Source organism: Zalophus californianus, chromosome 8 (genome assembly GCF_009762305.2).
Source record: "Zalophus californianus isolate mZalCal1 chromosome 8, mZalCal1.pri.v2, whole genome shotgun sequence".
Classification (NCBI taxonomy): domain Eukaryota; kingdom Metazoa; phylum Chordata; class Mammalia; order Carnivora; family Otariidae; genus Zalophus; species Zalophus californianus.
The window spans coordinates 109,859,276-109,999,272 of record NC_045602.1 but is presented as its reverse complement, the minus strand read 5'-3'; the positions used below and the strand labels follow the sequence as shown (position 1 = coordinate 109,999,272).

The following is a 139,997-nucleotide window of genomic DNA, read 5'->3' as shown; positions in this document are numbered from 1 at the left end:
CCCCTGCTTACCCTCCAGTGGTTGGGAATGGCTCACAAAATGTGGTGCGGACAAATAGGCTTTCATATCATACTTTCATGTGTTTACATAATATTTTGCACCTACTGTGTGCAGAGTATTGGGAAAGGCATCAGAGACCAAATAACAAAGCAAAGACCTCACTCCAAGGGCCCCCTTCCACTACCCATTGTTTCAGTACAATAGTGAGTGGTCTAAAGGAGTGTTCTTGCAGCAAGGGTGGGGCTAGCAAGGAGCCACAAGTGTGGTTTTGATCAGTTATATACTATTAATAATTACTACAATTAAATCCAGGGAAACAGTAACACTTAGAGCCTGTAGGGAATAAGAAGAATGTGAAGGGTAAACTGACAAACACCCAAGCAGAAAGGCTACATTGAAAGGGTCTGACAAGATCAAGTGTTGATGAAAACAGAGCAGCTGAAACTTTCATAGACATAGGGGGAATAGAAGTTGATAAAACTGTTTGCAAACTGGCAGTATCCTACTGACATTGACCATGTGCATAATTTAGGATGTAGCAATTCTGCTCCTGGGTACGAACACCACAGCAACAAGAACTTATGTTTACTGAGATGCATGCCAGAACGTTTCTCTCGTCTTTCTTTTCTTCTTTTTTAGTGCAAGAATGTTTCTTTCTTTTTTTTTTTTAAGATTTTTATTTATTTATTTGAGAGAGAGAGAGTGAGAGCACAAGCAGGGGAGCTGCAGAGGGAGAGGGAGAAGGAGAAGCAGACTCCCCATGGAGCAGGGACCCCCTGACGCAGGGCTGGATCCCAGCACCCTGGGATCATGACCTGAACTGAAGGCAGAGGCTTAACGACTGAGCCACCCCGGCGCCCTGCAAGAATGTTTCTAACTGCACTGTTGTTAATAGCCCCAAACTTGTATCAGCCCAAACGGCTCTCCAGGGTAGAATGGGTATAGAAGCTGTGGTAAAGTCACAGAGTAGAATACTGGGATATGGCAATGAGTACAAATGAACATATTGCTCTACACAATGCAAATAAATCTCACAGACTTGATGTTGAGCAAAAGAAGTCAGTATACACACAAAATGCTCTTACTGTAGGATTCTATTCCCATGAAAAGTACAGAAATAAGCAAAAATGATCCATGGCATTGTCAGACTGGTCACCTTTGGGAGGGATAGAGCCAGGAAGGGACATTCCGGGGGGGGAGGGGGCGACTCTACCTCCTGATTTGGAGGTAGAGTATGCTGTTCTGTGTCCAGACTCCCTGTTGGAGATACAGAAATAAACCAAGATCACCCAAATGAGAACAAACCGAGGCTATTCATTCAGAGCTTGCATTTGGCAGGAAGGGACTCAAAGGCAGGGAGGGGGAAGGTGTCATAGTGGGAAAGAAAGGGAGGCTCTAGGTGGGTTATGATTGGAGGTTGTTTATCCCCGACGGACACTGGAGGCTGGCCAACTAGAAGGGGCACCTCTGTGATTGGTTGGGGAGCATATTTGGTTTCTGTGGTTGGTCCTGAGTTGGTGGAGACAGGGAGTGGTGGGGACTGGGAAGAAGGTGGCAGACATTGCGTCCTGGTCGTTCTGGGTCCACTGCTGCAGAGGTTGTGGTTTGGCTTCCCAGGCTGGTTACTGCAGAGGTTTGGGGTCAGAGTTCTAGCGTCATATATGGTCTGGCCCATGTCTGTTTGTATATTCAGTCTCTCAGAGGGAAGAGTATGGGTGCTGAGGGGGGCCTCCCCTGCTGGAATGGGAGGGGGTGGACACATACGTGCTTCCTCCAGCTCCTTCTCCCTCCCTGGGGCCTGGGACCCTGCCTGTGAGGGTGAGGCCAACGGTTGGAGTGCTCTGCTCCAAGTCATTGCTGAGCTACGACATCCACCCCTGGAAATCGGCTTCTTGCAGGAGGCCTGTCCAAAGGTTCTTTTTCCTTTAAGGCCTGGCTTAAGGCCCAGCCACTATTGGAAGGCTTTTTTGGTTGGACCCCTCTCATTTATTAGACTTCCTAAGTTCCCATGGCTTGCCTCAAACCTTGCAGTGTAAATTCCCATTTCTTCACCTGTATTTTAAAAGCCTATACGGAATGTCTGTCTTCTACATACGCAATGCTGTTTCTATAAAAAAACAGCTAAAACAGCACCCGAAGTACCCACCCCCACCAAATACAACTTTTTATTTATTTATTTTTAAAGATTTTATTTATTTATTTGACAGAGAGAGCACAAGCAGGGGGAGTGGGAGAGGGAGAGGGAGAAGCAGACTTCCCATTGAGCAGGGAGCCCGATGCGGGGCTCGATCCCAGGACCCTGGGATCATGACCTGAGCCGAAGGCAGACGCTTAACCGACTGAGCCACCCAGGCGCCCCAAATATAACGTTTTATTGAAGTAACATGCACATACTGGAAAGTGTACTCAGAAAGGAGATAGGGATCTGTGGCAAGAAGGGTGGAGGCTGGCAGAGAGAGCAGGGAGTAGGGGGAAGGTGAAGAACAGGAGGAAGCCCTGAGTTCTAGTTCTGGGTCCACAGCCAACTCCTGGATGCCCTTATCCTCCTGGACCCACAAACAGGGAGGCTGGACCAAGTGATGTCAAACTTCCTCCTCTGAGGCTCAGTCCTGTCAGCCCTCGAGTGTCCTTGGCTGGCTGGACGGCTGGCTGGACTTCCCCCCCGTCCTGTTTTCCCTTTCTCCCATCCCCAAGGTGCCGTTCCACACCATCTGAATCACTGACTTCCTAGCAATCAGACACTGTCTTCTATTTAATCAATTCACTTGTATTTCACATAAGAAGAAAGCAAAATCCTTTCATGATCACATGAAGCTGGAAATCGGCTTCTTGCGGGAGGCTTGTCTAAAGGAATGGGGAAAGAGAGAAACTGGTAATTGTTGAAAGAATGACTTCTTCTCCTACTTGCTGTCACGACATCCTTAGAATTGTGATTCCGTGGATACTCATTTGCAGTCAGTCATTCTGCTATTATTACTTCCAGAACTTAAGATCCTTGGACATTTCCTTCATTCAGCTTGCAGTTATGAGGGTCTACGATGACCAGATGTCTGCTTCTAGTGAGGCTACCACAGTACAGAACTTTCAATCTGGTGGCTCGTCCAGGACCTCTCTCCCTTTTCCCTCCTGCCTTCACTGTCAGGAATTTTCTACTCACAGACCTGCACGTCAGTTCTAAGGGTGTGGGGCAGCCTGTTACCTTCTGGACTTGGCTCAAGTGGTCTCCTTCCCACCCAGTCCAGCAGCAGCCAATCTCCCCCTTTGAATTTTCACCTTCTTTATAATCTAATCTCTTTATTTATTTTTTATTTTAAAGTGTTTTTCTTGCTTATTTAAGTAATCTCCACCCCACATGGGGCCCAAACTCATGACCCTGAGATCAAGAGTTGCATGCTCTTCCAACTGAGCTGGTCATAGGGGCCCTTAATCTAGTCTCTTTAAAACATCTTTTATTTTTTATTTTTTTTAAAGATTTTATTTATTTATTTGACAGAGAGAGACACAGGGAGAGAGGGAACACAAGCAGGGGGAGTGGCAGAGGGAGAAGCAGGCCTCCCGCCAAGCAGGGAGCCCGATGCAGGGCTCGATCCCAGGACCCTGGAATCATGACCTGAGCCGAAGGCAGACACCCAACGACTGAGCCACCCAGGTGCCCCTAAAACATCTTTTAATTACAGAGGTAATGCATGAAAATGTGCTTGCTATAAAAAATTAAACCCCCAAACCAAACAGAGTTATTAGGCCAGAGTTTCTCAAACTTCCATGTAGACACCACTCCTCTGGAGATCTTGTTAAAGGCGGGTGCTGACTCATGAAGTCACTACATTTCTGAGGAGACTTTTTTTTCTTCCAAGATTTTATTTAAATTCAAGTTAGTTAACATATTGTGTAGTATTGGTTTCAGGAGTAAAATTTAGTGATTCATCACCTACATATAACACCAAGTGCTCATCATAACCAGTGCCCTCCTTAATGCCCATCACCCAGTTACCCCAACCCCCCCACTTACCTTCCCTCCAGCAGCCCTGTTTGTTCTCTATAGTTATGAGTCTCTTATGGTTTGTCTCCCTCTCTGTTTTTATCTTATTTTATTTTTCCTTCCCTTCCTCTGTGTTCATCTGGTTTGTTTCTTAAATTCCGCATAGGAGTGAAATCATATGGTAATTGTCTTTCTCTGACCGACTTATTTTGCTTAGCATAATACCCTCTAGTTCCATCCATGTTGTTGTAAATGGCAAGATTTCATTCTTTTTGATGGCTGAGTAATATTCCATCACTTCTTTATCCATTCATCAGTCGATGGACATTTGGGCTCTTTCCATAATTTGGCTGTTGTTGACAATGCTGCTATAAACATTGAGGTGCGTGTACCCCTTTGAAACAGTATTTTTGTATCCTTTGGATAAATACCTAGTAGTACAATTGCTGGGTTGTAAGGTAGTTCTATTTTTTTTTAAAGATTTTATTCATTTATTTGACAGAGAGACACAGCGAGAGAGGGAACACAAGCAGGGGGAGTGGGAGAGGGAGAAGCAGGCTTCCCGCCGAGCAGGGAGCCCGATGCAGGGCTCGACCCCAGGACCCTGGGATCATGACCTGAGCCGAAGGCAGACGCTTAACGACTGAGCTACCCAGGCGCCCGGGTAGTTCTATTTTTTTAAAAAAAGATTTTATTTATTTACTTATTTAGAGCACCAGCAGGGTGGGGAGGGAGAGGAGGAGAGAGAGGGAGAATCTCCAGCTGACTCTGAGCTGAAGATGGAGCCCGACATGGGGCTTGATCTCTGAACCCTGAGATGATGACCTGAGCCAAAATCAAGAGTCGGACGCTTAACTGACTGAGCCAGCCAGGCACCCTGTGTCGTTCTATTTTTAACTTTTTGAGGAACCTCCTTACTGTTCTCCAAAGTGGCTGCACCAGTTTGCATTCTCGCCAAGAGTGTAAGAGGGTTCTCCTTTCTCCTTTCTCTGCAACCTTGCCAACATCTGTTGTTTCCTGAGTCACTGACTTTAGCCATTCTAAAAGATGTGAAGTGGTATCTCATTGTGGTTTTGATTTGTGTTTCCCTGATGCTGAGTGATGTTGAGCATTTTTTCATGTGTCTGTTGCCATTTGTATGTCTTCTTTGGAGAAATGTCTGTTCATGTCTCCTGCCCATTTCTTAACTGGATTATTTATTTTTTGGGTGTTGAGTTTGGTAAGTTCTTTATAGATTTTGGATACTAGCCCTTTATCCAATATGTCATTTGCAAATATCTTCTCCCATTCCGTAGGTTGCCTTTTAGTTTTGTTGATTGTTTCCTCCACCGAATAAAAGCAGAAGCTCTTATCTCAATGAAGTCCCAACTGTTCATTTTTTCTTTTGTTTCCCTTGCCTCCAGAGACGTGCCTAGTAAGAAGCTGCTACGGCCGAGGTCAAGGGCGTTACTGCCTGTTTCCTCCTCTAGGGTTTTGATGGTTTTGTGTTTCACATTTAGGTCTTTCATCTAAGGAGATTTTTGAGTAAAAACAAAGAACAGTAATTGAAAATGTCCTTCACTGTCCTGTAAGTTTGAGAGACATCATTCTTTGCCTTTGCCGTGTACTGTGCCATTTGATAATCCTAACTTAACCCATCTATGGCTTGGGAGTGAGGACTCACAGGTTCTGTTCATAGCAGTGGGGTGCAGGGTCTCCTAGCCTCTAGACTCTTCTATAGCTCCTCATAGCACCCCACAAAGTATTGTTGCCAAGCTTACTAGGTCTTTGTTGAATTGAATTTAGTTCATACAGTAATCCAATGATTTGGTCCTTGTTTCAGTTGATTGAGGACCCTCAGCTTCCGATTTTTTCCCCACCATGTGCAGGATGGCCACCCAAATCACTGATGAAATGGAGAACAGGGCAAAGCCAGAGACAGGGCCCCATACAGTGTCACACAAGACTGTTGGCCAACCAATCTCATCAGTTGACCTCACCGTTACTCAATTAACCAGTATTCTACGCTCCCTATGGTCATCTAACAGTTAAGAGTATATATAACACTAGGCACCTGGGTGGCTCAGTCAGTTGAGCATCCAACTCTTGATTTCAGCCCAGGTCATGATCTCAGGGCCGTGAGATCAAGCTCCGTGTCAGGCTCTGTGCTTAGCGCAGCGTCTGCTTCTCCCTTTCCCTCTGCTCTCCGCCTTCCCCCCACCCCCCGCCGCCGCCCCGTGCTCTCTTTCTCTCTCTCTAAAATAAATAAATACATAAAGTCTTTTTTTTTTAAAGATTTTATTTATCTGACAGAGAGAGACACACACAGCAAGAGAGGGAACACAAGCAGGGGGAGTGGGAGAGAGAGAAGCCGGCTTCCCGCTGAGCAGGGAGCCCGATGCGGGGCTCGATCCCAGGACCCTGGGATCATGACCTGAGCCGAAGGCAGACGCTTAACGACTGAGCCACCCAGGCACCCCTAAATACATAAATTCTTTTAAAAAAAGAGTATAACACAATTCTAGTGGAGTTGTAATCTGCTAATGAATGCTGCATAAGAGAAATTATGCCAAAACTTTTTTTTAAAGATTTTTTATTTATTTATTCATGAGAGACAGAGAGAGAGAGAGAGAGAGAGAGAGAGAGAGAGAGAGAGGCAGAGGGAAAAGCAGGCTCCCAAGGAGCAGGGAGCCCGATGCTGGACCCGATCCCAGGAGTCTGGGATCATGACCTGAGCCCAAGGCAGACGCTTAACCATCTGAGCCACCCAGGCGCCCTATGCCAAAACTTAATAGCTTAAAACAACACATTTAGTATCTCATGGTTTCTGTGGGTTAGCATTTCAGGTAGGCTCGCTGGGTCCTTTGGCTCAGGGTCTCTCATGAGGCTGCCATCAGAGTGTTGGCTGGGGCTGCAGCGATCTCAGGGCTCAACCTGGAGAGGAGGATTCACCTCCAAACTACTCTTGTGGTTGTTTCAGGATACAGTTCCTCTCTGAATTGTTGCTCTGAGAGCTTTATTTCCTGTTGGCTGTTGGCCAGAGGCTGCCCTCCATTCCTTGCCGCATGGACCTCTCCATAAAACAGCTCCCAACATAATAGCTTGCTTCATTAGAGCAAGCAGGAGAAAAGAGCTAGAGAGAGTGAGAGCAGAACAGAAGTTACAGTCTTTCATAAGTTAACCTTGGAAGTGATACCCATCACTTTTGTAAATTGCACTCACAGGGCAATTTACCAGGACATGGGGACCATTGGGAGTATCACTGTAGAAGTTTTCTGCTCTAGAAGGGGAAGGTGGCTCTGACCTGCAACAGGACATATTTATGAATTCTTTGTCCCAGCAATCCCATTTCTAGAAATCTAAGCCAAAGATAAACTGGCAAAAATAAACAAAGATGTATGTACAAGGCTAATCATTATGGCACACTTTGTAAGTAGCAAAAGATTGGAGGGTAGCTCAGTTGGTTAAGCATCTGCCTTAGGCTCAGGTCATGGTATCAGGGTCCTGGGATCGAGCCCCACGTTGGGCTCCTGCTCATCGGGGAGCCTGCTTCTCCCTCTCCTCCCTGCTTGTGCTCTCTCTCTCCTCCCTGCTTGTGCTCTCTCTCTCTCTCTAATAAATAAATAAAATCTTTTTAAAAAAAGAAAGAAAAGGTGGAAAATGTATAATCTTTTATTTAAGAAAAAAACAAAGCTTTTATTTAGGAGATGAGGCTTGGTATCCCATGTGATTCTACTGGGAGAGGACTTTAAAAGCTTGGGCATGGTTCCCTCTGGACTTTGCCCCACACAACTTTCCTTTTGCTGATTTTGGTTTTCATCCTTTCCCTGTAATAAATCTTAGCTATGAGTATTACTAAAACAAAAAGAATTCGGACTGGAATCTCTTGTCTATTTTCATGAAGGGGTAAACCAAAAACTAACCGCAAAAATGGTTACCTATAAAGAAAGGGCAGGAAGAGAAAGGAGGGTTCAAGGACAGAAGCTAGACTTTCCTGGATGTACCTTCTCTTGTAGATTTGACTTTGGAACCATGTTACTGTTTTACATAATTATATAACAAAGTTAAATTTAAGATTTTTTTTTATATCTCGGGGCACCTGGCTGGCTCAGTTGGAAGAGCATGCGACTCTTGATCTTGGGGTTGTGAGTTTGAGCCCCATGTTGGGTGGAAAGATTACTTAAATAAATAAAACTTAAAAAAGATTTTTTATATCTCTAAAAATTGAAACAAAATGGGGCAAAAAGAACTCAATTGTGTATTGAATTGATGCCTGAATCACACAGAGAGGAATTATTTCAACTTTAAAGCACAATAATTTGATTTTTCATCTCTAGTGCAATATATCTTTAGGAAAAAAAGAACTGCAAAGAAATTTTTTTTTTTTTTTAAGATTGATCAATGGAGTTTACGTTCTGCAAACTCCTGAAGACTTTTATTTATTTTTTGTTTTTTTAAAAGATTTTATTTAGGGTGCCTGGGTGGCTCAGTTGGTTAAGCAACTGCCTTCGGCTCAGGTCATGATCCTGGAGTGCCGGGATCGAGTCCCGCATCGGGCTCCCTGCTCAGAAAGGAGTCTGCTTCTCCCTCTGACCCTCTTCCCTCTCGTGCTCTCTATCTCTCATTCTCTCTCTCTCTCAAATACATAAATGATTTTATTTATGTATTTGAGAGAGAGAGAGAGACACAGCGAGAGAGGGAACACAAGCAGGGGGAGCGGGAGAGGGAGAAGCAGGCTTCCTGCCGAGCAGGGAGCCCGATGTGGGGCTCCATCCCAGGACCCTGGGATCATGACCTGAGCCGAAGACAGACACCCAACAACTGAGCCACCCAGGGGTCCCTGCAAAGAAATCTTAAACAGTATTTAGTAATCATCTTGTTGGTAATAATATTGGTATTTTTATTATGAAACTATTATCTCTAATGATAAAGCAAATAAGTAGTGAATGTTGTTAAGAACTTAGATTTTTAGGGCAAGATAAAAGAGAACTATAAAGCCAAGGGAATTAAGTAAAAACTCTACAACCTTAAAAATGAATGGAAAAATATTAGTATAAATGTATGATATATTTTTCTCTTTAAAAATATATTTTCTAGGGGCGCCTGGGTGGCTCGGTTGTTGGGCGTCTGCCTTTGGCTCGGGTCGTGATCCCGGGGTCCTAGGATCGAGCCCCGCATCGGGCTCCCCGCTCCGCGGGAAGCCTGCTTCTCCCTCTCCCACTCCCCCTGCTTGTGTTCCTGCGCTCGCTGTCTCTGTCTCTGTCAAATGAATAAATAAAAATCTTAAAAAAAACCAAAAAAATAAAAATAAAAATATATTTTCTAGCTCTATCTGCCAAAAGGGCCTAGAAACTGAACAACCCAGTAGCAATATGCACTTCTGGTGTCCAAATTGTGGCCTCTAAACCTTATTTGCTACTGATAGGAACAATTACTCCTGTACAACAGGAAATTTATAGAGTTGTGGTTGGAACCTCTTGTCACACCAGAGAACAAGGAAGCTGTTTAAGACTATTAGAGTCATGCTTAAATGATTATAGAGTCAGTCTGAAGGACTTCCTTTGACCAAATGTGGCACAATTTGAACATCAAAAAGAAGAGTGACTCCAATGGATTGAAACTCATCAAATATGTTTTAAAATGCATGAGTTCATAATAATACTAAAAAGAAACTAATTCATTAGTCACATCTAGAAGATACTAGAAAACCAATTCATTCTGAAAACTGGTCAATAAAGAGAAGAAAATCAATCCTGGCTTAAAAACAAAAACAAAAACAAAACAGGGCTCCTGGCTGGCTCAGTTAGTAGAGCGTGCAACTCTCAATCTTCTTTTTTTTTTTTTTTAAAGGTTTGTTTATTTATTTGAGAGAGAGAGAAAGAGTAGGGGCAGAAGGAGAGGGAGAGAAAGAATCTCAAGCAGGCTCTACACCCAGCCTGGAGCCCGAAGCGGGGCTTGATCTTACTACCCTGAGATCATGACCTGAGCCAAAAACCAAGAGTCGGGGGGCGCTCAACTGAGCTACCCAGGCACCCTATGCAACTTTTTTTTTTTTTAAGATTTTATTTATTTATTTGACAGAGAGAGAGACAGCGAGAACAGGAACACAAGCAGGGGGAGTGGGAGAGGGAGAGGCAGGCTTCCTGCCAAGCAGGAAGCCCGATGTGGGGCTTGATCCTAGGACCCTGGGACCACGACCTGAGCCAAAGGCAGATGCTTAATGACTGAGCCACCCAGGCGCCGCCCCCCCCCCAAGCAACTCTTGATCTTGAGGTTGTGGGTTTGAGCCCTACGTTGGGTGTAGAGATTACTTAAAAGTAAAATCTTTAAAAAAAAAAAAAAGAATCAGGGGTGCCTGGGAGGCACAGTCGGTTGAAAGTCTGACTAAATTTCAGCTTGGTCGTGGTCTTGGGGTCGTGGGATCGAGGCCTGAACTGGGCTCTGCACTCAATGTGGAGTCGGCTTGGGACTCTCTCTACCTCTTCCCCTGCCCCTCCCCCCCCGCATGTGCTCATGAGCAGGGGCAGGGTGAGGGGCAGGAGGAGAAGCAGACTCCCCGCTGAGCAGGGAGCCCGACGTGGGGCTCTATCCCAGGACTCCAGGATCATGACCTGAGCCCAAGGCAGACGCCTAACCGACTGAGCCACCCAGGCACCCCACAATCTTGCCTTTTCTATACAAGTTGTACTTCAGGATACCAAAGAGCTGATGGGTGAAGGTTCCTTATAAAAGAATTCCAGTTAATTAAGTGCAGAAGAGATAAAAGAATTAGAATATCACAATTTTGCAGCCTCTAATAAAATAATGGTTGTATCACCATTAGGCAATATCACCAATAGTTGTTGAATCCATTAGGTAAAAAGCTGATGGAGAACTTTATAATGGACGGACCAGTCTGATGATCCCTGAACCAAATGACCAATCTTAACATCTCAAAAAGAGATAATAATGCAAATAAGTAGTTAATGTTATGAACTAGGGTTTTCCTGTTCTAATGAGATGAATAAGAAGTAAATAGCACCACCTATGATGAATTATTTTAAATAAAGCAAACCTGAATCTAATCAAGACTTTAAATTACAAGGATGCAGTCATCAAAATCTGGAATGTGGAAATTCTTCAGAGCAACCTGGCTTCTTCAATAAATAAATTGCAAGGAAAATAAATGGAGGGAAATATATAGGCTAAAAAAGATTTAAGAGACAAAGCAATGAAATGCAATACGTTGACTTTGTTTGGAAAACAAATTCGACACAATTGTAAAAGCAAGATTGATGATCAGAGAAAGTTAAATAATGTGAGGTTCATAATACTTGAGGTTTTTTTAAAAAAGGTTTTATTTATTTTTTTAGAGAGAGCAAACGAGCGTGGGGAGAGGGGAGCAGAGGAAAAGGGAGAGAGAGAGAATCTTAAGCAGGCTCCATGCTGAGCGTGGAGCATGGAGTTCAAACTCACGACCCTGAGAACAAGACCCGAGCTGAGATCAAGAGTCAGACACTTAACCGACTGAGCCACCCCACCAGAAACAATTCTAACTGCTCTTACATATATTATTTCATTTAACTTTTCCTCAAAACCTTTATCTTCCTGTTAACATCAACAATATATTTATTTATTTATTTATTTATTTTCAGTTAAAATACTGTGGGAAGCAGTCTATAGTATCTAAAGATATTACAAATTCCTTTTGATGGCTGCATAGTGTCCCTTTGTGTGGACCTGTCATCGTTTATTCAGCTGAGGCTTAGCAAGGTTAAGCAGCTTGCCCAAAATCACTCAGCTGGTGCTGGTAGAGTTAGGACCAAGGTCTGGCTGACTCCAAAGCCTGTATTCTAAATTAGTGCTTCCCAGACTTTAATACATATATGAATCCCCTGGGACTTTTGCTAAAATTGCAGATAAGGTTGGTCTGAGATTCTGCGATTCTTACAAACTACTAATTATGCCAAAGCAAGACCAGCTTAGAAAACTTGTTCTGAGCATTGATTGCACATTGGGATCACCTGGGAAATATTAAAAACTTAGTGATAATGTACATTGGTGTTCTCTTTTGGCGAATTTGACCAGCAACAGGGATTCTTTAAGGACAGGAGAATAAATTCTGTGATAGCCTCCATCTGCCAAAATAAGGGAGACAATTTTTGTCTTGTGCATTTGTCTCTTCTGCTGCCTGAAATCTGAGGATCCTTGAGAATGGGCTTGCCCTCATGGTAGGAAAGTTATTATTCAGGATATTGGGTCATGGGAGAGGACGGAATAAGTAGCCTTCAAAATGAGGGCCTGGTTTCCATCATTATTGTTTTAAGACTCTGGTTCCAAGTAAGAGAAAACAGTGTAAGCTAGATTAAGAAAAAAAAGGAGTGAGACATAAGAAATATTTTAAAATATTTTAATGTTACAGGAAGGGACCCAAAGACAGGAAAGTAATCAGCCCAGGAAAGGATGGAAGTGGGCAGGACTGGGAGAACTGGAAAAGCACTCTTTGTTTTTCTGTTTTGCTCTGTGCATCTGTTCATTCTTGGGTCTCTCTGCAAATCGCCTTCATTGAGGATGTGGTATCACACTTTGAGAAGTGAGTCCCTGTTCTAAGGTGGTGGGGTTATGCATGCAAACATGGCTGTTGGGGCCTAACCTACAGATAGGTCGGGGGATTTCTGGGAGAAGAGAGAACGGTTGTGAGGTGGCAGGTATGAAACATTGTCTACTGCAAAGATGGTAGTATTTTAAAGGATCCCAAAGTTGTTAGTGCCACTGTAATCATTTGTTAGCACATTGTGTGTGTCTCTGTGTGTATTACTCGGCAAAAGGCACTGTGGGGGATATGAAGATGCAAACTTTTATTCTAATAGCTCTCATAATCTAGTTGAGATTATAAAACATGTACACCAAGAATGTTAAGGCAAGGAAGTATGTGATACATGTCATTAAGAGTGACATACTATAAAAGATTAGAAGGTTCATAGCTAACTGTGGAAATCTGTAAGGAATTTAAGGGGAGGTATCTTTTGGGCTAAACCATGGAAGTTGGGTTGAATCTTGATTAAGCAGATATGTGGTGGGAAGGAATTTCATGTAGAGATGAAGGGTGAGGTTTACATCTGGGTAAGAGTCAAGTCTGTCTGGAGAACTGGGAGATTCCTTTTGCTGGAACATACTATGCAAGAGTATGGGAAGTAATGAGGAAAAGTGGAAAGATGCTAAATGTGGGGCTCCTTGGATGTTAAGTGTTTTGGATGTTGTTTTGTAGGCCAAGAAACCATTGAAATCCTTTTCTTGCTTTCTTTTCCTTCCTTCCTTTCTTCCTTCCTTCCTTCCTTCCTTCCTTCCCCCCTCCCTCCCTTTCCTCCCTCCCTCCCTCCCTCCCTCCCTCCCTCCCTCCCTCCCTTCCTTCCTTCCTTCCTTCCTTCCTTCCTTCCTTCATTCCTTCCCCTTTTAAGTAGGCTCCATGCCCAGCATGGAGCCCAAGGTGGGGAACAAACTCAGGACCCTGAGATCAAGAGTCAGATGCTCAAGGGACCTAGCCACCCAGGCACCCCTCACCAAGACGTTTTAAACAGAGGAGAGATTATACCAGAACGGTGGTTTAGTAAGATTAACCTGGGAGCAGTGAGCTTGGAAAGTAAAACCAGAGGCAGAACAAACATTTAGGAGGCAAGTGAAATAAGGTGCCGAGAGGGCTTTTTGGGTCTAGTTTGATAGCCATTAGACACTTGTGACTATTGATCATTTTTTGTTTATTTATTTATTTATTTTTAGTAATCTCTATACCCAATTTGGGGCTCAAGCTCACAAGTCAGAGATCAAGAGTTGCATGCTTTTCAGACTGAGCCAGGGAGGCGCCCCTATTGACCACTTTTAATGTTCTTAGTGTCACATGTTGAAATAATGTTTTGGATATATTGGGTTAAATATACTAATAAAATTAATTTCACCCCTTTCCTTTTACCTTTAAAGATGTGGCTACTAGGAAATTTAAATTACACATGTGGTTTGCGTTATATTTCTATTGAACAGTGCTGGACTCAAGGAAAGTGCACATGAGAGAGAAGAATCATGTTGCCCAGAGGAACAGAAATGGCAGTGCCATTAAGAGAATTGAGGAAAGGGAAACTGTTTAAGAGGAAAGAGGACAAACATTTTCAGAAAACAGATGCTTTTACAGATTGTTCCCCCTTATCTGCAAGGGATATAGTCCAAGACCCCCCAGTAGGTGCTACAACCAGATAGTACTAAACCGCATATATACATGATTTTCCTGTCAATACACACCTATGATAAAGTTTAATTTATAATTTAGGCACAGTAAGAGATTAGCCACAATGACAAAATAGAACAATTATAATAGTCTATTGTAATAAAAGTTATATCAATGTGGTCTTTTATTGGACTGTGCTCACCCTTCTTCTTGTGATGATGTAAGATAATAAAATACTGTGATGAGATGAAGTGAAGGGAAGAGGTGTTGTGATGAGCCATTGGCTACTAGTGACCTTCTGACAGTATTTTAGAAGAAGGATCATCTACTACAAGACAGTGGTTGACCACGGGTAACTGAAGCCTGGGAAAGTGAAGCTTCAGATAAGGGGGCGGGGAACGACTACTGTAGGTTTATTTCGGGATGAAGATAATAATAGCCATCAAGCTGGAGCACCTGGGTGGCTCAATTGGTTAAGCGTCCAACTTTTGATTTTGGCTCAGGTCATGATCTCACTCAGGGTTGTGAGATAGAGCCCCGTGTTGGGCTCCGCACTGGGCGTAGAGCCTGCTTAAGATTCTCTCTCTCCCTCTGCCCCTCCCCCTCTCTCGAAATAAAAAAGCCACCAGGCTTTCAAAAATGCAAAGAACTAGATCTTCATTGCCTTTAATATAACAGATGTGCAAGTGATTTTTATATCCAGAGATGAATTCCCCAAAGTGTGTCTAAGGAAAAGATTCCATGAAAAAGGGATTCCATGGTCAATTACATTTGGAAGATAGATACATACCTCAGCCTCCTCTTGGAGATTCATATTGCCCTTCGGCATATTAAAAGCTGTAAGAAGATGCACTTAAGTTTACCTTATTATTTCCCAAACTTATTTGAGCACAGCGCTAAGCCGTTAGTTATCTGGTAATAGTATCTAAATCAGGGATGTTTAGTTAAAGATAAGATAGGCCAGCAACTTGAAGACAGAAAAATTTTCAACCCTTTCCATACTTGGAAAGGGATATGATCTTCCATGTCTAGGAAACTCCGAGTTGCTCTAAACTCATTATATTTCATCTTGGATTTTCTGCCTCTATTCTCCTGAGACAAGTTGAGCCTTATGTCTGAAAGCAGGCAACACTTTCATATTGCCTGTGAGCTCTGCTGAAACCACCAGAACGCCACATGCTAACTATACTGTGTGTGTGTGTGTGTGTGTGTGTGAATGTGCACATGCACATATAACACACATCTTTGTACCTCTTTAGTAGTGCATTCTGGGCCAGAGGCCAGGCCTTGGAAGAATGTCTAGGGGCTTAATAATGTCACGGTTTTCATATCTTTGTCCTTTGGGAGAGATAATAGGCAAGGTTTCTCCCAATTCTCCACACCATTATATTCTGGAAAAAAGACCTTGTGCTTGAAAGGGGACTGATTCTATGCTTTTCATTTCCCTGGCATCAATACAGCCCAGTGAAAGGAGAAAGAAGTTGGTCTCTAAACCTCTGTGGCTTAGTACTCTTGTGACATACTTTTAAGTTTGTACTCCCTAGTGATGCTCTACTTTAGCTGCTAGAAAACTCAGTAGAAACTCAGAGAAGGTTTGTCCCCCGGCTGTTAGAAAGTAGTTAAGTGATGAGGAAATGAATCTTCTCACATCCTCTGGGGGCCAGAGGGCAGACTGTGGGCCCTAACATGGCTTCCAATGACTCTCTCCTTCCGGGTATTCACATCCTTGGGTAATATCAACCCACTTTGAAGAAGGCTGATCTGTGTAATAATAGGAAATTGGATACTGCAATAGGATGTTGCAGAGATGATGGGAGTATGACTTCCCAGGCTAGATCTTAAAAGATATTGCAACTTCTGCATGTTTTTCCTTGAATCACTAGCTTTGGGAGAAGCCAGCTGTCATGTTGTGAGGACACTAAAGCAACCCAGTGAAGAGGCCCATCCATGTTGTGGGAGCCGAGGCCTTCTGCCAAAACCTAGTACCAGCTCGCCAGTCATGTGAATAAGCCATCTTGGAAATGGATCCTCCAGTCCATATGCCCTCAAATGACTGCAACTTCATGAAAGACCCCGAGCCAGAACCATCCAGCTAAATCACTCCCAAATTCTTGACCCACAGAAACTGAGACAATAAATATTTATTACTCAGCCACTAAGTTTTGCGGTTATTTCTGACCTAGCAAAAGGCAACTAATATGGTAGATGTGTATTCTTTGTGATGTTTGGTCACTGAAATGGCTCTAGATTTGCAAATTATTACTTTAGAATTTGATTAGTTCCTCCAAAACATTATGCTTACCATGACCTCTGTGCTTCTTATTCTGGTGTGTATACCAGAAAACTGGTTTTTCCCTAAGGGTAAATAACTGAGAGAAGTGATTAAAAAAAAACACAAAACTTAATGATACTCTCCCTATAAACTGTTATAATAACCAGAGAGAAAGGAAACCTCTTAATTGCTACTTTCATTTGAATTTTTGAAAAAACAAAAAACAAAAAACCTCACTCCAGGACAAATCTTCAGTTTCTTTTTGTTTTAAATAAATGCTTTATTTAAGTAAAACACACATACAGAAAAGGGCACAAAACAAGTGAACATCTTTTTTTTTTAAGATTTTATTTATTTGACAGAGAGAGACACAGCGAGAGAGGGAACACAAGCAGGGGGAGAGGGAGAAGCAGGCTTCCCGCGGAGCAGGGAGCCCGATGTGGGGCTCGATCCCAGGACCCTGGGATCATGCCCTGAGCCAAAGGCAGATGCTCAACGACTAAGCCACCCAGGTGCCCCAAAACAAGTGAACATCTTGATGACATATTGTAAAGTGAACACACCCATGTAGCCACCACCCAGACCATAGAAACTGAACACTCCCATCCCTACAGAAGTCTATCTGTTGCCCTGCCATCCTGACTCTCTTCCCCTTCCCTCACAAAACACTATCATCCTGACTTCTAAAAACATTTATTAATGTTGACCTTCAGGTGCACCCAGGTGGCTCAGTCGTTAAGCGTCTGCCTTCTGCTCAGGTCATGATCCCGGCATCCTGGGATTGAGCCCCGCATCAGGCTCCCTGCTCAGCGGGAAGCCTGTTTCTCCCTCTCCCACTACCCCTGCTTGTGTTCCCGCTCTCGCTCTCTGTCAAATAAATAAAATCTTAAAAAAAAAAAAAAGTTGACCTTCATATAAATCATACGGTATGGATTTTTTCATGTCTGGTTTCTTTTGCTCAGTTTATTTGCATTTTTCATTTAGGATTATAAAGATCTTGCCTAATTGCCATTAGTGTATGCTTCATCTGTTATTTTTGGATAACCTTTAAAGATAGCCACAAACTGTCAGTAAGTTCACACAAGAGAGTGAAGACACATATATTTATTTAAGAGGACAAAAAGCCTTCTAGTAACTTATTGGAATTTTGCTGAATCTGTGCCTTTTGGTTACTATAAGGCAGAGAGTGGCTGAACTTCTCAGGAATCCAGGCTCTGTCATTTTTTTAAGCTGTGAGCCTCTGGTTAAGTTGCCTCAATATCCCAATGCTGGGAGGATTAAAAGACATGTAAAGGCACTCTGTACACTGTAAACAAACAAACAAACAAACTACACACGTATTTCAGGTGTTGTTTTGCTATTGGGGTTCAGCTTGGCAGCCTTGGATGATTAGGATGATTATTTTTGATTCTTCTGGATGATCTAGCAGAACTCACAGACTTGGATGAAAGCTCCCTCAGGTCAAGGAAGACCAGACTGGTGGGGGGTAGAAAGAAAGATAGGCCACACTGGGTGCTGAGATTTAGAAGACTAGCTACAGATGTTCTTGGTTCTTGTAGGATCCATCTGGGTGGCTTCTTGCAGGAGCTGGAATTTCCAGAATTTGGATACAGGGTTTCCAGAGTTATTCCGGAGCTAGTTTGGAGTGAGCATAGTTAATTTTGTTCAACAAGCAAGAGAGAAGCTCATCTTTCTTGTTCAGGACTAGCAGTCTTTACGGGAAAGGTGAAGAAAATGAGGGCTATCACCCAAGGGGCATTACAGTGTCCTGGGGAGGCACTTATGAGTAATTAGCAAGCAACTTGGGGTTAAACTTGATGGAGTGAGGGAGTGCTTTGAGGGTACAGAAAAAGGCAGGATCATTTCAGGCTGGGGTAACCTTTGGAGAAGGGTGGTTGGAAGGGCCTTCGGTAGGTGTGAGTGGTCAGTACCTCAGGGCTGGAGGTGACTATGTTCTCTGCACCCCCCCACACCCAAAGGGAAGAAGATGGTTAACGCGCGCACACGCGCACGCACACACCCCTAACAACACAGGCTCCAAGGCAGCCACCAAATCCTTCTATGTCCCCCAGTGCGCCGCACAGAAAAGGAGTCCAGACTGTCCTTCAAAAAGCCAACCCTACTCCCCGGCTCCCACACCCCCTCCTTCAGCACAGGAGGGTGGCGAAGGATTTATAACCCACCTCTTTCTTCCAGTTGCCATGGAGACCAGCCCCAGTCCTTTCATTCCTTCTGGTACCGGGTACATTTCTCCAACGCAGGCGGAATGGAGGGGGCTTAGCCCAAACACGCCCGTGGCGGTGCTGGGGGACTGAGTGGTGGTAAAAAAATATAGCGCGGAGGGGCTAGCGGCCTCGACGGCAGCGGCGGAACGAGGCCAAGGGACAAAGGCTAAGGTCAGCCGCGGTTCAAGCCCTTCTCTTTGCTAAAGACTGGCGGCCAGACGCTGGGGGGCACACTGCTGGGCTGGAGGAGGATGCGGGCCGGGAAAGGCCGGACGCAGCAGCGTGGCGGGACGCTGGGCCTGGGGAGCGGACCTGTCCACCTGTGCGGACGGGTGCTGCGGCCCCTCCACCCACACGTCCATTGGGCGGTGCCGCCATCACTCTCCCCTCAGCAACACCGCCTTCTCCGCGGCTAAGCCTGGATCCCCTCCCCCGCCACTCTCCGCCCCGCTCCGTCCTGGGAGCCTTTCATTGGACGGAGGCGCGGTCGATCCGCCTCGAGTGAGGGAGACGATTGGACACGAGGCCTTCGGGCCGCCCCCAGCCTATTTGGATTGGCTTGCTGCGCGTTGGCGCAACGGAAGAGGCGGCCGGCGGAGGGTGCGCTTCTGCTTGGGCTGGACTGCCGCGGAGGAGGCGACAAGCGGTCCGGCGCTGGGGGGCTGGCTCGGGCGGCAGCGGTGGCTGCTGCGGATGGGAGCGGGCCGGCTCGGCGTTCCCATGGAACGCCACGGCAGAGCGTCCGACACCTCCGCCTCGTCGGCGGGGGAGCCGGCGCCCGAAGGGCCTGATGGGCGGCGGCGGGAGCTGCTGCGGTGCCGGGCGAGCAGCGAGTCGGAGCCCCCAGGCGGGGCCTCGGCTTCGGCGGAGTGCGTCAGACGAAGCCGGCCCGGCTCCTGCAGCTGCGCCCCCTCGGTCTCCCGCCAGCGCGTCGAAAGCCTTAGGAAGAAGCGGCAGCGTAAGTGCCCGGCGGGTCGTCCTCGCGGCTCGCCCTGCCCCCATCCGGCCCGGCCGCCGTTTTTCCCGCGCGGGGACAGTGCCCCCGCACGGTGGTCCCAGGTTGGTGCATGGGCTGACAGCCGACTGGAGGCCTCGGGTCCAAGCTCGGGGGATCGGGGTTCGGCCCTCGCGCGCAGTGGTCCGCGCTTTCCGGTTGTGGGAGCGGAGGGTCTTTACCCAGAACCCTTTCTCCCTCTTTTCAGCTCCTTGGGTATTCTTTGCCCACGAGTCAGTTGATTTTTTCCTCGAGGAGGCTTCTTTTGACTCTTTTCCACCGCCTCCCCTCCCCCTAAATCCTTGGAATCACCAATGTCTGTCTTCCGTGGGTTTCCAGAGAGCTGTCCAAGACGTTAAATCTGGAGATTTCGGGCTTCCTGGAAAATGGTTGACTGGCCCTTGAGTTGCTGCAGGCCTAAAACTGGATTCTGCCTTTATTCCCGTGAGAATTCGGGTCATCTCTTCCGAGATACCTTCTCTGTTTTCTTTGCATCTGTTTGGTGATACGATTGAGAACTAGCATTCTGGGCATGGAGGCTTTTTCTTTTGAGGGAATCTCGCCTTAGCAGTTGCACATGCTCTTTTTGGAGAATCGGTTTCTCCATTTTATTATCAGGCTTCTTTTTCTGCGTTGTGACCTAGTACAAATATTTACCCCCCTTTAAAGGTCTTCAGTTCAGGTTCTCTGTCTGGCAGCCATTGCTACTGTTGAAAGTATCCACTGTCTTAATACTCTAATACGAGCTTTATCATATAGTGACATTTTACATATGGTTAGATATTTTTTTTCCCTTGTCGTTGCCAGATTTCTTTTTCAGGAAGTCAGCTTGTTCTAAATGCAGATAATGAGAGTAAGGGAAAGTGGCAGGATGAGTGTGAGGTCTTTATTGGATAGTCTTGACCTTAGCCCACCCACCTGGTTGCTTTACCTCTATTTTCTGTGATTTGGATGATTAAATGTTAAATGTAGCCCTCTTTCCACTATGAAAAGTTTGGGAGTCTCAGTTATCTTGTCTTTTTCTATCTTCTTGAAAGAAATTTGAAAAACAGATTAACTGCTCTCAACTTATACCATTTCTAGAGCCAGCTACCTGGTTTGTGTTTTATTTGAGAAGCATCTAATTTTTAAGCAGTGCACAATATTCGTTCCTTAATGGTTTTGTACTACATCGTTAGAGATGGATGTAAATTCCAGGGATTCAGCAAATAAGAACCCCAGCCATATAGCCAACCATTTTTGGCCCTTGGCCATAAGGATTCTAAATATTGTATTTTGGGTGTTTGCAGGGGTCAGGCACTCTTCTTAAAATTTTTAGGCATTCTTCTGAGAGCTTTAATAACTCGTTAGTACTCCTAACTCTGAGGTAGGTGGTAGTGTTCCGTTTTACAGGTGAGAAAACTGGGGCACATTTGCCTTGTGTAAAATGGCTTGGGAGTGGTGGAATAGAAATGTAAATTCAGCAAGTCCAGCTTCATACATCACCCCCTTTTTTAAAAAATATTTTATTTATTTATTTGAGAGAGAATGAGAGAGAGCACGAGAGGGAAGAGGGTCAGAGGGAGAAGCAGACTCCCCGCCGAGCAGGGAGCCCGATGTGGGACTCGATCCCGGTACTCCAGGATCATGACCTGAGTCGAAGGCAGTCGCTCAATGAACTGAGCCACCCAGGCGCCCCAGCTTCATACATCCTCTTAACCACTGTGCTTTATTGAATTGTGTATATTCGGTTAGCTTGTCTTCATTGCTCTAAGTCCAAGCATAATTTCCGTCTTTTGTGTTTAAGGCTTACTTGAGGTGAAATTTTCTAGCTACTGTGGCAGTACTTACAAATTTTGAGCATAAAAATGACCTTGGGAGTTAAAAATGCAGATTCCTGGGGTCCAACTCTTTTTTTGAATCAGAATCTGGAGAGGGTTCTAGGAAGTTGCATTTTAAAGCTGCTCATATCATTTAGGTACAGGTGGCTCAGAGACAGCTCTGGAAAACTCTGGTTTAAACTATAATGGGGGGTAGGGGTGGTATGTAAGGTGGTTTTGAGATGTCTTTGAAGGAACGAAGACAAATATTCATGTTGTAGGGCTTATTTTTTGTTTTTATGTTTGATGCTTGTCATGGTCCCCTTTACTGCTTTCTCTGATAAATCATGAAAAGCCATCTCAGGTAATGAGACCTGCCAAAGAAATAAACAAGGTATTGTTCTTTCTTCCATTTATTTTTTCTTTTACTATCCAGGGGTGCAACGGTTCGATGGAGAGACAGCCTGTTGATTGCTGAACCCTTCAAAAATGGCTTTAACTTTGAGAGAATTCAATGAAGACTAAATCTCTGTATTTATCTTTGGGGAAGTTGGGTATAGGGTGGTGCCACCTTTCTTTTGAGGTTAGCAAGCCTCATTCCGATGTCCTTATACTACTTGTCTAAAGGGAGGAGTCTAGTCATCATTTGAAACAAGGAGCTACTCAGTTTATTTTAGGAATTCTTGTGGCCCATATAGTCCTGTTCTGCTACACATGTTCCTTAGAGCAGTGTGATTCTCAAGCCTGTTCTCATCCCAGACTTACACAGGCATTAGGGATGAGGCTAGGCATGTCTGTGTTTAAGGAAGTTCTTCAGAAGTTTTAGATTAGGTGGAGTGTGTCTCACAGGACTGAGAGAAATACCAAGTAAAGATTGATTTAAATTGATGGAAACAAAGATGCTAATGATGGTTATATAGTGCTTACTTGTGTTGGACATTGTGCCACATATTTTATAAACATATCACTTAAGTCTCACAACTATCCTGTATGGTAGGATTTTTTTTTTTAAATCCCCAGTTTCCAGATGGGGAAACAATGTCAGTGAAATTTGTCCTTTGTCCAAGGGTGAATAGTGAGTTAATAACGGAGCTGTCTTTTGATTCTAAATGTCTGACTTCAGACTCAGTGTTCTTGACTTTCCCCATTTTTGAGTGAGGGAAGGTATGTGCAGTGTAACCCAGAGCAGTGGTTCTCACATGGAATCACTCAGAAGCTTAAAAAAAAACCCTTCAGGTCAGCAGAAGGGTCTAAGAAATGCATATATTTAATTTTTAAAATTTCATTGAGGCATAGTTACATACAGCAAAATGTACAGTTTTGACAAATGTATACGGGCATGTAATAAGAGAACATGTATTTTAATCAAGGGTCCCAGAGGTACAGCAGATGTGTAGGAGGTGTGGGAACCTGGGATGACAGTGCCCTATGGGTGGGGATACGAGCTGGAGCTTTGAAGGTGACTCTCAAGCATGGTGTAACACACCAGGGAAGTCCTTGGGACATGCTGCTTTTGGACTCATACCAGTCATGGAGTATCCTTAACCGCCATTGATCTAGAAAATAAAGCTTTTGTTTATAGCTTGACAATACTAGCCTGGCAAACGGATTGCTTTTCCTTGGCTTTTGGGGAGTATCAGTATTGGCAGGATGGAATTGGTGCTGGGGCCCTGGGAGACTGTCCTTTATTATGTGCAGTGTTTCATCTTCAGCTGGGGAATTAGGGAAGGCTGCCTATTCGGAGCTCAGGAAAAAAGATTTCTGTTGCTTTGTAGCCTAGTTTTGAGAGAATGGGAGAGGATGCTTTTTAACCTCTTTGTCAACTTTAAATCTAAATGAAATCAAAGTAAATATGGCCCTTCATTTTGGTTGTATAACAAATGTGAAGCATTAAGCAGGGCCTAAAAATAGTCCAATTATGTAGCTGTGTAAAATGGTACAGTATGTTATTTTAGGGGCTATATATGTGAGTCATGCATTTAGGTAACATGATTGTTCACTGTTGGCATCCCTGCCCTCTTTTTATTTAGGGGGTACCCTAAGCAAGAAGTGATGCATGCTATTAAAAATCTTTTGCTTAAACACTTTAAAAGGAGAGAAAAGGAATACAATAGACTTGTAGGCTGTTAAGAGAGGACCTTTATCAGGCAGAAAAGAGTAGTTATTTTGAATGGTCATTTAAAAGACCAGTGATGTTTGTTGGGCTTAAATTTATAACCTAGTGAGCATTTTTCAAGTTCATATCTTTGGGGTATCTTTAACTTCAGGCACTGTTCTTTCTCAGTTTATTGTGTTGTTTCTCAGTTTATGTCAGCAAGATTGACTAGCATGTGAAAACCCCTTTTCTAAATAATGGCTTAAAGTTTGCTTTCTAAAAGTGGGAGCCATCTTTAGTTTTTAGTAGTTCACTAGATTTCATGTGTATATTTCCTGAATATAGAATTTATTATTGAGTCTGCTGGTTTGATAATATATGATATTTTGTAGGAATTAGGGAAGGATGCCTGTTAGGCAGCCTTTAACTTAGTCCCCAAGTTAAAACTATTTTAAATAAGAATAATTATTATTAAAGTACCTCTTTTAAGGTGAGGCCAAGGATTGCTGCCTAGACCAGCCTAGAGTTTTGGGTTTGTAATTCTTAACCACATGTGGTCTGGTAAAGACATAGTTCGTAATGTTGGAAAATTGAGCACACTTTTATAAACCATTTATTTCCTATTGGAAAGCATTTCAGTTGTTGAGACTCATTATGAGACAGACATGGTGCTGCAGATGGCTTTACATAAATAACCTGTGAGGGAGAGCTTGAGTTCTTTCTAGAAATGTGTCCTAAGTCAAGTATGAATTATCTAGACTGAGTACCTTGAGGCCTCAATATCAGGAAATAGGCTAAGGGTTGTAAACCGACTAAAATATTTGTGAAAATTAATGGAATAGGGGGACTCACAAATTAGAAGTGATAAATAACTGTTCTGTTGGTGAGCTATGAAGACTGATGGTATAGCAAAAGTTCGTTTTTCCATGACTTTTCCAAGCAGTACAGTGTTTTGAACAAGGACTGAAAGCTTATTCCAGTATTTGTTATATTATGGTATCTGGGGCAGTCTTGCAGTCAGTGATAGGAATCTAAACCCCTTTGGACAGGCTGAATGTTTAGAAATAAAGAATTCTATGGCCCAACAATTCTCGCAGCCGCAGCCGTTATCAGAGAATATGTGTCTAATGGACCTCCCATGCTTCTCAGTGTTTCTCAGTTCTTGGATATGTAAATGATTTGATGAGTAGTACACAGAAGAATCCTGAAGCCGTTAAAGGCTATAATAAGCATATGAACTGAGCTTTGCTTAAGACTCCTTATTTTTCTTTATATATTGTTGATCTTCCTGATTATTTTTTATTTTTATTGATGTGAGACAGAGAGAGCATGAGCAGGGGAGAGAGGCAGAGGGAGAGGGAGAAGCAGACTCCCTGCTGAGCAGGTAGCCAGAAGCAGGGCTCCATCCCAGGACCCGAGATCATGACCTGAGCCGAAGGACGTCCAACCATCTGAGCCACCCAGGTGCCCCCTTCCTGATTATTTAAAGTAGGATTTTTATTAAACTGCTTTTTAATTTTATTTTCATGTTAACTAAAGAATGTGTGTTTTGTGCTCTAAGGTTTGTATAGATACTTGTGGAAAGAGGCTTGTTGAAGGTTTTAGGAAGTCTGGATTTGAGTCCCACCTCTGCCTTTTCTTGACTGGGCCCTTGGGCCCTTTTGCATTTATGTTTTCTTCTCCTTATTGTTGTTTTGTTTTTTTGAGGGGGTGGGTGAGGGGGGCAGAGGGAGAGAGAGAATCTTAAGCAGGCTCCACACCCTGTGCAGAGCTGGATGTGGGGCTCAGTCCCAGGACCCTGAGATCATGACCTGAGCCAAAATCAAGAGTTGGTCGCTTAACTTACTGAGCCACCCAGGTGCCCCTACACTTCCATTTCTTAATCTGAGAAGTGGGATGATTATAGTAGTTGCCTTATATGGTTATTGCAAGCATTAAATAAGCTTATACAGTCAAGTGCCTAATATAGTGCTTGGCTGTTAAGAGATGATCGTTTAAAATATAATAGCCATATATTAATGTTTTGGTTTTTTAATCTAAGGAAATGGGAGACAAGCTTAATTTAAAGCTTAATTTAAGGACCAATCTTCTGTTGGTCTTAGATATGTCCACATCTTCAGATTCCAGTACTGTTGATGTGATATGTTTGTTGGTGGAGTGCTGTGTGTCTGCTAAACTCGAGGTTGGTGGCGATGGTTAAAAGGTAGGAAAATAGGAATCAAATCTCCTTGCTTTCATCATATCCAGTGCTGTTGCGTTGTTGGGTGCTTGAGTGAAGAAACTTTTCCTGTAGATGCCAGGGACAGACTTTTCATGACTTGTGCCAGGTTGGGTTAGGCCAGCCACTGACAATGGAACTATTGTAGGTATAAAAAAAAGTTCAGGACTATCCCTGGGACCGGGGTGGAATGGCTTTTCTCTTTAGAATTGCATTGACACTGTTAGATTAACTTGGGCGCCCCTGTGTAGGGAACATTTTAAACATTAAAATTGTATATTGTCCATTTGTACAAAATTGTATTACTTGCACAGTCTCTGGTTATATGCTTAAAGATTTACTTATTTGAGAGAAAGAGGCTCTAGTGAGCACTGTGACATGGGGGGCTGGAGGGGGAAGGGGCAGAGGGAGAGGGGAAGAGACAGGGAGAGAAGCAGACTCCCTGCTGAGTGGGGAGCCTGACAGGGGGCTCAGTCTCATGACCCTGAAATCATGACCTGAGCTGAAATCAAGAGTCTCTTAACTGACCGAGCCACCCAGGTGCCCCATGGCTATATCTTTGTTCTTTTCTTTTCTTTTTCTTCTCTTCCTTCCCCTCCCTTAATCTCCCCTCTCCTCCTCTCATAAGGAAAAGTTGCATCTTTTTCTTGGATATACTTAACAGAGATTTGTCTGTTTTAATGACTTTTTCAAAGCTTGATTTTATTCATCAGCTCTACTGTGGCTTTGCTCATGATGATGGTTTTCTAATTTCATTTACATTTTTTATTTTTAATAATGCCCTTCTGCTTGGGGCGCTTGTGTGGTGCAGTTGGTTGAGTGTCTGACTCTTGCTTTCAGCTCGGGTCGTGATCTCAGGGTCATGAGATCAAGCCCTGCGTCTGGCTCTGTGCTCAGCGTGGAGTCTGCTTGAGATTCTCTCTCCCTTTCCCTTTGTCCCTCCCACTCATGCTTGCGCTCTCTCTCCCTCGCTCTCTCAAATAAATGAATAACTCCTTAAAAAATAATTCCCTTCTGCTTATTTTGGGTCTATTTTGTTCTTTTTGTAGTATTTCACTCTATGTGAGATTCCCTTTTATTCAGGTTTCTTTTTTTAATCCATCTGATAAACATTTAAGGCTAGAAGTTTACCTTTGGATACCACCTTGGGTATATTCTATTGATTTTGATACATACTGTTCTTATTGTCATTCATTTAAAAATTTTGTTTTGATTTCCTCTTTAATTTCAGAGTTAAAAGAAGTGGGTTTAGAAGTTCCCAGGTGGAGAGATTTACTTTGTTGGGTTAATTTATAACGTTGAAGTATTGGGGAAAGTGAATGTTCTTTGGAAGCTGAGGTCCTTTGAGCTTGTGCAGTTAATTTTTTGTATGGTTTATGGGTATTTGAAAGGAAAGTATATTTGTTTTTTGATACAAAGTTATTTATGTTTCACAGATCCACCTTATTATTTTGATAGTCAAATCCTCCGTATACCTTTATTTGTGTGTGTGTGTGTGTGTGTGTGTGTACAAATTTCTGTGTCATTCTCAAGTTATTGTGTAGATTTATGAATTTCTCTTTGTTAATATTTTTGAAGCATTTGTTAGGATCCTGTCAATTCTACTTCTTTTATGCACATGATATTTTTGTTCTCTTTTAATGCTTTTTGTTAGCTTGAATTCTATTTAGTGTGCTTGTATTGTATTTACTTTCTATTAACATTGGCTTAATACAGTGGAGTAGCATCGTTCAGGCATTCATTTTGCTTACCCAAATTCAAATAAGTCAATAAATGGTGCCAGCGATTTACCAACAAATTGGTCAGTGAATATATAATTGCAAGTGAGTATACGATGGGAGTTGTGAATCCTGTTTCCTTGGTAGATTGCTGTTTGGACGGACACATCTCATGTGAGCGTAAATGCAGTGCTGGTCTTGAAACATAAGGTTTGACTTTAACTATACCATGGTTCCTAAATGTAAGTCACCTGGTATATCAGTCTCCAGTGAGGTGCTTAAGATTTTGATGTGAGCACTTTTGACTGAATGCTGTTTTCATCTTAAAGCATGATGGGACTCTGTTGTGGGTGTTTTGCCATTTATTTACCATCGGTCTACTTGTTATCTTAAATGTATCTTTTTTTTTTAAGATTTTATTTATTTATTTGAGAGAGAGAGAATGAGAGACAGAGGGCATGAGAGGGAGGAGGATCAGAGGGAGAAGCAGACTCCCTGCAGGGAGCCCGATGTGGGACTCGATCTCGGGACTCCAGGATCTTGACCTGAGCTGAAGGCAGTCGCTTAACCGAGCCACCCAGGCGCCCCTAAATGTATCTTTTTATATAAGCATATAATTGAATTTTCTCTTTAGAAGGGAAATGTGACCAGTTTGTGATTACTGATACGTTTGTGTTCATTTTTTTAAAGATTTTATTTATTTGAAGAGCGAGCATGGGGGGTGCGGCAGAGGGAGAAGCAGACTCCTGGCTGAGCTGGGAGGATGCTGAACTGGGAACCCAGTGTGGGGCCCAATCCCAGGACTCAGAGATCATGACGGAGCGGAAGGCAGACGCTTAACCGGCCCCATTCCTATCATTTTTTTTGTTTTGTACTTCCCATATTTTTTTTTTGTTTTTGTTTTTGAACTGATTTTTTTTTTTTTTTCCATAGTTGTTTGAAGGTCATATGTTCATTTTTTTTCTTCTGGAGTTACCTGTGAATTTTGATGAGTTTAAATTGTCACTTCATTCTTATTTAGAATTAATCAGAATCTGTATCTTCTTTCCCCCATCAAGACGGAACTGCAGTTTGCTTCACTTCCCTCTCCTTTCTCTTCCCTCTTCAACTTCCTGTGTTGAAATCATGTATTTTAGTTCCAGATTGCTGAGTTTTTGAAAGTCACATGTATTGCTGCTTCCTTTGCTTATCATTGTTTCTTAACACTCGTACCTTCTTGGATGCTTTTTAAATTATATTGGAATGCATTTACTGATTATTTCAGAGAAGGTTTTTGAGTAGTAAACATCGAGTTCTTTCATGTGTGAAAATTTCTTTTGCATTCCTCCTTGAAAGCTGATTTGGCTGGATATGTTTCAAAATCGTTTTCCTTATAACTTGGAAACCAGTGCTCCATTGTCTTACATAGCATCTGTGTCGCTGATGAAAAATCTAATTCCACCTTTGTGTGATTTATGTATCTTTGTAGGAATTCAGTTTTTTTCTTTGAAAAGTTGTTTTTTTAATGTTCAGTTAGCATATAGTACATCATTAGTTTTTGATGTAGTGTTCAACGATTCATTAGTTGTGTATAACACCCAGTGCTCATCACCACATGTGCCCTCTTTAATACCTATCACCCATTTACCCCCTCCCCCCACCCCCCTCCCTTCTGTAACCCTCACTTTGGTTCCTGGGGTCCAGAGTCTCTCATGGTTTGTCTCCCTCTCTGATTTCTTCCCATTCAGTTTTCCCTCCCTTCCGTTGTGGTCCTCCGCACTATTCCTTGTGTTCCACATATGAGTGAAACCATCTGATGATTGTCTTTCTCTGCTTGACTTACTTCACTTAGCATAATTCCCTCCAGTTCCATCCATGTCCGTGCAGCATAATTCCCTCCAGTTCCATCCATGTCCATGCAATCTTTGGAAGTCTTTAAGATTTCTTGACATTTATTAAAAAAATTTTCTTAAAAGATTTTACTGAATTGTTTTTAAAAGATTTTATTTATTTGATAGAGAGTGAGAACTACAAGTAGGGGGAGTGTGAGAGGGAGAAACAGGCTTCCCGCGGAGCAGGGAGCCCGACGCGGGGCTCGATCCCAGGACCCTGGGATCATGACCCGAGCTGAAGGCAGATGCTTAAGGACTGAGCCACCCAGGTGCCCCTTACCTAATTGAGAGAGAGAGCAAGAGAACAAGCAGGGGAGGAGCAGGAGGAGAGGGGTAAGTAGACTCCCTGCTGAGTGGTGAGCCTGACATGGGGCTTGATCATGACCTGAGCAGAAGTCAGTCACTTAGCCAACTGAGCCATCCAGGTGCCTTGGATTTCTTGACATTTCAATAGCATGTGTCTAAGTCTGCCCTTTCTCCACTAATTGGTTCTGCTTAATACTAGTGAACCTGATGATTTATGTCTTTCCTCCCCTTTCTCCCCCAGGAAATTTCTGGGACTCAGAGAAGGTAGATATTGGACTTCCTAGTTGTGTATTTCTATGTATATATATAGAAATCTACCTTTTCTTCATACTTGAGAGGCATTTTGGGAGAATTTCTTTTGTTTTCCATTTATTTTTTCTGTGCCCATTTTGCTGTTAAATAATATTGGTTGAGCTTTATTTTGGAAATAGATTTGTTCCTTTTTTTCTTTCATAAAACTCTTTATTGAGGTATAATTTACACACAAGCAACTGCACCCATTTAAAGTGTACAATTCCATGCATTTTGACAGATACATACACCCATGAAGCTTTCCCCTCACCTCCAGCAGTCAAGATTTGGGTTACTACAGAAAGTTTTCTCCTGCGCCTGTCCAGTCTTTCCCTCCCTTCCTCCCCCAGCCAACAATATAATTCCAATCAGATGCAGAAATGATTGCTTTGTATCTCCTAGGGTTTCTTATAAATGGAATCCTATAGTATGTAGCCTGTTGTGCAGGCTTCTTTTACTCAGCCTATTTTTGAATTTATCTGTGTTAAGTATAGAGTAGTTTGTCCCTTTCCCCCCTTTTTTGGTTTTGAAAGCTTCACCCCCCCACTAAGAAATTAACATTGATACAATTCACAGACTTGACTTAGAGTTCACCAGTTTTACATAAACTCTTGGTGTATGCATATTTAGTTCTGTATAATTTTATCACATGTAGATTCTTGCAGTCACAACCACAGGTGGCAGTCATTTCTTAATTCCTGATTTTTGCTTGTGGTAGCTTATTTTTTTTTATGGATGAGATCTTACTTTACCTCTGAGGGTATTAATGATTATTTTTTTTTTTTAAGATTTTATTTATTTATTTATTTGAGAGAGAGAGAGCACATGAGAGGGGGGAGGGTCAGAGGGAGAAGCAGACTCCCTGCTGAGCAGGGAGACCGATGCGGGACCTGATCCTGGGGCTCCAGGATCATGACCTGAGCTGAAGGCAGTCGCTTAACCAACTGAGCCACCCAGGTGCCCCTATGATTATTTTTAAGTCTCCTGTTTGTTCCTGCAATTCTTTCTTCAGATGTTTAGTTTCTCGTTTTTGTGGTATAGATCTCCCTTTTGGTGATTCTAATTTGTAAAGGGATCATCTCTGTTTTGAGGATTGCTGTTCTGTCAGTGGATGCATTGTCTCTTTACCAGTCTCCTAGAATGGACTGTAGGGATATATGGCCAGGTGTGGGGGCTCCTCATTTCTTCTGAGTGATAGTAGCTACTTGGGTGCCATCCTGACTCTTTGGCTTAAGTGCTTGGTTTAGTGAAGACTTTGCTTCTGGTAGTGGGGGGGCCGGGGTAGGTGGGGGGGGAGGGAAGTGGTTGGTCTGTCCACTTGCGCCAGATGCATTCCCCGCCAGATCACCCATGGCCACCAGAGCCTGCTCCTGTTTCCCCATGCAGCTACCCCTGTGTACGGCTTGATGGAGCACCTCTATGCTCCCAGTTTTCATAGCTACTCCCGGTTTTTATACAGTTCTTCTCTTGAGGGTTCTGGACAGTTACTGCCTTTGTCAACCTAGTTCTGCTGATCATATAATTTCTTGTTTCCCAGAACTGTTTTGGAAAATAATACATCAGTAAACCTCTATCTTTAGTCATTTCTGTGATCTAAGCTGGGAGGGCAAGTCATGCATGTCTGTGCAGTCCATCTTCATCTGATCTCCCGAAGCCATTTTTTTGGAACAGATATAACTCTGAAATGTCTGTTCCATTAAAGTCCTTTGAAACCTTTTATTTTGGGGACATCAGGTTTTGAGGGACAAATTGACTACTGGAGTTTACATCTTACATGGATTGGGAATTTCCTGTACCCCTAATTTGCGTACTAAACTGGAGCTCTGAAAAGTTTCAGCATTTTTTTTCTTTTTTTTTTAAGATTTTCTTTTTTTTTTTTTTTAAAGATTTTATTTATTTATTTGACAGAGAGATACACAGCGAGAGAGGGAACACAGGCAGGGGGAGTGGGAGAGGGAGAAGCAGGCTTCCCGTGGAGCAGGGAGCCTGATGTGGGGCTTGATCCCAGGGCTCTGGGATCATGACCTGAGCCGAAGGCAGGCTCTTAATGACTGAGCCACCCAGGCGCCCTTTTCTTTTTTCTTTTAAAGATTTTATTTATTTGAGAGAGTGAGGGAGAGAGAGAGAGAGAGTGAGAGCGTGTGCACACACAAGCTGGGGGGAAGGGCAGAGGAAGTGGGAGAAGCAGACTCCCTGCTGACCTGGGGCTCCATCCCAGCACCCTGGGATCAGGACCTGAGCTGAAGACAGATGCTTAACTGACTGAGCCACCCAGGCACCCCCTCAACATTTCTTTTTTTTTTTTTTAAAGATTTTATTTACTTGACAGAGAGAGAGAGTGGCAGAGGGAGAGGGAGAAGCAGGCTCCCGGTTGAGCAGGGAGCCCAATGTGGGACTCGATCCCAGGACCTTGAGATCATGACTTGGGCCAAAGGCAGATGCTTAACTGACTGAGCCACCCAGGTGCCCCTCAACATTTCTTATTTAAGCCAAGGGGAAGGATATAGATTTTCATTCTCAATCTTTCTTTTTTTTTTACCCCAGAGTTGAGGTTCATGGGTAGTCACTTCGTTGTTTTTTAATATTTCATAGTATATTTTGGGCTTATCTGTTCAATAGGGTTAGGTTGGGTTGGCCCAGTATTCTGATTTTTTTTTTAATATGTGTTTCCAAATCAGAATCCTTTTCTTTTTCCAAACCCCTTTTTGTATTTATAGTCCTTGGAAACCTCAAGGTATGAATAAGTTGCTCATCTAGTATATATATGTTTAGTTTTCAGAAAAAAGTTCTGACTTTTTTTTCCTTCTCCATTTAGTTTTTCCGTGGTTTGGCTTGGATATTGGTGGAACCCTGGTCAAGCTGGTTTATTTTGAACCCAAAGACATCACTGCTGAAGAAGAAGAGGAAGAGGTGGAAAGTCTTAAAAGCATTCGGAAGTACCTGACCTCCAATGTGGCTTATGGGTCCACAGGTATTCGGGACGTGCACCTGGAGTTAAAGGACCTGACTCTGTGTGGACGCAAGGGCAATCTGCACTTTATACGCTTTCCCACTCATGACATGCCTGCTTTCATTCAGATGGGCAGAGATAAAAACTTCTCGAGTCTCCACACTGTCTTTTGTGCCACTGGAGGTGGAGCGTACAAATTTGAGCAGGATTTTCTCACAGTATGTATTTTTTAGCTTATATACAATTTATGGTAATCTGATTTTTTTTAATGATTTATTTATTTGAGAGAGAGCAAGTGGGGTGTGTGAGCGTGTGTGAGGAGGGGCAGAGGGAGAGGGAGAGAGAATCTTCAGGCAGACTCCCCGCTGAGCACAAAGCCTGGCAATGGGGCTGGATCCCATGACCCATGACCCATGAGATCATGACCTGAGCAGGAACCAAGAGTCGGACGCTCAACCAACTGAGCCACCCAGGTGTCTTGGTAATCTGATTGTTAAAAATAATACCAATCGCAAGTGGTGGAATCATTTCTGTTTCTAATAGAACTTGAATTTTCTTGAGTCTGATTAAGATTAGATAGATGTAAATGAGTGGTCAGGAGTTAGCCATCTAGAGATTGTTGTGGAGTTTACTTTTTGCCCAGTTCAGATAAGTTGATGAGGATCAACCACCAGAGCATTTTGTTGTTCTTCTAGTGTTGAAAAAATAGCAAAGCTGTGATAAGCAGACTGAAGAATTACCTATGAGGAACAGGTCATTAAATCTTGAACAGTGAGGGGCGTCTGGCTGGCTCAGTTGGAAGAGCATACGACTTCTAATCTTGGGGATGTGATTTTGAGCACCATTTTGGGTAGAGATTACTAAAAAAAAAACAAAACTCTTGAACAATGAGATTGGGAAATAATTTTGGGGAGTTTGGCTGGCTCAATTGGTGGAACATGTGACTTTTGCTCTCAGGGTTGTGAGTTCAAGCCCCATGCTGGGCATGGAGCCTACTTAAAAAAAATAATAGGGCGCCTGGGTGGCTCAGTTGGTTAAGCTTCTGCCTTCGGCTCAGGTCATGATCTGGGGTCCTGGGATCGAGCCCTGAGTCGGGCTCCCTGCTCACTGGGGAGTCTGCTTCTCCCTCTTCCTGCCCCCTGCTCTTGTTCTCTCTCTCTCAAATAAATAAATAAATAAATCTTTTAAAAAATAATTAAAAATAATTTTTGAAAAATGTCATTTCATGTCATAAAATTGTTTCTCATCTCATCTACCACATAATTTCTCCTGTTCCCCTCTGTTTTCTTGGCAAGTTTACTATTTAAAAAAAACAAGGAACTCTGGTCCAAAGCAGTGGCTTTTTGGTCTCAGGGCTGGTTGGAAATGGTTAACAGCGGAGCCTCCTCTCCCCAAATGCCTTCTGATGCCTACTGTGCTGTGCTCTTGTAATAGGAGTCTCTGAATCGTGGGGATACTGGTGGGGTGCCAGTGGGTACCTGCTTTTGTTTTCATTTAGTCAACACTCTGCAGAGTCTTGAGGCTAGGTCCTTTGAGGTGGATGTGGGGATGGGGTAGGTGGGAGAGTGGACAAGTGAGTTGGCCAAGACCGGGACCTTCAGGGGGCAGTATAGATTGAAAATACCTTCAGTGACCATGTTTTTAATGTCACTAATGAGAATGTTATTCTAGAGATTCTGCCTTTGCCTTTGTCAGTTTACCTTTTTTTTTCCTCCATGTGTCATTGTATGGTTTGTGACCTTAGCCTCTTTCTTTGTTTTCTGTCTCCTGACTTTGTCTTATCACTGACCATAATTGACATGATTTTTTTAAACAAGTTTCTGTATTCTTTGCTTGGATTTCTTTTGGTTGTTGGTTTTCAGTGGTTTCTCTTCCACGCATGAGTAAAGGGGAAGTGTAACTGGAGGAGAGATGATCCCCTCCTTTGCAGAAGCTTCATAGTGGACTCTGGATCATAATTGATACGTAACAGAGAAAATCTTTCTCTGGGACCCTGTAGAGATGCCCTTTGGAACATATTTGAAAATCATTCAGGTTGTTACCAGAGGTTCAGCATTGTGTGGTAATTTAAGGGGAGGGTGCAAAGAGGATTTTAGACCTTGGGAATTGGTTCTTAGGCTGTCGGGGTTTCTCATCTGTATGCACGCACCAGTGCTGTACTTGAAAATTGTAGGAAAATGAAATGCCCGTCAAATGCTGTTTGTGCATTAGGAGTGACTAGTATTTAATAAACTACAGTGAAATATTTTTTATTTTTATTTATTTTTATTTTTTTTAAAGATTTTATTTATTTATTTGAGAGAGAGAGAGAGAATGAGAGATAGGAAACACGAGAGGGAAGAGGGTCAGAGGGAGAAGCAGACTCCCCGCTGAGCAGGAAGCCCAACGTGGGACTCGATCCCGGGACTCCAGGATCATGACCCGAGCCGAAGGCAGTCGCCTAACCAACTGAGCCACCCAGGCGCCCCTACAGTGAAATATTTTTTAAAATACTGAGTTTACCCTGTTGCTTTTTTAATGCAAATCAGATTTCCGAACATACTGGGTTTGCTTGGTGCAGAACGTACATTATGAATACCTTGTGTTAGTGAAATTAGCTGTGCATTCAGTCATTCTTCATTTAGAGGTGGGGATTCATTAGGAATTAGCAGGACACTTCAGGATGACAGGAATTATAGGAAGGAAAAGGAGAGCAACGGCTTGGGCCCCCGTAGACCACCAGTGGAAAGTGATGAAAAGTTCCAAATGGAAATGCCAGCACTTGAGATCTCATGTCAGGAAGTCAGTTTTGAATTCATGACAGCCGGGAGGGCACGAGCAGGTACAGTGAGGACAGCGATGAATCCTCTAGGAGCTTGGGTTTGGTCAGAGGAATAATTTCATAGTCTTACTTAGGGATTAATTAAGGAGTAAGATGAAGGTACCTGTTAACTTCCCTCTCTGCTGTGGATCTGAATAAATTGACAGTAAATGTAATCAAGTGAGAGTAGAATTAAAGGGGGGGAACTTGCAGGGCTAGACCTGGTTGTAAGTAGAAATCAGTGCATTAAGCAGGTCGAGGCAGTTTTCCCTTTGCACATATATGGAGGGTCTGTGCTCCTAAACGTTCACGTGGGTTAGGAGAGTCCAGGGAGTGAAGTGGGGGTTTCTTTCTGCCATCTCTCCAGAATCACCACTGTTAGAAGTTGACGTATCTTTCTAGTTCTCTGTGCATGACTGTGTATGACACATACCATGTACATATAAACTTGGCTTTAGAAACAGGCAGGTAGGGTCTTTATGAAATGTTACTCAGGTTGCGTTTTTGACAACACATCCTGGAGTTCTTCCCACTTCAGTTCTAAATTGAAGATCCTTGGGCGCCTGGGTGGCTCAGTCGTTAAGCGTCTGCCTTCGGCTGGGGTCATGATGAGTCCCGCGTTGGGCTCCCTGATCGGCGGGGAGTCTGCTTCTCCCTTTCCCTTTGCCTGCCGCTCTGCCTACTGTTCTCTCTCTCTCTCTCTCTCTCTCTCTCTCTCTCTCTCTCTCTCTCTCTCTCTCTCTCTCGTCAAATAAAATCTTTGAAAAAAAAATAGAAGATCCTTTTCACTCTTAATTGCTGTATAATGCCCCCTAATATGAATAATAATCATTCCTTTATTATTTAAACTGAATGAAGTTGTAAGTTTTGAAACTGCTAAAATCTTCCCATCCTTCAGGGGCTGTAATGGGTTTAGATAGTGAAAAATCTTGCCTTCTACTTGGACACTTTTCAGCCCTTTGACGTCTGCTTATTAATAATAAAGTGTGGCCCACCTTGGTACTGCTCCATAGTCTTGAAGATGGTCTTTAGGAAGGGAGACGTGAGAGTCCCTGTGGCTCCTGCCATGTGTCACCAGGTGTTTGAGACACTTCAATTTCTTGGAGTCAGCTTTCTGATTGGGCTGTGATCTCACCTGGCTCCTGACTCCCAGTCCCTGAGCATAGACCTCTCGTTCTCTGTTTGGGTCTCAGCATAAGTCTCCGGTTGTGAAGGCGGTTTGTAGGTGGGGTGGAGTTGGGTCTGTCTTGTCACTCTGTCCCTATGTGTGTTGTGTCCAGGTCTGTTCTGTGAATCATGCATAAATAATCCACATCTGTGAGCATTTCTATGCTTTGTTGAATGAAGAGGAGTGCCTTATTAAGTGGAGTTTTTATTTGTTTAGCCTGTTAAAAAGTCTGAATACATTTTTATTTCATTACAGATAGGTGACCTTCAGCTTTGCAAACTTGATGAACTAGATTGTTTAGTAAAAGGAATTTTATACATTGACTCAGTTGGATTCAATGGACGGTCACAGTGCTATTACTTTGAAAACCCTGCTGATGCTGAAAAATGTCAGAAGTTACCGTTTGATTTGAAAAATCCATACCCTCTGCTTCTGGTGAACATTGGCTCTGGGGTTAGCATTTTAGCAGTATATTCCAAAGATAATTACAAGCGGGTCACGGGTACCAGGTAGGTCTTTTATATAAAGGTTATTGCTTATTCTTGATATCCTAATGGGTTAAAAGTGAGTTTTCAAGTATTGCATATAAGTATACTTTTAAGGATCTGTTTAAATTATGTGAAAAACATTTTTTTCTGGGATTAGGCAAACAAATGGTTTCTCTTTGAAAATTCTGGTATTGTGACCTACTTTCCTTTAATCTGTATTGCTCAGGATTTCATTATCATAGTTCTGTAAAATATCTCATTGTCAGACTCATTGAGCCCCTAGTCCCTACCCTTAGATAGTATATGATGTGCATATACCATAAAGTTAAAGCTACTAGGTAGCATCTGCAAGGCAAGATCCCAGCTTTGGAACCGGCCTAGGTTTTTTTTTTTTTTTTTAAGATTTTATGTATTTATTTGAGAGAGAGAACGAGCGGTGGGGAGGACCAGAGGGAAAGAGAGAGACAAGCAGACTCCCAGCTGAGCAGGGAGCCCAATGTGGGGCTCAGTCTCAGGATCATGACCTGAGCCAAAGGCAGACGCTTCACCAACTGAGCCACCCAGGCGCCCCTGGCCTAGATTTTATACAGTCAGGCGTGTGTGTGCACGCATACCCACCCACCCACGGGATGGTCTGAGATCTGGAAGGTCAGGTACTGAGCAACAGACAACTGATTGGGGGAGGGCAGCCTGAAAAGGGAGGGGTGGCAGGCAAGAATGAATTTGTTGCAGTTTAAGGATTAGGGATCACTTGAGGCAGAACAAGGAGCTGGGGATTGGGATAGACCAGGTTTTTTTCACAGATGTGAATTAAAAAATGAGTAATTTTGGGGGAGAAACACATTAATGGAGGAGTTCTCTGTGGGGTGGGGTTGCTGATGAGCCAGGGTGACCAGGAGTTTGGAGAGACAAAGGAAGGGAGGTGCTAGCGTGGCCTGGGTGTGGCTGGCAGATCCGCACCTCAGGCTCTTCACACTCAGCAGATGCTCAGACTGTACTGGGAGCGTGGGGCCGGGGGCGTGGGGGCCGGGGGGTGGGCCCAGGGGCGTGGGCCCTGTGTTTTGCCATTTTGCTTGTTGGCTCATGTGAATATGTATCTATCAAGGTATATATCAGGTACCTTGTTTTTTATCTTTCCACAGACTTGCCTGCCAGAGGCATCTGCATGATTAGGTTGGGGCAAGAGTGGGTTGATGTATGAATGTGGTTTTGTGTTCATAAATATTACCTTCCTGTTCTTATTTTTAAAATGTTATAATACTGTGTTTGTTTTTAATCAGTCTTGGAGGAGGAACTTTTTTTGGTCTCTGCTGTCTTCTTACTGGCTGTACCACTTTTGAAGAAGCTCTTGAAATGGCATCTCGTGGAGATAGCACCAAAGTGGATAAACTAGTTCGAGACATTTATGGAGGGGACTATGAGAGGTTCGGACTGCCGGGCTGGGCTGTGGCATCAAGGTAAGGGTGTGTGTGTTCTAAGAAAAACGGGAATAAGGTATTAAGTATTGGGTGTATCTTTTTCCTTTTAAACAGCTTTTATTGAGCTATAATTTACATACTATAAAGTCACCTGTTTAAAGTGTAAAATTTAGTGGTTTTTTGTATATTTACCAAATTGTGGAGTCATCACCATAATGTAATTTCAGTACATTTTCATTATCCCAGAAAGAAACCTTCTGTCCATTAGTTGTCATTCATTCCTCATTTCCCCTCCTTGGTCCTTGGTAAATGCTAATATATTTTCTGTCTTTATAGATTTGCCTGTTCTGGACACTTCATATAAATGGTGTCTTATAATATGAGATTTTGGTGACTGGCTTCTTTCCACTTAGCATATTTTCAAGGTTCATCCATGTGGTAGCATGAATCAGTACTTTGAATCTCCAGGTGAATTTTAGGATAACCTTGTCAGTGGCTGCAAAAAGGCAGCTGGGATTTTGATAGGGGTTGAGTTGAATTTGTAGCTCACATTGGGGAGTGTTGCCATCTTAACATTATCAAGTGTTCTGACCTAAGATACGATGTCTTTCCATTTATTTAGAATTTTGCTTTTCTTTTACCTATGTTTTATGGTAGTGGTTTTCAGTGTACAGTTGTTATACTTCTTTTGTTAAATATATGTCTAAGTATTTTCTCTTTGATGCTATTGTAAAGGGAATTTTTTTTTATTTTTAAGATTTTACTCATTTGAGAAAGAGCATGAATGAGCAGGGGTGGGGGGAGGAAGAGGGAGAAGCAGACTCCCCGCTGAACAGAGAACCTGACTCAGGGTGATCCCAGGACCCCCAGATCACGACGTGATGAGCCGAAGGCAGACTGAGCCAAAGGCAGATGCTCAACTGACTGAGCCACCCAGGCACCTCAGGGATTGTTTTTTAAATTTCATTCCTGGATTGTTTAGAAAAAGTTGTTTTCTGTGTATTATGACATGTGATTTTTTTAATCATAGAAAAAGGATCACACGTATACATGCTTGCGGACTAATTTCGGGGACTTTGTAAATGCTGTTGATGTCACATTCTGAGTTTGTGGTATTTGCACATTATTAATCACTTCCATTTCTGATTGGGTTTGTGTTCTGCTCACAGTTATTAATGTAGCAGTTCTCCTGGTCAGGTACATTGAAGTACTTTATCTTCTAGGGAAATCTGAAACTCTTAAGGAGTTTACTCTGGGACTCCACTGTCTGCGCTTTTGCTTTGCTCTGATGGAGCAGTTTCCGACAGAATGTGCCCATTCAGCTGAGCGGAATGGCTGTGCACTTGGGATCGAATTGCCAATAGAGGTGTCTTTCTGGAACTGTCCCTGGCTGCAGAAGGAGCAATGGTGCCTTAGAGTGGATCTGATGAGATCCTACCTGGATGTGTGAAGATCTGTTATCAAAGCTAGATTTCAGTGGAAGCTGCAGGAAAGGCATTTGCTTATTCAGAAGCTTGAGGGCTTTCTTCAGAGTTGTGTTTCTCTTTGAGCAGATGCTCTGTTATTTTGTAATAAAAAGTTTGAAGATTTGAACAATGTCACATTTGTCTTAGTAGAGTAACATTTAAGTTCTATTGGACTGTGTTGCCTTTGGTTCAGCTGCTGGGTATTTTCTTTCCCTTCACAGCTTTGGAAACATGATGAGCAAGGAGAAGCGAGAGGCAGTCAGTAAAGAGGACCTCGCCAGAGCAACATTGATCACCATCACCAACAACATTGGCTCAATAGCAAGAATGTGTGCCCTTAATGAAGTAAGGGGACGTGGATTTCTTTTGATGCTCTGAGGAAAATACAGAACGTACTAAGGGGCCTTGCCTGGTGTACAATGTCTGTCTTGTCCGGACGGTGCCTCAGTGTAGTCGGGCGGGGTGGAGTTCTTTTCGTTGGGGAAGTTAAAGCTCTTCAAATGTAGACTCCTCTTCACTGATTTTTTTTTTTTCCCCTCTCAGTGAAGATAAATATTGCCACTATCTAGAAGTAAAAATACATCTTTCGGGGAGAAAGTAGGAAGGCAGGAAGGCAGTCTGAACTCCGGGTGACAGGGACTGTGGGTGGCGGTGACGGATAGCAGCTGGCCAGAGGTCCCGTGCTCCCGCGGAGCCCTGCAGTCCCTGGGAAGGCCTCTGGAGGAAGCCGCTGAAGCTGGAGAAGGTCTGGCGGCCCAGGAGTGCCCGCCCTCCCTGCCAACGCCGAGCTGTCTTTGTGCTTTCAGCTTCTTTACAGTGCTGCCTTGTAGCATTCAGGTCAAGCAGCATTGTACAGGGCTATGAAAGCACCGAGAACCGCCTTCCCTGGGGGCCCAGAGGATGCGGCCTTACCGCCTTTACCGTGTGTCCCTACTTACACAGTTTTGTTTACAGTTATTCTGTGAAAGAGATGATGTAGGCATGTGGCTTCAAAAGGAGACTTGGAAAGGTACAAAAAGACTGTTTCGTTTTTAATTAAAAAGATAAATGTATCAGCATCAAGTAATTAAAAACATTCTTCGTTCCAATATGTTAAAGTTACTGTTTCCTTTATTGCATGTTCCTCGTCCTGTACTTACGTATTTTAAGATCTGTTAGTTGGTGTGGGTGTACATACCGTGTTATATTTTTTACTTAAATACTTAAAATTTCACTGTTGTATATTTGATTTGTTTTTGTATCATAAATCACATGGAGCTGGGCATTTGGTTGCTTGGCACTGATCGCTCTGCAGGAAGGCATTTTTAAGCGTGAAGCTTTTCTTTGATTGCATTTTATTCCTGATAAGGGACTTACTCTGGAGTGAGGTTTCTCCTCTAAAGAATATACCCATGCTTGGGAGTTTTGATAGGTATTGCCAAGGCACTTTTCACAAGGGTCGTACTAATTTAGATCTCTGTAGCACTGAATGAGTGGATCAGTGTTACCATAATTTGGCTCATTGTTGGGGGTGGAATTTCAGTTAGTTGTTCTGCTTTTAATAGGTTTAAAATGTTCCTTTCTTTGACTACTGTTGGGGGTTGAATTTTTTCCTATTATATTTCTTGTATAATTTGCTTGTTTGTGTCACTTTCCTTCTTTGAATTTGGTCTTTTTTTTTTCTGTATAAAACTTTTACTTCAATAGCAGTTATTGTTTGTCATATTTAATACAAATGGTTTTCCTAATTTGTTTTCTGTTGTGACATTTTCTGGCATGGTTTGAAGTGGGTAGGTCCAGAGTTGTCCGGGTTCAAATTAAGTAGCCTTGGACCAACTGGATTAAATGTAAATACTTTTTTTGTTTTTTGCTCAGGAGTCAAGTTGCTGCTAAAAACCATGCACATGGTGCTCTGTTTGGGGTAGCTTTTACGAGAGAACAGAAGTTAAGATGAAAACTAATTGCCTTTTTTTGATGTGCTCAGAACATTAACCAGGTGGTATTTGTTGGAAATTTCTTGAGAATTAATACGATCGCCATGCGGCTTTTGGCATATGCTTTGGATTATTGGTCCAAGGGGCAGTTGAAAGCACTTTTTTCGGAACACGAGGTAAGCGGACTTACTTCTTGTGATAATGTTAACAAACGTAAAGGGCATGCAATTCCCACTACGTTGGAACTTGACATAAATGTTGAAGTGGACTGCAGTTCTTATTTTTTTGTGAAAGTATGATGGGGGTTTAACTTTGATTGTAATGTCCAAGAGCTATTTCTTACCTGATTTAATGCAAGAGAAATTTTTGGTTAATTTAATTGTGAGCTTCAGCAATTTTAAAGAAATCTTGATGAACACCTGTATTTTTAAGGTTATGTTCTTTTCTGAACCATCCTTTATATTTTTCCCATTATACTTATTTTGTAAATGCATTTACTCTGGGTTCTGCTTTTTTCATTTTGATGTCAGTTTTTATGTGTTGATACAGTTCATGTGCCACTTACCTAAGATGTATGTTCTGAAAACAAACAAAAACATATTCCAAGATGAGAACCACACTGTTGTGAGAGCTAGTGCCTAGACAGGCTGGAAGTGACAGGATGGAGGAGAATCACCGAGCTGCCCACCTGATGCCCCACGTGGGGGGTGCCCTACTGTGTTACCCCAGCTGGGGGAGGAAATAGAACCAGAGCTGTAGAGGGGGGTCTCTCTTCTGTGCCCTTGGTTGTGGGGTAGTTGGACTATTTTCAGTGTTGTTGGATTTTAAATAGTGTTATCATGAACATTTTTCAGAACTGTTTGTGCACATTTACTTTAACAATAGTATTTATAGGAATTGACAATACGATTTGAAGTGCTACAGAGGTGGCTTTTTCCCTTCAAGTTGCTCTTTTTCCTCTTTAAGTGGCTTAAATTCATAGTTAAAATTCAAAGTACACAAATTCCCCTTTTCAAAAAGCTTAAAATTTAGTCATCTAATATTTTAACTTTTATTAAAAAGTTTTTAATTGCATAAATCTGCCGTGTGACCTTGTGTAAGGCTAAGGCGCACAGCGCGTCCCTCCGCTAGGCTTCTGCCGAGTGAGCCGCGGGTGCGGCGGGTGCGGCGGGTGCGGCGGGTGCGGCGGGGTCCGCGCCTTACTGCTCCGGGGGGTGCGGGGCTGGGCTGTCGCTCTCCCGCTTCCGTGCTGCTCGCTGTAAGTTTGTGCCCTCAAAGCTTTTTTTACTTTTAATGTTACTGATAAATCGGTACCCAGTTATCATTAAGTTTCTTCTGTATCTTTCTGTGATCTTTGACCTGTTTTATTTTGCTCTACGTTAGAATGAAAAGAAAGCCTCTCTCGTGTCACATCGTAGTAGAACTTCCCTCCCGCTCCGTTTCCGCCTCTGGAAAACCTTTTCCTAGGTGGGACGTGGAGAGTCGCTTCTCGGGTTGACTTTGTTTTAATCTTCACACCGTAATAGTTAGGATTTGAACACTTTCTGCGGAGTCTTGGTCGGACATCTGGCCGTCCTTCCCGCCGGCTGACTTCGGCTTCCGCCCGGACTCTCTGCGGGCCCTGCGTCCTCGCTTCGCCGCTGCGTCGCGGCCTCCGGGGCGTCGGACTGGAGCGGCGGCCGCTGCGCTCGTGGCGCTCGGCTGCCTCGGGCCCCTGCTCGCAGCCGCGGTGCGCGTGACGCCTCAGAAAGCGGCGGACGGACGGACCCCGTCGGCCCCCCTCGGCCCGCGTTCCCGCCCTCGCCTTCGTGTGCAGTAGCCCGGAACGGCCGGCCTCCCCTTGGTGCTGGGGTCTGTCCTGGGTCCTGGGCCTTCAGGGCCGCTCGTGTAGTGGTTAGCTTCGTCTTTCCGCTTGCCGCTCGGGACGCCACGGAAAACACAGCGCCAGCCGTGACCGTGAGCCGCCCGCGAGCCGCCCGTGAGCCCGTCCTCGGCCGGGGCCGGGGTCCCTCCGCGTCGTCCCCTCCGTCGCACTCATCGTGCGGCCGCCCGTTTTTAAGGCCAGGCAACAGCGTGAGGAGAGGCTCCAGCCCCCCTCGTGTGTGGCCACTTTTCTTGGAGTGGTTTGCCTTGGGCGCCGGGCACTCTTAGCAGCTTCTTCTCAGTCCGGGCGCAGGGCTTTCAGGATCTCCCCACTTTCCTTTTTTCGGTCATGTCCCTCTTTCCGAGACTGCTTGATTCATTGTCCCTTGGAGACCCTGATGGGTTCTAGAGCGCTGGAGGATTGCCCTCAGCTCCGACTCCTGCTGGCACGCTCTCTGCCCGCGCGGGTTTGCTCTCATTTTGATATATTCAATTCTCTTTTTTCTTTTCTGTTTTTGGGTTTTAAGGTCTTGGTTCTTGGTTGTATTTGACTTCGACTTTACTTACTTCTGGAGATAATCCAACATTGTCTTCCTTCACCTGCTGCTTGGCCTTTTCACACCTCTGCCCTCCCTGTGGGCTCTTCGGTCCTTTCCCCCCCCCATGGTGCTTTTCCATCTGTGCCGCCCTCATCGCGTCGCCTCGGGGCACTCTTGTCCACTCTGCTGCCCACCTCTCCCCGTGCTGCCCTCGCCGCTGCCTTGTTCCGGATCCAGGGCGTCTCTTGCTCGTGTGTCCCTGTTCTCGGGCACTGTTGCCAGATGCAAGGGAAAGACCTAAACCTCCCTGCTGCCCTCTTCCCCTTCTTCAGGCAGGTCTTGAATCCATTCCACCCTCTTCCCGTTCTCCCTTCCATCCCCAGCCCAGTTAGGCCCTCACCCTCTCTGACCAGCCCCGAGCCCTTCCTGCTCCGTTGCACTTCACGTCCCATCCTCCCTTCATTCCTTAGTTGTCTGGCGAGGCTCCGGGCCTCCACTGCTTCTCCCCTCCTCCTTCTGCAGGAGACAGCCCCGCTATGGGCTCTTAGAGAGGTGACTGGGCCGCCGTGGGCCCCTAGCTCCTGCAGCCCTCACTGTGCGCTTTGGTCTCACACGCTGACCTGCCTGGGTGTCTTGGACATCCAGCCCTCCTCCCCAGCCTGGGAGCTCTCAGAGCTTCTCTGCTCCAGGCTGGCCTTGGGTTTAGCACAATGGGTGCTCAAGGAATGGGTGTCAGGAATTAAGGGCCCTCACTGTTGGCTTTAATGTTATTAATCATATTATGGTAATTTAAATAAGTCTAAGGAAAATTGCTCTCATTTTTGGTGTACTTTTTTTTCAGGGTTATTTTGGAGCCGTTGGAGCACTCCTTGAGCTGTTGAAGATCCCCTGATCGTTACCTGGGGAGGGGTTCCTGGAACATTCCACAGTGGGATCTGTGAACTTTTGTTTTTTAAGAGACTTACTCAATTTTATGATTGTGTACTACCCGAATCAAAGCAAGAAAGGACAAGTGTATTTTTCTAAGTCATCAAGATAAATCCTTAAAAATTCAGCCTAAACTAGTAACCAGTAAGGAAAGATACATATATAAAAAGTGGACCATGTCCATGGCAGTGAGGATCTGCGGTGTTGAAGTTGCTCTTCGGTATAGCTTTGTTAACCTGCCATGTATATTTAAAATTCAGCGTCACTTACTGGAGCCACTTCAGGGGAGAGCTGTTCTGTGTTCAGCTGACTGTGGTTTTGTGTCCTGTTGAACTTGCTAGATGTAAGGCAAGCACTGTATGTTGTAATCTAATCACAATGTTGTCAATATGGCCTTGGAGATCATCATCTGTGCATTAACTGTGGTGTGCATTTAGCCTTTTGTGTGAACATACTGAAAAACATGTTTTATTTCAAGGATCTGCAAACTTGATTGGGCAGAGTAATTCTGTATTTGTAACTTTGGCAATTAAGCAACTTTTCTACACTGCAAGTCTGGGAAGGTCTGTTTGGAAAGATGGGGCTTAGTTTACCCTGGGCAGAATTTCCTGGGGGGTGGGGGTGGGGGCTGGGAGGTAATTTTGTCTCAAGTGAGTTAAGCTAGTAGAAAAAACATCACCTGGAAGGCTAAAAACCAGACAGAAGGGGCCTCTTGAATTGACATCTTTTCAGGGAATCGAGAATTTGGTTGTTTCGGGCTGGTAGAAAGTGAGGAATTGAAGTCCATTGATTAACTCATGGGGAGCAGGGTGGGGTATTTCTGCCTTCCCCTCCTACTTGGGGTCTTTACTTGCCACAAATTGCCAGGCAGGCTCGCTGGGTAGGACTGCATGAGAGCTGCACGTGCAGACTCAAAAGGTAGCGTGATTAGAGTCAGGTTTTAAGATGGAGTCTTGGTAGATTGACTTAGAACGTTTTCTTTCCGCTGTGCAGAATAATTTAAAAAACTCTTCCCCTTGGAGATAGAGCAGCGTTTTGTGTATTTTTGTGTCCGCATCTCTGTTGAAGGCGATGAAGGGTCTGTATAAAATCAGCCTTTGAACCAGAAGGAAACCCCAGCCTCTTTGGCGCCTGGGCAGGGGGAGAACTGAAGAAGGTTCCCAGGGTCGCCGAGGGAGGAGGGTCGGGTCCCTCGGCACCTCTTGCCTTGGCCGCGTGGGGGCAGCAGAGGCACGTAGCAGCCGAAGGCGGCGGCCTGCGGCCCCCTCCCCCCAGGCCGTTTCCCAGGGGACGTCCCTTCCCTTCACGCAGTTGGGCGCCTGTGGCTTGTGGGTGCTGCCAGCCTGGTGCAGGCAGCAGGGCTGGAGGGACGCTGCGGGGATGGGACTGGTGGCCCCTGGGGGGCGATCGGTTTCTCTGCTGCTGCCACCCCTCGTGGCGCTTGGGACCCTCAGCCCGAGCCACCTCTAATCTTGTCCCGTAGCCCTCAGACGCGTTCCCCACGGCCTCCAGAGACAGCGTCACTACCCACTTGCTGCTGCACAGTCGTGCTTCTGGAACCCCTTGTGCCCCAGGCCCTCTCCGCTTGCTCCCCCTCCAGAGACGGTAGCCTGGTCCGTCAGCTGCGAGTTCCTGAGTGGAACAGACATTTCCTGGCCTCGTTGTCAGTTGTGGCGCAGAGTTCTGGCGGCTCCTGCCCGGCCCGCTGCCACTCCTCAGAGGACTCAGGTGCACCCCGGCCCCCTAAGGGCCGGCAGCTCTGGGCGCGGATTTCTCAGGTAGTGGCCCCTCCCAGCCGCTGCCGCCTTCCCCTCTCACCGCGGAGTGTCCCTAAGGCCATCCCTGCACATTCTCGTCCCTGAGCCTGAGCCCAGTTTACGACCACTTCACTCCCTCCGGCTTGTGAGCTTGTGAGATGCGTGTAAGTAAACTCCCCTCTCCAGGCGCCACTGCCCTGTCCCGGCCATGTCCCTCCGGTCGGCCCACCGTGAGGGGGCCCGAGGGGCTCCCCCCCACAGGCAGTGTCTGTCGGGGGAGGGGTGGCCCAAACCAAGATGGGCAAGGAAGGCTCTTAGGGCCGAGTGCTGGCGCATGGTGGCTGGCGAGGGGGGCGGGAGTCCCGGTGAGGGGATCCAGGCTTGTTGGGGAGGCTTGGTTTTGGACTGTGTGATTCTGATACCAAAAAGGCAGCGGGGTATTTTAATGGGAGATTTCAGACCCGAGAGGGGTGTGTATCTAGGTGGGAATTTAGTGCGTATGCAGGTAGAGTGTTTAGAACCGTTACAAGGTGGGCAGAGAAGGAAAGGCTGCAAAGTGGCCCAGTGGGGGCCGCAGAGGAGGAGTTCTCTGGCACCTGCATTCAGAGGAGGTTTAGGAAGTGGTCCAGATGGCCTTGAGGGGAGCACTTTTCCTCCAAGCTGTGGGGCCAGAGCTGAGCTGCAGGGGTCCCAGTGAGGGGTGGTGAGAAGAAATGGCAGTTGCCACAGGGTGACTTTGGACCGAGAGATGTTTTTTTCTTCTAACAAACAGAATAGTTGGTATTTCCAAGCCTGAGGTGTAGCTAGAAGGGTGGGGTGGGGCCAGTTCCCCCACCTCAACCCCCTCCCCCAGCACTGCTGTCCGCATGGGTGAGACCACTGGTGTGTCTAGCTTCACTGTGACCTGGTGCTCTAGTCCTCACCCTTGACCCCGCACCCCACCCCACGGGAGGGTGCAGGCTGAAAGCTTGCCTTCATCACCGTCCCATGTTGACCAGCCAGCTCACTTTGATCAGAGCCACACACCTTGACTTTCCAACTCTTGCTACACAGGCTGAAGTGGGGTGTAGGTCGTGACCTCAGGCCCCTCTAAATTACAGGGTGCATACTCAACACATTATTTTCAAAACCTGTTTATTTACATTTGTTTACTTCAATTACATGCATGTTTTGTTTTGAAAACAGGAGTAATTAGCCCAAAATGCATTAAAATTTTAAAATAGCAATTAAATATACAAAAATATAGCTTACAAAAACTGCGAATGTTTAAAAATATTCTGCTGCAGAATTCTTAGTGTACAAACACGTCTATGAAACCTGAGGCTCAGCATTTCATAAACCTTTTTTTTGAGGGAATTATACAAGATCTAGTGAATAAAACCCAGAGGGGCTAAATAAACTACAGGATTTAAACTACCCCATTCCTGGCAAGGATGTCAAGAAACGCAGAGACGACAGTATCAGGAACACTCTTGGAAGACCAGGCCCTCGCCAAGAGACTTCCCTAATCTTGGCCCTGCCTGCTCTGGCAGGGCCTGTGAGGGAAGGGGCACATGGAAGGACAGTGCAGCTGGCCCTAGATGCAGGTCCCCCAGGCTTGTACTGGCATAGGGAGCAGAAAGGAGTTTCATCAAACTACAGACAGGTCCCTTCACACTGGTGGGGACCACATTCGAGGTCCATGTCCCTGAAGCAGGGTGGGTGTTCTCCCTGACCCGAGAGCCACAGAAGTGAGTACTAGGTTGGTAAGCCAAGGGTGCGATGCTTGGTCTAAAAGTGGAACAAAACTATTTGCATCTTGCAACAAGTTGGGCTCTTAAAGGGGAACAAACTGAACGAGCCCCATTTTTCTCCTGTTTTTCTCACTCAAATGGAAGCACATTCCATGGCATATGGGATCTTTCGTTCGTCTTATCTACTAAAGAACCATTTCCAGTTTTGAACTGCAGATTTCACCAGAATTTAGACATTGTAAATTGAGACACATTCATCTCTTTTACTTAAAATTCATAATAGCCAATGCGGAAGACATTCTAACCCAGAACAAGATACTCAAGTAACAGAAAGTGGCTTTTCACATACAATTCCTTTCAAGTTTCAGGTTAGGGGCCCAAGCTGCACTTTTAATCCAAGGGAAGAAGGCAGGACGCCAGGGAGGTTGGCAAGGACCAAGGCAGGAGTCCATGCCCCTCCCCGCAGAGCTGCCTGGAGGAAGCAACTCTATCTCCTGCAGGGGCAAAAATGGACTTAAGACCTTTTTTTTTTTCTTCAAAGAAAAGATGACTAGTGGAGTAATTTCTATTGTCAAATGGAGAAAATTCTGTGGGAAACATTTTCTTTTTAATGTGTGCATAAACTGGGGCGGGAAAGGGAGCAGAGTGCATGACCTTGAATAGGACACTGAAGTGTGTGTATCTATGGTTAATTTGGAGGAGACTGCCCATCTACCTGGTTAGTATCATCTGAGACATCACCCCCCACCCCCGCCCAAGGCTGCCTCAGGCTTCAGTTGCTGCTGCTTCTCAAACCCTGCCTCAAAAAAACAAAGGAGCTTGCCTAAGAAATCATGGCAGTTGTAGCCAGACATGACCCTGTCAGATGGGGTTTGGTGGGGGTGGGGGCAGCTTGTCCAGGCCCTGCAAAGGCTGCTGGACCTGGACCAGAGGCCTGCATTGCTGCTGTCAGCAACAGAGCAGAACCTGCTCTTGAGTGTCCTCTGTCACAGGCCAGAAAGACAGTCTGGAAACTGGTTGTGCTCGCATATTATCTGAGCATCTGTGTGGTAAGGGCCACGGAGGGATTGCTGTTTCTGCTTTGTATGGAAAACTAGAATTCCAGTATGCTGCAATCAATAAAAAAATGCCTTATTCAAAAAGGAATGTGATTGCAAAGACATCCCCCAATTATGGGCTCACCTTTTACAGATACTCTGCCTTCTGGGATGGCTCTTCCCCCATGAATAGGAATGCTCCTTGGATATACTTGTATAAGTTAAAAAAAAAAAAATTATGTACACACACAAGCACACATACGCGTGCGTATTTACCTGTATATGCATAAATGGTCACTGGAAGGATCTACCTGGAACAAACTAAGAGTGGGAGTTCAAGAGCTGATAAAGTTGGGCTTGCCAGGTCAGGGATGCAAGGAAGACTTTATGGAACTACGCGAAGGGATTACCTACTCAAAAACTTAAGGAGTAGCACTCAGGGAGCACAATGGGCAAAGGTACATGGTACCTGGAAGTGACTAGGGAGGATCATGAGAGGCAAAGGAAGGGACCCAGGCAAACCCAGACCCCAGGGGCAGCCCCTGTCCCTCAGGAGGCTCCTGCTGAGGTTTTGTTGCTTACCTGAACTACAGAAGAGCCCCACGTGACCTGCATAATGATGCTGCCTATAATCAGGAGCTTCCATGACCCCAGGCCTACTGCCCACCAGACTTTGGACATGGCTGGTCCACACAAGAACCAGCAAAGATGTTACAGTTCTTAGGTGGTAGATAAGGGAACCAGCTTTGAGAGGCTAAGTTGCATAAAGACACATGGCTGGTGAATGGCAAGGGGTGATTTCAAATCACTCTGAGCACTTTTTCTGTCCTGAGCTCTAGGGATGCCTCCCTGTGTTCATTTTGTAATTCTCAGCCTTTCAGAAAATTACTACAGTTGTTCAGAATAGCTTAGCAGAGCAGGACCAGGCCATGGAGGTGACAGGCTTTGAAGTGGGGCTGTGGAAAGGGGCAAATCATTCTGATGGGCCCAAGGGACTTGGCACTGGGGCAAAGGATCTGCATTTGTCAAGACATCAAGAACAAGCTATCTGGCAATGATGGGTGATTCCCTGTATTCTTCCCCCCAGACTTGCCATGGGCCATCTGCTCCCATCTGGCCATTTTGGTCTTGTCCTCTCCCTGCCTCGGTGGGCACAGACTAGAAGGACCTTACCTGCTAGGAATAGGCCCAACCAAATCACACTGTGGCAAAGGAAAGCAGCAGAGGACAGTATCATGCCTACTCATTCAGGAATCAAGTCAGGCTGGTTTTGTTCCCTGTTCCCTGCTTCTGAAGCCAGCTGAGTTCAGCTGTACCCCTAGCAATAACTAGATAATGATGCAGCCACCCATGGAGTTCAGTTGGGGCTGAGTTATGTTCTTTTAACCTACAGCATACAAGTAACATCCAATCTTTGAGCTGCTTAAGACACATTAAGAGAAAGTAAAAAACTGCCATGTCATCAGCCAGTGGCCCAAAAGCAGACAGACCAAAAACCCTATGTGTTTACAGATTAACAAAAAGTCACCAACAAGACAGATGTGGCCAAGGTGGCCTCACTCTAAGGTGTAAGCCTGTGCCAAGAATATTAGGGGATCCTTAACTCATTCTTTAAAAAGGTCCAGATGGAGATTGAACCTTGTCCACAGAAAGCTGTTTTACCCAGAGTTAAAGGAAGATGTGAGTGAAGCGCAGGCCACGGGCAGTCACGGCAGCACGGCAGAGAGTGCTGGAGGAGAACCCGGGCGCGGGGAGCAAGTCCATTCAGGCTGTGTCGCTGAGAGTCGCAGGAACTACTGTGTGTGGCCCTGGCCAAGCTGCAGTGAGACAGGAGCCAAGAAATGAGCTCAAGCAGAGGGAACATGTTCCCCACCCCCCGCCCAGCCCCACCCTGGCAGAAGAGCTGCGTTTACCAAGGCCTCCGCACTCAACGGGTGTCAAGGTCACATCGGCAGTACCTCGTGCGGGTTGGAGCCCGGTGGAGGGCGCACAGCATTCTTGAGCTTTCCTCTAACAGCCGGAGCTACGCACCAACCCTGTCAACCTGCGCTTCCTGCAATACAGGAAACAAACTCCTCTACCTCCCTGCACATACAGGGACTTGTGGGTGCCTCATACTGACGCACAGGGACAGAAAAAGGCCGCAACTGATCAGTTAGAATCCTGCTTGAAGCTGTGAGCTGAAATCATTTGCGGTTTAGCGCACGAGAACTCCTCCTCTGAGGGGAAAAATTCTCTTTCCTGTTTGAACCCCACAATGACAAGGTGAGATCTGTCCCAAGGCCATTCCATGGGAAATGGTGGGTGTTGGCCGCTAATGAGGCTAGTCCAGGCTTATTTCCGACACGGTCGCTGGAAACCTTTCACTGTAAACGGGGTGCTTTGCAGCATTAAGCTCCATTGTGCTACCAACACAGAACGCAGAAACGATGAGAGGAGGAATGCACGAAAAGTTCTTTTCAAGGATGCCCAACAGGCTAAGGCTTTCATATAAAAATATCCCACACTTCCTTGCCCTGTTTAAGCAGCAGCCAGTTGGCGTGCCATGAATAGGTCACACGGAGGAAACAGCCAATTCTGACCAACTGGATTTGTAATTTTCCAAGTTGGATTCTGCCCAGCACTTTCCTAGGCTAGTGGGAATTTTCCTCCTCCTCTGGCCTCAGCCACCTGAGCCAAGGACAGGTTCCCTCTCCCGTTCTAAGATGGTAGAGGCTAGATTCCAGAAAAAATCCCTGGAGACATGCTGTGAACAGAGTAGCAAAGCTTCCTCCATCCGCTCTCCATACGATGCGGACCACATTTCCAATGAGAAACTGTCCCCCTCACCTGTGGAATGCGGCAGAGCTGTTGACAAGGAGTCCACCCTATGACAGAAGGAGGGCTGTGGAAAAGAACTTTCTATCTGACCCAAAGCCACTTCAGATAGCTAATTTGTACAGTATTCGTGAACCCAAATGGATGGAGTCATTTCTAGAAAAGTTGGACAGAAGAGCTAAAGAGCAGCATGCATTTCTCTCCTATAAAGACACTTTCAGTTACTGAAGTCTGAAGAGTGAGGCACACACCAGCGGGTGAAGAGCGCTGCAGTGGCTTCCTGACACTACTTACAATTTCAAGTGGATCCCTGGCTTCACAATTACATAATTACATAAGGATCTTATTTGAGATGCTTTAAATTGTTAAAATGTCGACAGGCATTTTCTCTTAAGTAGAAACAGGGTCAGAGGGAAGAGAACAGGAAAGGAGGGGGGAGAGGAAAGGGGGTCAACATCCTCTCATCTCAGCAGGGCCAGGAGGACTGGCCATTCTCAGGAAGGAGCTCCCCTTGGGAGCTTACCAAGGCAGTGGGCTGAGACTAGCAGCTGTGCTGGAAGCACAGTGCATGTGGGGGTGTGGGCAGTACCCTCACACAGGAACAGCATGGGCTCAGAGGCCCGCCCCTGGCTCGGGCTCCTGATGGGCAGCTTGGCCGGGCCTCACTGGGGAGTCAGGGGGTAGAGAAGAGGAAATGGCTTCTGACCAGGCCTTTCCAAGTGCATCTAATGTTTTTAGATGATTTGATAAGCAAGTGTCGTGAACTTGAGGGAGAAGGGGTGGCAAGGGGCACTGCTGCTCTGTGGTAACCAAAGCCCTTGGGTTCCAAGATGACCTTATCAAAGGAACATAATGTGAAAAGCCTTGTTGGCACTGCCTCACCAATCACTGGCAACCAGTCGTGCTTCAGCTGAGGTAACGGCTGGTTTTACTTGGCTGGGGCTGCCGGGAGGGTCTGCTGCTGCAAAGGCATGCACGGTCTGCATAGAAGCTCATCTGTCCGCAGGGTGGGGGGCAGGGGTGGCTTTAAAGACCTGCCCTCAGTTCCCTTCTCTAACAGTTCTGTTTATCTTCCCTTCTGCTTGATAAAGATTCACCTTGATACGGAGATAAGTATCTGGGAGACAGAGTAATGGCATCAGCAAGAGACCCTCATGAAATTTCTTGAACATAACCGGAAGGCTCATCTGTCATCCACTCCTCTTGGCATGGGGTAGTGGCAGCGTGCTTTGGTTGTCACAAGACCCAGAAGTCTGGGTTTCCAGCTTAGCTGGCCCGAGTTCTTCATGAGGCAAAGGAAGTGGCAGCTGGTGCCCCAGGTAGAGCAGCCAACACAGAGACCGCTTGTGTTCCTCCTGGCTCCACATGGACGTCGGATCCCGCAGCAGTTTGATCCTTGGGGGACCTATACAATGTTCTCTGCCCCAGGGAGGGGCCCCTGTGGGGGTCCACGGTCCTGCTTACTGTGCAGCTGGGCCAGCTGCAGAACTGGCATGTTGCACAGCGGACACACCTTCCGAACCTCCAGCCACTTAATAAGGCACCTGCAAAGCAAGACAACACAGGAGGAAGCAGTCAGTCGTGTGCTTGTGGAGCCTCCTGCCCACGGGCCTCATGGGTTGACCACCTCTGTCCCTCATAGCCAGGGGCCTGTGTGAACACTCCGGTCCCAAACAGCTCCACCAGCAGGCGGACCAGAGCCTCTAGTCTTCCAAAAGGTGATACTAAGAAACCACAGTCAGTATGCTCTATCTTCAAATTATCCGTGACGTGTTAATGAAGTACACTGAGGACGATGGTGGGAAGTAGGAGAAATAAAAGTTTTTAATAGAAATAAAAACACAAAATTGTCAAGAGAAGAGGAAATACTAACATGTCTGCATGGGAGATGACCTCACTCTACCATTTACATTCATACTTTATTTTTATTTAAAAATAATGATGGTTTTGGGGCGCCTGGGTGGCTCAGTTGGTTGAGCGACTGCCTTCGGCTCAGGTCATGATCCTCGAGTCCCAGGATCGAGTCCCACATCGGGCTCCCTGCTCGGCGAGGAGCCTGCTTCTCCCTCTAATCCTCCCCCCTCTCATGTGCTCACTCTCTCTTTCTCGCTCTCTCAAATAAATAAATCTTTAAAAAAAATAATGATGGTTTTGATTAAAGTAAGTTTTTAGGAATAGAAGCTCTCATTGGAAAGTTTCGTTAAGTAGCTGTTTATAGCCTGGGCTCTAAGGATGTGTGGGCTTATCTGGCCGTCTGCCCAAAGTCCTGCCTGGTGGTCATGTTCCACCATCCTGATCCCTCCTAAGTGTCATGTGTGTACACACACACACACACGCACACACACGCACACACACCTCACCCTTAGGGTGCGTTCTGCTTTCTGCATTACAGACCAATCATAAAGCTGTCAAGCTTGTCCGGCACTGCCCCAAGCCCATGAGTTACTTGACAGGCCTCAAACTCAGGTCCCTTTAAATAATTCCACACCAATACTCACTTTCTGTGGAAGGCATGCTTACATGGACAAATGCCCAACTCATCTCGAGGCTTGAAGTCTTCTAGACACACTGCACAGAGCTGAAAGACAAATTCACAGATGAGGCAAAGTGTCTGCTAAGTACTCTCTCGTAGGCCCCAAAGTCAAGTGCAGACCCCAGCCATTTGAAGGGACTTAGAAGGTCCCATGACTGCTTAAATGAAAGAAACAGGCTGGAATGGACCAGGTCTTCTGAAGAAGAGTCTCCTGCTCTTCCTGTCACATGTCTTCAAGATGGAGGGCAGACAGGAATAGACCGCAAAAGGCAGCTTCCTATACTTCAGTGCATCAGAAGAGTTTCACTTAGGTTTATTCTCAGTAGACAGGCTGAATATAATGCAATTTTCCTGTGGTGGGTGAGGGGCTGACTTTCCCAGGGAATGTCTGTTCAGCAGCACAGCCCCTAAGGGGGACGCCTCATGCCCTGGGGCAGGCCCTGGTGGCCTTCGGTTTTTCATGATGTAGAAACTATAAACCATGGCACAGCCTGCAGTAACATGCTTTTAGTTCCTGGGGCCCCTCGCTTTGGCACAGAATGTCCTGTCAGTGTCTTTGTCATATATAGAGTTATTCAAGAGTCACTGAAGTTAAACTTACGAAAATATACAGATGGGGCTAGGATCACTCTCTGACAGGGGGCTAGGCTCCACAGCCTGGAAAGAGGCCTTCAGAGCCAGATGCTGGGTTCCAACCACTGCTTCTTGGGCACATACTAGTGCCCAGGGACATCAAGTATCATTGCATATACCCACTTTACAGATGAGAAAACAGAGGCTCAGAGCCATAACCAACCTTGGTGAGTAGCCGGGCCTGGCTGGGGACCCAGGTCCATGGCACTGATGTGCTGCTGTACTACTTGTCTCCTGCCCAAAGGTTAAACTTCCCCCTGCTTGCTTCCCTGTCCATCTCCAGGGATCCTGGTTCAACCATCACCATTTCTTGTCCATCCCATTGACATGACCTCCCTGTTGCCTGTATCTTAACCTGTAATATGTAACCCATTCTTCTTAGGTTATGTGACAGGACACGTGGCTCTTGGTGTCCTGTGGCCAGTGCTGTGAATGTTGGTTTTTCAGCATCCTTCTCTGGGAAGCTCTCGGGCTTGTGTATACAGCAGACAGGATCCTCACAGGAGGAGGAGGAAAATGGGTAATTGTCTTAGGTTCAGCACTACTGTGGAGACAGCAGGGGAGAAGGCAGGACAGTTAGCCTTGGCTCAGACACCGACTAGCTGTGGGACCTCTGCCATCATGATGCCTCTCAAGCTCTGTTTCTTCATCTGTAAAGTGGGGACACTACCTGCCCCAATGTCATCAGTTCAGACGAGGGGCAGGGCTGAGGAGGCAATAAGGCAGTCTACCAATACTAGTTGTTTTTATTTATGTTTACATTTCATGATGGGAACACTATTTTTAAGCCCATTTTTGACTTCTGGAGGAAGGCTGAGAACAAGCTGTGGGGAAAGATGGGAAACTAGCCGTTCCAGCCATGGGGGTGGTCTTTTTGGGCCTTAGCTTCCTGTCTGTAAAGGGGGATGATGTTCCTACCTCGTAGAGTATATGAACAGGCCCTTCTGCCCTTAAACACCAAGATTCCCTCCCAGCACAGGGAGGTAATGAGGGTCAGGACTGTTGGCTCTGCTTCTGGAGATTCAGTGTTGATCCTACCAAAGGACAGGAAGTTGGTCCAGCCACTCACTTTAATTTGCTTATTTTTCTAGGATCCAAGATTAGATTTGTGTAGCCTTTTCAAAAGGGAGTTATGATTAATGGTTATATAATGTGCTATTATGTTCTTAAACAAATTCTAAAACCCATGGTCACCTGAAAAAAAAAAAGATAAATTCTGACATGTTAAGTGCCAAAGGTGACCAGAAGCCAAGGGCAGTCACAAAGAGAAAAGCCTTAGATCTGACTTCTCAGAAGTTCCATGAAGGGCCAAACTAATTTTACAACTTTACAGATCATATTTTGCAAATCAGCTTTACTTTCCAGTATTTCAACAAGATTGCTTCTCCAGTGTAACTTCCCATACCTTTACCTTTTTATTTATTTAATTTTTTAAAAGATTTTATTTATTTATTTGAGAGAGAGAATGAGAGAGAGAGAGCACATGAGAGGAGGGAGGGTCAGAGGGAGAAGCAGACTCCCTGCTGAGCAGGGAGCCCCATGTGGGACTTGATCCTGGAACTCCAGGATCATGACCTGAGCCGAAGGCAGTCGCTTACTGAGCCACCCAGGCGCCCTACCTTTACCTTTTTAAAAATGGAGATGTAATTCACATAATATTCACTGCTTTAAAGTATATAATTCAGCAATTTTTAGTGTATTCACAGAATTGTGCAACCATCACCACTATCTAATTCCAGAACATTTCATTCCCTGCCCCCAAAGCCCAAACCCATAAGCAGTCACTCCTCATTCCCCCTTCTTCCCAGGCCCTGGGAACCACTAATCAACTTTCTGTCTTGATGGATTTGTCTATTCTGGTCATTTCCAGAATGAAATGGAATCAAGAAATGGTATCTTACAATATGTGGTCTTTTTTGTCTGCCTTCTTCTACTTAGCACGATGCCTTCAAAGTTCATCCATGTTTTTATTCATTTTTATGGCTAAATAGTATTATATTTTTGTTTATTTAGGGCTAAATATATTATATATTTGTTTATTCATTCATATGTTGATGGCTACTTAGATTGTTTTTACCTTTTGGCTACTGTGAATAATGTTGCTCTAAACAAGTAATTGAGGGGCACCTGGGTGGCTCAGTCTGTTAAGCATCTGCCTTTGGCTCAGGTCATGATCCCAGGGTCCTGGGATGGAGTGCCACATCAGGCTCCCTGCTCAGTGGGGAGTCTGTTTCTCCCTCTGCCTGTGCTCTTTCACGCTCTCGACAAATAAATAAAATCTTAAAAAAAAAAAAAACACAGCAACAACAATAAACCGAACAAGTAATTGAGTTTTCAATTCTCTGGGTATATATCTAGGAGTAATTGTTAGATCATATGGTAACTCTATATTTAACATTTTTTTTAAAGATTTTATTGCAGAGACCGGCGGGGGGGTGTGGAGATAGCAAGAGAGAGCACAAGCAGTGGGGAGAGGGAGAAGCAGGCTCCCCGCTGAACAAGGAGCCTGACATGGGGCTCAATCCCAGGACCCTGGGATCACAACCAGAGCCGAAGGCAGACGCTTAACCGACTGAGCCACCCAGGTGCCCCAGTATTTAAACTTTTGTTTTCCAGAGTGGCTACATAACTTCATATTCCCACCAGCTGTGTATGAAGGGTCCAATTTTTCCATATCATCAGGTTATTATTATTGTCTTTTTGATTATAGCCATCCTAGATGGTATGAAGTGGTATCTCATTGTGGTTCTGATTTGCATTTTTCGACTAATAATGTTATGCTTATTGGTCTGTTGTATATCTTCTTTGGAGAAATGTCTGTTCCCTTTGCCTCCATTTTTTTAGTTGGGTTATTTTTATTATTGAGATGTAAGATTTCTTTATAAATATTCTAGACAGAAATCCCTTATCAGATAGCCAACTGATTTTGACAAGGGTGCAAAAGCATTTCAGTGGCAGAGGGACTTTTTCAACAAATGGTGCTGGAGTACTTGGACATCCATAGGCATCAAAAGTACTATATCACCCCTAAAGCATAAACAACCAAAGGAAAAAAAAATCGATAAATTGGACTTCATCAAACTAAAAAACTTTTGTTCTAGAAAAGACCTTGTTACGATGAAAGGACTGATATAAAATATTTACAGATCTTTTTATTTTGTAGGCTTTTTATTATTGAGTTGTAACAGTTCATTATATATTGTGGATACTAGACTCTTATCAGATATAAGATCTGCAAATATTTTCTCCCTGTGGGTGTCTTTTTACTTTCTTGATAATGTTATTTGAAGTACAAGGGTTTTTAAATTTTGATGAAGTTCAAATTATGTTTTTTCCCTTTGGTTGCTTGTGCTTTAGGTGTCATATCTAAGAAACTGGGTTGTTTAACCCAAAGTCACAAAAATTTATTATTTTTTTTAAAGATTTTATTTATTTATTTGAGAGACAGAGAATGAACGAGAGGGAGCACGAAAGGGGGGAGTGTCAGAGGGAGAAGCAGTCCTGAGCAGGGAGCCTGATGCAGGACTCGATCCCAGGACTCCAGGATCAGGACCTGAGCTGAAGGTAGTCGCTTAACCAACTGAGCCACCCAGGCGCCCCCCCCAAAATTTATATCTATGCTTATTTCTAAGAGTTGTATAATTTTAGTTGTTACATTTAGGTCTTTGGTCCATTTTTTAGTTAATTTTTGTACATGGCGTGAAGCAGGGTTCTAACTTCATTCTTTTGCATATTTTGGTTATCTAGTTATCACAGCACCATTTACTGAATCAACTATTCTTTCCCTATTGAACTGTCTTGGCACACTTATTGAAAATCAAATGGCCATAAATGTATAGGTTTGTTTCTGAACTCTCAATTCTATTCCATTGATCTGCATGTCTTTCCAACTGCTAGTATCACACTGTCTTAAATATTGAAGTTTTAAGTTCTAAAATGGGAAGGTGTGAATCCTCCAACTCTGTTCTTTTTCAATATTGTTTTTGGATATTCTGGATTCCTTGCATTTCCATGTGAATTTTAGAATCTGCTTGTCAATTTCTACCAAAAAAAAAAAAGACAGCTGTGATTTTGATAGGGATAGCATTGATTCTGTAAGTATTATGGGGGGATATTGCCATTCTATCAATAGTAGGTCTTTGAAACCATGAACACAGTAGGTCTTTCCACTTACATAGGTCTTCCTTAATATCCTTCAAGGATTTTTGGGGGGAAGATTTTATTTATTTGACAGAGAGAGAGCACAAGCAGGGGGAATAGCAGGCAGAGGGAGAAGCAGACTCCCTGCTGAGCAAGGAGCCTGATGTGGGACTCGATCTCAGGACCCCAGGATCATAACCTAAGCCGAAGGCAAACGCTTAACCGACTGTGCCACCCAGGCGCCCCAGATATCCTTCAAGGATATTTTGTAGTTTTCAGTGTAGAAGTCTGAGCTTCTGTTAAATTTATTCCTAGTTACCTTATTCTTTTTGATGCTGTTGTAAATGGAATAGTTTTCTTAATTTCATTTTTGAATTATTCATTGCCAATGCACAGAAATACAGCTGGCTTTTGTATGTTGATTTTGTATCCTGGACATCTGCTGAACTCATTTATTAGTGCTCATGATTTTTGGTGGATTCTTTAGAGTTTTCAGTTTTTATAAATTCATGCCATCTGCAAATATAGTTTTACTTCTTCCTTTCTAATCTGGATGGCTTTTATTACTTTTTCTTGCCTAACAGCTCTGGCTAGACCCTGCAGTACAATGTTGAATAAAAGTGTAAGAGCAGGCATCCTTGTCTTATTCTGATCTTAGGGGAAAAAGCTTTCAGTCTTTCACCATTATGATGTTAGCTCTGTGTTTTTCATAGATGCCCTTTATCAAGTTGAGGAAATTCCCTTCTATTCCTAGTATGTCAAGTGTTTTTATCATGAAAGAATGTTGAATTTTGTCAAGTTCTTTTTCTGCATCTATTGAAGTGATCATGTTTGTTTTTTTTTCCTCCCTTTATCTGTTAATAGGGTGTATTACATTGACTGACTTTCCTTTGTTGAACCAACCTTGTATTCCTGGAATAAATTCCATTTGGTTATGGCATATAATCCTTTTTATATGCTGGTAGATTTGGTTTGCTAGTATTTTGAGGACTTTTTCACCTATATTCGTAAGGGATATTGGTTTGGAGTTCTCTTTCTTTGTGATGTCTTTGTCTGGTCTTGACATTAGGACATGACACAATGAGACAGGAAGAGTTCCTCATCACTTTTCATTTTTTGAAACCTATGATAATGTCAACCCTGCCAGAAGCGGGATAGGAATATATATTTACTTGAGTTTGCCTGTATTACGTGTTAAAAGTCAGAAAAGTTCTTAACTGATGCTATTTGTGGAAAGCAGAAGGAAGCTGGGTGAGGTAACTCCAAAGTAATTTTTTGCAGCTTGGGGAACAGCAGAAACTTCAAGTCTGTGGGAGCAGTAAGAGCATCAAGATGTGATGGCTCCAGACTCAAACAGATAGGGTCACACCCTTTTTGTTTTGTATCCAAAATGTGTTTATTGGGATGGTTTCCCATTTTGATGCAGGGTGCTTTTAGTGCTGTTTCTGTCTGAAGGAACATTCTTCTGTACACCCTGCTTTTCCTCCTGTAGGTTGGCAGAGAACAGTGGAGCAGCCAACACACAAAACTACCATTTGTTCACGATTAAAGTTGGTGGTGATTTTATAGCAACCTGGGCATTTCACATCCATGGAGTAGGAAGTGGGGCTCTGCACTAGGTGCTTCCTGTGTTTCCTCTTCTCTTCTGGAGAGGGATGGGGGAGACTCTTTGTGAGGGGCATGTTCTTGTGGGGAGATTGTCACCATGGGAAAGGCTAGGGTCACATTCTTTCTTCATGCTCAGAAGCTGGATAACATGCCCATGCCCATTCTACTCAACTTTTTAATTTTATTTTATTTGAGAGAGGGAGAGAGAGAGCAAGAGAGAGCACACACGAGCGGGGGGGCGGGCAGAGGAAGCAGGAGAAACAGACTCCTTGCCCAACAGGGAGCCCAACGAGGGCCTCGCTCCCAGGACCCTGGGATCACTGAGCTGAAGGCAGACGCTTAACGGACTGAATCACCCAGGTGCTCCTCTACTCAACTTTCTTAAATATGAATTTCTACAAATGCAAAATAAGGAATACCTTATCTAAATTTTTTAAAATGTGAGTTCCCTTGGTCTTAAGATAATTATATGAAGTAACAGACATCTCAGTAATCTTGCCACCTTGCATACTGATTCCATTTACATTACACTGAGATTATATCCATAAATAAGACATGTTTGAGGGAACAATGGCTTTATGGGAACTACAGATGTATATTGGACTAGCATTCAACTAGTGCACGATCTCTAAAATGCCCAAGAAGGCAGGCTTTGATAATTTCCAGGTGGCTGATACAGTCCATAAATTTACCTCAAATGCAAACCGGGGAAGGAGAATTATGTGGGGAACACAATGTCACACAATGAAAATGACCCACAGCTCAGGTGATTCAGCCAAAATGGTTTTCTTTTAAATAGATTCTATGATGGGCACTCATTAACATTGTACCTTTTCTTGAATGGTTATGAAGCTATCACATCTTCTGCAGAGGCAGCATTTCTAGTTTAGAGGTGTCATTTAAAGTTGGAATCTTTGAGAGCTATTAAAGCAACCTAAAGATGGTTGTGCTACTCAGGAATGAGCCAACTTTCCTGTTCCAAACTGAACTACAGTGGGCAGTCTTTTCCATGGCCTTCATGTGTTTGTGTCCTTGGTCCATTACTGTACATGCCTCATTGACTTGTGACCTTCTCTCTCCTCTCCCATGGGATCAGTGTTCCTTGATCGAAGGGAGGGACTGTATTCTACCCATTCAATCTTTAGGGTCCTGTATACTGTTCCTTATACATGCTTTGGACTTTTGTTGTTGTTTTTTTTACTATTTTTACAATTCAAACAAACCTGGCACAAACCTCAATTGGGCTCCAAATATTTTTATACTAATTTAAAAGTAAAATTGAGGAACGTGATTTATAAGAAGACTGATCAGTAGTTCTAGAAATACTGAAAAGGTTTACTCCTCCTACATAAGACAAAGACGTGGCAGAATTTGCACTGCCAAAGCCACCTCCTCACTAGAGCAGAGGGAAGGGGATGAGCCTATGGGGAGGTGAGGAGAAGAAGGAAAAGATGTTCTTTACACAGGAGGCAACTCCAATGGGTCCAACCTTTTTATAGTCTCTTCTTGTGGAAAGCAGGGCAGAGCAGGGCCACAGCATGTCTGCTACACTACTCCTCACCCACTCCCTACTTGACTTGGGAAAACTGACCTAAAGATGGCCCTTCCTAGTCCTTGTGCAGTGAGGATCCCAGCTGCTGCTGAGATGCAGAGGGGAGCAGGGTCTCCTATCCTTCTGATGATACAGGCAATACGTGATGGAAGAGGGGATGGACTGAATTCAAATTTGGAAGCTACGCGGATGGCTCTACCACTGTATTATGGATGTGGACCCAGGGTTCTACAAGGCTATGCATATTCTGATTGGCCCATACGGCCACAGTAGGTAGAGGAGGCCTTCTCTGGTGTGGCAGGACAGAAAGAGTGCAATGTGGAAACAAAATCTGGATGATGGCTGAAAATTTCCCAAGCCTGGTGAAAGATAAACCTACATATTTATGAAGGTTGAGTAAACCACAAACAGGATAAATACAAAGAAATCCATGCTCAGATATATCATAATTAATTGCTGAAAACTAAACAAAGAAAAAAATCTTGAAAGCAGCTGGAGAAAAAGGACACATTACTGATAGAGGATCAAGGATTTGAATGACTATGAATTTCTCATTGGAAACCGTGGAGGCCAGAAGGAAGCAGCACATTTTAATGTGCTGAAAGAGGGTGCCTGGGTGGCTCAGTCAGTTAAGCGTCTGCCTTCGGCTCAGGTCGTGATCCCAGAGTCCTGGGATCGAGCCCTGCACTGGGTTCCCTGCTCAGTGGGCAGTCTGCTTCTCCCTCTCTCCCCCCTCCCTGCTTGTGCTTTCTTGCTCTCTAATGAATAAAATCTTAAAAAAAAAAAAAAAAAGGGCTGAAAGAAAATGTCAACCCAGAGTTCTATACCAAATAAAAATATCCTCCTTAGGAATGAAGGTGAAATAAAGACATTCTCAGATGAAGGCAAACTAGTAGAATTCACAGTCAGCAGATCTGCTCTAAAAGAAATGCTAAAGGAAGATCATCAGATAGAAGGAAAATGGAATTAAGAAGGAAATTGGAATATTAGGAATGAAGAGCAACAGATATGACAAATATCTGGATAAATATTTATGACTATTCTTCCTCTCTGAATTCTTTAGAAGATACTTGACAGCTATAAGTAAAAAATATAACATTATCTGATGGGATTTTCAATGTATATAGATGTAATACGATAGCTATTGCATAAAGGGAAAATGATAAAGGGATCTATATGGTGAGAGGTTTCTACATTCCAATTGAAGTGCTAAAAAATTGATTCTAAGTATTTATTTTCTAATCCACTAAAATATTATACAAAAAGATAGAGTCAAAATCATAATAGATACTAAAAATGGATTACTAGGGGTGCCTGGGTGGCTCAGTCGGTTGAGTATCTGCCTTCGGCTCAGGTCATGGTTCCGGGGTCCTGGGATTGAGCCCCACATCGGGCTCCCTGCTTGATGGGGAGTCTGCTTCTCCTTCGCCCTCTGCCCCTCCCCCCGCTCATGCTCTCTCTTGTGCTCTCTTAAGTGAATAAATGAAAAATCTTTAAAAAAATAAAAATGATTACTAAAATGGATTACTAAAAATGTTCAAATAACCCAAAGAAGGCAGGAATAGGGAAAAAGAATGACAAAGAGTGGGAAAAGCAGAAGACAAATAATACAATGGTAGACCTAATTCCAAACATCAATAATTGCCTCGAATGTAAATGGTCTAAACACACCAATTAAAACAAAGATTGGCAGAGTGGGTTAAAGAAAAAAAAATCATAACCAAAACTTATGCTATTTATAAGAAAACTCACTTCAAATATATAGGTAGACTGAAATTAAAAAGATGGAAAAAGGCATGCCATGCAAACATTAATCAAAAGAAAGCTAGAGGTGCTATGTATTTTTTTTAAAAAGGAGTTAATTCTTTTTATTTATTTTAGAGAGAGAGAGAGAGAAAGAGCTCGTGAGCATGAGTAGGGGGAGGGGCAGAGGGAGAGAATCTTTAAGCAGACTCCCCATTGAGTGGGGAGCCTGATGCAGGGCTTGGTCTCACCACCCATGAGATCATGACCTGAGCTAAAACCAAGAGTCGGATGTTTAACTGACTGAGCTACCCAGGCGCCCCAGCTAGAGGTGCTATATTAATATTGGGCAAAGATTTCAAAGCAAAGAAAACTGCCAGAGATGAAGAGGGATATTATAATTTCAATAAAAGGCTCAATTCACCAAGAAGACATAATCCTAAAAATCCTAAATGTGTATTCAGCTAACAGAGCCTTATACAAATAAGTAAATAAATGAAAAGACATAATGTGTTTATAGATTAGAAGACTCAACATGGTAAAGATGTCAATTTTCCCCGGATTTATAGATTTAATGAAATACTAATCAAAATCCCACAGCAGGATTTCTTCTTTTTTGTAGATATAGACCAGCTGATGCTACAATTTATATGGAAGAGCAAGGAATTAGACTAAACAGTTTTGGAGAAGAATAAAGTTGGAGGATCACACTGCCTGATTTTAAGACTTACAGAGCTACAGTAAGCTTTATTAGTAAAGCTACATTAAGACTGTAGTGTTGGTGAAAGAATGAGTGTATAAATCAATGGAACAGAGTGCATATATCCCAGATAACATACAGCACCCTTCTGCACACTGCAGTTTGACTTTCTCATTTATAGTCCCCTCTACCAGACTGCTAACTAAGAGTAGAAATTAGTATTTTATGCTTGTGTCTCTGCAGTTTAGTTTAGTACAGTGTCTGACATATTTTATGTATCCAATAACTCTAAAATTATTATTATTATTTTAGAGGGGGGGAAGGACAGAGGGAGAGAATCTCAAGGATGCTCCACACCCAGTGTGGAGCCTGAAGCGGGGCTCAATCTCACCATCTTAATATCATGACTTGAGCTGAAATCAAGAGTTGGACACCTAACCAACTGAGCCACCCAGGTGCCCCAACTCTAAAATTATTTTAAAAGTAATATATTAACTTGTTTTCCTTCTTTAAGAACCCATTACATATAAAACTAACATCTCTTTTGACCAACTCCCCCTAATCTTTCTCTTCTCTTTCTCCATGTAACTATGTGTCCTTCTCAAACACAGTAAAACACCTTGTAGTATGCATATAAATCCATGAACAATAGGGTGTTTAGTTTAGTTTACATATGTCATATAAACATATCACTTTGTGACTTGCTTTTTTTGGATCCCACTAGAGATCTATCCCAATTGATGCGTTTACTGATAGAGCTCAATCCTTAATTTTGCCAACTTTATAGTACCTCATTGTACTATATCAGGTTTCCTTCCTTCCCTCCCTCTCTTGGTGGATAATCTTCCACTCGCATGATTGTTCTGTTGGTGAAAGAATGAGTGTATAAATCAATGTATATCATGTTTTATTTATTCACTCACCACTGATGGACATTTAGCTTGTCTTTGATTTTTCACTATTGTAATTATTCACTAATAACAGTATCCATATCGAAATTCCACATGCTTACACAGGACCAAGCTATGTTACTACTGTATAATTAGGCTACAGAAATGCACACATACACACAAAAGTCGGACAAAATAGTTTCATCACCAAGAAATGCAGCTGGAAAGGACCAAATGAATTGCAAAAAATACCTGATTGCCTCTAGAAGCAAGCAATAGAGCAAGGTTAGGTTATCCTAGCTACTAGTTTCAAATAACGGGGAGAGGGGATCAGCAGCTGGTCAGATTCAGCAAAACTGGAATGGGTAGGTGCAAATGGGATATAACTCTGGTACATAATGATGCAACACAATGTACTCATTCAAGATAAAGACCCATTCTAAACTAGTGGGTCAGACCAATGAGGAAGACTTCTGCTCCTGAGGAACCTGGTTAATATTGGTAACATGTGTCAGAATATAATCTTTACATTTATGGTCCTCAAGGAGACCCCAGATAGAAAAGAGATCATCCTCTATTATTTCATGTTAATTCTGGGAAAATTTAAAAATCAAACAGTAAAAAAAAAAAATCAAACAGTAATTGATGCTTTGGATTTAAAAGGTTAGTTTAAAATGCTGTAATATAGCAACTCTTTGATTAAAAAAATATGCAAAGAGCAAAGCAGTAGACATTTTCAAAGTGCCTGACAATAATATAAATCACTCTTTTCTTTTTTTCCAAAATTTTATTTACTTATTTGATAGAGAGCACAAGCAGGAAGAGTGGCAGGCAGAGGAAGAGGAAGCAGCAGGCTCCCTGCTGAGCAGGGAGCCCAATGCGGGGCTTGATCCCAGGACCCTGAGATCAGGACCTGAGCCAAAGGCAGACACTTAACTGACTGAGCCACCCAGGCACCCCTAAATCATTATTTTATTATTATTCAAATAATTTCACAAATTAACTCTCTTTGAAGAGACTAGCAATGAAGCTGCCCCACAATTATGTAAGACAGATATTATAATGTGCAGCTTTCCAAGTCCTTGTTTTACAAACCAATTCAAAAACTTGGAAAGGAAGGAAGAGAAAAGGACCCTAAAATTTAAAATTCTGAACAACTGTAGTCAGAGACGACAAAAGGAGTAAAATGAAAAAGAATTCTTATAGGCAATGTGTCTGAAGATGTACAGCAGGATACCCACACACTTTTGTATTCACATTACAAAGCATGGTAACATAATGAACACCTGGGAACTAACCACGCAACTTCATCACTAGACAATCCCAAGGAGTCAAAGTCAAACTGCATTCTTCTCTATTGTATTCTCTTGCTTCACCTCCCCAAACCCCCACCCCATGAAGTAATCACTGCCTCTTTTGTGCCATTTATATGACGGGATTCTAGGAACATTTTCAAGAATGAAATTAGTACAAATTCATCTTGAGTAGAAAAACTAATTTATATCTATCTACTCATACCAGGGATAGCACACAGCATCCCTACTGCTATGAAATCTTACATCACCACCATCTCTATTAAAAATCTTCTCATAATTGTCATCTCATAATTGATTTTTATGTGACCACACCCTCAAATATTCTATTAAGCAGATCAAAATAAGTCTAACTTTTTTTTCACTTCTTGGAATAAAGATGGTTAAGCATACCACAGCATACTACTTCTATTAGATAATAGCTCAAGAAAAGATTAAAATACTTATAGGCAACTTACCTCATGTAAATTCAGTTCTTTAACTTTCTCTTTTAATATAACCTGTAAGACAAAAAAGTATGTTATGCCCATTTAAATTTATAATTAAAAAATTTCTCATTATACTAAAACATATTTTTCTTTTGTATATGTAGCTCACTTCTCCTCCTGTTCAATATTGGAAAAAATCTCTTTTATATTGAGACAGAATATTTTAGCCATATTTTTTTTAGCAACATTTTTTTTTAACTTGAGCAGTGACGCAATGTTCTCCTGAAAAAACAATTTTAAAATCCCTTTGAGTGTAGATTAAATTTCAGGAAAAGACATAAATACATGCTCATCTGGACCAAGTGCTAACTTAGGAGGAAAACAAATGAGGTTGACTCTCATGATTCACTAAAACACAGTATTAGCTGATGGGAATTGACTATTAATGTATAAAAGATTAAAAAAAATAAGGTCAAGCTTAATTTTGCAAGTTTTGCTTATTTTTATTCATCATTATCCTCAGAAAATTTTAGCTCTACCTAAAGTCATGTAAATGAACTTAAAATTCACCCAGGTGCCATCCCCAACCTGTGGTAACTGGATACCAGTTAAAAAAATGACAAGTGATAAGAGGGCAGCAGATTATTATTTAAAAAGAAAATTTCCAGGGGCGCTTGATTGGCTGTTGGTAGAGCATGTGACTCTTGATCTCGGGGTTGTGAATTCAAGCCCCATGTTGGGTGTAGTGATTACTTAAAAAATAAAAAAAAAATTTTTGGAGAATAAACAGTTTATTAGAATTATATGCCATCTTAAAGTAAAAAAAATAGGTAAGTGAAATTTGGGGGAAAATCTCCCAGTTTTGAGTATCTTACATTCTTGAACCAAAAATGGTTTTCAGGGCAAATCATATTTTCAGAAATCACAACCAAAAGCTACCATCCAGCTATGCAAGGATGTACTAAATTTCCAATTCAGTATATTTTAAAAATCACTTTACTGTCTATCTTGTTACTCTTTTAACTCTATCAGTCAATTTTACTTGTTAAATGGCCATCAAGGCCAATTTTACTTTCTAGTTAGCTTACATCTTACATACAAATATCTTATAAGTTGTCAAATTTATGATAATATTGAGACAAAAGGATTCATTAATTTAGAAAACTGAAACATTCAACTCTATGAATCTCACATGAGACCTATTGGGAAGATGATGGTGTTACCTACGGACATCAGTGTGGACATCTAAGGAACTTGACAATGAGCTCAGATTTCAAAGAGACATAAAAGATGGACAAAGAGATACGTAATCCTAAAATGATGACATGGTCCTGCAGCATCAGTGTCAGCAAGGTTAAAGACCCAAATAAACTAAAGCTTACCCCACGACTCCATAAAAACAAACAAAAACAAAACAAAACCAAAACCCAAATCCCAAAACCAGAAAGCAAAAAAAACTAAGGACAATAAAAATAATTTCATAGTTTGGGTCAAAAGAAAATTAAGGAACACCTAGGCCCACTGTTTGGTGTCCGTGGTAAAATGTTATCAGATGACACAGGGAAGAAAAAACAAATTTTACTTGGCCATCAAGAAAAGCTAAGTTTGTTCCCTTAAAGAACAAATCGGTAAAGGAATGACAGTACAAAGAGTAGGGATTAACAGCAATGACCCAGGTATTTAGACTTCCAGTGGTGTGACGTGAGAGAGGAGGAGGAGATGAAATCACTATAATGCAACTGTTCACCTCTGAGGAACTGATATGTCTTCTAACGGAAGAAGTAACAAATTCATTTAATGGGATCTCTTAACTCTACTAGATTAACAGTAATTTTAAGGATTATTAACCATAGCATTTGCCTTTAGCAGTGTTGGCTAAAGTTCCCTGTTATATTATTATATCATCTGAACTTCAAATAATGAGAAATACTTAAAGTGAAGTTGATCTATTTTGTACTGCAAACTGGAAGTGAAATGCTAAAATGAACACAAGTAAATCCAGTTCCAGTTTAAAATACGAGTGGAAATCTAAGTTCTCATTTTTTGGTTAAAAAAAAAAATCAAGGCCAATCTGAGGTAAATTTCTTACCTGTTTATAGGCATAAAATTCTTTGTGTGCTTGATGTCTTAGCCTAAAAAGACAAATGAGCAATGTGATACTGAGGTTTCCAATACAACAATTTGATAAAGATCTTAAACAGATTTTTGATATTAATTTATATCATTTATGGTTTAAAATCCAAAATCTTTATCCTGAAAAACACCCAAATGACATATTTATTACCATGTTATGAAAAAGTAGCCAAAGAACCATAAAATGTTATGTTATCTAAATGTTAAGTTCAAGTGAAATCTCATTAAAACAAAATCTTAAAACAACAAATATTTATTTATTTATTTATTTATTTATTTTTTTAAGATTTTTTTTATTTATTTATTTGAGAGAGAGAGAATGAGAGATAGCGCAAGAGGGAAGAGGGTCAGAGGGAGAAGCAGACTCCCCGCTGAGCAGGGAGCCCGATGCGGGACTCGATCCCGGGACTCCAGGATCATGACCTGAGCTGAAGGCAGTCGCTTAACCAACTGAGCCACCCAGGCGCCCAAAACAACAAATATTTAAATGAAGCTTCAATTCTATTTATATTGGTGACAGTCCATTTGTTTTAGTATTTATCACATTTTTTCTTAATTTAAAAAATTTAAGTGTAACATCCATCTAATAATGTAAAAAAAACCTTAAGAATACAGCTAAATGTGGGGCACTTGGGTGGCTCCGTTGGTTAAGCATCGGCTTTCAGGTCAGGTCATGATCCCAGAGTGCTGGGATGGAGCCCCGTGTCTGTCTCCCTGCTCAGTGGGGAGTCTGCTTCTCCCTCTGCCCCTCCCCCCTGCTTCCCTGTTTGTGCTCGCTCTCTCACTGGCTCTCTCTCGCTCTCACCTTCTCTAAGAAATTTCAAAAAAAAATACAGCTCAATGTTAAAAAAAATTATATATATATATGTACATACACACACACAAGTGTAACTATCACCCAGATCAAGATATAGAACATTTCCAGGACCCCTGAAATGACTCCTAACAATCAATATCTACCCCTAAGAGGTACCCACTATCCTGATTCCTATCATTATAGATTGTGCTTGTTTTGAACTTCACTTAAATGTTATCATTTGATATATGCTTTTTGTGTTGGCTTCTTTCAGCTAACAATTACTTGTGAAATTCATCCACATGGTTGCAGTAATTCTTTTTGACTGATATATAGTGTTCCACTGTATGAATATAAGACTATCCATTACACTGTTGATGAATATTTAGGTTACTTCCAGTTTGGGGCTATTATAAATAAAGCTGCTACCTAAATTCTACGTCTTTTAGTGGACATATAGACTTAATTCTGTTGAGTATATACCTAGGAGTAGAACTGCTAGTCAAAATGCTTGTACTGATTTCCATTCCTAGATGTAATGCACTAGAGCTCTTGCTGTTTTACATCTTTGCCACTACTTGGTAGGATCAGTTAAAAAAAATTTAGCCAATCTGGTAGGTATTCAGTGGTATCTCATTTCAGCTTTAATTTGCATTTCCCAATTGATGTTCAGCACCCTTTTATAAGCTTATTGTCCATTTGGATAACTTCCTTTATAAAATGCCTGTTTGATGGGGCACCTGGGTGGCTCAGTCAGTTAAGCATCTGCCTTTGCCTTGGGTCATGATCGCAGGGTCCTGGGATCGAGCCCCACATCAGGCTCCCTGTTCAGTGGGAGGCCTACTTCTCCCTCTCCCACCCGCCCTGCTTGTGTTCCCTCTCTCGCTGTGTCTCTGTCAAATAAATAAAATCTTTAAAAAAAATAAGAAAAAATAAAATGCCTGTTTGAGTCTTTAAAAAATGAGTTACCTTCTTCTTATTGATTTGTAGGAGTTCTTTATATATTTCAGACGCAAGTCCTCTCCTGGGTCTATGTACTGCAATTATCTCCCACTCTATGGCTTGCATTTTCATTCTCTTGATGGTATCTTTTGATGAACAGAAGCTTTTAATTCAAATTAAGTCCAATTTATAAACTCTTCACAATAATGTCAAGTTCTTTTTGCATCCAGTTAAAGAAATCTTTGCCTACCCCCCCGATCATGAAGATATTCTCGTGTGTATTGTGAAAACAATTTATTTTACCTGTCACATTTAGGTATCCATCCAAAATTACTTATGATCCATCTGAAATTAGTCTTTATATATGATGTGAGGAAGGGGTCAAGATTCTTTCTATTCACATGCAAATTTTCATTTGATTCATTTATTCAAAAGACCCTATTTTCCCTATTGCATAGCAGTGGCACATCTGTCCTAAGTTAGATCCAATATGTGGGTGTGTTTTTAGAGTTCCATTCTATTCCATTGGTCTATTTGCCTATTCCTGTATACTTGCTTGAATAGTCTAAAAAATTTATGTCTGCTGGAACCTCAGAATGCAACCCTATTTGGAAATAGAGCCTTTGTAGATTATTTAGTTAAAATGAGGTCATATTAAATCCAATATGACTGGTTTAGAAGAAGGAGGCCAGGTGAAGACAGAAACAGATTGAAATCATGCAGGTACAAGCCAAAGAACATAAAAGATTTCTGGTAACTACCAGGAACTAGGGAAGAGGCAAGGAAGGATTCTCCCCTAGAGCCTTCAGAGGGAGCATGGATCTGCTGGGACACCTTGATTTCAAACTTCTAACCCCCAGAACTGTGAGATTAGAGTTCTGTTATTTTTAAGCTACTTGGTTTGTGGTACTTTGTTATAGCAGCCCTGGGAAATGAATGCACCTGATGTCATTACCACATTAGTTTTTTTTTAAGATTTTATTTATTTATTTATGAGAGAGAGAGAGAGCAGAAGGAGGGGGAGTGGCAGGCAGAGAGGGAGAAGCAGGCTCCCCACTGAGTAACGAGTCCAATGCAAGACTTGATTCCAGGACCCTGGGATCATGACCTGAGCTGACGGCAGACGTGTTATGACTGAGCCACCCAAGCAGCCCCACATTAGTTTTTCTCTTAACTTTTATTGTGAAATAATTTTTCAAAATAGCTGCAAAAAGAAAAGCTGCAAAAAATAGAGGTCACATAAATTTCCTCCCAGATTTACCAATGTTAACATCTTACACAACCATTGTACAATGATCAAAACCGGAAATTAACACTGATATTATTGTCATAATATTAAACAGACATTGTTTGAATTTCACGTTTTTTTCATTACTGTCCTTTTCCTGTTCTATTATCCAATCCAAGATCCTACCTTGCATCTATTTATGTCTCCTTAGCCTCCTCCAATCTCTGACAATTCTTTAGTTTTCCCTTGACTTTCAAGATTTTGACACATTAACCAATGATCATTTGGTTATGGAGGTGTCTACCAGGTCTCTCCACTGTAAAAGGTACTATTTCCCTCTTTGTGACTGATCAATATCTTGGGGGAGAGATGTTGAAACTATGCAAATACCCTATTTTTTTCTCAAACTTTTGCCCACTTATTTTAGCACCCATCTTGCTTGCAACAATTACTGTAGTGGCTACATGATGGTGGTTTTGTAGTTTTCTAATTCCTTGTACATTAATTGGAATTCTTCTGTACGGAAGAGTTATCCCTTATTTATTTATCAGTATTAATTTGTGTATATTTGTTTTCGTCTATGGGTTATAATTCAGTATGATCATTATTTGTTTTGTTGCTCAAACTGATTTAGGGTTGGCCTTCAGGAGCTCCATCAGGTTGACTCCTGTGTCCTCTCAATATGCCCCCATCCTTTTCCATGCACGTCCTTGCTTACTGGCACCAAAAGGTGTTCCAGGCTCATCTTGTATTTCCTATGCCCCAGTTGTGGAATTAAGCACTTCTTCAAAAGAATCTTCGTTCCTTTTATTGGAGAAGAGTATTTAGAAACCAAAATCTGGGCGCTAGGTGAATAGCACTTTAAGTACTGGGGCTTTGTAACAAGTATGGGTCTGGCAGTATTAAGTCCTCAAGCTCTGCTCTTAACTACTGTCTTGGCTATTCTTTTTTTTCTTTAAAGACATTTATTCAGCGTCATCATTAGACTATTACATTTAGCAATCAACAGCATGGGTGCAAAAAAAAATCTACATTAAAACCCTTTGTTGGAATGCTTTCCACTTTCCACAGAACAGAAACAAAAATAACCTGTTATACAATTAGTCACAAATACAGTCCTCGAGTTTTTTGCCCATACACATGAGTATTGTCTAAAACATGTCTTCTTTGTAGCAGCTCCGCCCTGCCACCACTGTGCTTGGCTGAGTTCACAAATCTGTTGTAACCTGTAGCTTCCCTGTCACTTCTCTGGCTCTCCTCTCCTGCTGAGCTTTGTTTCCTGGCAGTGATTAAAACCTTCTGCCACTGCCATAGCTACTGCTGCTGCTGGAACCACCATAGCCACCTTGGTTTCGTGGTTTGACAAAGTATTGGCCTCCACCACCATAAGGGCCAGAGCTTCTGCTTCCGAGATTTCCTCCTTTCATGGGTCCAAAATTTGAGGACTGATTGTTGTAATTGCCAAAATCATTATAGCTTCCGCCACCTCCAAAGCTGCTTCCGTCATTACCAAATCCGTTATAGCCATCCCCACTGCCACCATGTCCACCACCACCTCGACCGCCACCAAAGCCACCTCGACCACTGAAGTTCCCTCCACGACCAAAGCTGTCATTCCCACCAAAACCACCTCCACAATCACCACCAAAGTTTCCAGAACCACTTTGACCTCATTGGCTGGATGAAGCACTAGCCATCTCTCGCTTAGATAGGGCTTTCCTTACTTCACAGTTATGGCCGTTCACAGTATGGTATTTTTGAATGACAATCTTGTCTACAGAGTCATGGTCATCAAATGTTACAAAAGCAAAACCTCTCTTTTTGCCACTGCCTCGGTCAGTCATGATCTCCATCACTTCAATTTTCCCACACTGTTCAAAATAATCTCTTAGATGATGTTCTTCAGTGTCTTCTTTAATGCCACCAACAAAAATCTTTCCACAGCTGTTTAGGTTCTTTGGGAGACTCCGACTTAGACATGACAGTGGTGGGAGAGGAGACTTTAACGATGCTTACTTGGCAGCGTCCACGGGCAGAAAAGCCGTCTTGGCTATTCTTGATCCTCAGCACTTCCATATAAATTTTATGAGGTAGTCACTTTCCACAAAAAATCTGTTGGGATTTTAACTGAGGTTGTATATAGAATTTATAGATCAATTGTGGAAGATCTTTGCAAGACAAAGTTTCCAACCTATGAACGTAGTATATTCCTCTATTTATTAGATCTTCTTTCTTTTTACAGATCTTTCTAGGTAGGACACGTAATTTTCTGTATTTTTGATTACAACATCCTAGTAGTTGTGAAGTGGTATCTCATAGTGGTTTTATTTTGCATTTCCTTTATGACCAATGATGTTGAACTTCTTTTCATGTACTTGCTGGCCATTCATATATCCTTTTTGGGGAAATGGCTATTTATTTAAGTCCTTTGTCTATTTTAAAATTCAGCTTTTTGTCATTGAATTGTAAGACTTTTTTAAAAATATATTCTGCTTATTAAATCTTTATCAGATATATGAATTAAAGGGGCACCTGGGTGGCTTAGTTGGTTAAGTGTCTGACTTCGGCTCAGAGCATGATCCCAGGGTCCTGGGATTAAGCCCCCTATTGGGCTTCCTGCTCAGCGGGAAGCCTGCTTCTCCTTCGCCCACTCCCCCTGCTTGTGTTCCCTCTCTCGCTGTGTCTCTCTCTGTCAAATAAATAAATAAAATTTAAAAAAAAGCAGCTTTTCCTAAAAGCTATAATTAGCTATGGTGTTTATTACTCTGAGAAAGACCTAAAAATCATAACCAGCCAGCATATCTATGAGAGATAAGAAGTGATTACATTTTGTGAGAGCTTCAGAAAAGATTCACTTTCTATGAAGAACGTAAATTCACTTGTCAGAATATTGGAAATACACACTAAATTCGTTTGAATTTGACCATCAGTGAGTGGTCACTGGAGGAAACAATTATTGCTGAAAGATATCCAATGATGGTATTTATCTTAACCATAATCACATACTGTACAAATACTAAAAATTGTTAGAAGTATAATTGCTTAATAAAACCCAGCTTTCTACCCTTTTACTCATAAAGCTCTTTGAACAATATAGTACATGAATTTTTGTAGTCTGAGTTTTGGCTTTGAATATTAGATCCTATTTAAAAACTTAAAAGAGGAAGATGCTTGCTTAAACAATTATAAGTTAGTCAACTGTGAATCTTTACTGGCCAAATCCATTACTCCTTCAAGTGAGGTGTCACTGTCTGTACATGTGCTGTAGAGCTTGTGGAATAGTTTTTTTTTTTAAGTTTTTATTTATTTGAGAGAGAGAGGGAGAGGCATGAGTGGTAGGGAGCGGCAGAAGGAGAGGGAGAAGCAGACTCCCTGCTGAGCAGGGAGCCCAATGCAGGACTCGATCCGAGGACCCTGGGACCATGACCCAAGCCAAAGGCAGACACACAACTGACTGAGCCACCCAGGTGCCCTGAATATTTAGAGTTTTATGTAATCAATAATCTGAACACCTGACCAAAGGAGCTTAAAATCTTGAGACCACAAGAACCTGTTTAAAGGCTCAGATCTTGTCACAGCTCTTGATCTTGAGCTCATGATCAAGAGCTCATGAGTTTGAGCCCCACACTGGGTGTAGAGATTACTTGAATAATAAATAAACAAATTTAAAAAAAGAGAAAATTTGCTAATTATCGTACTTACACAATTTTTTAACATAAGGGAAGAAAGCTTATTTATAATTGTTTAACATATTCTGAAGTAACATAGAATGAAAATTGATTACCTAATCAAGTAGCAACAGAAGAGTAAACTAAGGATGAAGACAAATATAGCAGTGCCAAAAACCACAATATATATGTTGAGAGGCAGATTCTGGAATCCAATATTAGGCATCCTGAAGTTGTAATGTGGGAAATCCGAGCTCATGGATGAACTGTGGGGGAAGAAAAGAATGGAAAAAAATTAGGTTATAAAGACTAAGAACCAAGATAGCATTATCTTTTTTTTTTTTAAAGATTTTATTTATTTATTTGACAGAGAGAGACACAGCGAGAGAGGGAACACAAGCAGGGGGAGTGGGAGAGGGAGAAGCAGGCTTCCCGTGGAGCAGGGAGCCAGATGTGGGGCTCGATCCCAGGACCCTGGGATCATGACCTGAGCCGAAGGCAGACGCTTAACGACTGAGCCACCCAGGTGCCCCGACAGCATTATCTTTGTATGTATACAAGGCAACAATTTTATTAAGACTTGACCCCATTTGAAACAAATATGATAAAGAGTTAATATTTTTGCCATTCATCCATTTATCATGCCACAAATATTTACTGAGTACTTGCTATGTACCTGGCACTATTCTAGAAGCTTGAGATCCTACCTAAAAACTTTTACAAGTTACATTCATTCATAAAAAGGCATTTCACTGGGACGCGTGGGTGACTCAGTTGGTTAAGTGTCTGCTTTTGGCTCAGGTCATGATCTCAGGGTCCTGGGATTGAGTCCCACACTGGGCTACTTGCTCAGCGGGGAGCCTGCTTCTCCCTCTGCCTGCCATTCCCCCCTTCTTGTGCTCTCTCTCTGACAAATAAATAAATAAAATCTTAAAAAAAAAAAAAGGCATTTTGCTGAAATAATGCCAGGAATCAATAAACATATAAAAAAGTTCAACCTCAAACTGCTCAGGCTCTCCGCTCAGCTGAGAGTCTGCTTTTCCCTCTCACTCTTTCCTCTGTGCGTTCTCTCTCAAATAAATAAATAAAATCTTTTAAAAAAAAGTAGCAGCGTTAATAATAGTAAAATATTGGAAATAACACATCTCACAAGGAGGTAATGATTAAATAATTATGTTGAATCATGTTACAGTATTATAAGGTCATGAAAATCTGTTCAGTGAATTTTAATATCAAGGGCCAGATAAAGGTATGTGGGAGGGGGACCCGGGTGGTTCAAGTCGGTTAAGTGCGTGGCTTTTGATTTCGGCTTAGGTCGTAATCTCGGGGTCATTGAATTAAGCCCTGCGTCGGGCTCCACACTTGGGGGGAAGTCTGCTGGAGATTCTCTCCCTCTCTCTCAAATAAATAAAATCTTTTTTAAAAAAGATTTTATTTATTTGTGAGAGAGAGAGAGCGCACAAGCAGGGGGAGCAGTAGGCAGAGGGGGAAGCAGGTTCCCCGCTGAGCAAGGAGCCCGATGTGGGACTTGATCCCAGGACCCTGGGATCATGACCTGAGCTGAAGGCAGATGCTTAACCAACTGAGCCACCCAGGTACCCCTAAATAAACAAATCTTAAAAAAAAAAGATATGTGAGAAAAATTAAGCAGGCTATAGATTGTATATAAAATATCCCAATTTTGGAAAAGGTTGAAAAATGTGTACATACTGGTGTATGTGTGTGTATGGCAGAAAAAAGCCTGAAAGCCAACATGTCAAAATATTAACAGTGGCTTGTGGTTCACTAGTGATTTTGATTTTCTTCTTTTTTTTTAACTCCCTTTATTAGGTTAGGCCCTGTTCTAAGCATTTTACTGGCTTTATTTTATCTTCACATAATACCTCTATAGGTAGGTACCCTGGTATCTCCCATTTTATAGATAAGGACACCAAAGCTTAGAGACTTTTGGTCACATAGTCATGACTGACCAAGTACGTATGGGAGCCAAGCCTTCTCCAACTCCAAAGCCAGTGCACCCATAGCCTATATGCTCTATGGTTTTTCTCTTGTGTTGTTTTTATAATCAGAAAACAGCAAATATTGTTTAAACATTAAAAAGGGGGCTATTTCTGTCAATTTGCTTGGTAATACTTACCGATCACCACACAGGTCAAATTCCATGAATGGAGGTTGCCCTCTCCATTAGATGATGAGCTTTAGTGATAAACTGGCTCATCACACCTTTTCACTAGAACTTTTCTTGTCATTTTGATTCATTACGAAAGAAAGAGCAACTACTAGGCCTGATCATCAAGACCACATATTGATAAGTGAATTATAACAATGACTACTGCCAAAATCAAAACAAAATAAAAATCTACTTTTTTATATAATATAAATTTATTTATATAATGTAAATTTAAAAAGTGTTTACAGATTTTTAATGTCTTTGTTGGTTCCCAGAAGAGTATATTTATAGACACTACTGAGATACTTACTGGCTGTATCTGAAATCTAATGAGTTATTACTTTAAAAAAAATTTATTTGAGAGAGAGAGTGCACACACACACACACAAACGTGGGGAGGGGCAGAAGGAGAGGGAGCAGACTCTTCACTGAGCATGGAGCTCAACGCAAGGCTCGATCCCACGACCCTGAGATCATGACCTGAGCTGAGCTGAAATCAAGAGTTAGCACTTAACCGACTGAGCCACCTAGGTGCCCCATAACTTATTTTTTAAAATTTATTTATTTTTATTTTTTTAAAGATTTTATTAATTTATTTGACAGAGAGAGCGAGAGAGTACAAGCAGGGGGAACAGTGGAGGGAGAGGGAGAAGCAGACTCCCCGCCGAGCAAGAAGCCGGATGCGGGGCTTGATCCCAGGACCCTGGGATCATGACCTGAGCTGAAAGCAGATGCTTAACCAGGTGCCTTGACTTTTTTTTTTAATTAATTATTTTTATTAACATATAATGTATTATTTGTTTCAGGGGTACAGGTCTGTGATTCAACAGTCTTACATAATTCACAGCACTCACCATAGCACATACCCTCCCCAATATCCATCACCCAGCCACCCCATCCCTCTCACCCTCCTCCACTCCAGCAACCTTCAGTTTGTTTCCTGAGATTGAGTCTCTTATGGTTTGTCTCCCTCTCTGGTTTCGTCTTGTTTCATTTTTCCCTCTCTTCCCCTATGATCCTCTGTCTTGTTTCTCAAATTCCACAGATCAGTGAGATCATATGATAATTGTCTTTCTCTGATTGACTTATTTCGCTTAGCATAATACCCTCTAGTTCCATCCATGTCGTTGCAAAAGGCAAGATTTTTTTGATGGCTGCATAATATTCCATTGTATATATATATATATATATACATCTGCTTTATCCATTCATCTGTTGATGGACATCTAGACTTTCCATTCCACAAACCATTGCTGCTATAAACATTGGGGTGCATGTGCCCCTTCAGATCACTACATTTGTACCTTTGCCCCATGACTTATTACTTTTACTTATTACTTATTAATTTCCAGCTTCTAAAAACTTGTACCAGGAAGTCAACAGCTGCAAAGGACAACTTCATCCCATGGAAACTCTTCTCTGAGAACTTCTAAATATAAATAATGGGTAATATTTAGTTTTGAACCTTTAGCCATTTTCTGCAAGTGCTTTTTTACTCAGATACATAATTTCCTTTTTCCTACACTCAGATCATCTTGGAAGGGAAGGAAGGAGTTAAGGAATACTTCATTGAATATATCTAGCACGCACATTAGAGAACTGTAAAAAAATTATAGCTGCACTAAACTTAACTCAATCTCCCCATCGCTGAGAGGGCCTCACTTGATGACCCTTGCTACAGTCAAGACTTAGATGGCTGTTCTTCAATCCCTTAGAAATATCCCTCACCAGACAAACTAGGCTTGGTAAAAGAACTCTCACCTTAGGAAATAAGAGATTAAACATCCATCCTGTAAGGGCTAATAGAGAGGAAGCAGGCAAACAGAAAGCGGTGTCGTAGAAAAAGGGACAGGTTTGCAGTCAGCAACTCTGGATATTGTTCCCAGGATATCACTAGCTATACGTCGGTAATTGGTCCAGCTATACCTTAATTTTCTCATTTTTCAAGTGGAACAATGCCTATTCTATGGACTTCAATGGATTCCTGGAAGGATAAAATAAGACCACAGATCCTGAAGTGTCTGAAAACTCTAAGAGGACAAAATACTAAGGTTTTAGTGCATTTGTGTGTGTGTGAGCACATTTTGGCAGGGACAAGGAGGAGGGGTGACATTAAGTAAAAGAACATAAAAGAAGCCCTGACAAAGATCAAGTCTCTGGAAAGGATTTCACCAAACTAAGTGCTCCTTTCTCAGGGAGCACTTCTGCACACGCTGCTAAGCTTTGTGTCAAGTGGCCTGCCAACCTGGTCCCCAGAGGCAGAAACGGGAAACTTATTTGGCTAAAAGCAGCCATCAATACAGGCCAGCAGGGAGTGTGTCAGTGGTGTGAGAATGTTGCCCTGCAGGACTCCTTGCACTGGGTGGCACCACCAACAAACTTGAGGAATTCTGAATAGGTACACAGACATGTAGAGGATTAAAGGTAGCACTGTCATTAGAGGGAAGAGACATCTACCTCAGTGCTCCTGAGACCTGGCTGCTGAGATTATTCTATGAGTTCTCCCTTCTAGGCAGGGCCTTACAACCTATTACCAGAGGAGTGGGGTTGGCAGAGGACAGCTGATGCAGAATACATTTTAGGAATTTTCTATTCTTTTGATAATTTAATTGCTTAGCTACAATTGAAATGTTGGCCCAAGAGTCTAAATAGATGGTGTATTATTCCAAGATGTTAATACTAGTCTAGTGACACTTTAGTTTTATAATATTTTCATCATAATATCTTTTCAGCGTATTAACCTTTTAAAATAAGGTCATTTTTAAAAAGAGAGCCACTGGGGTGCCTGGGTGGCTCAGATGGTTAAACATCTGCCTTTGGCTCGGGTCATGGTCCTGGGGTCCTGGGATCGAGCCCCACATCGGGCTCCTGGCTCAGCAGGGAGCTCGCTTCTGCCTCTCCCACCTGCTCATGGTCTGTCTCAAATGAATAAATAAAATCTTAAAAAAATAATAAAAAGAGAGCCACGACTGGGGTGCCTGGTGACTCAGTCGGTTAAGCAGCTGACTCTTAATTTTGGCTCAGGTCATGATCTCAGGGTTGGGGAGATCAGGACCCATGTTGGGCTCTGTGCGCAGCAGGGAGTCTACTTAAGATTCTCTCCCTCTGCCTCCTCCCCACGTGCTCTTGAATAAATCTTAAAAAAAAAATAAAAAGAGATCCACTATTATCATCCTAGTAATAAGCATACTTTGTTATTTAGGTATTACAAATGTAAAAATTATTTAGGAACGGCTCCTTGTGGGAGTGAAGAGGAGAAATAGAACACAGAGTGTACTGCTGATCTTGGCATTTCTGATTTCATTTGCATGAAAACCTTTTCCCTTCTTATGAAATTCATAGCTCCTGATATCTCTAGTCTCAGTCTAAATTTCAAATCATCTAATCAGGTTATTTAAAAAAGAAAAGAGAGGTGTCTGGGTGGCTCAGTTGGTTAAGCATCTGCCTTTCGCTCAGTTCATGACCCCAGGTTCCTGGGATTGAGCCCTGCACTGGGCTCCTTGCTCAGCAGGGAGCCTGCTTCTCCCTGTCCCGCTCCCCTGCCAGTGTGTGTGCTCTCTGTAGAATAAATAAAATCTTAAAAAAAAATAAAAAAGAAAAAAAGAAAAGAAAAGAAAGAGGTGAGAAGATCTGAGTATTTTATGGGCAGTGGGATTGCTCACCAATATAGAAAAGGGACAGAGTATGAGATTTGGCTGCACAGAGGTCCTGAGTTTAACACAATGCACCACAGCCAGAAAGGCTACAGCACTGTTTCTTGAAGTGTGTTTGATAGCCACATTCTTCGTAGGCCAGTTCCTGTTCCCTGGACAATACCACACCATCTTCCCAGTAATTAGCATTCTACTTTTGCTTTAAAAATGCTCAGAAAAACGGTATGGAGCTTCCTCAAGAAGTTAAAAATAGAGCTACCCTATGACCCAGCAATTGCACTACTAGGTATTTACCCCGAAGATTCAAAGGTAGTGATCTGAAGGGGCACCTGCACCCCAATGTTCATAGCAGCAATGTCCACAATAGCCAACCTGTGGAAAGAGCTGAGATGTCCATTGACAGATGAATGGATAAAAATGATATGGTATGTATATATAACGGAATATAACTCAGCTATCAGAAAGGATGAATACTTACCATTTATAGTGATGTGTATGGAACTAAAGGGTATTATGCTGAGCGAAATAAGTCAATCAGAGAAAGACAATTATCACATGGTTTCACTCATATGTGGAATATGAGAAACAGCGCAGAGGATCATAGGGGGAAGGGAGGGAAAACTGAATGGGAAGTCATCAGAGAGGGAGAAGAACCATGAGAGATTCTTTTTTTTTCTTTTTTCATTTTTTAACTGTTATGTTAATCACCGTACATTACATCATTAGTTTTTGATGTAGTGTTCCATGATTCATTGTTTGTGCATAACACCCAATGCTCCACACAGAATGTGCCCTCCTTAATACCCATCACCAGGCTAACCCATCCCCCCACCCCCCTCCCCTCTAGAACCCTCAGTTTGTTTTTCAGAGTCCATCGTCTGAACCATGAGAGATTCTTAACTACAGGAAACAAATTGAGGGTTGCTGGAGGGGAGATGGGTGGGGGGATGGGGTAATTGGGTGATGGGCATTAAGGAGGGCACGTGATGTGATGAGCACTGGGTGTTATAGGCAACTGATGAGTTATTGAACACTACATCTGAAACTAATGATGTACTATACGTTGGCTAATTGAATTTAAATAAAAAAATGCTCAGAAAAAGAGACACCAACAATTAGATTACTGTATTTTACAATTTATGGTTCACAAACCATTAAAAAAACCCCACATACTTGTGTCTTATAATACAGACATCCAAGAAAAACTTAAGAAAAATTATTTTAGGCTTTTAAAATCTTTTTTTTTTAAATGAGGCATAATTTACTTATAAAAATGCACCCACATTGTGTGTACAGGTCAGTGTTTGGACAAATGAATACACCCATGTTACCACAACCCTAATCAAGACACAGAACATTTCCATTTACCCAGAAAGTTCCCTTGTACCCCTGTGCAGTTAATCGCTACTCCCAACCACTGATCTGATTTCTATCATTACAGATTAATTTTCCTTAATCTAAAATTTCACAGTTAAATGGAATCACACTGTATGTACTCCTTTATGTTCAGCTTCTAGTCACTCAGTAGGTCCTTGAAAGACTCTTTTTTAAAAAAAATATTTATTTTAGAGAATGAGCATGAGTGGGGGGAGGGGCAGATGGAGAGGGAGAGAGAGAAGCTCTAGCAGACTCTGTGTTGAGCATGGAGCCTGACATGGGGCCCGATCTCACGACCCTGAGATCACGACTTGAGCTGAAACCAAGAGTCAGATGCTCAACTGACTGAGCTACCCAGGTGCCCCTAAAAGACTCGTAACAAATAGTTATAGAAAATACTTCACATTATATTCCCAGTTTGCTCTAATTATATTATCTATAATTATAGTCTCTTAAAGATTAACTTCATCTTTGAATATATCACTTTTATGGTTAATCCCTTGATATTTCTTTCTATACAGAATTCCTGGTTATCCTTTTAAGTTGTTTAATTGATTTCATGGAAGAAATTTTTATCATGTCCTTTATATAGGTGTTCCTTTCCATTTTTAAAGTCTTCAGTTGAGCACTTTCTTCCTACCTATTATTTTTTAAGTCTTCAGCAGAAGAAACATAAAGCTTGATTCACTCACCATGTTTTGTCCTGATCAAATTCTAAGAGAAAATAAGAACTCTGAGGTGCTCAGTAGTGAACAGTGAAGCCCCTTTTATGGTGAGGCACCTGCTGACATGGGCAAGTCTCCAGGGGCTAGGAGAACAGAAGTCCTAGCTCAGAACCTAGCCCAGGTGGGTTCCTTCATTAAGCCAGGGAGACTACAAAGGAAGTGGATATGCAGAGAATTCTTCCTTTCACTGCTGTTCTTTGATTATTTTCAACTTTTATTTCCATAGAATCATGAAAAAAAAAAAAAAAACAACCCTGTGCATCTATGGTCCTATACATCTGTTGGTGGGAAACAGTATGACTAATGCACACATAACACGATCAACACCTGGGACTGCTTAAACATTTTTGTTCATTTATTTTGCTGCTTTTATTTCATTCCCTATTTCAGAAGTATCTTTTCCCCTCAAGTACATCCTGAGAATTCTCATCAACTCATCCTCTGTTTTTTTATCTTTGGAGTTATTTCCCTCTTTCTTAGAACTCTATGCTTTACTTTGTTAATACTGGGTACAATTTCTCTAGAGCAGTCTTTGGATCTCTAAATACATGACTTCTGCTCTTGATACATTATTTTCACAATGCTGCTTGCATATGTTTGCAGCCTGTATACTACTATTTTTTTCATTGTAATCCTCTACATCTTTTAAGTTGATGTATTTACTCTAGGACAGAGTCCACATAGAATACAACAAGCAAGAGGCCTGACCAGGCAAGCTTCATCTCCTTCCCTGGTTAGTAGCATTTACTAGTAGAGGTTGTTGGTCACATTATGTCAAACACAGGAGTTAAGATGGTGGAGTTACAGTAGGGGGACCCTGAGCTTGCCTGGTCCCTCAAACATAGGTAGATCAAAATCAAATCATTTTGAACTAGGAAATCGATCTGAGGATTAAGAAAACAATCTGCATGATTGGAGGGAAAGAGCATGGCAGATGTGAGGTTCAGAGGTGTGAACTGGGGGAGAGAAAAGCCGCAGTGCTGTGAAGGGGAGGGAGCCCTTTTCACAGAGCAAAGTTGGGGAGAAAGAGAGAGCAGGGGAGAGAGCAGTGCATAGGGTTCGCACAATACACTGTGGTGAGGGGATCCCCTGGGTCACACTGGGAGAGATTACTCCCCTTCCTGGAGTACATTTGGAAGAGGGTACTTTGCCTCTCCAAGGACAAAAGGACTGCCGGGAGCCAATGAGTGACCATTCAACAGCACAAGACAGAGGTGCAGGCAGAGGGCAGATAACCTGGTTGCAGTTTTTCCGCTGCATGTCACAATAGACTCTAGCCACCAAGTGCAGCCCTGCCACTGCTTTTCTGGGACAGAACAGTGCCCCGTGCACAGTGAGGCCCTCCTCAGGAGGAAGGGATCAGGTCCATGCTTTGCTGGGTCCTTTAGGATTTGGAGTTTTTCTTTCTTCTTCTTCTTCTTTTTAATGTAGGCTCCACACCCAGTGTGGAGCCCAAGGTGGGGCTTGAACTCATGACCCTGAAATCAAGATCTGAGCCAAGATTAAGAGTCACATGCTTAAACAATTGAGCCACCCAGGTGCCCCAGATTTGGAGTTTTGAATCCCAGCCAGTCACCAGAGATAAAACAGAACTGTGGTGCTAGGCATGCTGGTGGCCGGGCACAGACAGATTAAGGGCAGGGATCTGACAAAAGCCTGGGACACAGGAGAGGAGACTGCTTTTCTGTGAGGGCCTCCTGAACAGTGGGGGGCAGCAAATTCCCCTTCATTCCCCAGGAGGAAAGGGCTGGGGTGATGATGTTGTCTTCCACCACTCCCCACATCCCAGCACAGTTAAGACTTTAAGAGAGAAACACAGCACCTCCAATGGAGGCTGGAGTTGATTACACCAAACCCTGTCCCCCTGCGCCCCACAGGGGCATCTTTACAAGGGCAGGTCTGATTGTGAGCCAGCAGAGCAGACCTCTCCCTCAGAACAACACAGGCCCCTTGCATGTAGCAATTCTACCCATCATAGAGTGCTCAAAAAGCGTTAGCCTCAGTTCTGGTGGAAATAGGACCAGGCTTTCTTTTTTTTTTTTTTTAATTTTATTTTTTATATTTTTATTTTTTTTTCTTCTTTTCTTCGTTTTTTGTTTTGCATCAGGCTTATAGGTTTTTGTTCGTTTGTTGGATTGTTTGTTTCCTTTTCTTGGATCATGCTTTTTTTTCTATTTCTTTTCTTTTTTCCTTCTTTATTATTCTTTGGAATCAGGCTTATAGTTTTTTGTTTGTTTGTTTGCTTTTTTGTTCCTTTTCCTTTTCTCTGGTTAGGGCTTTTTTCCTTCTTCAGGCTTATATTAATAAACAAATCAAAGTACATCTAGTTAAAGGTCCAAACACCCCCACCCCATCATCCCACCCCCTGGCAAGCAAGGAGGAACTCCTTGGGAAAGAGCAGCCAAAACAGAACAGCAGAGTGCACTGGAAACACTTTCTGAAGTGCCAGGCCCTGAACAGTGTATGACCTCTTCTTAATATGGTATTATTCTCAGGAGCAGGAAACATATCAAGCTTTCATAATACACAAAAGACAGAAACCTAGACATATGACGAGCCTAGGGAATTCTCCCCCAAAAGAAAGATCAGGAAGAAATCACAGCCAGGGATTTACTCAAAACAGATATAAACAATATATCTGAACAAGAATTTAGAATAGTCATAAGAATACTAGCTAGGCTTGAAGAAGAAGGAAGACACCAGAGAAACCCCGGCTGCAGAGATAAAAGACCTAAAAAGTAGTCAGGCCGAAATGAAAAATGTTATAACTGATATGCAAAACCAACTGAATTATCACAATGAGGATGGAAGAAGCAGAGGATTGACAGGTGATATAGAAGATAAAATTATGGAAAATAACAAAGTTGAAAAGAAGAGGGAAAGAAAATTATTAGATCACAAATGTAGACTTAGTTAACTCAGTGATTTTGCAAAGTGCAATAATATCTGTATCAAAGGAGTCCCAGAAGAAGAGAGGGGAAAAAGGGGCAGGTTTATTTGAAAAAATATTAGCTGAGTACTTCCTTAATCTGGGAAAGGACACAGGCATTCAAGTCCAAGAGGCATAGAGAACTCCTCTCAAAATCAACAAAAACAGGTCAACACCAAGGCATATCATAGCGAAACTTGCAAAATACAAAGTTAAAGAGAATTCTGAAAGCAGCTAGAGCAAATATCCTTACCCTATGAGGGTAGACACATAAGGTTAGCAGCAGACATGTCCACAAAAACTTGGCAGGCCAGAAAGGGGTAACATGATATATTCAACGTGCTAAATGGGAAAAATAAGCAGTCAAGAATACTTTATCCAGCAAGGCTATCATTCAGAATACAATGAGAGATAAAGAGTTTCCAAGACAAACAGAAACTAAAGGAGTTCGTGACCACTAAACCAGCCCTGCAAGAAATAGTAAGGGGGAATCTTTGAGTGGGGGGAAAAAAAGACCAAAAGCAACAAAGACTAGAAAGGTACAGAGAACATCACCAGAAACATCAACTTTACAGTAACACAATGGCACTAAAATCCTATCTTTCAATAACCACTCTGAATGTAAATGGAGTCAGTGCTCCAATCAAAAGACACAGTGTATCAGAATGGATTAAAAACAAGACCCATCAATATGCTGTTTACAAGAGACTCAATTTAGACCCAAAGAAATCTGCACATTGAAAGTGAGGGGGTGGAAAACCATCTATCATGCTAATGGATGACAAAAGAAAGCCAGAGTACCATACTTATATCAGACAAACTAGATTTTAAAACAAAGACTGTAACAAGAGATGAAGAAGGGCACTATATCATAATCAAGGGGTTGATCTAACAAATATATATATTTGGGTGCTCCTATGTTGGGGGCATAAATATTTACATCAGTTGGTAACAAACATAAACTCATTGATAATACAATAATAGTAGGGGACTTTAACACTCCGCTTACAGCAATGGACAGATCATCTAAGCAGAAAATCAACAAGAAACAATGGCTTTGAATGACACACTGGACCAGACAGATTTAACAGATATATTCAGAACACTTCATCTAAAGCAGCAGAATGCACATTCTTTTCAAGAGCACATGGAACATTCTCCAGAATAGATCACATACTGGGTCATAAATCAGCCCTCAACAGAACAGAAAGATCGAGATCATACCAAGCATATTTTAAAACCACACACTATCGAACCTGAAGTCAACCACAAGAAAAAATTTAGAAAGACCACAAACATATAGATGTTAAAGAACATCCTACTAAAGAATGAATGGGTTAACCAGAAAATTAAAAAAATAAATAAAAAAATACATGGAAGCAAATGAAAATGAAAACACAACAGTCCAAGACCAAGACCTTTGGGATGCAGCAAAGGCGGTCATAAGAGGAAAGTATATAGCAATACAGGCCTTCATCAAGAAGCAAGAAAAGTGTCAAATACACAACCTAACCTTATACCTAAAGTAGCTAGAAAAGGAACAGCAAATAAAACATATGGCCAGCAGACGAAGGGAAATAATAAATATTAGAGCAGAAATAAACGATATAGAAACAAACAAACAAAAAACCAGTAAAACAGATCAGTAAAACTAGGAGCTGGTTCTTTGAAAGAATTATATGCAAACAATGAATCATGGAACACTACATCAAAAACTAATGATGTACTGTATGGTGACTAACAATAAAAAAAAAGGAAAAATAATTTTAAAAAAGAATTAATAAAATTGATAACCCCCCAGCCAGACTTATCAAAAAGGAAAGAAAAAGGTCCCAAATAAATAAAATCACGAATGAAAGGAGAGATCACAACCAATACCACAGAAATACAAATAATCATAAGAGAATATTATGAGCAATTATATGCCAACAAATTGGGCAATCTGGAAGAAATGGACAAATTCCTAGAAACATACAAACTATGAAAACAAACAGGAAGAAATAGAAAATTTGAACAGATCTGTAATCAGCAAAGAAACTGAGTTGAGTAATCAAAAATCTCCCAACAAACAAAAGTCCAGGGTCGGTGGCTTCCCAGGAGAATTCTACCAGCCATTTAAAGAAGAGTTAATACCTATCCTTCTCAAATTATTCCAAAAAATAGAAATGGAAGGAAAACTTCCAAACTCATTCTATGAGGCCAGCATTACCTTGATTCCAAAACCAAAGACACCATCAAAAAGGAGAATTACAGGCCAATATCCCTGATGAACATGGATGCAAAAATTCTCAATAAGATACTAGCAAATCGAATCCAACAGTACATTAAAAGAATTACTCACCATGATCCAGTAGGATTTATCCCTGGACTGCAGGAGTGGTTCAATATTCACAAATCAATCAATGTGATACACCACATTAATAAAAGAAAGGATAAGAACCATATGATTTTCTCAATAGATGCAGAAAAAGCATTTGACAAATATAGCATCCATTCTTGATAAAAACCCTCAGGAAAGTAGGGATAGATGGAACATACTTAACATCATAAAGGCCATATATGAAAGACCCACAGCTAATACCATCCTCAACTGAGAAAAACTGAGAGCTTGTCCTCTACGGTCAGGAACAAGACACTCTCACCATTATTATTTAACACAGTAAACGAAAGTCTTAGCCTCAGCAATCAGACAACAGAAAGAAAGAAAAGGCATCCAAATTGGCAAGGAAGAAGTCAAACTTTCACTATTTGCAGATGACATGATACTCTATGTAGAAAACCCGAAAGGGGTGCCTGGGTTGCTCAGTCGGTTAAATATCTGTCTTTGGCTCAGGTCACGAACCAGGGTCCTGGGATCAAGCCCCATGTTGGGCTCCTTGCTCAGCGGGGAGTCTGCCACTCCCTCTCCATCTGCCTCTCCCCCAGCTCATGCTCTCTCAAATAAATAAAATCTTAAAAAAAAAAAAGAAAACCCCAAAGACTCCACCAAAAATTTGCTAGAACTGATACATGAATTCAGCAAAGGCACAGGATATAAAATCAACATACAGACATCTGTTGCATGTCTATACACCAAGCATGAAGTAGCAGAAAAAGAAATCAAGGAATTAATCCCATTTACAATTGCTCCAAAACCCATAAGATACTTAGGAATAAACCCAACCAAAGAGATAAAAGATCTGTACTCTGAAAACTATAGAACACTTATGAAAGAAATCAAAGAGGAGAAAAAGAAATGGAAAAACATGCCATGCTCATGGATTGGAAGGACAAATATTGTTAAAATGTCTATACTACCCAAAGCAATCTACACATTCAATGCAATGCCTATCAAAATACCACCAGCATTTTTCACAGAGCTAGAACAAACAATCCTAAAATTTGTTTGGAACCACAAAAGACTGAATAGCCAAAGCAATCCTGAAAAAGAAAATCAAAGCTGGAGGCATCACGATTCCCGATTTCAAGCTGTATTACAAAGCTGTAGTCATCAAGATGGTTTGGTACTGGCACAAAAATTGACACACAGATCAATGGAACAGAATGGAGAACCCAGAAATGGACCCAATTATATGGTCAACTAATCTTTGACAAAGCAGGAAAACATAGCTAATGGAAAAAAGACAGTCTCTTCAACAAATGGTGTTGGGAAAACTCGGCAGTGACATGAAGAATGAAACTGGACCACTTTCTTACACCAGACAAAAAAATAAGTTCAAAATGGAATCTGAATGTAAGACAGGAAACCATAAAAATCCTAGAGGAGAAAACAGGGAGCAACCTCTTTGACCTTGGTCCCAGCAACTTCTACTAGACACATCTCCCAAGGCAAGGGAAACAAATGCAAACATGAACTATTGAGACTTCGTCAAGATAAAAATCTTCTGCATAGTGAAGGAAACAATCAACAGAACTAAAAGGCAGGCTACAGAATGGGAGAAGATATCTGCAAATGACATATCTGATAAAGGGTTAGTATCCAAAACCTATAAGGAACTCATCAAACTGAACACTCAAAAAACAAATAATCCAGTTAAGAAATGGGCAGAAGACATGAATAGACAATTTTTTTTGAATACTTTTCCAAAGAAGACATCCAGATGGCTAAGAGACACATGAAAAGATGCTCAACATCACCCATCATCAGGGAAACACAAATCAAAACCATGATGAGAAACCACCTTACACTTGTCAGAACGGCTAAAATAAACAACACAGGAAACAACAGATGTTGGTGAGTTTGCAGAGAAAGGGGAACCCTCTTACATTGTTGGTGGGAATGCAAACTGGGGCAGCCACTCTGGAAAACCGTATGGAGCTTCCTCAAAAAGTTAAAAATAGAACTACCCTATGACCCAGCAATTGCACTACTAGGTATTAACCCAAAGGATACAAAAATACAGATTGAAGAGGTACATGCACCCCAATGTTTATAACAGCATTATCAACAATAACCAAATTATGGAAAGAGCCCAAATGTCCAACGGCTGATGAATGGATAGAAAAGAGTGGTATATACACACAGTGGAATATTACTCAGCAATCAAAAAGAATGAAATCTTGGCATTTCCAATGACGTGGGTGGAATTGAGTGTATTATACTAAGTGAAATCAGTCAGAGAAAGACAAATATATGATTTCACTCATATGTGGAATTTAAGAAAACAGATGAACATGAGGAAGGGAAGGAAACAAGATAAAAACAGGGAGGCAAACCACAAGACTTTTTAAAAAATGATTTATTTATATTAAAGAAAGGAGGGGCAGCAGGGCAGAGGGAGAGGGAGAGAGAGAATCTTCAGCAGACTCCCCACGCAGCATGGAGCCTGACACTGGGCTCAATCTCATGACCCTGAGACCAGGACCTGAGATCAAGTGTCGGACACTCAGCCAACTGAACCACCCAGGCACCCCAAGAGACTTAAATACAGAAAACAGACTGAGGGTTGCTGGAGGGGAGGTTGGTGGGGGGATGGGCTAAATGCATGATGGGCATTAAGGAGGGCATTGGTTGGGATGAGCACTGGGTGTTAGATGTATGTGATGAGTCACTAAATTCTTCTCTTGAAACCAGTACTGCACTATATGTTAACTAACTGGAATTTAAATTAAAAAAAGAAAAAAAAAAAAAACCACACCAAACTTTAGCCTAATTCAACAAGGAACTGTGTGCCAGGTCTGTGGTAAAGAAAGGAATAAGAAAAACGTGTTCAAAGAGATCTGACATGACAATGTTGTTCACCTCAGAATTCTGCCTAGGTTTGGAACTTTCCCAGAAAAGAGGAGAAAATTATTTTCTTCCATTTCCACTTCTATCTTCTGCATGGCCCTTTTTAAAGGTCTAGCTATGGAATAAAAGTAGGCTCTTGGGCCTGCTCTATATTAGGTCCAGGAACTCAACTACCATTTTAAAATTATGTGTATAGAGAGGGATACACTTTGGGTTTCCAAAAGCAAACTTGGGAAACACAGTTGGAACTGGGGCATGTTAACAAATTTGGAGACTTTCTAATGTCCAACTTGTTTTAAAAAGTTTTACCCTTAATTAGTTCTATTAAGAAGACAATATGATTTATCAAATCAAAACCTTTATTACCAAAGGTTGTAATTAAACAGTTAATCACGATTTTATTAATGCTTTTTTTTTTATTTATTAATTTTGACAGAGAGAGACACAGCAAGAGAGGGAACACAAGCACGGGTGGTGGGAGAGGGAGAAGCAGGCTCCCCGCGGAGCAGGGAGCCCGATGCGGGGCTTGATGCCAGGACCCTGGAATCATGACCTGAGCCAAAGGCAGATGCTTAACGACTGAGCCACCCAGGCACCCCTTATTAATGTTTTTCATCACAACTATACTGGAAACTCCCAGGTAACAGAATCTGGTGTTTTGAACATTATGGTATCCCCAGCATCTAGGATGTGCCCAGGATATATTTATTAAACAAAGGATTAAATAATGGTATAAATAAATGAATAATGATATAGGTACATGTGCAAAAGAAAACTCTCAAAAACACATTTCAATGTGTTTTTTCTGTCTATGATGATGGCCTGCATCAGCTCTCAATGTTTTGTTTTAATATACCTTTAGCATACCAACAATTCATACATGACAGGGCAATATTTCCATTATTACTTTTTAAAAATATTTTCAAGGCTATTTTTTATGCCATCTTTTTTCAGATAAGCAATTTAAAAAATATCCTGTTGGGAGATGAACCATAAGAGACTCTTAACTATATGAAACAAAACAAGAGTTGCTGGAGGGGAGAGGGGTAGGGGAATATGGAACTGGGTGATGGGCATTAGGGAGGGCAAATCAGCACTGGGTATTATATGCAACTGATGAATCACTAAATTCTACCTCCGAAACTAATAATATACTATATGTTAACTAAACTGAATTTAAATAAAAAAATATATATCCTGTTGGGAAGTTGACTGAAATTATATTTATAGCTTACTTTAGGGAGCTTTTCATTTATTCTAGTTTTATTTTATGCCTCTCAGATTTGTATAGCTTTATTCATACAAGCTTTATACTTTCCTTTAGTTTATTCCCAGTTATTATGTATTTTTGCTGTTATTATGAATGGGATCTCTCCTTCCATTATATTTTCTAAGCTAGTTATTCCTGGCAGAGAGAAAAGCTACTGCTTTTTGTATATTTATTTTGGAGCCTAACATGGAAACATTTTTTTAGGGTAGGTGTGACCAACTGCCTGCATAAAAATAAATCTTAATGAAGCACTCACTGCTCTGAGCAGTGAGCACTCCAAGAACAACTAGTTGCAAAATATACACTAAGGCAAATGAACATAGTGACTTTCAAATGGGTTTTTTACTTATATATTACCTAAAATAATTATTAAAAGTAAGTATCACCAAACATAACTTTGTTTTTGACTAGCTGATCTCTAGCTCATCTTTCTGACAACAAAATAGCAAACTCACAAGTTGGCTCTCAAGACCCTGCCCAAATGGGACAGTGACCAGTCTGTGCTTTAGAAGATGCAATCTTCTTGTTTTCTAACATAACGAAAGGTGGTCTCAGGAACGAATTATCAATACAAGAAAACCAAGAAACATCCCTGTCTTATTTAGCTAGAGCATAGGAAACAATTGCAGAAGAGATCATTCTCTCAGACCTGTGACTGAATTCAGCTGATGAGCCACACTAGGCAACCAGGACCTGGCCCTACTGCAATAACCTGAGCCTGAGAAAATTAGATGGCAGGTTCCATGTCTTTATTAATCGTCAGGGGCAGATGTGGAGCCTCTGCAGCTCAGTCCACAGCTCTACCATGTCAGAGGCCAACAAAACCACAACACATCCATTACAAGTTGGATTTGGTGTATTTCACTACTAAACAATATAGGAATTTGCTTGAATATGCCTATCTTTGGAAGGATGTCTAAGAAATTGATAATATGAGCTGTTTTTGGTGAGAGGATGAAGAATCTGGGGAAGCCAGTCTTTTCATTACATATAGAATCCTTTTGCATCTTTTGAATTTTTTTAAAGTAAAAAAATCAGTGATGTATTTGACCAACATTTGTCTATACATAAAAGCTGGTAAAGCCAATGGTAGTAAAGGATTTAAAGGGAGAAAGTGTCAGTGGAAGTCCATCTGTATAGAAGCACAGATTATATGTGTAGAATTAAGCATACATTTCCTGCCATATCCAGAGCTCATCAGTGAATGTCCATCATTTAGGTCCTCCAGAAAGTATCTCGATACCAGGGAAGAATACTTCAAGTTTAGCAGAAAAACACTTCTTAAAACCAGTTACATTCTTTTATTCTAAATCTATTCTAATTCACCAAAGTTATACAGTTGTTTTAATTGTTTTCCCCATGTGACTTAAAGACTACAAAAATTTTACTCATTCCTAACATTCAAGTTCACCTGAAAATTCTATTTCTCATGATAAATATGTAAATTAGCAGTCTTCTGCACTTTGGTCAGCAAGATTTTCCTAGGCTCTGCTTATCCTTGAGTACAGGTAAGGTTACATTTCCATATGTATAGAGGCCCAGACCCCAGAATGCAAAACCTCAGGTGGAGATCCTGCACTGAGATGCTTTGTACCTGAGTACCTAAGCTGCCCCTCCTGGATGGTACCACCACCTCACTTCCTTCAAAGTGCTCAGTCTCCACCACTTTCAGAAGTTTCCTCTGCATTCCCAGTCTTTTATAATCTTCTCTGGTACTTGGCTATTAGAAATTCTAAGATATCAGGGCTCAAAAATCCTTTATCTTCAAAAGGCAGAAACTAGGCAAGATAATCGGCTGATATTCTGTAAATATTTCTCTAAATGCATCTTAATGTTATTTGAGTACAAAGTCTAAGGTCATTCTTATCTTTTATTCTCCAGAGGACAGTTCTTTTCAGTGTTAAGTAACTGGTAAGTAGGTATGTGAGTACACTGTTCTTAAGTGTCAAATAATAAGTACATGCCAAACTCTCAATCTGTAGACAAAGGTCTGTTTTTCTCCATAATAACTTCAATTTTTCCTTTACTGCAGTTTCTTCCTATTTGCAATACCCCCCATCTCCTGCTATTATTCAGAGAGTTGCAGGAACAAAAAACTAGGTATATAGGATTTATTACAACCTATTTGTCTATTCCATCTGTATTTTAATCTGGATCTTTCTATTTAGCCTCAATTTTATTGACCACACCACTATTCTAGTGACATTTTTTCCCTTAAGTAATGTAAATTGCTTTATACTTTTATCACTGTGCTTCCAGGCGTTTTTTTTTTTTTTTAATTCTAACTAGTTCTTTTTAATAAATCTGTGTCTTTTGTCCTTTTCAGCCCTATGATTGACAATTCCATTCCTTCTGCATTTTAGCGTTTTTTTTTTTCCTATTTTTCTATTACCATTGTTTCCTCTGGGTTTGTACACAGTTTTTCTCTTTGTAGGTATTGCCCAAGTTCTAAAATCAAGGCTGTGGTGCTATCTTTGCTTACCACAACTGAAATCTGTCTTCTTAAACATTTTATATTTCAGATGTTTGTTATTTTGGTGGGTCTCTTTTTACTCTGCCATATTCCCAGTACTTATTCTGTGTTGGCTCCATGAAGACATTTTCTCCATTTTTGTGTAATGATAAAGTCTCTATTTTCAGTTTAAATCATTCCATCAGATTTTTAAAAAATGATTATTTATTTGAGAGAGAGTGAGAGCACCTGTGCGCAAGTGGGGGCAGGGGCAGAGGGAGAGAGAGAGAGAGAGGGAGAAGCAGACTCCCCGCTGAGTAGGGAGCCCACCACGGGACTCCGAGATCATGACCTGAGCCAAAGGCAGACACTTAACCAACTGAGACACCCAGGCACCCCATTCCATTTTAAAAATCCATAAGATTTTTATGAGACTTCACTTTGATGACGGTGAGGTATTCAAATTTGATGTATTCCTCTCTGACCTCTATCGCAAGCACAACCATACATGCATTATAATTTCACAAATAATCTGCTTCTCAGCACTTAATGACCAACTTCTATTTAATTCACAGTCTTGTGATTAACTAAGGATGGAACTCTTAAGAGTATGGATTGTAGGAAAAAGAGCAGAGTAATGCTGAGATAGGAGTATAAAATGAGAAACAAGTTATAAGGAAGGAAAATACTCTCAGGTTGAACTTCACATCCTAATTACAAAGGCAGTGAAAAGAAATTAGATGCAATAAGAAGTTCTCATTCCCAACATAAAACAAACCCTAGGTGTAATACAATACCTGCTTACTTTTAGAAATAAGCGGATTTTTTCTTCCCCAAGAAAACAACATGTTTTTTTCTCACAACAAAATAATTCAAAATGCAATAGGAAAGCAATGCCTATGTCACTCAAAACCACACTCTAATTACCTGGGGATATTTAATTTTCAACATCTCTCAAGTATGATGAAAGGGCCAGTGAGCCTCTTTCTTTAGAGTCAGATCTTATTCTACATTAATGGCTCATCATCTCCTGGGTTCCTGTATAGGTGGGCATAATAGACATCTGCAAAACACAAAACAAATATAATTCTTAAAAATTTGGTGTTTCCAGTTGCCAGAGAAAATATATTATTGTTGGGGTAATGGTAATGGTAATCTACTTATTTACTAGAGTTAATACAAAGATGGATCTTGAAAAGAAAAATCTTCTGTATGAACTTTTTTGAAAAAATTTTTGATTTTGTAATGGATATGTTATTTGAGAAATGGTTATATCTTTTCTTTTCCTTCAAGAAAACCAGCCTACTTATAAAGAAGGAATTAAAATTATTATTTGCAGGTGATAATAAAATAAAAAAGAATACTTACTAATAATTATTTCTATTAATATGAGAGATACAAAAGAAGGTGTAAATAATTGAAAATATATATTTGCTTCTTGGTTGTGGAAACTCAATAGAGTAAGATGTCAATTTTCTTTATCTTATTTTATTTTTTTAAAGATTTTATTTATTTATTTAACACAGAGAGAGAGAGAGAGAGAGAGAGAGAGCGCACAAGCAGGGGGAGTGGCAGGCAGAGGCGGAGGGAGAAGCAGGCTCCCCACAGAGAAGGGGGAGCCCGATGTGGGACTCGATCCCAGGACTCTGGGATCATGACCTGAGCCAAAGGCAGTCGTTTAACCAACTGAGCCACTCAGGCGCCCAATTTTCTTTAAATCTATCAATTTAATGCAGACAAAATAAAAAATATTGACAGAATTTGGCTTTTTCTGGAGGGCAGAGGGTGGTTAGAGAAGCTAATTCTAGTTTAGTAGGAAAACTGAAAATGAGAGAACAGCCAGACATACTCCAAAAAAGAAAAACTTGTGTTTCTACCACATGAAGTGACAGATTAACAGGACAGAACAGAGATATGGTATTTAGTCAGAGCTGCTGTTTGCCAAATATCTTCAGCTTTCTATCTTTTGGGCACATCTATGACTGTACTGATGGTGTGAGACTCTCCAGGGCCCTCTTTCCTTTAGCCAGGACAACTAGAAATGTTCAAGATGACAGCAACCCTGTTAGCCTAAATTTTTGAGTGAAAGTCATGGCAGAGAGCCTTCAGCAACCCTTGATGGCCATGTAACAAAAGGAAAATTTCTTGTTCTAAACCACTAAGATTTTGAGGTTATTTGTTACTATGGTATAACCTAGCCTACCCTAGTAGATACAAGAAAGCTGAAGAGCAGTCCAAATTCATATAGGAATCTATATATCATAAAGTTGATATTATCCAGTAGTTGATATTACCCATTAGCAAGCACTCTCACACTTTGGCTCAGTCGTTAAGCGTCTGCCTTCGGCTCAGGTCATGATCCCAGGGTCTTGGGATCGAGCCCCGCATCGGGCTCCCTGCTCAGTGGGAAGCCTGCTTCTCCCTCTCCCACTCCCCCTGCTTGTGTTCCCTCTCTCGCTGTGTGTCTCTCTCTGTCAAATAAATAAATAAAGTCTTAAAAAAAAAAGAAATTGTCAATTAGTAAAACTGTCAGCCTCCATGAAAACAACTTAGTAAAATTATACATGGATTTACCCATTGACCCAGCAATTCCACATTCAGTAATTTAACTTCCTTTTTTTTAATAAAGATTTTATTTATTTGAGAAAGAGAGAGAGCACACATGCCCACACACATGGGTGGGGGGAGGGGCAGAGGGAGAGGGACTAGCAGACTCTCTGCTTAGTGGGGAGCCCAACACAGGGCTCCCTCCCAGGACCCCAAGATCATGACCTGAGCTGGTCAGACACTTAATGACTGAGCCACCCAGGCACCCTAGTAATTTAACTTTCCAAATGTGCTTACGTATATTCAAACACATATATATGTACCAGGCTCTTCTTTGCAGCCCTGCTTGTAATAGCAAAAGGCAGGAAGCAACCTAAATATGTAATTGGTTATAGTTTATCACCGTAGGCTAATTTTGCAGTTGTTAAAAAAAATGGTGTAAATAAGATACCTACAAATAAACCTAAATGAAGAGGTGAAAGACTTGTACTCTGAAAACTATAAAACACTGATGAAAATAATTGAAGATGACAAAAAGAAGTGGAAAGACATTCCATGCTCATGGATTGGGAGAAAAAATATTGTTAAAATGTCTATACTACCCAAAGCAATCTACACATTTATTGCAATCCCTATTAATATACCAAAAGCATTTGTCATAGAACTAGAACAAACAATCCTAAAATTTGTATGGCACCATGAAAGACCCTGAATAGCCAAAGCAACCCTGAAAAAGAAAAGCAAAGCTAGAGACATCACAATTCCAGACTTCAAGTTATAGTACAAAACTACAGTAATAAAAATAGTATACTACAAAGCTATAGTAATCAAAACTGGCACAGAAATAGACATATAGATCAATGTAACAGAATGAAAAACCCAGAAATAAAGCCACAATTATATGGTCAATTAATCTTTGGTGGGGAAGAGTCCAAGCTGGCAGAGGAGTAGGAGACCTTAGTTTTGTCTAGACCCAGGAATTTAGCTAGATAGCTACCAAATCATTCTGAACACCTGCAAACTCAAATGAAGATCTAAGAAAAGAATAGCTGCAACTCTACAAATAGAAAAGCGACCACTTTCTGCAAGGTAGGAGGTACGGAGAAGTGAATCCGAGGTGATATATGGGAAGATAGACTCCATGGGGACGGAGCCTCCTAAAGCTGGCTACTAGAAAGTAATACAGCAGCAGAGGGCAAAATCAGAACTTTTAGAAGTCTGCTCTGGTGAGGGACGTCAGGACTGAAAGGCGCTGAGGTGGCTAAGCGGAAGCCAGCTGCAATCCGAGTCCAGGAGTGGGCTCTCAGCTCAGGGATGCCATAAATCCTGAACCTAGCATAGTCGGGTGACCACTCCCCGAGCAGTGGCCCAGCAAGCGGCAGAACCAGCAAGACCCCTTTCCGCCCCTGGGAGGAGCAGCACAGGAGCGAGCCGCAGGAGTCTGCAGGGTTTGGAGACTCAAATGGGGTCATGGGCCTGAGATAGAAACGTTTAGTCATGGGCTGGGTGAGCAGAGAGTGCAGTTGGAAACCAGGGAGATAGGAGTGATTGCCTGTTTTTCTCTGAGGGTGCACTGAGGAGTGGGGTCCCAAGCTTTTGGCTCTAGGGCCAGACATTGGGAGGCCATTTTCATTCTCATCCTCTAAAACTGTGCGGAAAGCCTTCAGGGAACAAAAGCCAGATAGAGCAAACCAGAGCAGATTACTTAGCCTGGCTCCCTGGCAAGGGCGGTGCAATTCTGCCTGGGCCAAAGACACTTGAGAATCAATGCAACAGGCCCCTCCCCCAGAAGATCAGGCTGGGTGATGGACACTGGGGAGGGTATGTGTTGTGGTGAGTGCTGTGTATTGTGTAAGACTGATGAATCACAGACTTATACCCCTGAAACAACTAATATATTATATGTTAATAATAAAAACCCACAAATAAATTTAATCTAAAGAAGAAAAAAAAAAAGATCAGCAAGAACATCCAGCCAAGACCAAGTTTACTGATCAATAAGAACTGCAAAATTCCAGCACTAGGGGAATACAGCACATAGAATTCATGGCTTTTTTCCCATGATTCTTTAGTCTTTCAATTTTAATTTTTAAAATTTTTTCTCTTTCCTCTTTCTTTTCTTTTTTTTAAAGATTTTATTTATTTTTGACAGAGAGAGAGAGAGCGAGAGCGAGAGCACAGGGGAAGCAGCAGGCAGAGGGAGAGGGAGAAGCAGCCTCCCTGCTCAGCAGGGAGCCCAATGTGGGGCTCAATGCCAGGACCCTGGGATCATGACCTGAACCAAAGGCAGACGCTTAACCATCTGAGCCACCCAGGCGCCCCCCTCTTTCCTTTTTCAACCAATTTCTTATTTTGTCAACTCTTCTTTTAAATCTTTTCTAATTTTCATTTTTACAGTTACATTCTATCCCTTCATTGTATTTAATTTTGTATATATATAAGTTTTTCTTTCTTTACAATTTTGGGATGCAATTTCTTCTAACAGACCAAAATACACCCGAAATCTAGTGTATGGCTCTGTTCTAGTCACCTGTTTAATCATATTCTTTTTCTTCTTCCTTTTTTTGTTTTGTTAGTCTTTTTTAATTTTCATCTTCACAGTTACATTCTATTCTTTCAATGCATTTAGTTTTATTTTTGTATACACATAACTTTTTCCTTCTTTACAATTTTGAGATGTAATTTCTTCTAACAAAATGACCAAAATGTACTTCGGATATAGTGTATTGCTCTGTTCTGTTCACCTGTCTGTTTATATCCCTTTCTTTTTTGTTTTCTTTTCTCTTTTGTTTTTTCTTGTGTTTTAATTTTCATTTTTACAGTTACATTCTATCCTTTCACTGTATTTAATTTTATTTTTGTACATATGTAAGTTTTTCTTTCTTTACAATTTTGGGATCTAGTTTTTTCAAACAAACAGACCAACACACACACATGATCCAGCGTATGGCTCTATTTGTTCACCTGTCTAATTATATTCTCTTTTCTTTTTGTTTTTTTTTTTTAATTTAAAATTTATTTATTTATTTTTTTGGTTTCAGGTCTCTTCTGACTTTAGTTTAGTGTATATTTCTCTGGAGTCATTGTTGCCATCTTAGTATTTTGTTCTCTCATTCATCTATTCTTCTCTGGACAGAATGACAAAATGGAAAAACTCACCTCAAAAAAGAGAACAAGAGGCAGTACTGACTGCCAGGGACCTAATCAGTATGGACATAAGTAAGATGTCAGAACTAGAGTTCAGAATAAAGATTATAAAGATACTAGCTGGGCTTGGAAAAAGCATAGAAGACACTAAAGAATCCCTTTCTGGACAAATAAAGGAACTAAAATCTAACCAAGTCAAAACCAAAAAGGCTATTAATGAGATGAAATAAAAAAAAATGGAGGCCCTAACTGCTAGGATAAATGAGGCAGAAGAATTAGTGATATAGAAGACAAAATGATGGGGAATAAAGAAGCTGAGGAAAAGAGAGAGAAACAACTACTGGATCTTGAGGGGAGAATTCAAGAGATAAGTGATATCGTAAAGCGAAAGAATATTAGAACTGGGATCCCAGAAGAAGAGGAAAGAGAGAGAAGGGCATTAGGTATACTGGAGCAAATTATAGCAGAGAACTTCTCTAACTGGGGAAGGAAACAGGCATCCAAGTCCAGGAGGCACAGGGAACTCCCCTCAAAAATCAATAAAAAATAGGCCAACACCCCAAAATATAACAGTGAAACCTGCAAATCTCAGAGACAAAGAGAAAATCCTGAAAGTAGCTCAGGACCACAGGTCCATAACCTACAAGGGTAGAAACATTAGACTGGCAGCAGACCTACCCACAGAGACCTGGCAGGCCAGAAAGGACTGGCATAATATATTCAATGTGCTAAATGGGAAAAATAAGCAGCCAAGAATACTTTATCCATCAAGGCTGTCATTCAAAATAGGAGTGAAAAAAGCTGCCATGACAAACAAAAACTAAAAGAATTTGTGATCACCAAACCAGCCCTACAAGAAATATTAAAAGGGATCATTTAAGCAGAGAGAGCCCAAAAGTAACACAGACCAGAAAGGAACAGGGACAATATACAGAAACAGTGACTTTACAGGTAATACAATGACACTAAATTCATCTTTCAATAGTTACCCTAAATGTAAATGTAAATGTAAATGGGCTAAATGCCCCGATCAAAAGACACAGGGTATCAGATTGGATAAAAAAAAGACCCACTGATATGCTGTCTGCAAGAGACTCATTTTAGATTCAAAGACACCTCCAGATTTAAAGTGAAGGGATGGAAAACCATTTATCATGCTAATGGACATCAAAAGAAAGCTGGGGTGGCAATCTTTATTTCAGACAAATTAGATTTTAAACCAAAGACTGTAATAAGAGATGAAGAAGGACACTATCATAATTAGCAGGTCTATCCAACAAGATCTAACAATTGTAAATATTTATGCCCCTAACATGGGAGCAGCCAATTATATAAGCTGATTCATAACAAAATTAAAGAAACCCATTGACAGTAGTACAGTAATATTAGGGGACTTTAACACCCCACTCACTGCAATGGACAGATCATCTAAGCAGAAGATCAAGAAGGAAACAAGGGCTTTGAATGACACGCCGGACCAGATGGACTTCACAGATATAAGCAGAACATTCCATCCTAAAGTAAGAGAATACACATTCTTCTCAAGTGCCCATGGAACATTCTCCAGAATAGATCATATACTGGGTCACAAATCAGGTCTTAACCCAGTACCAAAAGACTGGGATCCTTCCCTGCATATTTTCAGACCACAATGCTTTGAAACTGGAACTCAATCACAAGAGGAAAGAACTCAAATACATGCAGGCTAAAGGCCATCCTATCAAAGAATGAATGCATCAGCCAGGAAATTAAAGAAGAATTTAAAAAATTCATGGAAATAAATGAAAATGAAAACACAATTGTTCAAAACCTTTGGGATGCAACAAAGGTTGTCCTAAGAGGGAATTATAAAGCAATAGAAGCCCTTCTCAAGAAACAAGAAAGGTCTCAAATACACAACCTAACCTTAACTCCTAAAGGAGCTGAAGAAAGAATAGCAAATAAAGCCTAAACCCAGAAGAAGAGAAATAATAAAGATGAGAGCAGAAATCAATGAAATAGAAACCAAAAGAACAGTAGAACAGATCAACAAAACTAGAGCTGATTCTTTGAAACAATAAGACTGATAAACCCCTGGCCAGACTTATCAAAAAGAGAAAGGACCCAAGTAAATAAAATCATGAATGAAAGAGGAGAGATCACAACCAACACTGAAGAAATACAAAGAATTATAAGAACATATTATGAGCAACTATATGCCAACAAATTAGGCAATCTGGAAGAAATGGATGCATTCCTAGAGATGCATAAACTACCAAAACTGAAACAGGAAGAAATAGAAAACCTGAACAGACCCATAACCGGCAAGGAAATTGAAGCAGTAATCAAAAATCTCCCAACAAATAAGAGCCCAGGGCTGGATGGCTTCCCAGGGAAATTCTACCAAATATTTAAATAAGAATTAATATCTATTCTTCTGAAGCTGTTTCAAAAGATAGAAATGGAAGGAAAACTTCCAAGTTCTTTCTATGAGGCCAGCATTACCTTGATCCCCAAACCAGGCAAAGACCCCACCAAAAAGGAGAATTACAATTACTTTTGCATCCTGATGAACATGGATGCAAAAGTTCTCACCAAAATACGAGCCAGTAGGATCCAACAGTACATTAAAACGATTATTCACCATGACCAAGTGGGATTTATTCCTGGGCTGCAAGGGTGGTTCAACATCTGCAAATCAATCAATGTGATACACTACATAAATAAAAGAAAGGACGAGAACCCTATGATCCTCTCAATAGATGCAGAAAAACCATTTGGCAAAGTACAGCATCCTTTCTTGATTAAAACTCTTCACAGTGTAGGGATACAGGGAACATACCTCAATATCATGAAGGCCATATAAGAAAAGCCCACAGTGAATATCATTCTCAATGGGGAAAAATTGAGAGCATTTCCCCTAAGGTCAGGAACACGGCAGGGATTATCCACTATCACCACTGCTGTTCAACATAGTACTAGAAGTCCTAGCCTCAGCAATCAGACAACAAAAAGAAATAAAAGGCATCTGAATCAGCAAAGAAGTCAAACTCTCACTCTTTGCAGATGACATGATACTCTATGTGGAAAACCCAAAAGACTCCACCCCAAAATTGCTAGAACTCATACAGGAATTCAGCAAAGTGGTGGGATATAAAAATCAATGCACAGAAATCAGTTGTATTTCTATACATTAACGATGAAACAGAAGAAAGAGAAATTAAGGAGTCAATCCCATTTACAATTGCCCCCAAAACCGTAAGATACCTAAGAATAAACCTAATCAAAGAGGCAAAGGATCTGTACTCAGAAAACTATCGAACACTCATGAAAGAAATTGAGGAAGACACAAAGAATGGAAAAATGTTCCATGCTCACAGATTAGAAGAACAAACAGTGTTAAAAGGTCTATGCCACCTATAGCAATCTACACATTCAGTGCAATCCCTATCAAAATACCATCAACTTTTTTCACAGAGCAGGAACAAATAATCCTAAAATTTGTTGGAACAAGAAGAGACCCCGGACAGCCAAAGGAAAGTTGAAAAAGAAAACCAAAGCTGGTGGCATCACAATTCTGGACGTCAAGTTCTATTACAAAGCTGTAATCATCAAGACAGTACAGTACTGGCACAAAAGACACATAGATCAGTGGAACAGAACAGAGAACCCAGAAATGGACCCTCAACTCTATGGTCAACTCATCTTCAACAAAGCAGGAAAGAATGTCCAATGGAAAAAAAGACAGTCTCTTCAACAAATGGTGTTGGGAAAATTGGACAGCCACAGGCAGAAGAATGAAACTGGACCATTTCCTTACACCATACACAAAAATAGACTCAAAATGGATGAAAGACCTAATGTGAGATAGGAACCCATCAAAATCCTAGAGAAGAACACTGGCAGCAACCTCTTTGACCTCAACTGCAGCAACTTCTTGCTAGACACATCTCCAAAGCCAAGGAAAACAAAGGCAAAAATGAACTATTAGGGCTTCATCAAGATAAAAAGCTTTTGCACAGCAAAGGAAACAGTCGACGAAACCAAAAGACAACCGACAGAATGGGAGAAAATATTTGCAAATGACATATCACATAAAGGGCTAGTATCCAAAATCTATAAAGAACCTATCAAACTCAACACCCAAAGAATAATCCAATCAAGAAATGGGCAGAAGACATGAACAGACATTTCTGCAAAGAAGACATCCAAATGGCCAACAGACGCATGAAAAAGGGCTCAACATCGCTCGGCATCAGGGAAATACAAATCAAAACCACAATGAGATACCACCTCACACCAGTCAGAATGGCTAAAATGAACAAGTCAGGAAATGACAGATGTTGGTGAGGATGTGGAGAAAGGGGAACCCTCTTACACTGTTGGTGGGAATGCAAGCTGGTGTAGCCACTCTGGAAAACAGTATGGAGGTTCCTCAAAAAGTTGAACATAGAGCTACCCTACAACCCAGCAATTGCACTACTGGGTATTTACCCCAAAGATACAAATGTAGTGATCCGAAGGGCACCTGCACCCCAATATTTATAGCAGCAATGTCCACAATAGCCAAAGTATGGAAAGAGCCCAGATGTCCATCAATAGATGAATGGATAAAGAAGAGGTGGTATATATATATAATAAATATAAATATTTGTTATATATATAATAAAATGGAATATTATGCAGCCATCAAAAAATTGAAATCTTGCCATTTACAACAACATGGATGGAACCAGAGGATATTATGCTAAGTGAAATAAGTCAATCAGAGAAAGACAATTATCATATGATCTCACTGATATGTGGAATTTAAGAAACAAAACAGAGGATCATAGGGGAAGAGAGGGGAAAAAAATAAAACAAGATGAAACCAGAGAGGGAGACAAACCGTAAGAGACTCTTAATCATAGCAAACTGAGGGTTGCTAGAGGGGAGGGAAATGGGGGATGGGGTAACTGGGTGATAGACATTAAGGAAGGCACATGATGTAATGAGCACTAGGTATTATATAAGACTAATGAATCACTGACCTCTACCTCTGAAACCAATACATTATATATTAACTGAATTTAAATTAAGAAAATTTAAAAATAGAAATTAATTTGTCATTATTTACAGGCAACGTTATTGTGTATGTAGAAAATCCAAAAGATTCTACAAAAAACTATTAAAACCAATAACTGACTTTAAAAAAATTAATCTTTGGCAAAGCAGGAAAGAATATCCAGTGGGAAAAAGTCTCTTCAACAAATGGTGCTGGGAAAACTAGACAGCAACATGTAAAAAAAAAAAAAAAAAGAACAGGACCAATTTCTTATACTATACACAAAAATAAATTCAAAATGGATTAAAGACCTAAATGTAAGGCATGAAACCATAAAAATCCTAGAAGTGAACACAGGCAGTAACTTCTCTGACATCAGCCATAGCAACTTTTTTCTAGATATGTCTCCTGAGGCAAGGAAAACAAAAGCAAAAATAAACTACTGGGACTACATCAAAATAAAAAGCTTCTGCACAGTGAAGGAAACAATCAACAAAACTAAAAGGCAACCTATGGAATGGGAGAAGGTATTTGCAAATGACATATCCAATAAAGGGTTGTAATCCAAAATATATAAAGAACTTATAAAACTCAACACCCAAAAAACAAATAATCCAATTAAAAAATAGGCAGAAGACATGAACAGATATTTCTCTAAAGAAGACATACCAATGGCCAATAGACACATGAGAAGATGCTCACCATCACTTATCATTAGGGAAATACAAATCAAAACTACAATGAGATATACCCCACACCTGTCAGAATGGCTAACAACAACACAGGAAACAACAGGTTGCGGAGGATATGGAGGAAAAGGAACCCTATTACACTGCTGGTGGGAATGCAAACTGGAGCAGCCACTCTGGAAAGCCATATGGAGGTTCCTCAGAAAGTTAAAAATAGAACTACCCTACAATCCAGCAATCACACTACTAGGTATTCACCCAAAGAATACAAAAACACTAATTCAAAGGGAGACATGCACCCCTATGTATATTGCAGCATTATTTACAATAGCCAAAGTATGGAAGCAGTCCAAATGTCCACTCATTGATAAATGGATAAGAAAATGTATAAATAGTGCGTCTGGGTGGCTCAGTTGGTTAAGCGACTGCCTTCGGCTCAGGTCATGATCCTGGAGTCCCGGGATCGAGTCCCACATCGGGCTCCCTGCTCGGCAGGGAGTCTGCTTCTCCCTCTGACGCTCCCCCCTCTCATGTGCTCTCTCTCTAAAATAAATAAAATCTTAAAAAAAAGATGTATAAATATACAGTGGAATATTAGCCATAAAAAGAATGAAATCTTGCCATTTACAACAACATGGATGGAGCTAAGAATATAATGCTAAGCAAAATAAGTCAGTCAGAAAAAGACAAATACCATATGATTTCATTCATATGTGCAATTTAAGAAACAAATGAACAAAGGGGAAAAAAAGAGGCAAACCAAGAAACAGACTCTGAACTACAGAGAACAAACTGATGAGTACCAGAGGAGAGGTGGGTGGGGGCATGGGTGAAATAAGTGATGCGGATTAAAGAGTGCACTTGCCATGATGAGCACCGGGTGATTAAAAAAATTTTTAAGAATATTGTAGGTTGTGATCTGGCATAGTTTCATGATAATATTACTAAGTTAACAAAAACAAGGTAAAAAATGTGTACATGGCACATTACCATAAATGTAAAAAGATTAAGAGAGAAGCTAGCTTTGTATATATGTCAAACACGTCTCTGGAAGGATATTCCTAAAAACAAAACAAAACAAAAAAACTGGTACCAATGACTGTCTCTGACAGGGCTGGAAAGAGACTGACTTTTCACTGAATACTTGTTTAAAATACCTTTTCTCTTTTATAGTATGTGCACACATTACTTATTAAAGAGAATAGAAATTTAATTGTAAATGGAGATAGAAAAAGGTTCCCTGTGTTGTTCGTAAAGATTTGTTAAGTATTTTTCAAATTTGATTATTATTTAAAAGACTTGGTCGAAAACCTTGGCCTTTTCTGGATAGATCTGGTGAGGGAAATTTTCCACAAGGTTTATTAGATATTTCCATAAATACCCTATAGCTATCCACCTTAAATCAATATTTGCTTAATTATGTAATGATGATCTTAACTCCTCCTTTACAATTAAATAGAAGTTATTTCTTCTCTGAGTTGTTTAATATTTCTAGAACAATGTTAAAAATACAATGGATATTGTCTTACTTGTAATCTTATGAGATTGCTGTTTCATCAGTAAATAGGATGTGCAGGGGGGCCTGGGTGGCTCAATCGTTAAGCGTCTGCCTTCGGCTCAGGTCATGATCCTAGGGTCCTGGGATCGAGCCTCACATCGGGCTCCCTGCTAAGTGGGGAGCCTGCTTCTCCCTCTGCCACTCCCCCTGCTTGTGTTTCCTCTCTGTGTCTCTCTCTGTCAAATAAAGTCTTAAAAAAAAAAAGTAAACACACACATACACACACCATATATTAAGGAGGTCTCCATCTATTCCTAATAAATTACTTTTTATTGAATTGGAAAATGCATTCCTTGAGGATTTTACTACTTCATTTTACCAGCTCAGTAAAAATTAATCTTTTTAATATTTCTCTTATTCAAAGGTAAGCACTTGAGGACTACTGGTGAGTAGCTCTGACTTCACTAGGAGATCTTCTATTTCTTTGATCCTTTGGTCTTGGCTTTAGATTGGGATTTTTTGAAAAAGAACCTGATTGATCTATGTGAGGCTGCTTTAGTGAAGCAGCTAAATCAGTTGACAGACACAGCAAGAAGAAGAATTAACATATGATTGAAGCCACACAGCAGCCCTTCACCAGGCTCTGAATCAGAACATTTAACCATCTGAAATATGGACTTTGAATCAACTTCACATCCCTCAGATGTAAAATTAAAAAAAATAAAATTTCACCACAGACAGTTGGCAGCATTATTTAAATATTTTGACTGAGCTCCTTTTTTTCAATTTGTTATAGAATAACTTTTGGAAACAAACTACACAAATTACACGATTATAAATATCATATAATTGGTAGGGTCTTGAAAACAGCTCCAAAGATTCCACTGATGGCTTTTGCTGTAAATGTCAGGAAAACAAATTTGGAGCTTTCGTATTTGAAATTCTCTTCTGTTATGACTTCTAAAGCAATAGGGCTAGACATTTGCTTAAATATGTAAAAATAATGTGCATGTAAAATCTCTACATTAAATAGACCATATATATAACATTTAGCTTACTGCTTTGTGTTTCTTGGCCATATTGGTTCAAGTTCAAACTGATTGTTAATGACAAAAGATGCAAAATATTCTAAGCACAATTATAAATATATCACCTATGGATTTTGATTGCACTCAATGCTGCAATACAATTAATCCAGGAAAAAAATCACCTCAAAATCGCTGAAACAGGAGAATCTTTTTTCTTCAAACAATTCTTTAGGATATGAACCAAAATTAGAGTTTATGACTAGCATTCACATGCATAAATTTCATTTAATCCTTAAAATCACTGTGGGGTGCGTATCATACTCTGTATTCAGATGATGGAGTTGAGAAAGGTCCAGTTAGCTGCCCATCTGAAACCAGAGTGGTGGAAGAGGGACTGAAACCCACATCTGAATCTAAATCTTTTACTCTTCCCATGAGATCCTGCTGTCTTCCATGGACCTTACTAAGCTTGTATCCGACTGTTAGTGTCTGAATGGATACACAAATGAAATGATTTCTATGATTAGTTCTGTGGGCAGTGAGTATGCTGATGAATCCTGGGTTGCTGTCATTGCCTTAGAGAGACTCAAGAAAGGCAAACACCAATACCCAACAATTTGAAACTATTAAAATATATATTTAAGCTTATAATTTTAAAACTATTTTAGTTTTACAGAAAAGTTGCACAAGTTACCATAAACCCTTCACTTAGCTTCCCCTAATGTTAAAATCTTACACAACCATGGTATAAGGACAGGAAATCAATACTGGTAGAATACTATTAACTAAACTGCAGACTTCATTCAAATTTCACTAGTTTTTCCACTGATGTTCTTTTTCTTTTCTAGGATCCAATCCAAGATCTCGCATCACATTTGGTTATGTCTCTTTAGTCCTCGCCAATCTGTGACAAAGAACTGTGTCTTTTAAATTAAAATTAATCAAAGTTTATTTTATTCTGAAAATGTCATGGCATTTCTGGAAACAGCACTGAATATTGAAAACCTGCCTTGGGAATTGCCGGGTATATGCAATAACCAAGAAAACATCCTGAAATAAAGAGCCAGAGTGGCCCTAAAGACAGAAAAAGAGCCATTCTTTAAATAAAGGGGAATGTTGGTTGTCACAATCTGGAGAAATCAGTTGTATTTAAGACATCTGTCCACAGAAAATATGTCACCAATCAGTTATAACTCCCTGGAAAAACACAGAGTACCAGACAGAAATCAATACAACTCTGTTTAATGGAGCAGTCATGAAAGATTAATTTGTTTTTAAATTAAAGGAGTTTGTTCAGTCTATAGATAAGGTAACTTAATAATTACATTCAAGTATACAAAAGGTTATTAAAAGGCACTACATTTCCTTTACATATGGACCCCCTTTTGTAAACTGTAGCATAAAAGTAGCTGACCTGTGGGTGACTCTAATTCAAAACCTGAACCATAAAGGAAGTGCACAGTCTCTAGACCCTATCCAAGTTACTTTGGGAGAAGTGGCAAGAAGGTCCTCTATAAACCTTTACAGGTTACCTCCTATTCTTAAGAGTTGTGGGTTGAGCACATTAATTCCAGAAATTTGTTCGTGAATTTCAACTACCAGAAAAGGTAATGGTTTTTCAGAATTCTTACATGAGCTAAGAATCCCTGAAGAGCAAAGATTATGAGGCATAAATTATATGTACTAAAACCTAAACAAGGAAGTTAAATAAGCCACAAGTACTTCTAGAGTGGTAAAACAAGAACTAGCTAACAAAACAAAAAGATTCTTTTGATTGAAGATTCTGTTATTGTACAGCCTTAAAAATGAGAGAAAACAATATATTTGTGGTTTAGAAATTCATCAGTCAGGAAATGAGGGTAAATCAGAGGGTTTACCACAGTTAAGTGAGCTCTATGGAAGATGCTACAGCAGAGGCATTAAGTGCAGACTCAACCTTACCTACTCCCCTCACTAGGACTGCAGGCAAGTCTCAATTTCCTCATGTGGTAAGTTACATCTGTCTCCAGAGGGTGTATCTGGTATACACTGAACATTCATCAACATTATCAAGGTCTTTTCTAGTACTTTGGTGCGAGGTTAGCATTGAGTTGGTGTCTGAATTTTCTTGAGTCAGGGATAATTTGAACCTAGGCCACATTTTCCTGGGCCACTGTGTTCCAATCCAAATCTTTAAGCCTGGGCCATGAGTGGACTGCCTTTTGAAGTGACTTGGAATAGGGAATTCTGGGAAACAGGAATTAGTTTAGCTACATTTCTTCAACAACAGTTTCTAGATGGCTAATCTGTGTAAATCAAAAGCTTATCAGTTTTTAGATCTTAATTTTGTAGGAGAATTCTACAGCCATAAAACAGCATCTAAGATGCTCACAACTAACTCAGCAAACCTCAAATAGTTATGAAACCAGCAAAGTATTCAGACTGCTTGGTACTTTGACACTGGTAATAATTACCTTAAGTTTCTAGATAGTATAGTCCTATGCATGGCCTCAAAGTCTCTCCTTTGTCTACTGGGATCACTTTGTTCTTTTAAGAAAGATATGGGAAGGGTGCCTGGGTGGCTCAGTTGGTTAAGCGACTGCCTTCGGCTCAGGTCATGATCCTGGAGTCCCGGGATCGAGTCCCGCATCGGGCTCCCTGCTCGGCAGGGAGTCCGCTTCTCCCTCTGACCCTCTTCCCTCTCGTACTCTCTATCTCTCATTCTCTCTCTCTCAAATAAATAAATAAAATCTTTAAAAAAAAAAAAAGAAAGATATGGGAAGACTTCAACCTTAAGATGATTTTAGGAAGACTATGGAACAGCTGAGATAATGACACAGATGAAACATGTTATTTCAATATTCTGGGGGTGAGTCTGTTTCTCCTGATTTTGTATTTTCAAAAATTCTGAAAAGGTCACAGTCATTACAGAACAGTGAATAATTCTCTCTAAATGGGTTTTTAAGAGTCAAGACTTGCAATATCATTAGCCCTGGAAGTTCTTTCCTATATAAAAACATTTTATAAGACCACTACTAATCTTCATCATGTGAAACACTATTATTTTGATTTTGTAGACGGATATAGTAAAGACTATTTATAAGTGTGTAATTTTTCCCCCCTTCAAGATCAGGAATAAGAGATGGGTGGCTCAGGTCAGATGAAGCCTTACAGGGCATATGTTCCCAGTAAAGTCACTGTACATCTAGGGTTGGGTCTATTCTCTGTTTGATCAGTTTTCTCGGGGGCTACTGGGCTCAGTGAGAAAAATTCTACTAACTAAACTCATAAGAGCTAGCTCATAAATCATAATATCAACTCATGAGTTCAAACCAGGAAATATATCTAGCAGTTCTCTGTTGGAAGATCCAGTGCATTAACCCAGTTACAGAAAAGATAATCACAGATTCTTGAGATGTTCCCATTACATTGTCAGCTCTTCACCTGTAAAATGATATTTCCATTTTAAGAACCAGTATCACCTAGAGAAATATAAAATGCTCCTTCTTTGGTGGAAAAGATATAGTGACAAATGCTCCTTAGTTTTCCCTTTTATCATTAACCAGATTGTAGTAGACTCCCCACCTCCTAATATCTTTCTTCCCTTTCTTCCATTGTAGGTAGAATTTTTAGTGGGGCGCTTGGCTATATTTCCCAGCTTTCCTTGTAGCTACACATGGCCACATGTCTCATGGATTCACATGGGAATATCTGGAAATCATGCTTAACAGGGCACTGAAGGTATCTTCTACTTTCTGCTTCATCCCTTTCTCCATCCTGCTTCCCATAATGTGGATAATCTTGCTCAATAAGAATATGGTTTACACCCAAGAGGGAGGGTAGAGTACCAAAAAGGAAAAAGGGACAATTGGTAAGAGGTCCCCGATGCCGTGAAGTTCCATACCAGACTTATGCCAGACTTATGGACATAAGGGAGAAATAAAATTTAATGTTGTTTTAAGCCACTTGTTGTTTTGGGTCTTCTGCCACTCATAGCTGAACCCATTTATCTAATATAAAGGTGTTCTAGGTAAGTATTATTTTCAATTATTTTGTATTAACAGACCATTTGGAATAACAGACCACAGCTTCTAATTCTAGTAGAGAAAAATATGATTTTTGCTAAGACATATCATTAGCCTTCTGTCATGACAACACATTAGATAACTAATTAGAACACAGGAAATCTGACATTACAATGCTAACTACTTGATATAATGTAGGAAGTAGTCTAGGACCATCAGTAGTATATTTACCAATTACCTTCACAGAACCACAGAGTTAAAGACCATCAGCATTAATTATCATAGTCCAATTGCTCCACTTTATAGAGGAAGAACCTGAGACACAGAGAAGTTGGGTTTTTCAAAGTCAAACTTTGGCACCCCCGCCCCACCTTAATTACATCACAAATTTGGGGGGAATACGCTCTGAAGATTTTATTTCTGTGCATCTGTTTCCAACATTTATACTAATATATATAATCATTGGTTATCCCCAAATAAAATACCTAAGCTTTAGCTCAAGCTCACATAAAATAAAAAAAGGAGTATGTAACCACAAACATTAGCATGTAACATATAGCATGTCACCACAGACATTTAACGTGAGTTATGCAGAATATTCAGCAGGAAAATTAGGAAAAACAAGAGGAAAATAACAAATAAAAAGGACAGTAGTGAAATAGTTTTAGTTACATTAGGCCCATACAGTTACATTTTATTATCCATACTGAATGATGTACCAATAATTATGACATTGTCCATATACACAAATGGAGCTAAAAAGAATGCTGAGACATGCATCTTCTCCACATTCAGTGTTAGAATACTATTCTTTGGTTTGAAGCTACAGTAACTATTTATAGGGCTTTTCTCATCATTTGTGACTGACAACCAGTCCTGGGATACCAGTTAACTTTATTTTTTAAAAAAATAATTTCATCTCTTCTTCCCATGGGATAGGTCAGTGTGCCTCTAGGAACCTTACTATCTCTGTTATAAAAGAGAACATTGACCGTGAAAATGTTATCCTAGGTAAAATGAAGCCAATCACAAAGGACCACATATTGTCTGATTCTTTTTATATGAAAGCCCAGAATAGGCAAATCTAGAGACAGAGTAGATTAGTGATTGTTTAGGGTGGAGAATGGGGGCGGGTGGGGGGCAGTGGCAGGATTGAGGAGTGATGGCTAGGATCCAGGGTTTCTTTTTGGGATAATGATAGTGAAAATATTCTAAAAGTGATAATCTGGTAATGGATGCCTAACTCTGAATATACCAAAAGCCACTGCATTACACACTCTGAATATATGGGCTATAAATGATGTCTCAAAAAAGCTGTTTAAAAAAGGGGTGGGGGGTGGAAAGCAGACTTAAGACAACCATCAGAAATGATGTATCCAGAATCTTCTAAGAAGTTAAAAAAGTATGTAGAGCAGTTAACTAGTAACAATTTTTTTTATATATCATCCGACCACCACTGGAATGGAACCTCTAACTAGCCATAGCTCAGTAGCCAGGTTACAATGCAGCATAAATGGTTCGATCCATATGAAAAGGAGAGAACTGAGATGTAGCAAAGATTGTTCTTGTGTTCACTCTTTCCACGTCCCATCCCTTGACTAACAACAAAAATCATTAGGAGAGCACTTTATTAAAGATGATAGACTATATTCACAATATCTCTGAAGTAATTCAATTATAAATTCAATAACTCTGAAGCATTCCATTATAATTACCTCCATCTGAGGCTAAGAGAGGTAGTGATTCACCAAAGCCACAGAGTTAACAAATAGTAGGGCAGAACTTAAATACCACATGCCTTTTTTGCCTTTATGAAAATAAACTTGTAACTGTGCAAAAAATATATGCTTAGGTTCTTAAGAGTTGGAAAGTTAGTCTGAATAAAATCTAAACGCAGGTTCCACTGATTTCACTGCATTTGTGGTTAGTTATCTTAGCCTACAGAAAGTACTGAAATTCCTTATGAGGAGCCAGTTTTCATTCCCTTTATAGGAACTTTTAAGTCAGATCATATTTAAGATGTCAGAAAAAGAATATTAGAATGACAAACTCAGATCTAATAAATTCAGAACTGAACTATACCTTAACTTCACTAAATGTACTGGAGTTATTCAACAAGAGTTTCTTACCACAAGATGTGAGATTTCTATAAATTCAGACTGAACAATACCTGGTACTTAAAAGATACTCAATAAGCATTTATTGCCCTGAATAAAGGTAAGATGGTAAATCCAAGCAGCATACTGGATGAAACAATTGAAATACTCCTAAAAAGACAAAAGCCATCCTTGTGTCTGGCAGAAGATAGAAAGGCGAACGTATAAGCTTTGTGGCCTCCAAAGAACAGAGTTTCAACCCCACTAATCCCAGTGCTCCACCACTTTCCAGCCTACATAGCACTTAACAAACACGGGAACAGGACAAAGGCTGCATGGTGGGGTCCAGGCCCAGGGGCTTCTGGTTGCATTAAATGAGGGTGAGGAGGCAATTGTGGAAACACAATTTCCTAGAGGGCTCTTAAAAAAAAAAAAGTACTATCTTCATCCAAATAGTGAAATCAACTGTACTACTTAGCAAGTAGAACTTAAAGAAAGTAGGTGTTCCACAAGCATCTATCTGTTCTACAGGTAGGAAAATGTAATGGATTTTTCTTGTTTTTGTTTTTTTTTGGTGTTGAAACCTGGGGAAAATGTAATTTTCAATACTAAAACCATCTGAGAAGTGATGAGGAGTAATTAGCTTTGATGATTAGCTCAACTAAAAATAAGTATACTGATCTTATCTATGGTCTTTTGAGGTATTCCTTTATAATAGCATTCTCTATCTTTCAGAAAAGACTCACAGTATTATTATTAAAAAATAAACGGCATAATCATAGCAAGAGTTTGCCTATGAGAAATCATACTAGCACATACTTTTAATGGCCTTCTCAAATAACATTAGAGCCTCTCTAGAGATGATCACTAAACTAAGAACACTGGCCTATTTTCATTTTTTAAAAAGATTTTATTTATTTATTTGAGAGAGCAAGCGAGAGCACACAAAAGGGATTCAGAATTCTGAAAGTGGGGGGGGGGGGAGCTGCAGAGGAAGAGGGAAAAGCAGACTCCCCGCTGACCCCGGAGCCCTAAGCAGGGCTCCACGTGGGGCTCGATAGCCAGGCTGGATCCCAGGACTCTGAGATCATCACCTGAGCCAAAGTCAGACACTTAACCAATTGAGCCACCCAGGCATCCCTTTAATTTTTATTTGATATCAAGGTTACTTTCCCCACAACAAACAAATTAGAAGCTGAATGAAAACAATGTGGCTTAAGGTAAAATGTAGCAGGACAAACAAGTAAGGCTTTTTTCAGCATGACTTTATTCAGTAGTTTTACTGTAAAGAACATGAAGACATGAAGTTAAACAAGAGTATTATGAGAAATGGTGATCAAATGACTCCCATAAAGTACAATTTAAATAAAAAGAATGATATTCAGTGAAGATTTCCCCATCTTTAAAGATATTTAAGCATTAATTCTATGATATACAATTTTGATTTCTTTAGTCTACACCCAGTTTCATGAAAACACTGGCAATATTTTAGGGACACATACACAAAATGCTCAGCCTAAGAAGAATGAATGGATCAGACATTCAGGGGCTGGCCAAATTGACTCTAGAAATCCCCTGATTTTTCAATCCTAATCTAATACTCTTTCCTCTCCACTGCTTGATTCTAGTCTATAACAGGCTTTCACCTATACACCTTTCACTTTCAGAGCAACTGGAGTCCACATTATCAATTATAAAAGAAAAGCATTCATTCACATTTTGCTATAGTACTCTGAATTTCATTGTAAAATTCATTAAAACAAAAGATTAACTCAATTATTTTTTTTAAGATTTTATTTATTTATTTGACAGAGAGAGAGACACAGCGAGAGAGGGAACACAAGCAGGGGGAGTGGGAGAGGGAGAAGCAGGGTTTCTGCTGAGCAGAGAGCCCGATGGGGGCTTGATCCTAGAACCCTGGGATCACGACCCGAGCCGAAGGCAGACGATTAACAACTGAGCCACCCAGGTGCCCCTAATTCAATTTTTATTCTGATTCAAACTCATTATCTTTTATCAAGAACACAATATTATAGGGCGCCTGGGTGGCTCAGTTGATTAAGCTACTGCCTTTGGCTCAGGTCATGATCCTGGAGTCTCGGGATCGAGTCCCACATCGGGCTCCCTGCTCAGCGGGGAGTCTGCTTCTCCCTCTGACCCTCCCCCCTCTCATGCTCTCTCTCTCATTCTCTCTCTCAAATAAATAAATAAAATCTTTTAAAAAAAAAGAACACAATATTATAAAAGTACTTGACAGTCTCTCATACAAAGCATATTTCAGGGTAAACCCAGATAGCCCTACTTGATGAGGTAGTCTTCTTTATAGAATTCCTGTTAACAAATGTGGAAGAGATAACAGAATAAGAAAATCACCATTCTACCACAATGGATGAAATATCTAATACTGACATGACCATCAGTGGCGTCTTTCAGCATTACTACAAGTGCGGTTGCCAGATACAGCAGGCCTCTGGTGATGTAATATTAGTGACCTCCTAAACATTCTTGCCAAAACACTGAGGTCTGATTTTAGTCAAGCCTCTAGAGGTCACTTCCATTTGTAGGAAATACAGGGAAGAGATCAACAAACTGACACCATGATAAAACAGACAAATCCCAAATGTGAGATATTCCACAGGACAAATGACGCAGTTCCTACAACTAGTCCATGACACACCAAAAAAGGTGAGGAGAGAGGGTGGGAAGAGGAACTGCTCTAGATCAAATTAGACATGAGAGACAAAATGATCAAATATGGTCCAGGGACTCTGAATTCTGGTGTGAACAAGATATTGCTAAAAAAGATATTCTTGAGACAATCAGGCAAACCGGAATTGGGTCTATCTATTAGATGACACCAGGGAGTAAATGTTAATTTTATGTGCGAGAATGGCATTTTGGTTCTATAATACAACATCTTTACTTTTTTTTAGAGATGCATTTAGAAATATGTCAGGATACATATACTGAAATGCTGGAGATTTGCTTTAAAATACTTCAGCAAATGAAAGTGAAAGAAAAAAGGATAAATAAAACAGATGTGGCAAAACCTTGATAATAGTTGAACATCTGAGTGATGGGCATATGGAGGCATGTTGTACTATTTGTCTACTTTTGAGTGTATATACAATTTTGTATAATAAAAAATGAAAAAGAATAACCTCACTAGCAGAGAAGCCTTAACAGTACAGGTAAACCTATTAAGTAATACTAATCTCAGGGAGAAAATAAATGGATCAATAAAAAAAAAATCAACGGCAGTTGATAATTTAGAAATTGAGTTATACGGAAAAGCATTGATTTTCTCCTTCTATCATATGGTCAGTGCTATAAGACTGAATGTTTGTATCTCCCAACCCCCAATTCATATATTGAAACCGAATCCCCAATGTAATGGTATCTGGAGGTGATTACCTTATGACAATGAAGCCCTCATGAATGGGATTAGTGCCCTCATAAAAGAAGCCCAGAGGGGCGCCTGGGTGGCTCAGATGGTTAAGCGTCTGCCTTCGGCTCAGGTCATGATCCCAGGGTCCTGGGATGGAGCCCCACATCAGGCTCCTGGCTCAGTGAGGAGCCTGCTTCTCCCTCTCCCTCTCTCCCTGCTCATGCTTTCTCTCTATCTCTGTGTCTCAAATGAATAAATAAAATCTTTAAAAAAATAAAAAAATAAAAGAAGCCCAGATAGCTCCCTTGTCCTTATCCACCACATGATGACACAGCAAAAAGACACAATGAAAAGTACAATTTATGCACTAGGAAGTGGGTTCTCATTAGACACCAGATTTGCTGGTGCCTTGATCTTGAACTTTCCAGTATTCAAGACTGTGAGAAATTTCTGTTGTTATTATAAGACACTCAGGCTAGGGTATTTTGTTATAGCAGACTGAATGGACAAAGACATTCAAACAGCTCTGTAATATACTGTTTTATTCCTGAAGTAGGTTATTCCACTGAAAACCCACAGCAGAAAACAAGCAGTTTTACAGAATACGTTAAAAAAAAAAAAAAAAAAAAAAACTTTTAAGAACGCAGCTGTTGGTTTCCTCTCCTCAGAACTGTGTCATGCTTTTATATAATTCTGGAGTTCTAAATGGTAGTGAATTGAAATAGAGAAAATTGAGACACAGAAAACAGAAGTCACAGCTGCATTTTGAACTGAATATTATGAATTTTTCTTTTTGTGTAATCATTTGATTACTTTCCTAAGAACCCTGGACCTACTTTACATCCCTCCTGAAATAGTATTTTAACTTTCAGTATGCAACATTCATAACATATTCCACAGAAGAGTGCTTACTAAGGCTCTTTGGAGTTCCATTTTCTTATCTTCCAAGCAAAGTAAACTAAATGGAAAATCAATAATCTTCCAGAAACATCTTCAAAGCATAAAACATTTCATTTCTAATAGAGCAGTGGTTCTTAACCTTTTCTTAGGGTTATGAATTCCTCTGAAATCTTTTCATAGAAAGAAAAATGTAGATTTTTTCCCCCAAAGGTTTTATCATAGCTCAGAAGGCCCCTGTTAGAAACCTTTTGTAATACAGTGTTCTCATGGATAAGCAAGTCTAAACAAAGTACAAATTCATCAACTCAACACTAAACACCTCCCATGAATTGGCTACCCATTTGCCACTATTTCTCTAAGCACCACACTTTACTCAAATGCATTAGTTATGGTTCTCTGAATATGACTTGCTCTCTTTGTTCTGGGTATTTCCATTATCTGCACATTCCAGGCTATCCCAACCATCTACCTAGTCTTGGTGATCTGTCATAAGCAATACAACCCCCATGAAATCTTCCTTGATTCCCTAAACCTTCCTCTGAACTTGTCTTCTATCCTATACTTCCAATACCTTTCCCCATTTTGTATCATGGTCTATACCAAATGCTTGTCTAATCTGGGATTCTGCGTGATATAGCAGTGGAAATGAAAATTATTACCAAAGAAGTTCTTACTCCCTATAGTGGGCTAAATGGTGGCCCCCCCAAAGTTATGTCCACATTTTTACCTGAGGAACCTATAAATATGACCGTATTGGGAAAAGGGGTCTTTGCAGATGTAATCAATAATCCGGAGATGAGATAATTTTGGATTATCCGAGTGGACCCAAACTCCAATGACAGGTCCTTACGAGAGAAAGAAGAGAAGGCCATGTGAAGAGAGAAGCAGAGGTAAGAATTATAGAACCACAAACCAAACAATGTGTGGAACCACCAAAAGCTGGAAGAAGCAAGGAAGGATTCTCTCCTAGAGTCTTTGGAGGGAATGCAGTAGCCTTGCTGACGCTTTGATTTCAGACTTCTGGCCTCCAGAATTGTGAGAGAATAAATTTCTATTGTCGCAGGCCATCAATTTTATTGTAATTTGTTATGACAACACTAGCAAACTATATAGCCCTTTCTAGTCATTTTTACTTACTTCATTTTTTGTTTATTGCAGTTCTGTCATGGTTAATTTTTTTTTTTAAGATTTTATTTATTTGAGAGAGAGAGAGACTGCAAGAGAGGGAACACAAGCAGGGGGAGTGGGAGAGGGAGAAGCAGGCTTCCTGCTGAGCAGGGAGCCCAAAGCGGGGCTTGATCCCAGGGACCCTGGGATCATGACCTGAGCTGAAAGCAGACACTTAACAACTGAGCCACCCAGGCGCCCCTGCAATGGTTAATTATTTCAAGAGCATCAGAAGAGATTAAAAAAATGTAGAGGCTCCCCAAATCCCTCCTTATTCTGCTATTTTCTGCAACAGTCTCTTAATTTCCTTTATCAATAGTCTTCTGAAAGTGCCAGTGCAGGAAAGCATTTGAATAGGAAATAACTATATTCCTGTGAAAGCTGACATCACCAACCATGACATGTGGTGAGTTGGAGGATGAAAGCCTGGGTTCTAAAACCGGCTCCTGACCTTGTGAATCTGAACAGGTTACTACTTTGACCTTTTATCATCCATAAACAATTCTTTGAGGGTTGCTGTAAGAAGTAAATAGGCAATGAATGTAAAGCTACTGGCATAAAAGGTATTTAGTAAAGGTCAGTTAATGTGAAGGATGATTTTCTGGGTATAATATTGTCCCTGGGTTTTGATATACTGTTCTAGGATTTAAAAAAATCACTCTCACTCCCACAATTCATTCTGGCCTGTTTTCAGGAAAAATAAGTTTAAGTAAAAACTTTAAGTATAGCCAAGCAGGAGATTTCTAGCATATTTCTGAAGAAGTTTTGCAATTTCTTTTGTGCTAAAGGAAAAGAATGAAAGCCTACACCTTTGATTTCCCTTCCCACCCATTTCCTATAAACTACATTAGCTCATACTTTGGTTTCATTATCTGCCAAACTTTTTCTTTCAGTTCAGGATGAAGAGCCTATTTGGATAGGACACCTAAATTCTATTTGAAGTTTATACCACTGAGCATAATTTTTCATGCTCAGAGTTGGGAGAGAACAATAAAGAGTTACAAGAAGTTCATAATTTTTTGGTTTGCCTAGATGAACCTAACAAACATAGATAATATAGCACCTTTCAATCTCCAAATTAAAAAAAAATTTTTGAGGGTAACATAAAGCATACTGACAGACTGTGGCAAAATTATTAATTTTTAGAATTCTTAAATAAGCACTGTCATCAAATGAATTGAATGCTCACACTTGTAGTGCCATATTTGCACTTTTGTTCTCAGTTAAATTTTATGGAAGAACTGTATCTGATATAAACACCTGTCTAGTGGGGAAACAAATAACAAACAAAATGAGACACAGATTCTAAGGCAACACACATAATTAACCTTCCACAGAAGCCTATGGTTTATATAGAAGCAAGCTTTATGACAAGATGAAAATTTACTAATCTGAATGACCAAAACTTTAGAAGATGACAATGAAAAGAACAGGCAGACCTCACTTTAAGAAAAGTCAACAAAAAAAAGGAACTTGGAAAGCAGGTAAAATGGAAGTTATTTACAATATAAAAACATTCACTACAGTTACTTTGGTAGTAAGCAACTCTAGTATACCTAACTGCACTGAATGCATAAAAATTCAACTTGCATTTCACTTTTTCAGAGCAAATTTACAACTTAAGGTGAGGTTCACTTTTAATGGTATCTAAAAAAGTGGCTTTCCTTCCTTGCCACTCAGGCTTGTTCCAACTCTCTGGAGTACCATGGAGACACAGAGGAACTCTCTGGTGTCAGACCGTTCTCAGGGCAGATGGAGGGCCCAGGCTGGTTTTCCCAGGAATGGCCAACCCAAAGTAAGGCCACTGGCCAGCAACTCCCGGGCCAGCTGGCATGGAACTAAGTGTCTGGTTCCTACCTCCAGAGCAGAGGAAACTCAGCCAGCTGGCTTTCGATGGGCTGCACTAGTTGGAGTGCTCACAATTCCTTTCAAACCATCTGGCATTCTTTTTGAACCCTCAATTTACCCAGCACTATACTCTGATGTCTGAAATGCTCAGATATTGGAGGAATTCCTACTGCCTACCTAGATAAGAAAAGAAAGAGGCAGAATAACTGTTAAGTCAATTACTTCAAGAAATAATTTCTAAAGTTAAGAGTTGCTCTCATTTTACCTTGTGTATTATCTACCTTAAAATCTAAACTGTTCCCATGATTACTAAGCAAACTTTCCAAATAAACATCAGGCCAAATAAGAAGGAAATAGGCTAAACAGACAATTTAACATGTAGAAAAGTTGTAAGTCTTGTAGGACATGACCCTCACTACTCTGAACTTCTACAGAGCCTGTCTGTATCCTTCATGTGGCCCTAAAAGTAGACTTTGTATTGCTACATATACTTATCCTCCCAGCTAACTAGTAAGTGAAAAGAAGAGTGTCTTCCAGCTGCTTTTTTTTTTCCCTTACAGCTAATTTAAAAAAAAGACCTATTAATAATGTATTGAGTGTTTTAAAAGTTCCATTTCTAGAAATAAGAAAACTTAATCTGGAATAACATGAAGAAAGGACCTCTCCTCCAGGCAAGCCAAATAAAGAACAGGACTTGGCTTGACATAAAAATATTTTATTAAGTGGTCAAAATGACTTATCAAGTGACCAAACTGTTGGGAAGTGCTATAGGGTGCTCAACTGTCAGGACTCCTGGGTAGCTCAGTTGGTTAAGCAACGGACTCTTGATTTTGGCTCAGGTCATCTCAGGGTTGTGAGATAGAGCCCTGCGTTGGGCATGGAGCCTGCTTGGGATTCTCTTTCTTCCTCTCCCTCTGCCCCTCCCCCTCCCTCTCCAAAAAAAGGGGAGTTCATCTGCCAATTGTAGATCATTTTACTAATCTATCACTAATCTGTCAATTGTAGATCATTTTACTAATCTATGACTAATCTATTACTGATATGGGAATAGAGAGGCAAGTAATCAGAAAAAAAAACAAAAACAAAAACAGCTGAGTTGCATTTATAGCCAGTTTACCTTATGAGATAGAAGTGCTCTGAGCAAAATTAGGTCAAACATTAGAAACTAGAGAAGGCTATACAAATAATAACTGTAATTACAGTTTTCATTGTGTTTACCCCCATGCCAAGTACTGATTTTAGCATTTTACATATTATTTCATATGATACACACAACAAACATATGAGGTGGGTACTATTATTTCCATCTTGCAGATAAAGAAACAGAGTCATCAGGAAACCTGTCCAAAGTCACATGGCTAAATTGCAAGAGCTGGAATTCAACTCCAAGCAGTCTTACTCCAAGAATCTGGGTGCACAACTGCCAGTGTTAAGTTATACTTATGAAAGAATGAAATGTAGGGAAAAATTCAATCATCAAAATAGTTCTTTGTAATTTTTTCAACTCTAAGTGTAGCAAAAGGTGGTAATTAGGGGCACCTGGGTGGCTCAGTCAGTTAAGGCCCCGACTCTTGATTTTGACTCAAGTCACAAGCTCAGGGGCCTGGGATTGAGCACCTCGGGTTCCATGCTCAGCAGGGTGTCTGCTTGAGATTCTTTCCTGTTGCCCCTCCCTCCATTCATGCTTGCTCATGCTCTCTCTAAAATAAAGAAATAAATCTTTTTTAAAAAGTGGTAATTAACAAACACTGATTTTCTTGTCAGAAATTTTTAAAAAGCAAGAGCTATTCTACCAGGTTAAAAATGTCAGTTTTGCCCTTTTTTGCCAGTTGCCATTCTAAGGGACAAAGTGGTAAACAGGGCAGATGGAAGTCTTTGCCTTCTTGGAGCTGAGGTTCTAGTCAGGGTAAGAGACAAAAAAAAATCAGTTAACAGAATTTCAGAGTGATACATTTTACAGAGGAGGTAGGAAGTAAATGTATATTTCTCTTTTGAGACATTTAACTATGAAGGTAAATGAAAGGGATGGATGGGAGGTCAGGGGGAAGTTGTTTTTAGTTTTGTTCTAATTTTAAAATTATTTTTAAAGATGGGCAACATCGGAGCATGTTTGTATGTTGACATGGATGGTGCCTTGGAGGGTTGCTGATGATGCAAAAGAGACAAATTAAGGAGTAAGTCCTTGAGTAGGTATGAGGGGGAATATGGAAGGGAGGGAAGCTGGCCTCTCATAGGAAGAAAACATAAAACATGAGCCCTAAGAAAGGTGGATTTCTAGATTTGGTGAGTGGAAGTTGAGTGGTATCTGTCTTATAACTTCTAAACCTCAATGAAATATGAAGCCTGCTTATCTGCATGGGGGAAGGGTAGGCTGCTCATGAGTTCAAAGAGTGGGAAGAAATTATTAAATAGTTATAGGCAAAAATATTAAGAATCTGATCGCTTTCCTGGGCAGTGCTGAGAGTCCACTTCAGATTTCTGGTCGTGAATCTGAAGTTCTCTAATATTCAACCACTTATCTGCACTCATGGAAAAACCAGATGAGAGACCAAACAGCTATAAATAGAAAAAAATTCCTGGCTAAAAAATAAAATTAAAAAATATGTATCCAAGAGCATATGTGTATCCATGTCACAGTCACTAACAATGTCCAATCAAGCTGTGGTCTACATAGTTCCATTTGTCTCTACCTTCTCACCACAGAAATTCTTGTAAATAATATATTTGTCATAGTTAGTCATGACATACTTAATCATAAAGCTTAAAGATTATTTCTTTTTGGTCATGAATGCTTCTGCTACTTCCTAAGGTAGTTTTTTTTTAAAAGAGATTTTATTTATTTATTTGACAGAGAGAGTGAGAGAGCACAAGCAGAGGGTGTAGCAGAGGGAGAGGGAGAAGCAGGCTCCCTGCTGAGCAGGGAGCCCGATGTGGGCTCCATCCCCAGGATGCTGGGATCATGACCTGAGAGGAAGGCAGATGCTTAACCATCTGAGCCACCCAGGTGCCCCCTAAGGTAGATTTTTTAAAATGCACCTGATAGTCTTGTACGTTTCAGAGGTTATTGCCATTTCATTGCTTGAAGAAACTTTCTCTGTGGTAACTGATATTCTAAGACAGAAGATCCTAAAATCTTCCAGAGTGGGAGAAAAATAGGAATGGGGATTAGACTTGGATTGGACTTCTTAATAGCAACACCAGAAGCTAATAGAACAATGCCTTCAAAAGAGGGACACTAATTTTCAATCTAGAATATTCAGCTAAACCACTATTCGATTCACGTGTGGGGGTTAAATGAAGACATTTCCATATATGCAACTTCTGAATTCAGGAAGAATTTCAGTTTGTATGTGCCCTATCTCTGGAAGGTACAGTAAAATAAGGAAGACATAGGATCCAAGAAATAAAGGATCCAACACAGGAGGAAGGCAAAAAGAATGGATATGACAAAGGGAAGTCCTAGATGACAGGAAGGAAAAAGAAATGAAACAGATTACCTGAAAATATTGAAAGATTATCAGTTCTGTCAGATATTGAGGATGAGTCAGTGACTCGTACAAAGAAAACAAAGCAAATGAAAAACAAACAAAAGAGGCAATTATTTAATTTAGAGAAACAAAAGTATAAGATAGAAAATGTAATACTAGTATGCTATATGGCTCATCTGTGAATAACAGGTACACTGTCACAGTCATATAAATACTGAATACTGACTTGACTGGGAACTGTACTTATGTAGGACAACCAAGTCCTCAACATCCAAAATAGAAGTCCACAGATGATGTCCAAAGATGGAAAATCAATAAATAAGTTTAAACATTAAGAATGAAGTAAATATAAAGGTAAATACCAGAAAGAACTTCTAAGAGTTGAAAGCATTTCAACGTTCTGAAACTGATTTTTTACTACTCAATCTAAAAAATGGCAATTTCATATAATACATTATAACATTACTTTATTACTGATTTTATTTTATTTTGTAAAAGATTTTATTTATTTTTGCGAGCATGCAGGGCGGGGGCGGGGGCGGGGGCGGGGGGGGGGGGAGAGTGAGCACACAAGCGCATGCACAACGCGCAGAGGGAGAAGCCGACTCCCTCCTGAGCAGGGAGCTCAATGCTGGACTCCATCCCAGGACCCTGGGATCATGACCTGAGCCAAAGGCAAATGCTCAACTGACTGAGCCACCCAGGTGCCATTACTGATTTTAGAATAAGCTGCCATTTGAAACAAAACAATTATTGATAGAAAGTGCTGAATAGAAAAAAAGCTCTACTTTCTGTTATCAGACATTGTTGGGGGAATAATATACCGCAGTTTGGGTTAACAAAGTGTTACTATACATGCTATCACCATCACTGACATAACAGTATTAGTATTACTAATATAAAGACTATCTCTACTCCTAAAATGGCATTTAACATAATTTAATCTATTTTCATGATACAGAAATTACTTCAGAATTTTTCTTCAAACATCATACTACAGAAATGCTAAACGATGGGTTGGTAAAGAATTTGATTAACAGAATGCCGAATAAAAAGGCCAGGATGTTTTTAAGATCCTTTCTTGATACAAACAATAGCTAAGTCACTCTTGCAAAATAAAGTTCCACAATACTGTGTGGTACTATGCAAGCCTGTTTCAGTGATAATTCCGGTTATACTACTCTGTTTATCTAAGACTTCCCCTTATGATTTGTTTTAAGGGAATTCCTAAAAAAAACTCATGCAGGCAGTTATAAATTATTGGGGTTGCTTCAATATTAAGTGACACTAGTTTATGAAGTTAATGAAGCCCTTGTTTTTAAGTTAACTTATTTTGAGTTAAGTTCATTGATACTAAAATTTTATTTAAATTCTTCATCATAAAACCAAAAGTTCTCCAAATTGAAAAGTCAACCTTTACTAATTTTACTTTTACAAAAAAAGAATTTGACCATGCTAACGTAAGTTAAGATTTTTACCAAGAATAATATATTCCTATCCAACCAATGGAAAATTTCCCCTTCAAATTAAAAGCAAATGTTTTCAATAGAGGGAATATTCATAAACAGATGCTGTGGAAGACTGCTTAGTTTGGATTTCATTTTGCACTAAAAACTACCAGGAATTAAAATACAGATGATTAAAAAATAATCTTAAAGAGAATCTTAAAACTGAACCAATTCGATTATTCATATCACCCAATAAGATCCTCTTAATTTTTTTACCACCACTATTCTCAATCAAAAGAGCACAGTAAAAATCTATTTTGAAATGTGTTTCTTATATACAAGTTTAGCTAATTTCCTATCACTGCAAAATTATATGGGTAAAAAAGAAACTGAAAATGCAACCGACAATATTCTAAAACTTACAAGATCTGGTATAAAAAGAGAAAAAGGTCCAAATGAAAGACCAAAGAATAACTGTACTATTACAAATGCCTCCTTTTAATTGGTATGCATCAGCTGTAACTCTTCATAACTACCAAGACAACAAAGTCAGGCAGTCCAACCCATGGAACCAAAGTCTGTGGGAACCTGCAGAGCTTCCTTCTCTCTCTGGGGACGAGGACAAGGATAAAAGGTGTTCTGTTTTCCAGTAGTCCTGTAAGAGGAGCCATTGAGCTGGGCCACACAACCAGACAACAGAGCACAGGAAAATTCAGATCAAAGCAAGGACGCATGCCAGGGTAATATGCAATAAAACCCCTTGCCAAAGCACTCAGAAGAAAAAAGCAAGGAGGTGGAGAGAACCTGCTGGACCACCTTCTTAACCCAGGGAGGCAGGGAGAAACAAAATCTGCTTCTACTGAGGAGCTGAGAAGACAGTGTCCTACATATGTTGGAGTCTTTCTGTAGACGTGTATATGAGTAAATAGACATATTACCAACGAACTAAACCCAGAACGCAGTGTCCTGTATGTTCTGGAGTATTCCCATACACATAATATAGGGGTATATTACCATTACCTAAACCCAAAAAGCAAAGTGTTCTAGGTATACAGATATACGAGAATGTTACCTTTCAATGAACATATAAAAATATTCATTTTCAATTAACAAAACGCACTGGTTTTACAGTAAGAAACATAAAATATTGTTTGAAAGAATATCAGAGACAAAACTGGGTGAAGTTCTGATGAATTAATATCTCTTTTTTTTTTATACCCTTTTTATTCTCTGATTCTCTCATTTCATAGAGGATACAGAGGACGGACGGACGGACGGACGGACGGACGCACGCACACAAAATTAGGTCTCCGGAAACAAAGGAGGGTCCTTAATTACCCGGCCTGTGAAAGCACACACGCCCCCCCACCCACAGATAGGGGCCGCCACCTGACTTTAATTAACGAGGAAGATGAGGCGAGAGGTCTCACCCTAGCCCACAGCCATGCACACAGTGACAAACGGGCACGAGACAAACGCCACAAAGAAAGGGGAGGGGCAGGTGGGGACCAGGAAAAACACTGCCACGCCGCACCCCCCCAAGGCGCGTTCCCATCGCCAGCGCGGAGGCAGCCGTCCTCGCCATCCCCGTCCTCGCCTCCCCAGCCAGGGGACCGACGCCGGACACGGGCTAGCGGGGCGTGCGGGGCGCCGCGAACCTTCCCTCTGTGACCTCCCGGTGACAGACAGCCTCGCGCCGCCCTTTGTGCGGGACTCAGCCTCCGGCCCCGGTGGACCCCCCCGCTCCGCGTCCCTCCTGGCCTGGGCCGCTGTCCCACCCTTCCCCGTCCCCGCCGAAACGCCCGGGAGTGTGAATGGGGGAGGCTGGCGCGGGCCCGCGGTCTCCTCAGCATCCCGAATCCCGAGCCGCCCGGTCCCCTCAGCCCCGGCCCGGGGGCGACGGTCCCCGACGCCCTGCTCTCGCTTCCTTACTTACTCGGGCGCGCCGGCTGCGGCGGCGGGTATGCGGGACCGTCAGCGCGAGGCGGCAGGAGGGAGGCTGCAGGCGGCGAGCGTCCGTCGGGACCGAGCGCGGCTGAGGTGGCGGCGGCCGACTGCGCGCTGCGGCCCCCGACGAGGGGCGGGCCCGGCGGGGGAGGGGCGGGCGCCGCGCCTCTCATTCATGCAGCGGGGGTGGGGTGAGGGACCCGGATGCCCGGGCAGCTCCCTCCCACCTCGCTGAGGGCGCCTTGGCTTCAGAGTATGCAGTGCGCAGGCGCGGCGCTCGGTGGCCTGTCCTGGTTCCGCCCCGCCCCCTTGAGGGGGGCACTTCCACGGGCGGGGCTGCAGCTGGTAGACTGACTCCCTCATCTGTTTAGTATTTTTGCATGTTCTATAAACATTTTTTAAGGTGAAAGTTTGGGACGCCACCTCCTTCTTAGCGTCCAGCCTCCCAATCTCCGAGGGCACAGGAATGCCCATTAGTTAGATGGAAAGACAGTACACACCGCCCCTTTCCTCCATTTGTCTCTCCTGCAGCAGGTCCTCTCCGCTGAATGCTGGGACCATAGTGGTAGATGAGACCCAGAATCTGCCCAGATAGTGGAGAGAAGCGTGTGCAAGAAAGAATGCATTACATTGTTTATTTGCATTGACCTGGTCCCCTCAGCCACCAGCTCTCAATTCCACAGGGCAGGCAAGAAATTGACCATGGTTTTGAAGAGGGCCCAGACCTTTCTGTAAAATCAAGGCCAGGGGTGTTGCAGCTCCAAGGATCTGTGGAGGCCCCTCGTCTTTGGTAGACGGTGTATTTTGTGGAGACACCCTCCTTTCTTAGCCCTTTGGCTCTGCCACTCCTGGGCCACAGAAATCTCTGGGGATGCTGGGAGCCTTAGGAGGCCTTCCTCTCTGAGGTTCCTCAGCTGAGTGTGAGGGTACAGCTCAGTCCCCATGTTCCCTTCTGAGGTTCTCCTTCCTTTTCTTATCTTCCAGCCTTCCCTCACATAAACCATAAGCAACTCAGTGGCTTAACTTTGGGAAGCAAATTCATCATGGAAAGTGCCTATAGACAAATTCCTTCTGCTTTGCAAGCCATAAGCTTCCAAGGCAAGGGGGAAGTAAAGACAAAAACATCAGTGAACATCTCAAGAAGTTACCCAGCAGTTACAGTCCCCCAAGATGAGAGATGGTTGGAGGCATGTGCCCTGTAGAGTGTGACAAAAGGAAGGATGGGGGAGACCCATCCTTCCTTTAAAGCTGCCTATCTACACCTACCCCTTGCCCTTCAAGCCAAGAACCTCAGGGGCCCTTTCCTTCTCTCACTTCCCTTCTAGCTCTCAAAGGGAGTTGTCACCAGAAGGACCTTCCCAACTCTGGTTTGCTGATACCTGTCACTCTGTCTAAACCAGGCCTCTTCATCTCTCTCCTGGCCTATTGATTCCCATGCAAATCAATTCTCAGGATATGCAGATTTGCCCATATCACTGTCTTTTTCTAAAGTGACCCACTTGACCTTTACTTTCCAGTCATTTCCAGAGCAACACCACAATGTTTCACCCTCAGTGCCTGTGTTCTTGATGTTTTCTTTACTAGGAAAGCAAAACTTATCTAGGAACACTCAAGAGTCACTTTTTTATGAAGTCTTCCTTCCTTTCTCCACCTTGTTGACAGACTTTCTTTTGGAATCCTCCTGCGTCCTGTACCTAAGTCCCTGTGAGCCCCAGGCATACTTAGGATTCATACCCATTTGTTGGTATTTTACTCCCCCGCCAGAATGTGAGCCCTTCAACAATGGGAACAATGTCTCCTCAAGACCTAGCAGGTGATTGGCAAAACAATTAGGAAGGAATGGTTGTTGGGAGAGGTGATATTCCCTGGTAGGCCAGGGAGGTTCCACAGGGGTGAGAAAAGCTGAACTCTTTTCTTTCTCCTCCCTTCTTGTGGCTTCCTTTAACCTCTGTGTGTTTAGGAAACCTGTTTTATTTGTTTGTTTAAAAAGCTTGGCTAGAAATTCTCTAGTCCAAGCTGCTTGTAGGGTAGAGGGTGGAGTGGCTTTAGCTTCATGTCCTTTGTCCTTGTGAAACTCAGGAGAGAGAGAGAGAGAGTAGTAGATTGTTCCTTGTTCCTCTTGGGAGAGAAGTCAGATCTTTTGGTCTCCTGGTGTCTCCAGCTGGAGTTCACAAGCTGATCCATGATCCTATCTGTCTAGTGATACAGAAGGTTCTACTTCCCTCTTAGTATACCCAACTGCCCCCACCTAGGCAAAATGCATGTGCGGGTGGAGTATGGGTACATTTAGAGAGATCTGGGCAGTTCAGGTGAGCACCCCCAAACAGCAGACATCCTAGGACTTGAAGTAGTGGCTTTCTCAGCTAACATGGGCTCTTGTTCCTTGATGGAGGAGTGGGAAAGGCTTCACTGTTTAGGGCCTCAGAGGATGTCGTTCTCTCTCTCTATTTCCTCTCCCCTCAGCCCTCTCTCATCCTCTCCCTACATTATACTTCTTTTAAAGCATTTGCCTCACTCTAACCCATTACTCAGAAAACCACCCTTACCTGCATGGCAGAAGTCTTTCAAGACTCCTCTACCCTCTGGAAAGTAAATGGCATCTAATTTTAAATCAAACGCTAGTGACCCATTTTGGAACAGCAACTTTCTGGATGGTAACTGTAGTGGGAGCAAGGGCTGCTTTTAGTCATCTTGGATCTGGTGCTCAATATGAGTTTGTTGAATGACTGTATGGCCAATAAAGGCAAAATCAGTGTTTTTAAGAGAAGCTAGAAATCAAAGGTTGTCCTCAGCCCAACCCCTCTGCCCATCCTCTCCTCCTGGTGAGAACTATCCATCTGTTAAGTGGTGGGCACTATCCCAGAAAAACATTCCTCATATTGGCCAATGATTTGACTGCTTAGTTATCTAGACCTCTGGATGACCCTTTCAAGGGTCGACCAGTCAATGCTTTGACCCTTTGGACTGGGTCAGCAGAGGAGTCTCACCATTTCTGTGAGAACCTGAGGTGTGTTCCTGTGTTCTCTGAGCCCCTTCATTTGAGAATTCCAGTCTTCTCCTGGGCCTCCTCCTACAAGAACCCTCCCGATAGCCCATGTGGACCTCTAGATGGGGTGTGACCCTGCCCACAGAGGCCTGACTTGCTCCTTGATGCAGGATGTGTGTATACAATTGTGAAACAGTGCAAATGTGGGAGGAAGTGTAGGTTTCTACGTGCATGGTGGCTTTGGGTAAGACTATGTCCACCCTCATAAAAAGAAGGCAGGGATTCTGTCCTCAGCCACCAGCAATCCATGCTGCCTTTCTGGCACCCACAGGCCCAATCGCCCAAACAGAACTCAGAGCCCTGAAAATATAAATGTGCTCAGGATCCCATGGGAGAGTTAGCTGAGACCAGCTGCAGATGGAGAGAATGGAGGCACAACTTCCCAGGGGTGGTGCAGCCTGCTCAAACTAACCATCGCATTGGAGTACACCTGTCTTAGTGTGGATTCTCCCAAAAAGAGGCCCAAGACAAAGGCTGGAATGCAGGTAATAGCAGAAACAGGAGTGAAGAAATGGGAAACCAAGATAGAGAAGGGAGAAAAGCCAATCCGAAGGGGTGTTGATGAGCCAGTTACTGCTATGGGCTCCTCAGAGAAACCTGGTGGAACAGTCTCAACACTGTCCTCCCAAATGATGAGGAGGCTGGGGTATTTACGTTATGATTTCCATCTCCTTGTTGCTTCTAAATGACCATCAGGGAACTTTCAAGTTATGGCTGTGCAGCAAGGCAAGCTACCTAGCTCAGCTCCTCCTCCCTCTACCACTACCACCACCATTAGAAACCCCCACCCTCACCCCCACAATTCCTGCCCCTCTTGAGTTCTCTCACCCAATTGTGTCACTACCTTTTCTCTTTGTTCTTAGGTCTGAGCTTGTAAGAGGAAGTGAAGTGGGGTGATATCTTTGCCCACAAACCGTTCTAAGAAAAAGGAACTATTAGTGGTTCTTCCCCCATTTGAACATATCCAATCTATCCAAATGCTCTTCGCCATCATCACCTTGTCCCAAAGCAAGGCACAGGAAAGAGAGAGAGAGAGAGAGGAAGAAAGCAGGCAGACTTTCTGGAATGACTTCTGGCATCCCAGAGTCATAGAAGCAGAGCTAGAAGGAATGAACCCTCTCCTTAGAAAGATGAGCCCCCTGTTTTGTTTCTCCTTTTGCTTCTCCTGCTATTGCAGCACCTCCTCTAAGCAGGCTTCCCCGGTTTATCTTGGCTTTACGCCCTTCTAACCCACATGATTGTAAATGGGACTCAGTCCTTCATGCCCTCTGAAGGCTCTGAGGCAGGCAAAGACCATGACTGGGGGAAGAGCCTTGAACTCTGTAGTGGAGTGTGTCCTCCACCGTGAGACACAGCTTCCATCACAGGCCTCTGGCTCCCCTGCCTAGAGTTCTCACTCGCCTGTCTGTCATCCAAAGGAGTGTACCAGGGGAACAATGCTGGGAGGCAATGTGTTTCTAATACCACCAGAGGCTTCTTCCCTCCCTCGCCCTCCCCGGTTAAAATGGTGGAATGAACCCACACATCTACTTTTGCTCCTTCCTGAAACCCACTAAAACTATTCTAAAGGGATTGTTTTTTTTATTATTTATTTATTTTTAAAGATTTTATTTATTTATTTGACAGAGAGAGACACAGCAAGAGAGGGAACACAAGCGGGGGAGTGGGAGAGGGAGAAGCAGGCTCCCCGCTGAGCAGGGAGCCCGATGTGGGGCTCAATGCGGGGCTCAATGGGGGGCTCAATGGGGGGCTTAATGGGGGGCTTAATGGGGGGCTCGATGGGGGGCTCGATCCCAGAACCCTGGGATCATGACCTGAGCTGAAGGCAGAAGCTTAATGACTGAGCCACCCAGGCGCCCCAAGGGATTGTGTTTTTAAAAAGACACAAACTCACAAGGACAGAGAGGATAGAAAGGGAGACAATGGCAAAAAGAATTTTGTAAGCTGGAAAACAGATGAGTGGAGATTGACTTAGCAGACTCAAGAAAGCGAAAAACCCAGGAAAAGCTAAGAACAGCCTTATTTTCATGGCAAAATCCTAAAAACAAGACAAAACAAAAACTCCAAAAAACAAACAAACAAAAGGAATTGGCAGTCCTGGATAACCTCTGGAGCTGAGCAAGCCACAATCAGGAGAACTGGGTGAAACGTGATTGGGAAGCAGTTAAAGTCTCCCTTCTATCACCCTCCATGCTGCAGAGCCCCATCTCCCAACAGGCACATGGCTGGAGATGTAGCTTCTAGAAGAGGGTAAAACAGAAGGTCTCTTGATTTGGTGCACCGGGGATGGCTGTGAGCCAAGGTTTCATATGAAGAACAGGGGCGTTAAGTGAATATTTACTCACTGCACATAGATCCTCAGCTTTCTTCTCTGCTCACTTATCAAATCCCTTACAGCCACACTCCACCCCTCGTCTCTGGAATTCTGACCAGCCCCAAAGGAAAGAACTAAGGATTCTGACATTAGAATTCCCAATAAATGACAATCCATGTCTCCCTACAGTGAATCTCTGAGTTGACAAGTCTGAATCCCACGCTTTCAATAAGCTTTTCAGGCCTTTAGTCTTTTTTTTTTTTAAAGATTTTATTTATTTATTTGACAGAAAAAGAGTGAGAGAGGGAACACAGCAGGGGGAGTGGGAGAGGGAGAAGCAGGCTTCCCGCTGAGCCAGGAGCCTGATGCGGGGCTCGACCCCAGGACCCTGGGATCATGACCCGAGCCAAAGGCAGACGTGCTTAACGACTTAGCCACCCAGGTGCCCCCAGGCCTTTAGTCTTAATCAAGAGCAGACAGCCAAAGATCATGCCTTAGGTTCCCTGGAAACAGATGCTGAAATGAAGACTCAGGTGCACATGATTTATTGAGGGTGGACTCTCGGGAGAAGCCGTCCCCATGCCTCATGTATCACCTCCTCCAGAAGTAGCTGGGGAAGGAGCTGAGCAAGGGTGTGGTCTTGGCTGGAGTCTAGCCTCAGTCTGATCCCACAGGGAACCCTGGAGTGTGAATTGCACCACAGGATTGATTTCACCTGGAAGCAAGAGGGCTGTTTTGTGCCCACACATTAATCAATCATTGATTGTGGCTGCCAGAGAGGAGGCCGTAATCTCCCAGGCAAGGCAGCTCCTGACTGCGGTCAATTCTCTAGAGAAAGGGGCAGCTCTGATCCATTAATAACCAACACCCGCAGCAGCTGGGGTATGGGTAAGACCCCCCCCTCCCCCAGTAACTTCTGCTACAGGTTACCAGATATCTGAGGAAAACTGCTAACAGCAAGAGAAGGAGGAAATAATAACAAAAACAAATAAACAAGCAAACTAATAACCAAAATAAACATAAAAATAAGCCACTTGGAAGAAACCTGGACTTATTCTGGGGACAAAGGAGATTCCACAAGCTTGAATAAAGAAAAAAGAGGCATATACCAAGTCTCAAGAATCAGAATGGCTTCAGACTTCTCTTCACTGGAACTGTCCCAGAAACAATGAAAGGTAGAATACTAGAATAATATCCTTATAATTCTAAAGGAAATCTGTTTCCAATCTATAATTCTATATCCAGCCAACCCATCAATCAAAAACTAAGTAGAATAAAGACTTTCAGATATACACAATCTCATGCGTCCTTTACTTGGAAGTAACTAAAGGATGTGTCCTACCAAAATGAGGGAGTAAACCAAAGAGAATGACACAGAATACAGCAAGAAGGAGATCCAACACAGTGGAGGAGGTATGGGAATCCCTGTGAGGCTGAATATAGTGTGAACCTAGGAGGATTGGAACTGAGAGACTCAAGACACAGATATGTTAAGGATTGTCATTACCAAGATGACCACTGACATTGTACCAATTTATAGCCAGTTTTTCTTTGAGGTACAAACTTTTGAGGTAAATTGGCTAAATTACAGAGACCCCACTTATTGATGGAAAAAGCTCTCACCTAATACTGTTGAGACTTGGTATTCAGCCCTGGTTTTATCTTGAAGTAGCTGTGCTGGGAAAGTCTCTTTCCCTTCCTGGACTTCTAGATCATCCTCTGTCAATGTTGAGAATGGGCATGTGTCTTGAATGGACAAGAATTCCATGTGTCTTTAAGGCTATTTGTGCCTCTGTGAAATGTATTCTTCATGATATACAGTTCTATGAGTTTTGAAAAATGCATAGTTATGTAACCACCTCTGCAGTCATCACCCTAAAAAAAAATGCTCTCATGCTAACTCCTTTGCAGTCAACCCATCTCTCCTCCCCTTAACTCCTGGAAACCACCCATCTATTCTCCATCCTTACCTTTCCTATAATATGTACATGGAATCATACAGCATAAAGCATTTTGAGTCTGGCTTTTTTCATTAAACACAATGCATTTCGTTTGATACACTAGCCAGCAAAAAATTACCACTAATGTTTCCAGTTCTCGCCCAAAGCAGCTTCTGAGGCAAGAATTCAAATGCAAGTAGTTGATGTGGGAGGTGATCCCAGGAAGTGCTAGTTAAGGGAACGAAGAAGTGAGACAGGGAAGGGAAGGAAGCCAATATAGGGTGTGTTTTTTTCAAGTAGGATATCACTGTGGGCAAAAAGCTCCACCCTTTGGGGAGTCTGGGGTCCACTGCAGAACCCCCAGCTCAGAGCTGTCCAGCCTAATGGTTGAAGAAGCTGGGATATTTATCCACCAACTTCCTGTTCACCATTGGTTGAGGGTTGCCTCTGGGGGCCTTAAGTCTCTAGCACTCCTGCTTGCCTGGTATGGGGACCAAACATGTTCCTGCCACCAGGACAAAAAAAAAAAAAAAGCCCTCAGGCAGAAAGTTACAGGACAGAAAGCAGATTTTGGTGTGCAGCAGTGAGTGCCAAGAGAGACGTGTGAGGCATTGACAACTTTGGCTACACCCTGCCCCTCCAAGTGAGAGGATGAAACCCTCATATACCACAAAAGAGCTGCAGAGAGGAGCCTTGGGGGAATCTGTGGTTAGGGCCTGAGAAGACAGCCAGGACAATAAACCCAGGGTCCCACTGGAAGAATTCTAAGGATGGGGACTTGTTACCTTGAGAGTAGGAGGGGACCTCTAAGAGGTAAGCCTACCCTACCTGAGAACTGATGGGGGCCACCCCAAAACAAGACTACATCCCCACTGCTGAATCCCACCCTTGTACCACCTTCCCCTTCCTCCATTAGAATCAATCCCCTCATGTGAACAGTAGAGCTTTTTCTCTACATAGTTGGTAAAACACACTTGTATTACTTACTTAGAACCCTCGGTTTTCTTAGCAAATTATTGGTTTAATGGATGGGGCTCTCAGCAGAAAAATGCGGATGTGCAAGAAATACCTTTCAATTTTCACAACCTAAACTGAACTCAGTTTCTTTCTTTCTTTCTTTTTTTTTTTTTTTTAAGATTTTTATTTATTTGCCAAAGAGTGAGAGAGAGCACAAGCAGGGGGAGCAGCAGAGAGAGGGAGAAGAGGGCTCCTGCTGAGCAGACAGCCCGATGCGGGACTTGATTCCAGGACCCTGGGATCGTGACCTGAGCCAAAGGCAGATGCTTCACTGACTGAGCCACCCAGGCATCCCCTGAACTCAGTTTCTATTGGTGAGCTTCATTCTGTGTTGGTGTCACCTTAATCTCAGTCAGTTGCTGCCTGTTTCCAGGAGACTTTCAGAAATCCAAAGCTTTGGCAGGAGGCATCTGGTCTGTATCATCACTGTCCACATCAGCAATACACGAGATGCGCTCTTTTGACTTTGTCTTTGGTGGTCATTTCAAGCAAGTCCTTGCTGGCTCCACCTTCATCCTTGACTGCTTGAGT

At 41.7% G+C, this 139,997-nt stretch overlaps 3 protein-coding genes across 5 annotated transcripts; 1 reads left to right on the top strand and 2 right to left on the bottom strand.

The window, feature by feature from the left end:
* The first annotated feature begins 18,870 nt into the window (after positions 1-18,870).
* Positions 18,871-45,595, top strand: PANK2 (pantothenate kinase 2). Its single transcript, XM_027624003.1, is given in 8 exon segments — positions 18,871-19,093; positions 19,095-19,608; positions 32,758-33,110; positions 37,116-37,369; positions 38,629-38,805; positions 40,454-40,577; positions 42,196-42,321; positions 45,389-45,595. Coding segments are annotated over 8 exon segments (1,791 nt in total). The 5' UTR covers positions 18,871-18,901; the 3' UTR covers positions 45,440-45,595.
* Positions 45,596-53,884: 8,289 nt separating this feature from the next.
* On the bottom strand, positions 53,885-131,302 carry RNF24 (ring finger protein 24). 3 transcript variants are annotated; one of them, XM_027624005.1, is made up of 7 exons: positions 131,139-131,302; positions 97,859-97,994; positions 77,242-77,391; positions 70,448-70,490; positions 68,389-68,430; positions 55,317-55,396; positions 53,885-54,362 (listed from the first exon to the last, which is right to left on the bottom strand). In XM_027624005.1, the coding sequence occupies exons 3-7, from the start codon at positions 77,382-77,384 to the stop codon at positions 54,224-54,226; spliced, it is 447 nt and encodes a 148-aa protein (XP_027479806.1). In that variant the 5' UTR covers positions 77,385-77,391; positions 97,859-97,994; positions 131,139-131,302; the 3' UTR covers positions 53,885-54,223. The 3 variants fall into 3 exon arrangements, with proteins under 3 accessions (XP_027479806.1, XP_027479807.1, XP_027479805.1); XM_027624006.1 differs by lacking the exon at positions 131,139-131,302 and adding an exon at positions 109,867-109,935; XM_027624004.1 differs by lacking the exon at positions 97,859-97,994 and having other exon boundaries at positions 131,139-131,301.
* LOC113938581 (40S ribosomal protein S27-like) lies at positions 61,558-61,931 on the bottom strand. The gene has a single exon (XM_027624007.1). It carries the CDS (start codon positions 61,804-61,806, stop codon positions 61,558-61,560), a length of 249 nt encoding a protein of 82 aa, XP_027479808.1. The 5' UTR covers positions 61,807-61,931.
* Positions 131,303-139,997: the final 8,695 nt, after the last annotated feature.

What these genes read in the sequence shown, in the direction of transcription:
- RNF24 (XM_027624005.1), bottom strand. Translation starts at nt 77,384, where the DNA reads ATGAGCTCGGATTTCCCACATTACAACTTCAGGATGCCTAATATTGGA. An exon ending in TTCTGTTGCTACTTGATTAG is followed by an intron (nt 70,491 to 77,241) that starts GTAATCAATTTT and finishes TTGTCTTTTTAG; the next exon opens with GCTAAGACATCAAGCACACA. An exon ending in AAGAACTGAATTTACATGAG is followed by an intron (nt 55,397 to 68,388) that starts GTAAGTTGCCTA and finishes TTTGTCTTTCAG; the next exon opens with CTCTGTGCAGTGTGTCTAGA.
- LOC113938581 (XM_027624007.1), bottom strand. Translation starts at nt 61,806, where the DNA reads ATGCCCCTCACAAAGAGTCTCCCCCATCCCTCTCCAGAAGAGAAGAGG.